Source organism: Sceloporus occidentalis, unplaced genomic scaffold (assembly GCF_023333645.1).
Source record: "Sceloporus occidentalis isolate IW3139 unplaced genomic scaffold, rSceOcc1.0.p SCAF_262, whole genome shotgun sequence".
In the NCBI taxonomy this organism is placed as follows: Eukaryota; Metazoa; Chordata; class Lepidosauria; order Squamata; family Phrynosomatidae; genus Sceloporus; species Sceloporus occidentalis.
In genome coordinates this window covers 680,852-825,030 of record NW_028317242.1, presented here as the reverse complement: position 1 = coordinate 825,030, position 144,179 = coordinate 680,852, and the positions used below count along the sequence as shown (strand labels likewise).

Below are 144,179 nucleotides of genomic sequence, written 5' to 3'. Positions count from 1 at the left end.
TTTTATATCAAAAAGCTACCGTACCGTGAAATATACGGTATTGGCTCGGATATAGGCCGCCCCCTAAAAGTTTGGTGCTTTTTTAAAGAAAAAGTTTTTTTCTTTAAGAAAGCACCAAAAAAACATGCTGCCACTCTGTCTCCCCCCCCCCCAAGATATGCTGCCACTCTGTCCCCCCCCCAAGATATGCTGCCACTCTGTCTCCCCCCCCCCCGAGATATGCTGCCACTCTGCCCCCCCGACTTACCAGAGGAGACTCCCGGGTGTCTTGCGGGGCCGGCGGGGAACATCTACGCAATACGCGTATACAACTTCCGGTGCCGGCACTCAGCTGATGTGCCGGCACCGGAAGTTGTATACGCGTATTGCGTAGATGGGCCCCGCAAGACACCCGGGAGTCTCCTCTGGTAAGTCTTGGGGGCAGAGGTAAAACGCATCGTGCGGACGGTCACCGGCTGCGGCGATGCGGGTAAACAACCTCCGCAGCCGGTGACCATCCGCACGATGCGCTTAGACAACCTCCCGTGCCGGCACCCCCCCCCCCCCCCGTGGAAAGTGCTGGCAGGGGAGGCTGTCTAAGCGTATCGGGGAGTAGGATGCAGGTCCCCTGCACCGCTGTGGGGGATCTGTATCCTAACCCTGCCCGGCGCCCGGGACTGTATGTCCCGGGCGTCGGGCGCTAGACCCCGAATATAGGCCGCACCCCCACTTTAAAGACTTGAAGTGGGGGAAAGAAGTGCGGCCTATATTCGAGCCAATACGGTATTTAGTGTTTAGTATGGCTTGATGTATAAACATGGCACAGGGTACGGTTATTTCTGTGAGAATATAGCTTTTTTGAGGGATCATTCCAAAGTTTAATTTATATTTGCACCTTAGAAACATAGGGGTACTATATAAAAAATATAAAAGGAAGGGCGGTGCCTCTTTTTTTCTCCCCTTTTTTCCAAGGAGCCAGGGATAGGCAAAGTATCTGTGACGAGGTTTGTGAAGGTCCATAGAACATCATTCGGTTGTCCACGGCAGTTAATATTTGCTGGGTACGACGGGATCTCAGGGTTCTACAGTCCTAAAGGGCACAGCGATTTTTATGGAAACAGCTAAAAATGGGTTTAGAAATGACTTATTCCGTCACATGTGATGGCTCACATGCCCTGGTACCTCCAGCCACTAAAACAAAAGTGCTCTAATTGGGCATTTAAAGTGTTGCGGCTGTCTGTACCTGTAGCTTTGGTATATAAACAAAACCTAAACCCACATTTTATAAGCATACTGATTTTTCTTCTTCTTCTTTTTTTTTTTAAACAAATGCACTGATGACCTGTGGACTACAACTCTCATCACCCTCAGCCGGGCTGGGGCTGACGGCAGTTGTAGTCCACAAAGCCGGGTGAAAATTCTGGCGTACTTTTTTTAATCTAAATTGTGTTAGTCTAGTGTATTATATAATTTATCTCTTTTGGTGTGCCTATCCTATGTTGTGCGCTGTGTGCGCAATAAGATGAATAGTGTGCAAAAGTCTTTGTGGAAATAAATAATAATAATAATAATAATAATGGCAGAAATTGGTAGCTAAATGGCAGCATGACCAGAACCTAAATGCCCCAGTGAATTACCCCAGGTTATCTACGTTTCAGAAATATTTGTGGGTTATTTACATATTTTTTGTAATACAATTGATCCAAAAATGTATGCCATCTAATATTTGCCCTATAATTGCCACAAAGATATATGAATTCTTACGTTTAAGGTATTTGCAAACTCAAGACACTATACATTTTGGGGTATTTTGATCCACGCAACTTTAGTGACAATTATCATAGTAAAATCATGCAAAAATGTGTTTTTTCCCCGCATATTTTAATATATTATACATAATAATTTTTGGCTATACATTTAAAAATGTAAAATGGGAATCCCAGCTAAACATATTGTAAAAACATGAAAAAAGTTTAAGATTTTGGGGTACAAGGTACCCACAGTAAAGAAGGGGTTAACACTTAGTGGTACAAAAGGAGAAGAGGGTCCTGATCTTACAATCTATTGTATAATGTGTATATTTTCCATAAACTAAGTACCAGAATAGGTAATATGGAAGAATTAGCTGTAAAATCTGCATGAATTCTCATGAACAAGAAGGTGAAAATGAAGAAAATACTTCATAGGATCCCATTCCTACCTTCACGAGGATGTTATTTACCCTCTAAGGGGCTGTAATGTCCGTCATTGAAGGATCAGTGAAGCAGTCTGTATTTGTCTCACTGCTCGTTTAGTGAAGCACATCTCAGATGCACCAACTGTGCCCTATACCAGCAGCACGGGGGGGGGGGGGGTGACTTCCCATAACTACTCCTTTACATTTACCTTACAAGCCAACAACATGTAAGGTCTCATAGTAACATAGTAGTAACATAGTAATAGTAACATATTAGTAACATAGTAATAATAACATAGTAGTAACATAGTAGTAATAACATAGTAGTAACAGTAATTTAGGGTAAAAAAAAAAAAAGACAGAAGTTTGTCAATTTCAACCCTTTTACCTATCCTTTCTGTGTTTGATCCAAAGATCCAAAAGAAGGCAAGAAAACCCCCCAATTAATCTAGGGGAGAAAAAAAATCCTTTATTACCCCCAAAGGCAATCAGATTTCTCCTTGGATCAAGAAGCTCTAAAATATACATGTTTATTCTTTCACGTATAGCACTGTACGTTCTGTACACATACACTATAAATGCCGCAAACCAACGTTTGTTCCACCTCACCCCCCCCCCAAAAAAAAACTTCAATATACCCACCCCATACACTTGCTGTATGCATCAATTTACACAATGGATTCCCGGGCTTCAAACACCTCAACTGCCCCAAAGAGCCCATCTGCCCTATGATCCGTAAGTATCTCCGAACGCCGTACCTGCTCGCTCTCCTCTCCACGCCGTGTTCACAGGATGGCGGCAGCAGTCCGGGGTGGCCCTTTAACCAAATCATAGAATTTTAAACAAGTAATCTGAACCTTTTGTGTTATTCTCAAGTTAATAAATCTCAGACATGCGACCTGCGTGTACAAAGAATGCTGTCACCTGCCCGTAACTGGGAGTAGCTTTGAGTCTCTGCGTTTTGTCTTTGGGGGAGGAGGACACATTCTTGGAGGGGTTCTTTCATTCTGCACTCATTTGAAGGAATATGGCTACCCCCGGCAGGGGGTGAATCTTACTAAGTGGCAATCCCTGCTTTAAGGTCGGCTAGTAATAGAAATATTTGGGTGCCGCAGTCTACTCGGAGCATGATTGCGGGACTGTTAATGGTTTAATATTGGAATAGTTCCTATTCATTAGATTGGGATTTAACTTATTTTATAGAAAAACAGAGGAGCGCACAACCTAAAAAGCATAAAAGGCATAAAAATTCAGATTCCCGGGTTGCTGCTAGAATAATAAAGACCAATAAGTAGGGGGAAAAAGCAGAAATTCAGTGCGTACTCAGCGAATAAACACCGTTCTAAGGCATAAATAGTGGGGTAATAATGACATACACACATACGCACACAATCTAATACCATACTTACACATACACACACACAATCTACTACCATACTTACACATACACACACACACAATCTACTACCATACTTACACATACACACACACAATCTACTACCATACTTACACATACACACACACACACTATCTACTACCATACTTACACATACACACACACAATCTACTACCATACTTACACATACACACACACACTATCTACTACCATACTTACACATAAACACACACACTATCTACTACCATACTTACACATACACAATCTACTACCATACTTACACATACACACACAATCTACTACCATACTTACACATACACACATACACACACAATCTACTACCATACTTACACATACACACAATCTACTACCATACTTACACATACACACACAATCTACTACCATACTTACACATACACACATACGCACACACAGTCACTCCAATGCCATACACTTACACATGCATACAGTTTTCTATGGGCAGAAAGTGGCTGAGGGCTTGAAGTTGCCCCAAGGGACGTTCTTTAACCACTCCATCCCAAAGGGATGGCAGTAAGGGGATGGAACGGCAAAGGGTCTGTGCCACCCTTAAGGATTTCTCATATGATTTAACCCCCTGTCCCCAAGTAGAGGCATAAACTTCCTAAGGTTAGGTTAATAGGGGTCCATTTCGGTTTTTTTATGTTTTAATGGAGTGAGGGTAAATTTTGCGAGATTGAACTTGCATTCCCTTACCTGCAACTTGCAACAAATTGTAGCCGCAGACAGCCGCATGCCCTCTGCAAGAGAGTCTGGCTAGTTTTGTCAGTCGGAGTGAACATTAACTTGACTTACCACTTGACCTCTTGGTGAATAGACCCAAACATGTAGGTTAGTGTACATGAAGATGTATGGCGTTAGAATGCGTCTGAGTGTGTAATACATGGGACATTGGACACCATTTGTAGCCGAAGACGGAAATGACGGTGATTCACCTTTAAGTAATGGGAAAGCTTTTTTATTTTGAAATGATAATGAACCAAATTAAATCTTTATTTCTCATGGAATGTATATTTTTCTATGTTATAAATACATATTTTATATGTTGTATATTACATCATTTATAATAATATATTTAATGTTGGGGGTGGAAAGTGTCTGTAAAGACAGACATTGTAAATCAGAGTCATGACTCTAGATTGTAAGCAGGTCCTTCCTCGCTTTTTTCTGTAAAGTCAGGTTATTATATGAAGCACTACTTGCCACGTCCAGTTTCTCCATTGCATAGCACTGGCTGGAGACCCCCAAACGCACACCGCACAAGCATAAAAAAAATAATTTGTGGCCTCATCTATCCAGCCGTTGGCTGCACTTCATTTGGTGGCCTCTGGCATTAAAGTGCCAGGGCTGCGTCCTCATACCCAGCCTTGGGCTTCTGCCACTTCTGCTGGGAGGCTGCTCCACCTAGATAGATAACCCTCTCAGCAAAGTAAATCATCCTTACATTCCATCTAATCCTCTCGTTTTAGATGATCATCTCATGTTCTAACATTTCTCCTTATTTAAAATAAACTCCCCTCCTGCACTTTGTAAAAATCCCTTTCACTATTTAAGTGTTTTATTACATCTCCTCTATATCTCCTTTCCTCCGCGCCCTACGTATTGCGACTCATTAATCTTTCCGGATAATTTATAATAAATGTATTTATAACCATCTTGGCTGAAAGACAAAATATAAAAGAACAGTGATATAAAAATAACATTTTATGTTTCTATTAAAAAATAGGCTATAATCCCTATAAAAAAAAGCCTTTTAAAATTTAGAATTCTCCCCAAAAATACACGACACAATTTTTGCATCAGAGACAGTTGGAGATTTATATTTTTTGTTTTATACGTTGGGGACCGGCTTTTATTTTGGTGACGGGTGATGTAAATTGTGTCCGCGCGGTTATATAACGCAGACCAAAACACACCCTATTTATAACGCAGACATTCCGGTAAACAGATAACCAGACATCCCGTACACGCATCTCGCAATAAATAAATGCAGCACATCGCAACCGAGGACTCAGAAATGGGTGTGGCTAACTTATAACCACTCCCACCAATCCTCGTGGCTTACCTTAAAAAGCAGCGCATGAACAAGTCATCGGGGGGGGAATATTGAAGTTTTTCTAAAAGGAGCAGCAATGTAATGTATTAGTGACATATTAGAAAAGACCTCTCTTCCTTACAACTCCCTCCTACACCACTCAACACCACTCTCTCCACTCCTACTATACTAACTGCCTTTTCCCCTACAACCGAAGAAGAGATAGCCACTCTTCTTTCTTCCTCTCACCCAACAACCTGTCCCCTTGACCCCATCCCTTCACACCTTACAAAGTCTCTATATCCATCCCTTGGTCCATCACTTACCCACCTATTTAATCTTTCTCTATCATCTGGAACTGTACCATCTGCCTTCAAGCATGCGCTAATCACACCAATTCTAAAGAATCCTTCCTCAGATCCCGTCTGTTTGTCTAACTACCGCCCTATCTCTCTGCTTCCTTTTACCTCTAAGCTGCTTGAACGGATTGTGTACAACCGCCTCATTAACTTCCTCTCCTCTAATTCCCTCCTTGACCCTCTACAGTCTGGTTTCAAACCCCTTCACTCTACTGAAACAGCTCTAACAAAAGTCTCCAATGACTTGCTCTCTGCCAAAGCAAAAGGTCACTACTCTATTCTAATTCTACTGGATCTCTCTGCTGCTTTCGATACTGTTGATCACCACCTTCTTCTAGACTCACTTGCTTCTATAGGCATTCAAGATACAGCTCTCTCCTGGATCTCCTCATATCTGTCTAACCGTTCCTTCTCTGTCAACTTCTCTGGCAAGACATCATCGCCCCTTCCACTTTCGGTTGGTGTCCCCCAAGGTTCAGTCCTTGACCCTCTGCTGTTCTCTCTTTATACTTCATCTCTTGGCAAACTAATCAACTCATTTGGCCTCCAGTATCACCTATATGCAGATGATACCCAAATCTACCTGTCTTCTCCTGATCTCTCTCCATCTCTCCTGTCCCGTATTACCAATTGCTTGTCTGTTATTTCTTCATGGATGTCACAACACTACCTGAAACTTAATCTTTCTAAAACTGAACTCATTATCTTCCCTCCCTCCATCTCCACTCCACTACCTGAATTCTCTATCACCATTAACAACACGACTATCTCTCCTACTAACCAGGCCCGATGCCTTGGGGTCATCCTTGACTCAAACCTCTCCTTCATCCCTCACATTCAGTCCCTCGCCAGATCCTGCCGCTTGCACCTAAAAAACATCTCTCGTATCCGCCCATTCCTCACCCAAGAATCCACAAAAACCCTGGTTCATTCCCTTATCATTTCCCGTCTTGACTACTGCAACACTCTTCTGGTTGGCACTCCACTGTCTCGACTCTCTCCTCTACAGTCTATCCTTAATGCGGCTGCTAGGCTCATCTTCCTTGCACGTCGCTCCTCTTCTGCTTCCCCCCTCTGTGAAACCCTCCACTGGCTCCCAATTACCTTTAGAATTAAATTTAAGATCCTGGTACTGACATATAAGGCCATCCATAATACTGCTCCTCCGTACATTTCTGACCTCATTAGCAAATACTCTCCTACTCGATCCCTACGTTCCTCCCATGGGCTAAGGCTCTCCTCCTCACTCATCACCTCTTCCTTTTCCCGTCTACAAGATTTCACTCGAGCTGCCCCATATCTCTGGAATCTGCTCCCAAGGAACCTTCCGCATTCACCCTCCCTCCCAACTTTCAAGAAACATCTAAAAACCCACTTCTTCAGAGAAGCCGCACCATCTTAGCTGCTAGAACTTCCTTGTCATTGATACCCCCACAATACCTCTCACCCTTTCTCTATGCCTTATGTTTATCACCCCATTTTCCCTCTAGATTGTAAGCTTGCGAGCAGGGCTCTCTCCACCAAATGTATCGGTTTGTCTTAGTCTGTCAATTCTTGTCTTGTCATATCCCTTGAATTTATGTATTGTATTAAGCGCTGCGTAAACTGTTGGCGCTATATAAATAAAGGATAATAATAATAATAATAATAAAATGCTGTGTGTTTTACTGATTCTTTAAGATCAGAAAGCAGCCTTTCACTGAGAAATGCAGTTTGATTACATTATACATTCCCCGGGGCTGCTGCATGCGCACAGTAAAGATCCCAATGCATTATGTCCTAGCCAACAATTAAACCCTCCTGTTATGTTAATCAATGAAGCCCCCGTTACATCAGCCTACATGTACAAGATCATGGAAGGGACCACGGGGTTAGATGTGGCTGGAGTGGGGTGTGTGTGTGTGTGTGTATATATATATATACTGTATGTATGTATGTATACTATCTCACAAAAGTGAGTGCACCCTTAATATTTTATTATATCTTTTCATGTGATAACACTGAAGAAATGACACTCTGCTACAATGTAAAGTAGTGAGTGTACAACAAAAGTGAGTACACCCCTAAGCGGAAATGTCTAAATTGGACCCAATTAGCCATTTCCTCTCCCCGGTGTCATGTGACTCGTTAGTGTTACAAGGTCTCAGGTGTGAATGGGGAGCAGGTGTGTAAAATTTGGTGTTATCGCTCATATTTACAAAAATGTGAGGGGTGTATATACTGTATGTGTGTATTATGTATATATATAATGTGTGTCTGTGTGTGTGTATACTGTATGTATATATATAATGTGTGTGTGTGTATATATATATATATATATATATATAATGTGTGTCTGTGTGTGTGTATACTGTATGTATATATATAATGTGTGTGTGTGTATATATATATATATATATATATATATATATATATATAATGTGTGTCTGTGTGTGTGTATACTGTATGTATATATATAATGTGTGTGTGTGTGTGTATATATATATATATATTTACTCACAGAGTCCATTGCACACCATTCCAAATATTCCAAGCCCGGTGCTAGTAACCAGCAGTTTCATGTCCTGATGAAAGTCAGTAATGACTGAAACGTTGACTTTGAATAAAATGAAATTGTCTATTTAAAGACCTGGAGTGCTGACCATCTTTTTGAAAGTGTTTTATATATATATATATATATATATATATATATATATATATATATATATAATGTGTGTCTGTGTGTGTGTGTATACTGTATGTATATATATAATGTGTGTGTGTGTATATACTGTATGTATATATATATATATATATATATATATAATGTGTGTCTGTGTGTGTATACTGTATGTATTATATATGTGTGTGTGTATATATATATATATATATATATATATATATATATATATAGTGTGTGTAAATCAGTATGTGTACACATTCGCATTACATTTAATAAACTAGGGATTTAAGCTACATTGGCAATAATTTACTGGCTTTTAATTTCTTGAATAACGGAGATATGGGGGGCAAACAGGTCGGGTTTACCTACTAATCTGACTCATTGTCCGGGTGATGGATGTGTTGGGTTTTACGGATAAGGCCGACGCGCTGAATAATGCTCACCCACAGACCTGTCTGCATGCTATTCATTCTATGCATTAAGTGGCTTTAATTATTAACTCATTAGCTGGTGTACCGTAACCAGCGCATGGACGTATTCTGGCGTACAGATAGCGTTGCCCGGAGCGAGTTAAATGCTCTTATCGATATGTTTTCACAAAGTTATATAATTACATGTTCTAATGATCACTTACAATAGGGTTATATTTGCATTTCTACCCCGACATGTTTAAATAAAGTGAGATGTATGTAAAAGGAAGTGAAGGAGGTTAATGCAGCAGAAACTGAGCCAAAAATCACTTTTATTAATGAACATTTTTAATATTTAGTTTAAGACTTCAGAAAAAAACAGCCTGTATTCAGTTATTTGTTTTTTTTTATTAAATCCTAGAGGAAAACTGGCAAATAAATGAAGAATTTATACAAATTTCCCGCAGTTATCTTGCTCACCTGACCCCAGAAATAATGGACAATAAACGATTCACCATTTTAAGGCTTTTTTTCCCCTTGTAAATATATGCGTTTCCAAACAGAAGTAACACAAACTGAATTTGATGGTTTTTTTTCCTGTTGTAAAAACCTCAAAGTAACGCGGTTTTAAATTCGGGAGCCATTTGCTTATCCCATGTGTGTCTAAATGCCCTAACTTTATTAGCCTCTACCACATCTGCAGGAAAGCTGTTCCACTTATCTACTACCCTCTCGGTAAAGTAAACTTTTCTTATCTGTCATCTAAGCCTCTGACCCTCCTTTGAAATAAACTTTTCTCCTGTATTTTATTTATGTGACCCTCTGGCGAGACGCGAGACACGAGGCTCGGTCACCTAACTGCTAGCATAGATGAGACTAAATTTGGCTTCCTCATATGTTGATCCAGACAATTTATTGGAGATCAAACATAACTGTGACTATTAACAGCCCTGACCTTCACCCAGCTTGTTACCCCTTCCTTAGACTGAATACAGAGAGAGCATTTAAATGGCTATGATGTCACATGATGTCACTAGTGCAGAGCTATTTCCTTTGGTAGCTTCGGAGTTACAATTTAAAGGGACCACGCAGCTTTCATTAACGTGCATATGAAGTCTGAAGCGTCCCTTTAATGTACCCCATTGGCTGTATTTTAATGAATCCTTTTTTTGGAGTATTTTTTCTCTTTTTTGGGGAAAAACTCGTCATTGTGTGAAAAGTTGTTTAATTGCTTTAGCTGCCTGTATCACATTCCACATTTTTTTCTCGGGCTCTTTAACGAATACGTTAGAGATATTGTGTTACCATAAATGAGCGACACACAAAAATCAGGTAATCACAACCATTGTTGAAGGACTCGGCCGGTCTGAACCTTTACACAAAAACCTACGGTGACTACAAAGGAGAATGTCTGCGTAGAAGTGGAATTGCGTGAATAATAGCACAATAGGGTGTCAATTAAAGGGACGGACACGCGGGATCTGGGGCTGTTGTGCGCTACAACTCCCATCAATCTGTGTCATTCCGGTTCTTTGCAATCCACAGAACAAAGAGAATAATCCGCTTGGATTAGAGCTCATCTCGCGCAGATGTTTGTGTATCGGGCTGCGTGCTGATGGATGTATTCCTCGGTTGTGTGTGCAGGACCACCGCAGATCATTGCCAGCCCCCCACATAAACCAAAATAATTCACGTTTCCACCTTCCTATTTTCCTCTTTTGATACAGTTTTGCCTTTAGAGTTTGTATGAAGTTAGTAGTTACACAGAGTACCTTTCCCTGTGTTGTACAGCGCTGCGGAATATGATGGTGCTATAAAAACAATAAATCATCATAGTTATAATATATTAGAGAGGACTCAAACAACATAAGCGAGCGTGTAATATGATACGTTTCCCTATATATTACAGAGGACTCGCACGATATAAGTAGGGTTTGTTACTCCCTTAGTTCCTTTCAGCCCAGCAGGGATCCCCATAGAAACGGGGTACGTGAAGCCATTTGACAGCACTTGTAGTGCTTTCTGGCCTAGGGTGCGGGTCAGGGAGGCAGCAGGTCACCCTCTATGGCGATCCAGTCCCCCGGTGCCCCTCTTCTCAGCGGAGGCTGCGGGGAACCTTTAACGGGAGCCGTACCTGGGAACTATCTGGCTCCGGCTATCTGGAGCCCCCCTTGCAGAATGCGGATAAGAGGTCCCGCCGATGACGTGGAGTGGGATGGGGAGTAGGCAGGAAATGGGGCGGGGAGTGGGAAGGTAGTGGGCAGGGAGTGGGCGGGGGAGCGGGCGTGTCAAAACTAGCGGTGGGAAGGTCTGGAATAAAAAACAGAAAAATTGGAAAAAAAACTTTTTTTTTTTCTGGAAAATAAAAATAAAATGGAGTGCAGAATATGTTCTTTTACAATGATAAATTGTAAATTTAAGTTATATTACACGAAGACCTTGATGAAAGACTCACAAATAACGCCAGGTACTTCACTTTCTCATTTACAATCGGTGCGAAGGCGCAAATCTCATTGGGCGATTGCGATCGCTTTCCCCGTCCAATCCATGGAGAAGGATTAGAGGAGATCTTTTTTTTTTTGTGTTGATGGTTTCTTCATTTATTTTGTTGCATTCGAGGGAAAGATAACCCCCCCAGTTCTCACGTACAGCTGAAATGTTCTTAACGTATACAGACCGTGCTGTTCCATTTGCAACAAAAAATAACGTTTTAAAAAGCAAATGTATTTACCGATGAAGCTTTACTTTTATTGAAAACTCGATACTTTTATATGCACTGCATTCACGTTCCCGATGTAACAAAATCAGTTTACATTTTTTCTGGAAAAACACCTGTTTTTTTCCACGGCTTAAAACTTTCCGCAGTTTTTACACCTCTAGTCACAGCGCTGCTCCCGTGACCTGGAGTTTCCCCGCAGTCACCTGACGAAGCATCGCTTCACCCGCAGTCTCCGGGCTAAACATCAAACCCCAGAGTCTCAGGGTTTTCGCCCCAATTTCCTGTTCTACACTGCTGTGATTGGTGCTCTTGCTACCTGTATGTTATGGTTGATATCCCTGCTTGACTTCAGGTGACTCAATTAGGTGTATGTTTAAATCACGGAAAGTCAAGGTTTTCATGAGAGCTTAAAGGGTTAATATTTCGAGAGTCTCATTCCCTGGGTACGATCGTATCTTGGGGCTCTGTAGTGAGGACGGTGGCCATGGAGGGGAGGGGGGGCAGCTGGGGTTGCTGCCTTGGGTCAGGCCTAGGGCTGTGTTCAAAGAAGATACGCATTTAATTTGCAGCAGAAACATTTCTGTGATGATATTGCACAATGTGTTACATGTCACACAGTCGGTGATGGGCTCCAATGTCAGAGGCAGGTCACGAGAACAAGTTATAGTAAAGTTACATGAGCTTTTGGGGCCTCGGAGGTCTCTCCTTCAAACAATAAGAAGAACGTTGTCTAAAGGCTATGTCCGTTTTTTCTTGCACATATTCTTTACATGAAAGAACTCCACTATGTGTTAGAATTGGATGCATTGTTTAAGTACACAATTGTGTTTTGTTTAGCTGTGTTGTGTAAGGTATATACATCGGAGAGTTGTTGTTAGGCATCATCGTTACTATGACCCCATTAACGTAACTGGTTTCCATGGGAAAATCACCGTCTCCTGCAGCCTAACTAATGTGAATGTGAGCACTTGCCACATGTATGCATGCCTCCCAGCTGTCCCGATTTGTGCAGGACAGTCCCGATTTTGCCACCACTCCCGCAACCTGAGGTCACCATACCTAGGAACTTCTGGGCTCCGGGTACCTGGAGCCTACCCTTGTGGGACGCAGCCAGGACTGCCCACTGATGTCAGTGGGCGGTCCTGCTGACATCGGGGGCGGGCCCGCTGATATTGCGGGAAACACCCCCATTTAAAGGGGAAATGGGCGAGAAGTGGGGCCTGTCAAGACCCTGCTCCCACGACCGGGAGGATTCAGGTGTTGACCCGGAGAACTGAAGGAGCGGCGCTTCACCTGGAGTCTCCGGGCAAAACACGGAGAGTTCCCAGGTATGCTCAGTATCCCAGGTACGGCCCCGCAATTGGCAGAGTAGAAAGTAAATTGTACGTTCTTGTAAGGGCACACATAATTCTTCATTATGGGAGAATGTTAGCAAAAAGTATCTTTTAAGAGTTAATGTGGCAAAAGTCACATTCCGGAGCTTTGTATGAAATGGAAGGGAATGTGCTGAAAAGACGAATACATTTTCAGTGAAAAGATAACACCCTGCATTACAATCTTCTTTTAAAAAAACAAAAACAGTAAAAATATAAAGAGGTGCTCCAGATGTTGGGGGTGTTTTGTAGATGTGGAGATGTTTTGGTAATGTGGGGGGGGGGTCTGTGTATTTTTTGACCATCAAAAATGAATGAAATATTCCATTTTTTAACATTGTCAAAAACTCAACAGCCTGGGGCTACTGGGAACGTGAAATAAAGCTCAGGTTATTGGGTAAAAGAGTATGTTAGCTGGGTTGTACTTACCTTTAAGTGGAAAAAAGGGGAGAAAAGTGCATTGTAAAAGTCACTAATTTTACTAGGTAATTTTATTCCGAACAGGGGATGGGGGTAAATTTGGGTAAATCAGGCTGATTTAATTACCTCCTTCCCCACTGAGCATGGGGTGAGGAAAGGGTAAACCCCTCCATTCATTTATGACTTCATTTTGCACTTAAATTTGTTAAATCATCTCACACAGAAATATACCCTCCTCCTCCTCCTAAAACAATTTATCATTGTCTGCACTCCGTCTCAGCGGATTCTGCTGCTCCAGACACGCACGTCAGTAAAAATCAGTATTTTAAGAAAAAACACTTTGCCAACTATTGGGCATTGGATTGGATCCAGTGGAATATTCTTGCCTAGGTTGCCAGATCCAAGGGGGTGGCAGCCCCTCTGCTTGTCCCAAAGCAAGCGAAGGTCATGGTAAGAAGTTCTGATTCTGGAGGGTATGGGGAGCCATTGGAGTGATTGGCAAAGAGGAGCAACAGAAAAGGAACAGAGAAAGAGAAAGAAGAGCCGAGCTGCAGTGTTGAGGACGGATTGGAGCGGTGGAAGGCAGGAGAGGGGGAGACCAGTAAGGAGGGAGTTACAATAATCCAGGTGGGATATCACAATTAGTATTTTGGTTGTTTCTTGCGTGAGGAATGGGCAAATTTGGGAAATGTAATTAAGGTGAATGCAGCAGGATTTTGGACTGAATGGGATGAAGTGTGACACCAAGGCAGTGAACTTGGTCTGTTGGTTGGATGGTGAAGTGGTCAACAGTGATAGAGATGTCGCGATTTATGGACGGAGGGGATGGCAGGATCACCATAACCTCAGCCTTGGAGATGTTGCGCTTCAGGCACTGGGACGCCATCCATGATGCAATTCCTGAAAGACAGTCGGCGAGGCGAGATAGAAGAGAGGGTGAGAGGAACATTAAGATTAGTTAAATTTAGCAAAGTGTTTCCTTGCCATACTTGGGAACTTTTTAAATGAGCTGACCCTGAGACTCTTGAAATATTAAACCCACCGCCGAAGATTCAACGTATTGATTCAAATACATCATTGATATACTGTACACTATGCGCTTTTAACAAAACATATTCCCTTTGACATCATAGTGATGACATTTCTTCTTTTTCTAGTCCTCGCGGATTAGTTTTATCTTGCTTTGCCTCCCCGTCTGTTGACTGATTGACACTGTGATCTTTTAAAATGTTAATTGTATTCTAAGCCAAGTGGGAGATTCAGCTCTCCAAGTTCTGTCTAAACTAGTTGTATCTGCATTGCTTCAGTCCGATCCTGTGTCACATTGTTGTAAACTTGACTGCGTTGAATTCGATGTCACACAACCCGTTTCCCTACATCCTCGCCGGTGTTATTCAACCTGTATGTACAGCCAGCAGCTTATTAGGTTATTAGATGAGACTTTTCGCTGATGCAGAAACATCAAAGGTCAAAAAAATCCTGATTCATTCCTTAACGCCGTGAGCTTTACGGGAGATTCTGGGAATCCTCCAGCCGGCTCACCCCTTGACTGGATAGCTGGGCCACTCGGTGTTTTATGTGGCAACTGTAATTGGACCCCAGTGTCCCCTGTGGCCCTATTGGGAGCACGATACCTCGGACTTTTGTGATCACTGTATTGGAAGGGGGTATTTTATTAGGGATGCCTTTTCATTCTAAATAGACAGATAACCGACCAAGGTGCTGAGCTAAGATCCAGCACGTGGCGCACTTGATTCAGATAAAGTTTCCAAGCCAACAAACTTCTTCACACATCCAATAATTTCGTAACAAGCAGTTGAGATGATGCCACCAAGCTCATACAAGATGTGTGAAACCGGTTCATTCAAGTTGCCTGAGACGTGATGAACATATCAACCGCTCAACTGAGATCTTGGAGCGAAAGAAATCAATGATTTATGTTACAATGTAAGAGTCTATGATTATTTTCAAAAGTCTAGCAGATCCACACAAAAGGATCTACAGAATGTCCTTAACCCTGGCCAGATTCTCCATGATGCAGATTTCATATGATTACATAGTCTCGACGCTGTGTCGGTCAAAGGAAAGGGCACTTAATGGTAGGTCTGCCCAGGCGTCTCTTACCCCACCTAATTTCACCTTTTTTTGGTCCCGCTTTGCCAACGTTCTTCTCCGCAAAGGGGAAGCACTATGAATATTTTAACTTGTGAAAAGTGTCACCTACAATGTGATTCAGTTCCTGGTCTGGGAACTTGCCCCATCCACTCTTAGATTAGAGTGTCTGGACATTCTTCTGTACTCATGGAATCCGTACTTACAATAACCACTCTCATGGCGATACCTTGACAAATATATGAATGGATGAGATCCTTTATAATTCATTTTAATACCTTGTAACGTATGACAGAATATCTGATACTGTTAAGAACTAACAAATGCAAGCAACTAATACCTTGAAATCGGTATGATATAATAAAGGGGATATATCACATCATATCTCAAAGCTGATTGTTCATACATTAACAATTGACAATGTCTTTTCCATATGCATTCCAGTTTGTACTTATATGGTACATTATACATGACAATCCCACGAAGTCCAAGTCAACAAGGGCCATTGTATCTTGACAGCGTTTTACCATTCCGAGTTACCAACTTTTTAGGGCATTGAAGTGGGAGTTTGTGGATATGTGTCTTGCCAAAAGATATCATAATGGTCGGTTTTTAGTCATCACTCATGGGCTTCGGTTTGAGCTCTGATGTCCCTTGTATGCTAAAGTCTCCTTCACGCTAAGAAGGTCGGCTGCAGGAAAAGACATTGATGTAGCTAAGGTGCCATCTTTGCCAGGTAGTCATTATAAGGAACTGGTTTCTTTACCTGGCATGACCTCTTGATAATTAGCCTTGTTCTCAGTTCCGGTTCCTTTGGGTTGTTGCCTATGGCTTTACTATAATTCTTTGTTTAAGATGCCCTAGGGGGCAACTACGCTTATGGAAGGCGCATAGGAGGTTTTGAAGCTGTGTAAAGTCAGTTGGAGCTGGTGGATGGAATGTGACTGGTAGGCTGTTCCACCGCAAACGTGTTCTCTACTAAGTAGCAAGACGACACGCTCCTCATGGTGCTAGGTAATGTTTGGCCTTTATTCCAGTCTTTTGCAATGTAAGTGTGGTAGGGGTCACTCGAGTGTTCACGTTTTTTGGAGCGTATATAACTCATCATTATTCCAAAGGTAAAAAAGCCAAAGAATCCCAAAAGGAGAAGGATGTAGAAGACTTCCATTTGATCTGCTGGTGGGATAACCGTGGTATTACTTGGCCTAGGGGTGTACTTCTGTGCATAGGTCAACAGCAGCGAGTTTACCTCCGTCACATTTGCCTCTGCTATATAATTCATTTTCTTCAAATGCCTTCAGATGTGTATCCTGTGAATACAAATAAAAGGTTTGAAAATGTAAACTTTGGAATATAGGTGTCCATTATTATTATTATTGGCCTCTACCTATGCAGCAACATGCGAATTAGTTAACTTTTGGCTATAGGTAACCTTCCAGTGGTCAATTTCCCCATCATGCTGAGCCATCATGTTCAAATCCAAATGCTATCTGTGAATAATGAGAGTTGAGGTTGAAAACAGATGTCAAGTATGTAGAGGAGAAACTTGGCAGCAAAGTAAAACAATGTACATTAAAATATAGAAGCAAAATAATGCACAGTGGTAGGAGCGCGAGTGAAAGGTGGCTTGCTGGGAAAGAAGGAGCCGGCTCAAATGCCATCTCAGGTTTAGCTTTAAGGTCCTCAGAAGCATCCATAGAGGTCATTGTAAGGGCTTTTCTTATGGTGTGGCTCTTTCTTGTCCATTGCAGGTTGACCCACCTCTGTAAGCAACTAACAAAAAAAGTCATTGCTCTTATTCCTTTTGTGTATGTTTATATATATATATATATATGGTAGTAGAAGCATTATTAAACCCACCTACAGACACCAGAAGGCTTGTTTTTCCCTCAGAAATCTCATGGTGCTGCCACAACCACAAGGGATTCTGGGTAGGTGCATGCAAATAAGGTCAACAATGATCACCTTTTGCCTCTATATCCACTTTATACATGGATCCCTTGAAGGTAATTATCCATTGCCTTTAGACAAAACTCAGGTAAGAGGTACAATAGCCAGGTCAACACTCATGTGTTTTGTCCTTGATGAAACTCATCAACATGAAGTTGTTATACCAGCTTAATACTTGAGGCTTGGGGTAGCACGATAAATACCATTACATATGTTATTGTGGGTAAAGGTGATGGAAACCCTTCCACTTAAAATTAAGGAGTAGTAGAAGTATTATTAAACACTCATCTACAGACACCAGACAGGCCAGAAGGCTTATTTTTCCCTCAGAAATCTCATGGTGCTTCCACAACCACAAGGTATTCTGGGTAGGCGCATGCAAATAAGGTCAACAATGATCACCTTTTGCCTCTATATCAGTAATTATTTGCATGCGCCTACCCAGAATCCCTTCAAATAAGTTACAAGTACTAAGCCATGTTGTGCAAAGGGGGTCAAATACTTATTTCACTGAGTGAAATGCAAATCAACTTATTTGACATGCATTATTCTGTCTCTCTGTTCAAATAAACCTACCATTAAAATGATTGGCTTTGCCAGTGGGCAATCAGCAGGGGATCAAATCATTTTTTCCTTCACTGTAGATATTAAGTCAATCTTCTACATAGTATTTCTTTAAACTATTTCTTTAACAGACAAAAGAAACCACATCCATATTCCGGGTTTTGTTCATTAGTTGCCAGAGGCAAGGTCTAGGAGTCCTTAAATTGTGTTAACAGAAGCCTGGTTGTTCGAATAGGGAAATAATAACAAGTGACCCTTTCATTGGCAGGGTACACGTTATAAAAGCAATTATTGTGCCGTGTTAACGGAGACAGAGATTTCCTTCAGTTTTTCATGTGCTCTTCTACGTGTCCCGCGGACAGCGAATTATGTCTGAGATGTTCAAGGTCGTTCATTTCCAGTTTCTACGTGGATGTGAAGCAAGGCATTCATGACATTGAAAAATGAACATTTACTAAGCAACTCTATAGAACACTACGATACCCTCATACCCAGCAAACATTCTGAGCTCCAACATCAAGGGGGGGGGAAATGGGCTCCAGCAAACTATTATAGAATATGGAGTATTACAGAGAATTGCAGTCCTGAGAGGCAGATCTATTCACTAACCTACGAGGGCTTGCAGTTGGCTAACAACGTCAGTTTGTAGCAGCGAACTCACATGAGTTGGACGAAAGTCCAGCTTAAAAATTCACTAAAACCAACTTGCACTGTGTTAGGATGTTAGGGCACGCAACTGGAGTCCAATCTAATCCTTAAATTGACTGACTGCTCGAGTGCTTAGTGACCAGACCCTAAACCCCCCCCCCCCCCACAGAGATAGGACAGGTGGAATTCAGCCATTCTAGAAATAATACAAAAATAATCTACCCAATTCAGGTAGATGTTGAACAGCAAACTTGACTGGTCTCTGCAAAATGTAAACCTCTGATGAGCTGCAGGGTTCAGTAGAACTCGGTAGGAACGTGTTCCAGGAATAACCTTTCCTCATCGAATACATATAATGTAGGTTTTAATACACATTATTTCTTATACTAAGAATTACCTAAGATTATTTTGTGCCTAGATCCTTTAAGGAGGGCCAAATTAATTTTACCCTATGTAATTAGTTCAATGTGGGTTTGGAGTTATGAAGGTCACAACAACTTAATATCACAACTTTCTAAAATGGCAAAAAAATCCTCTTTTCTTCATTTCTCATGACAATATTGGATAATTGTTATTGCAAAATATCATTGGCCGTGGAAGTCCCCCTTTCCCATTACTGTCCCAGTTATGATGATGATAGCAACGTTGGGATCAACAGACACTAAGTTCTCCAACACTCTGTTCAACCAAAGGTGGAAAGCCCCAGAAATTCGGTCAACAAAGGTCAACAAAAGGTGATCATTGTTGACCTTATTTGCATGCGCCTACCCAGAATCCCCTGTGGTTGTGGCAGCACCATGAGATTTCTGAGGGAAAAACAAGCCTTCTGGCCTGTCTGGTAGATGTGGATGAGTGTTTAATAATAATACTTCTGCTAACCCTTCCAATAACAAAGGGAGACTTGACATTCATTGCATACAAAATGTTCCTGGAACGGAAGATCTCATTTTGTTCTCAAACGCAAGCATGATGTATGAATGTTTTGTAAGAGCTCTGTGTGTCTGTAGATACAGCACAAAGGAGGAAACACAGACCGGGTCATAAAAGATTAGCGCGTTTAAACTGGAAAACCCTTCTACTGTTTTGTAACAAAAAGTAATTAAGTAATTCTGTTAACTTTTGCTATCAACATATCTCACAATAATAGAAAGAGCAGAAAATGTGTTTATAAAGTAAATAGTGCAGATCAAAAGATCTTCTTCTTCTTCTAAAAGCCTTGTTGAGTTACATAAATTAACTGGCCACAAAGTTGCGTATAAAGTCCTACCCCCGGGGAACCCACTAACCACAAGCCCTAAGCCAAAAGTATTCCCCTTTGGTCATAGTTAAACTGTTGGTCCGACTCACTAAGTCTTAGTAATTGGCCTCATTTGGCTCCTACGGTCCTTAGTACCAGGGCCAGACTGGCGATGACGAAGTGGCCCTGGCACTTAATGCTGGCGGCACGTTATTTTTTTATGCTCATATAGTGTGCGGCTGGGCATATCCAGCAGATCGTGTGAGTAGGGCATGCTGACTCGCCAAGTGTGCCAGGTGGCCTACTCAGGCCTGCCTAGAACCCCATCAAGGTCAATGCAAAAACAAATTTGGAAGCTCGACTCTAAAAACCTGATACTTTTCCATTTTATATTTATTGGCCAGAAACCAATAGCATATACTCAAAAACTAAAGCGTCATGCATGAGCTCAAGGACTGTTTACTTGGAATTAGCTGCGTATTTCAAGACAAATATATATATTAGAGATTATATATATTTTTAAATCTATTTCAGTGAACCGGAAATCTCCTAATGCTGGATTAAAGATATTCTTATATAATTATATGTGTAAATTACCTTTAGAAACCCTGATACACTATTCACTAAATTGTCTTCATTGGTAACCAAAAGTTGGTAGGAATTAGAGAGCTCTCATTAACCTCTGGGGGTTAAATATAAAGTGCAATTGGGGTATTTTAGAAAAAATATATATCTACACCTGATACTAGTCCTTTTTTCATCAATATATGTATTAAAATAAGCACCCTTTCATTCGAGGAACTTTGAGATCTGTCGCACGTATGTCATAAATTTACAAAGGCTACCTAAGTCAATCAACAACAATCAGCAACCTTAATAACATTCCAGGAGGGATAACATAATGAGAAGGGATAATCATGCAGATACTAGTTAAAGTTGGGTGGGTTTTAATAGATATTTAATAATATGTATTTCTTGTTTTAATCTGGCCCGCTTTTTATGTGTTTATTTAGTAGACTGAATGGTAAAATATGGGTTTTGGGAAAAGTGACAGACCTGCATTAAGAGATCTTTATTGGTCATGGGGATGCATATCTTATACATGAACACCTGTTTAATTTAGGAATAAGGATTAAGGGTGTATTCATTTGGCGGTGAATTGGCTGGAGATCAGGTCTGATGTGATGATGAGATGAGAAGAATATCACGTTAGATATTCGCTCCCGTCACACTCACCAGTTGAGCTTCCTAGTGATTGTGTCGCCTCTCACCCGAGACCCTGACGCTTCCTCTAGAAACTCTGATAATTGAAATATGAGGTCTCTAGCACAGAATGTCCAAATCTTCTGTCCCCCCCCCCCCAATGGTCCATCAGGTTATAGTTGAATAGGCGGTGTAGCATTGCCAAGCCAAACAGGATCTCATGGCTGTGCGTCTTGGAAATCCATAGATTTGCCACCGCAAGGTAGCAGGGTGGGCTGTTGAGCTCATGGCCATATGCTACACAACTACCTACTTTACTCGCTTTGATACATATGATGTTCAGAGGGGATTTAGGGTAAAAAATGGCTCATACATGACTAATATGCAACATACTCCCAATCAACAGAAAGAATCATGGTTTTACTCATAGGAGGGATATAACACCATACCACACAACCATCCTGTCAATTTTAAGACACTTCTTTTGTTGTCCACCACTCGAGCCGCCCAGTTTTGCAGGCAGTAGGGATCGTGGGCAGGTTTGGGGCATCCTCTGGTCTCCCCTGACCTGCCCCACTTGCTGTGGAATTGATAGGCGTCTGTGTTATTACAACACACGTGGCCACCTACCGATGCATTGGGTGGATAAAGGTAGGTATCCTCTAACCCAGAAAAGGTGTCCCGATTTGGACACTTGACATGGATGTACGCACAAAATATTCAGGAAGGACAGTCCCACATTGAGACCCTCTGTTCCTCTTTCTGCCCCTGATGCCCATTTTTTGCTCGGCATGAGGGCATCACAGGGTTCTCCGGTTCCATAAAGTCAGAACAATGCGTATAGTAGAAATAGAAGTGTCTATCTACACCTTTAGGTTTAACATAATATGTTTGTAAAGACATCTATACAATAAGCATGTGTTGTGTGGACAGTGATGTTTACTTTTGTGAGCTAAATTTTCACTAAAAAAATAAAACACATAGAAACATAGCTTAACTCCAAGCCGACCTAAGCCTCTCTTGGTAGCACCGAGACACGAACCCTGACTTACTTCCAAAATCTTTTTCACCTAAAAGGCTATGGGAAAGATAGCTTAAAGTAGATTTTGAATTAAAATATGTGTATGCAGGTATTACTTACGGATCTTTATGTGGCACGTTGAACAGTCACCTCCAACTACTGAATCCAAGTTATATAAAAAACAAAACTCAATATATAATATCTATATAGCATGCAAAAAATATTTTTTTTTCCAAAATAACAAATTGTGCTGACAGAATAGCTGAGAAGTCCATTCTTTTCCAAAGGAGTTGAGATATATATATATATATATATATATATGTGTGTATTTATTAATACTACATGTAATATATGTCATATCCATCCCTTTTATTAGCATTAGTTCACATGCCAGTCCTAATAATATGTGCAGTATTTGTCCTACTTGTCTGCAGGGCCGGCCTTTGGGGTGTGCGGCCTGTGTTTGAAGGGGCAGAGCGGGGTAGTTTGAAGGGGCAGAGGGGGGGTAGTTTGAAGGGGCAGAGGGGGGGTGCCAGAGGAGTAGTTCGCACAGGGCGCCGGAACACCTAAGGACGGCTCTGCTTGTCTGATATAAATAATATCAATTACCCGTGACCTTGAGACAAGAACTCTTCTCCTATATGCTGCATATTATCATTTGGTTCATTAGTCTGATTCAGTTAATTAGTTTGATTCATACTTTTAACAGGTTTAAAAAAAAAAAAAATAATTGTCTCATCTCCCAATTTATTTTAATTTTCAGGCATTTCGTTACAAAACCACATCTGGTTTTCAGAAAGACGTCTGCGGCGGCAGCTTTTGGTGAATCGAATGTTCTCGTACCTTCCAAAGGTTAGATTTATGGCTAGGGCCAACTGGGGCCACTGAGCTGACACTCTGCATGCCATCCGGTGTGATTTACCAACCACATACCTGCTATTCACGCTGTAGCAATTTGAATGTTTCCGTTGTTTGGAGAGAACCCTATTATTATCTTAAATGGAGACTAAAATAGTAAACGTGAACTGTGCTAACGTATCACAAAACTATCTCAATTAGAGCGCTGTATACAGTAATAACCCCCAGCGCTGTATACAGTAATATAACCCCCAGCGCTGTATACAGTAATATACCCCCCAGTGCTGTATACTGTAATATACCCCCCCAGTGCTGTATACAGTAATATAACCCCCAGCGCTGTATACAGTAATATAAACTGAAAAACGAAAAACTAAAAACACCCAAAAAACACGTGTAAGGTGATGGTAAAAGAATAGGAACCAAAAATTACTTCTCTAATGTATCACTGCCGCAGCCCAACCAGAACACTCCTCTCGGCGTTCAAACACGTAACCAGCAAAATTCGGGGCGCATGTGTACATAGAAAAAAGAAATAATCTTATAGTGTAATATTGTCAAGAACAAGAAGCTATGTAAAAGGTGTGAAATGCACTCACAAACAGTGCCAGCACAACAGGCTCGTCTGAGGTATGAAGACTGTTCTTTATTCTTTAAAATCTCTAAGAGCATAAAATAAAGAAAACAACCATATGGTGCAGTATCTTCCTTAATAGTATATGCGCAAGTTAAAAAAAGCACTTACAGGATGGTTGAATTCAAGTCGCTATTCAAACTAAATGTCCATTGTAGTGGATCAGGAACATGCAGATTAAAAAACTTCTCAACGCGTTTCGCCGTGAGTAAAAATAGAATGATTCTATTTTTACTCACCACGATTGCGGATTATCATAGCGGATGACATCAATTGATATTTATTTCTCCTGAGGAAGCCCAGTGAGCGGCGAAACGCGTTGAGAAGTTTTTTAATCTGCATGTTCCTGATCCACTACAATGGACATTTAGTTTGAATAGCGACTTGAATTCAACCATCCTGTAAGTGCTTTTTTTAACTTGCGCATATACTATTAAGGAAGATACTGCACCATATGGTTGTTTTCTTTATTTTATGCTCTTAGAGATTTTAAAGAATAAAGAACAGTCTTCATACCTCAGACGAGCCTGTTGTGCTGGCACTGTTTGTGAGTGCATTTCACACCTTTTACATAGCTTCTTGTTCTTGACAATATTACACTATAAGATTATTTCTTTTTTCTATGTACACATGCGCCCCGAATTTTGCTGGTTACAGTAATATAACCCCAGCGCTGTATACAGTAATAACCCCCGATGTATACAGTAATAACCCCCCAGCGCTGTATACAGTAATAAAACCCTCAGCGCTGTATACAATAATATAACCCCCCAGTGCTGTATACAGTAATATAACCTTCAGCGCTGTATACAGTAATATAACCCCCAGCGCTGTATACAGTAATATAACCCCAGCGCTGTATACAGTAATATAACCCCCAGCGCTGTATACAGTAATATAATCCTCAGCGCTGTATACAGTAATAACCCCCGATGTATAGTAGTAATAAATGTAGGTTGGCGTTGACTAAAACCTGGTTTTATGTCTTTTTGTTCCAATAAACTCGATTATCTGCAGACCTGGAGGCGGCCATTGCTGTCAGTCATGTGATATTTGGGGTAAATTTCCCTCCTCACACACCACACTGAGCTGATGCTTTATGGTAATGCTAATGTAGTCTGTTCCTTCATAGACTTTCATTAGTCAGAGAGTCTAGCTGGGTGATCGAGACAGAGCCATTCTACTGATTCCCACAGGCAGCATGATAAAGAGTCAGGCTGTTTGTATAGTATATTAGGCTTATAACAGAGCGAGAACTCCTATAAATGACTAATATACAGCTGCCTGAAAGCATTATATTCTGCAACAACTAGAACCGATAAAAATGATAACACTTTAAGGTAAATACAGATAGACTCGGTGCGCTCTCCCGACCAATACATCGACGACATTCCATTTATGAAATGAGGATTAGAGGCCCTTTTGAGTACTGGCTATTCACCATGTCGTTTAGGAATGTTTCTGAGGATTTGAGAGTCTGCGCGGCTATTAACGCAGTTTAATCCGTAGAAGATGTGCGGATCAGGTTCTCGGTTTGAACTTTAACAGAAAAGACGGCGGTAACCTAATCCCCTCATACTCTGGGAGGGTGGGACACCTACAGCAAAGCTCCAGGTATTTTAATGCAGATTGACAGCGCCAGACACTATGCAAGCAGAGGTGTTATTGGGTTGCTTTAAGGGAAATTGTCGCTGACACAACTTTTAACATAAATAAATTCAACCATTAACACCAAGAATAGCTTACGGTCATGGCAGGACCCCAACCAAATAGCGCCCCGGGCAAGAAGCCCCTTTAGAACGCCAATGTCCACGTAGACCTTTTGTGCGTATTGCCCACTCGTTGGGGAGGCTTCCATTGCAGCCGTCGGGTTCCAACACATGGTGGCCCCTCGGTCGAGGCAGCTGCCTTACTTTATCTGTCATTTTGGGGATCTATGGCATCATCTTCGGTCGTGGTCGGAATGGGAAGAGGTAAGATTCCGTATTCAGCGGTCGGGGAATCAATGACACTGAACATGCACGACGAGCGCCTCCCGATTACTTAGACGACATCAAACTTTCATTGTAGCAGACAGAAGGGAAGCTATGTCAGATAACACGTGTGTGCCATTTAATGCGTGTGCTGAATATGTTTAATGTGTGACCACCGGTGTAGCCAAGGGGCAGCTCATCAGGTGTTATCATTAAAGACAAAGGGATCTCGATATGTTTGGCTTGGGGGAGAGAAGAGAGAGAGAGAGGAGGCGATAGAAACATTTAAATAAGGGATTTACCAAAGAACAGGAGGGGCGTTTATTTCAAAGGACGAGAATTGTTAGAACAAGAGATCATAATCTAAAACTAGTGGGTCAGAGGCTTAGATGTAATGTAGAGAAGTTGTACTTTGCCGAGAGGTTGGTACATAAGTGGAATAGCCTCCCTGCAGAAGTGGTAGAGGCTACAGTGCGGGAATTTAAACATGCATGGAGTAGGCATATGGATCCTGAATGAAGACCAAGGACTGATTAAGGTCTGAGTCTTTACAGCAAGAAGAAGCAGACTAGACGGGCCAAAGGGGGTCAGACCTGCAGTCAAATTTTAATAACTTTTAATAAAAAAAACCAAGATAAAGTTTTTTTTTTTTTAAATAAAAGTGTATTGAGCTGCTTATTGCATACTACACCATACAGATTTATTTACAAGGTATGCATTTTCTCTTAAATGTAAAATATTAGTTATTACCGTTAGATTGCAAGCTGTAGTAGGCAAAGCCGGATATGGCGTATTGGGGTCTAGTGGCGCCAGGAGGGCTGCTGCAGCGTCTAGTATGTTGAGTCAATGGCTCAATGTAACATGTTGGTTATATATAAAGGAAAAGACCCTATGTATGCATTAACAGCGGCCCCTCGGAGCAAAGAAGCATGGCTTAAACAATACTATTAAAGCTGGCATGTTATCTAATATAATATATATATTTATAATATATGTATTATATTTCTTTATAACGATAAAGGAAAGCGATGCACATATGCAACATTCCAAAAAATATATATTTTCCTGGACAAAATAACCTAAATGTTTACAACTTTGTTCCAAACCAAACAAACACTGAGCACCTTACTTGGGAACACAGAAGAAACCCGCATATTTTTCCCCGCAAAATTCCGCAGAACTGGAAATAACACCATTAAAACTACTTAAAAAAAAAATAATAATAATAATGCTAAATAAAAAAAAAATAAAAAAATATGGTAATATAGTAAATATTTCAAATTAAAATTGTGATATTTCTGATCTTGAAAAGCTATTTTATTATAGAACGTACCTTTTTCAACGCCTCCACCAAAGAGTTTATATGAGAAGAGTGCCTTGGGTTATAAAGGGGGAATGTTACTGCATCCTTACATCCCCAGGAACTTATTCCATCCCAATCTCTGCAAAATGTTTAAAGAGCTGCGAGTGAGGGAGTGAACATGCTAATCACAACACGCATTCCACACCCAGAACACACGGCTCTGAAGGCTTTCCGTGATCCAGAGACAGTGCAGACGCATGCCTGGGGATCCTGGGTGAGATGAGGATGCAATTTGGGATTTTCTACTTTTCCATAAAAAGTAAAAGATGTCACGTAAACCATGATATATTCCATCCCCTGGAAGTTGCTATCATCCGGGCTCCCCGCTCAGGTTCCTTTTATAAATAAATGATCCTACGCATTCGGTGGTGGACATAAAATGATTTCAGCTAAAAATAGTTACGCTGCTGTATGCCGAAAAGGTCTTAAAACGTAAAAATGTAAATATTGTGCTTTTGATGACGTGCTGCTTTTAACTGCTGTTAACATATTTTGTACAGAAAAAAAATTATCTATAGAGTAAAAATGTGTCAGTCGTTTGGTAATAAGTCATTTTGTTATATTACATGCTACTTGTTATGTCCTGTCTACCTATTGTACAGCGCTACGGAATTTGATGGCGCTATATAAAACAATTAATAATAATAAGGTATCTGAACATTTTTTCAGAATTTGTTTACTTGGATGGGCCAGAAATGTTATAATTTGTTAACAATATCTTAGAATCAAGCCCCCTGGAATGGTCCCTGATGCCCTTCTTGTGATCTGGATTTTATGGGAATGGTCAGCACCAGAGGCTCTGCAGAATTCGGAAGGCTAGTTCTTTGGAAGCTGCTCCCGGCAGGAGTACCTAAGTACCCCAGGCCCCTTGGTTAGAAAGGAACCTCAGTACCGCTGTTTCTGCTTCCCCCATGATTTCCGCCTCTACAGATCTGAGTGAAGTGGCGTGCCAAGATATGTCAAACACAGGTCCTGGATTTATCTCCCTGGGAATGATGGGCTAGTGGCCATGTGATATGAGTTTGAGCAGCCTTTGCAGAGTCCTCTCTATTTTTCTCTCATCTTATGATCTTTCACCACTTACTGCCCTCTCTCCTCTTTCTCTTCTTTCTTTTCTCTCTTCCTGTTTCTGTCCTTTCCCTTCTCCTTTCTCTTTTTTCTTCTCTCTCTCTTTATTCTCTCAACTTGTCTCTCATTTCTTTCTTATTTCTCTTTGTCCTCTCTCTCTCCTCCCCTCTGCTTTTTCTCTACTAAACCAATCATTTTAGCTTTCTTAATAAAACACTGCCCATGGCCACCCTCAGACACAATCTCTCAAACAGGGTCCAAGTAATAGCTCCGTGAAGAATACATATTAAATTGCTTTGTATATACTTAATATATACTTAAAAATAAATAATTTACTTCTAGGAGAAGCGGCAGTGGGATCCATAGCTGCCAGCGGTACCAAGTTTGCCAAGCAATGCCGAGAAAGTATAAGGTAGTTGCTCCTCTGGGGTCCATGGATCACCTGCACCACCAAAGTACGGTAACCTGCAGCAGGTACCACTGTGCTGGGGTGGTCCCGTTCACCAATATAATACAATATGGCACTAGGTTTGTGGCAAAAGCTCTATCAATGCAAACAAAGCCCTGCAATCTGGAACATGCAATTCACTGCTTAACACGATGGTTTGATTTTCATCTTACAGACCATTATGTAAGCTATGATTTCATTTTGGTAGCCCAGACTCCACTCTCACTGGCCGTTGACTGAACAGGTGATCATCGGTAGCGCTAAAACTGTTATGTGAACTCTCATCACCCTCAAGTAACCGTCTGGAGACGGAACAATTAATTGCCCAACCCCGGACACAACAGTGAATATATTTCATTCAGCAAAATGTAATTTCTATTTAGTTACAAGCTGCGTGTATTATTCTATCCGCTGTAATAATGGATTATATGATGGTAGGGAGTGCCTGATACACCTTGGGCTTTCGAAATTACGGGTCATAAAATTAGGGTCCAATTTGTAAGACGTTCCACAACATTCCATATCTTTGAAATGCTGCTTAACTCCCTGCGGGACAGCTCTGCCGACAATATAAACTATGACCTCATAAATGACATTATTTTGTGTCATTTCCTCCGTATAAATATCGGTATAGTGAAGTCATGCCTACAGCTCGCGGATCTTAAGACATGACTGTTGGATTAAACCCGCGCCATCTGATTTGTTTGTGATTTAAATACATTGGGTTAATGAAGTGGGTTCTCTTAAAGGGACAGTAATGCCTGTTATGTTTATTTCACATTGAGGTTCTATCTCCTGGCTGCCTCCAGTCCCTTGGCTCGTATCACCGCTCGGTAAGCCAGCACGGGCTGCAGCATGAGCGGGAGCCAAGCCGGCTGAATCCTTTCCTCCTACGCGTTCCTACAGACGCTAGAACAAGGAGAGGTTGGGGTACTTATTATTTAAGTAAATGGATCCGTCGGAAGAAGAAAGTATATAGACTCTCCCTTTAAACTGTGATGCTGTCCCATTTATCAATGAGGCAGGACTGGACTGGCTATCGGGCACACTGGGCACGCACACTCACCCCCTCTGCTGATCCAGCGGCAAATCAAGTCCTGCAGTTGGCGGCCGGCGGCTCGCTATGTGAGTATAATGAGCCATTGGCCACACTTTCATCACCAGGTGGCCGCTGGCCTTAAAGTGCCGGTCACCCTATTATCACCAGTCCAGCCCAGACTGTGCGGATATAATTACCCCAGTACTCTCCTTTTTTTGGCCCTGCCATCCCCTGCCTACATGGGTCTTCTGCATCCCCTTTACTACTTTTTTCAGTTAAATGTAAATTTTTGTAGTTAAATACAAGGTGTCTCATTCTTGTGTGTTTAATTGTCCCATAAAGACACCGTAGCCTTGAGATTCGCTAAACATATACATGTACTTGCGTTTTATTATATTTATCACACTATTCACATAAATAGTATTCACCGCTGGTATATTCCAGTATTTTAGACGCATTTTCTCTTTGCAGACAGCGGACCAGCCCCAAAACCCATCAGAGAGAACAAGATTTACTTGTTTTTGGGTACATTTAAAAAAAAAATCAAAATATACAACATCTGTTTAATATGTCTATTAAATAACACAATGTATAGATTAAAAGTTACTGCCTACAAAATGACACTTTTTTTAAACTTTACTCGGAGCGTAGTAGATAAGTGGAACATCCTCCTAGGAGTAGTGGTAGAGGTTAATACAATGAGAGAACTTAACCATGCATGGGAAAGGCATACGGCTCCTGAATCTAAGATGAGATCAAGTAATTAAGTGACTGGAATTAGGATTGGAAGAAATATATGTCCGCATGGAAGGTCTGACCGGCGTTATTAGTTTATTTCTGCTGCACCCATCACTTCCATGGGTTTATATTTATATTAATGACCCGTCATGGATATATTGATAACGATGGCAGGAAAGATCCAATTACCCCATTTAGTCTGCCCCTGAATCACGTTTTACTTATTCATTCTTTAGGATTTATACACAGCTCAAGCTTTCTTGAATCATTTTACTGTTTTTCTGTACCCCTTCCCCTAGTGGTCTATTCCATGTATGTACTACCCTTTCTGTAAAGTACTATTTTCTCACATTAGCCACCAGTCTTCTTACTTAATCCCTTGAAGAACCTAAATGTTTCTCAAGTGCATCCCCTTTTGTTGTCCTACTAACAGGGACCCCTCCTTGAATAATCTTTATTATTTATGTCTTTCACCGAGGGTGGTCCTGATATATAAGCAGCTGCTTGTGTCCCCCATTGGTTTAAGGGACCCCTCATAGGATATGGGGGTGTTGAGGAACAGATTCCTCCTAATTAAATATCCTACAGATAGGCAACCTGGGAACTCTCAGGGTTTTTGCCCCAATCTCAGAGGCTAAGAGTGAAGGGGCAGATTTTTGGGATCACCCGGTATGAGGCCGACTCCTTCATTCTCTACATTGAGCTGATGATATTGCTCACAGTATATTAAGGGCAATATCCCTGCTTTAAAACAGGTGATTCAATTAATTCGCCAACGATACCTTGGAAACATTACCTGTTCATATCATATATGAGGTGTTTTTTCTCCCAGCTATTAATACCTGCAGGAATATTATGAGCACAGAACGCACAGGTTCTTTCATAATCAGCTTGGGGGACAAGGTCAGGCTGACCATTTCGATTCTGTACACACCAACAAAACTGCCTAAAGATAAGAGCGATCGTGATAAAAGTTTTTAGCTATTGTTACAGCCCAGCTGCCAACAATCATATATTATCCCTGTTGACACAATTTTTTTTCTCTCTCCACCAACAGATAGATAAGACGAGGAAACAGTTTGTTTTAAACCTTGTTAGTTACAAAAGCGTATTTGTCTAAAGTGATACAATGTGCTGTCATCTTGGTCTTCGAGACACACTAGGTCGGGTTGAGGTCGGGGCTCTGTGAGGCCGGTCAAGATCTTCCCACCAAACTCAACCAACCATGTCTTTATGGAGCTTGCTTTGTGCTAAATAAACCATCGCAAAGATGGCAGCAGAATATAATAATATTATAATAATATAATAATATATGCATCTGTGTTTAGTAAACTGACCCCATACATTTCTCAATATTAACTGTCTTTCCTAAAAATTACATTTATTGTCATTGTGCAATATGTTCCTAAAGAGCTTCCAACAACCATTTAAATCATTTCCTCCCCAGTGATTACTGGTCTGTAGTTTGAATCGCCAGCACATGCCGGATACCAGCTTCTTCACCCTGCGATAGAAATAAAAGTGTCTGAAGATTAATAATAATGATGGTTGTTACTAAGCTAAACTCCCCGAGCCCTTGAAAGTTGAGACTCTATATCTTGCTCTATGATGATGTTGGCTTACTAAAAAGTGTCATGAACTTCCAAACACCCTACATCCTCATTAACCAGCACGGCAATATTCTTGATTATGTTCATCCACCAAAACAAAGTTAAAAAGACAAACATGTAAGACAGCATTGATACATAAGATAAGGTTTGACAGTAAGAGCATAAGCAAGTTGGGAGAATTCAGCCTAATGCTGAGCTTCGCAGAGGTCTGGCCACAATCCTAGTGGAGTCACCAGGTTTGCGTGGAATAAGCGAGAACACCAGGAATGAGGAACAAACACCAAATACATGTAGGAAATAATGAATTTTCCCCAAAAAGCTAGGGACAAAGAACATGCTCCAGAGCTGGGGGAGACAATGTGGATTAATGCCAGGCTCAAACCCAACTGTTGGCTGAGTTTGCCTTGTCAGAAGTGAAGGCACTTGAGTCAGAGCCAAATGGCCTAGTTGTCTCCTTGTGGCCTGATTGGACCCACGTGTATTTTACTACATTCAAATCTGTGCAGGCGTTCTGTAGTTATTGGGGTCCTTCCGTCTCATTTATCTCCTACAGCTCTGTCTACTAAAAGTAGGGAGCATACCACAGTACGCTCCATGCACACCACAGTACGCTCCATGCACACCACAGTACGCTCCATGCACACCACAGTACGCTCCATGCACACCACAGTACGCTCCATGCTCACCACAGTATGCTCCATGCTCACCACAGTATGCTCCATGCACACCACAGTACGCTCCATGCACACCACAGTACGCTCCATGCACACCACAGTACGCTCTATGCTCACCGCAGTATGCTCCATGCTCACCGCAGTATGCTCCATGCACACCACAGTATGCTCCATGCACACCACAGTATGCTCTATGCTCACCACAGTATGCTCCATGCTCACCGCAGTATGCTCCATGCACACCACAGTATGCTCCATGCACACCACAGTATGCTCTATGCTCACCACAGTATGCTCCATGCACACCACAGTATGCTCTATGCTCACCGCAGTATGCTCCATGCTCACCGCAGTATGCTCCATGCACACCCCAGTATGCTCCATGCACACCACAGTATGCTCTATGCTCACCACAGTATGCTCCATGCACACCACAGTATGCTCTATGCTCACCACAGTACGCTCAATGCACACCACAGTATGCTCCATGCACACCACAGTACGCTCCATGCTCACCACAGTATGCTCCACGCACACCACAGTATGCTCTATGCTCACCACAGTATGCTCCATGCACACCACAGTATGCTCTATGCTCACCACAGTATGCTCTATGCTCACCACAGTACGCTCAATGCACACCACAGTATGCTCCATGCTCACCACAGTATGCTCCATGCTCACCACAATACGCTCCATGCTCACCACAGTATGCTCCATGCTCACCACAGTATGCTCCATGCTCACCACAGTATACTCCATGCACACCACAGTATGCTCCATGCACACCACAGTATGCTCTATGCTCACCACAGTATGCTCCATGCTCACCGCAGTATGCTCCATGCACACCACAGTATGCTCCATGCACACCACAGTATGCTCTATGCTCACCACAGTATGCTCCATGCACACCACAGTATGCTCTATGCTCACCACAGTACGCTCAATGCACACCACAGTATGCTCCATGCACACCACAGTACGCTCCATGCTCACCACAGTATGCTCTATGCTCACCACAGTACGCTCAATGCACACTACAGTACGCTCCATGCTCACCACAGTCTTCAGGTCAGCTCATTTTGAAAGTTCTCAGGTATGCTGGTCACCCTAATGCCATAAAGCTCATAAAGAGACAACCATCAACCTAACCAAATAACCCAACACAATTCAACATCTTAGAGATATCTGTGAAGACACATTCTATCAAAGATACAGAAAGCACAGCACTGATAAACAGTTTTTTTATTTAGATAATACTATGCATATAATTTATTTTTTTATTCAACTTATTATGTCCACTTATTATTTTTTGTACACATTTGTGTGTATACAATTCCTGTGTTATGTCTAGATCCTTTGGCTTCTTTCCTTGGGGATCCGCATGCAGAAACTTCCAGCGCTCTATAAATGAATTATAGCTCATACCAGTCAGGGTGAACCATAGTTTTGATACTTAATCCAATGCCGAAGACAGAATTCATGAAGATTATTACGTCTGCATTAATCCTGCTATAATTTCCCTTTAATACCGACAAGCTCAACAAAGAAAATATCTCGAATGCTTCTGCAATCGTTTACCAAATAAATATCCCTAATAGCACTTGATTTGAATCGGGATACGATAGCGAGGCCTTCTCATTCCAGAAATACCTTCCATCTCATGTAACTTATATAAAACAAACATGGAAGCACATTCTCTCTGGGTTTTAAAGTCCTATTTTATATTCCCCTTTATAGTATCTGCTACTTGGATGTCGGGACGTGGGATGGGGAAGGTGCCTCAGTCTATGGACCGGCAGATGAAGTGAAATGGGTGATGTCCTCTCACTTCTCCATCGGTGAGAAATGCTCGTTTTAACTCAAAATCAGTAGAGGAGATCTAGTTTATATCCACTCTATCAATCTAGCTGAACACTGAGGCATTCAATCCGTTGACCAATGAGTGGCCATCGGCAACCAGTTCGGCACCAGTTGCCAAAAAAAAGCAGCTTGCATTTTCTAAATTACAAACTGCTTTCTCTAAAGCCTTTTTATACTGGAAGATAACATTTCAGTAGCAGTTTAAATCAGTGGCTTAATTCAAAGTCCTGCCCCTCCCCCCATTAGCTATGTTAATGCCCCCCTTTAAATTGCTGTGTCTTTGAATTAAATGTGTGATATTGATGCACACTTATGGAGCAAAGAAACACAGTTAGTGGTACGTTAACTTCTTCTTTATGAAAGAGACACCATTAACAGCAAATTAGGGCAAGTGTCAAAGGACCCAATTCTGCTGTAAGAAGCCTAGGGGGGGGGGGTCTAAGACCTAGGGGCCCCGCTGCAATGACGGTAGGGGCTTTTGAATGAAGAAAAAAATTGGTAAATGTTACTCCAATGCAGCTCCAAAGAATCATTGTAATGTAACCAAATATATTAAAATACATTAATATATGGTAAGAATCTATTCTGTTTTGAGAGATCTCTAACCATATAGCCCTTGATGTACTGGAACACCAGCATTCCCAGCAGGTCAGTCTAAGAACACTGGTGTAAAGGAGGTCCCCGCAGTCCCGCCAAACGTGACAAACCCAGACCTCAATGCCTTTTTCCTGACACTAAGATGTGTGTAAGTAAGGATGTGAGTGTGTAAGTATGTTTCTATGTGTGTGTGTAAGTATGTTTCTATGTGTGTGTTTAAATATGCTAGTGTGTGTGTATGTTAGTATGTGTGAGTAAGTATGTTTCTATGTGTATGTTAGTTAGTGTGTAAGTATGTTAGTGTGTGTTATCGTGTGTGTGTTGGAATTACAGCTAAAATTCTATTAAATGGCCAAACAGCATTTGTCATCTCAACAAACTCTTTTATTAATTGCAGTTTATGTCAATACTTTTGTTATGTAAATCACTGGATTTAATTTTGTTTCAGCCCATATACTGCTTCGGGGTGATGAGGTGTGCAGTCTATCTACAGCTAACATGCCGAACTTTGTGTTCTTTGCATCAATATTCAAAGAATTTAAAGTCAAGAAATATGAGTCTTGTTTTTCAGGACATGTCCTATCAGATTAGAATCCAATGTGCAGAATGTTCTAAGAAACCTGCAATATTCAACCCCCCCCCAAAAAAAACCCAAAAAACTAGAGAAACATTCCATTTCATTAAAAGAAACATTCCATTTAATTAAGAAGAAAAATTTCATTTCATTAAAAAGAAACATTCTATTTCATGGTTGAAACCCAGAAGCTCCTGCTTCAGGATAGGCTTCTAGAGCGGCCTGGTTGACAGAGCATAGAGCAATTGAAGTTCTTTCTTTCAGCTTGATCAGAGTATATTTCGGATCCGTCCACTCAGTGGCTATATACATGTGGTAAGGATCGGCAGAGTGTTCCGTATTCTTGGAGGAAATTCTGCGTAGCATCACGAAAAATGTGAAAAAGGCAAAACATCCCATCAAAAGCAGAACATAGACTAATTTCTCCGGGCCTTCTTCTTCTGTACTACTGGCTGGTGACGTCGGAGAAAGGACCGCCGTGCAGCTGACACATTTTCCATACAACTCACCATACAATGTCTCATTATCACTGACAGATGCCATGGAAAGGCCTGATCTCTTTAGAAATCTTCCTATAAAGAGAAACAGAGAACAAGGTCAGGAGAAATCATTAGTAACGTTCCATAGTTAGAGGAACTGTTTGCAGAACCCTGGGTTGCCCCAAGCTCAGTCCGAAGGGGAAGATTGTTGGTTTTATAACAGGAAGTGACATCAAATGTTATTGTTAACACTGAGCAGCGATACAGAGACTAACAGAGTCACGAAAAAATAAACACATATATGAATGCCACCCACAGCAAATAAAGGGGTGAGCTGGTACTCCATTATGTATGGTCCATAACCCCCAACATCTCAGGTGTCCAGTTCAAGACATCTGCATTGGGGTGAACGGCTATAGGTAACGAGGTTTGGTGCCTAAAGTGGGAAGTGCCATGGCAGGACTACCTGGTCACCTCAAACGAAGAGCCACCACGCGGCGTTTAGCTGCAAAGCATTGTGAGGTGATGTGTGGGAGCTGAACATGGAGGTCTGTGATGAACCAGCTCCCTGGGCCAGTTATATTGGATCAGAAGACCTTCCCAACTGAACCATGATGCCACAATACCCACAAAAGCAGGACAGTGGGGCAGCCACGTGGGCCAAAAAATCTGAAATATCCTATGACAAAAGGTATATGGGAGGTATAATAGTTCAGTCAAGGCTATCAGGAAACATCACAGATTGAGATATGCTTTATAAAGGATCTTTCAGGCTATAAACATTATGATTTCAATGGGTTCAAACCACAACTCTCCTGCAAACTCTGAAGACCCATAGTTAAGTTGAAGATGTTTGACCCAAGTTATTACTTGGCACGCAACTTTACCCCGCATACCTCCCAACAGTCCCGATTCTCAGGTATTGTCATGCTGTCCCGCTAAGCGATCCCACTATACCACTTTTGGATGTAGTAAGAATCAATCGAGGTCTGTGTTCCAGAAAATCTAACTTCGTACCTGATGAATACAAACGCATACCCTTTTACGATCTACTGATGTTACATGACCCCTCTGTACATGAGCGTCAGCCTTCAACCCATGCGTGAGGCACGACCAGATCGATAAAAGAGTGAGTCGGAGTGAGTGTGCGTGTTTTGGCCTTGAGGGGAGCTTGCGGACCACTTGCCTCCCCGGGGCCAAATGGTACCAGCCCTCCCCTGGATGCAGTATTTGTCATGTCCTGTTTACTCTTTGTACAGAGGTGCGGGATATGATGGCGCTATATACATCGGTAATAATTCCACCTGCTCAAGGATTATTGTTTAAGCCACCATAACCATCATCGAGAAACTGTCTGAATGCTATGATTCTGCACACGAAGGAAGGAAAAGGAATATGAACGGTCAATGGGTGATGTGTAGAGGTGGAAAAAGGGAAAACAGTGGGTGTACACTGTAAGAATGTAACGAAATAAAAGATAGAATGACATATAGCAATGAAGAGGGGAGATAAAGTCGTGCATAAGATTGCATGGTGCACAATGGTCTGGAGTTCGTGTAAAATGGACAGGCTGGAGTGAAAGCGGACGCTGTGAGTAGGACGCCCCCAGCAGGGCTCGCAATGAAGATATCCGAGCAGATCTTCTGTTCATCCAACACACAATGCGATCACTTCTAAACGATCTGTAAATATCCCTAAATGCTATGAACTCATCAGAGCAAATACAGTTAGCGTATATGTGTCAATATTTACCCGGAGTGTGCCGTGCATGGTTCGGCTCATACCGAGTGTCTCCACCTGGACATATATCCTGGAATGTGCCATTCAACAAAACTGGAAATCTGCCATACCGCCCTCACTGGAGTACGTAACGCTTGCTGCTCATTATATATAGAAAATTCCACATTAGGCAGAACCTAATGGCACTGTCGTTCCAATCAGCGGTACGACCATTAAACGAGACCTAAGAAGATCAGTGAATTTGTGCAACGCCATCAGAGGAGAGATAAAAGTCACCAAATGGGCAGCTATAATTCCACTTACATTTCAGACATTGCCAGGCACAACGGCTATAGTGTCACCCTGGGCTTAAAGACCAACTCCTACCAGTCCGTTTTATTCTTTAGGTATTGTCCTATGTATGCGTCCCATAAACAATACGTTTAAACCCCTTTAGCATAACTTTCTAATTGAATTTGCAATACATCCATAGAAGAGCAAACTTTTTTTTACAATGTTGGCTCAATAGAGAGGCTAGTGATTTGGCAGACACCGAGCTGGAAACCCTTCTAACATTGGGTTAGGACCAGTCGGATCTCCAAGCTAACCGAGTTGTGAGTGACATGAAAGAGTTAAGCTAAGTAAATTAACTATACATACAAACAGAAAATTCTTTCTGCAAAAAAAGGCTGAATTGGTCCAGCATGATGTATTGATTGTTAAAATATAAATATAGCCTACGGTTACGTAAATATATCAAGTAGATGTCACACGGAAATTATAAAAGCAAAAAACAATCAGCTGAGAATCCACAAAATGATATAAAAATACAGTTACATTTCAGCTCCATAGAACAAACACAAAGTCCTAAATATCTGATAGGTATGACATATATATGACATCATCATATTCCACTGCGATGTACAATGGAACCAGGACATAACGAGGAGTGAAACGCATAACAATAGCCTGATTATGTAATGGAAACATAAATAGTTAAAATTCTACTTGTGGATGATAAAGCATTTAAATATATGGTCAAGCTAAGGGCGTAGGCGAAGGGAACGAGCCACCATATTTCCGCTAATGGCAAGATATGTATTTTATTACGACACAAAGCAATATGGCAATCCTTCCGCCTCCCCAGATATTCCGAGGTTGATATACTCAGGTAGACATTACAGGGTTAACGACGCGCTCACCTATCCCAGTAAAGGAGAGAATTCTGAGAAGTCTAGCAGTTTACTGTCTCGAGGCTTCTCGGTCGGGTCCGCGGTGGATCTGGCGTACCAGTCATTAAATGGAGACACGGCGCTTTCCTGAGCTCGTCTTGGCAGTCGTCTGGAAGCTATTAAGGAGCTGACTTGGAATACCTGCCTTAAGAATCAGCAGACAGGTATTACGAAGGGAGACATGATCTCTGCCAAGGGTGTAGCCAGGGAGGTCAAGCGCTTGGAGAAAAACACAATGCATTTCCATACTAAAATAATTTACTTTGAGGGCTGTATTATATACCGTGTGTCAAGGAGAGCTAGATCACCCTAAGAGAAAAATAATAACAATTTTAAAGATTAATCTTTGGGAAAAGCTAAGTCACCCCTTTAATGAGATTTTTATTTGGGAATGAGTAGCTATCTCGCCGTCGTGGGGCTATTGATATAAACTATTCTAGGCAGAAGTTATAAATGGAAAAAAATGTATATTTCTAGAAAGGTTTTGGGCATTCAACGGCACTGGGAATGATCTTTCTAATAATGCGTTTAGTTACAAACATGTCGAATTCAGTAGAACAGGTGGAACGGCACCTTTAACAGCAGACTTGGACCCATTGACCCATTGATAATAACTTACAGCCAGAACCGAATAAGTTATTATCCATCGGTATCACTCCGGCCATGATTAATATCCGTGTTTTTGTGTAAGAGGAGGACCGCGGTGGTCTGTAGGCCATTCTCCTACTTGTCATCCCCGTCCTACAATCTCTTTAATTAAATGGAAAATTCATTAAGTCCTAGAACTGGTTTCCATTGATTTTCGTATCTGAAATCTCGACGCTTTTATCACAGCTGTCATCTTGTTTCATTTACTTACATAAGAATACTTGGTGCGTGGAGGTATATTTTTATACGCAGAGACCAGAAAAAAACCTGTTTTAAATGTCATTCCATCATTGCCTATATACAATATATTTATATACCATATTCAATGAATGTAGATTATGCAGGCAAATGTTGCATACATTGGACCGTAATAAAATATAAATGGTATATGATATTCCAGATAAGATAATAATTTATACATATTTCACACAGTAAACTTGAAGCAGCCAATCAGTGGCAGAATAATGCTCCCATTGAAATCAATAGGAGCGTTTTCTGCCGCATGCTCTCAGGGCTTTTGTTAGAGCGTTAACTGAGCCAGCCCTGTAGCTGACGGGTGGTAATTATATGATATGTCGGCTGAACACATCCACTGCCAGGCAAGTAGCTAGGGGATGGGGAAAGTGGCAGGGCCTGTTTTAACTTGCTCATCGTCCGTGCGGTGAAAATGCATGCAGTGACTCACTCAAAGATTAAATTTTTCACCTTTTATCACTGTCTCAAATAAAATTATTCTCTGCACAAATAAAATTAGTAGAAGTGCCTTCCCGGCGCCGTCCTATTTTGATGACATATGCAGACATATGCACATGCAGATGCAGTGTAAGGGTTTGCACTCATGTTGCGTCTGCCATTACAGACGTTTATAAGAAACTTTGCCTGTGCTGGAAATCAGCAGTTGGAGACAGAGAGGCAATGGCTACACAAACTGGTCAGCAGCAGGAGCCACCTAGCAGGAGGAGCAGCAGGAGCCGCCTAGCAGGAGGAGCCCCCGGAGGAGCCGCAGCCTTGCCGGAGGAGCACGTGTTTTTCATAGTGCAGAAAGACTGTGCCAAGTGCAGCCTGCCAGTATGTAGAATGCAGATGCACTCAGACATAATCCAATTCATTAATCAGGGTGGAGATCTCATAGGACTTGACATAATTAATAAATTGAATAGTCTGTTTTATATGCATCCTACATACTCCCCGGCAGCACTTTGCAGGGACAGAAACAGGTTTTTCGGGGCAATCTTTTTTGCTGTTACTAGGCATATTTAAGTAGAAGTAGACGTATCATTTGCTTGAGGCGCTATTATTGCTGTATTGATTATTTAATTCCATTATCTCATCTGATATGAATAAAAGCGTTTGATTGAAATAAAGGTTTTTAGTGAACACATGCCACAGGTTTATTTATTTTTATTTCCATTGTAGACAATTGATCAAGGGAACTAGTATAAGAATGCAGCGCCGGCCTTACGTGTTCTGGCGCCCTGTCTGGACTACTCCTCTGGCGCCCTCCCATCCCATTCCATCCCCTTCTCCCTGCCTCCCCCCCTCTGCCCCTTCTCCCTACCCCCCCCTCTGCTCCTTCTCCCTATCCTTACTTACCTCGTTGCCGGAGTCCTGCGGTGGGAGCGGGAGGCGTCCGTCTTCCCGATCTGCCGCGGTGCGCCTTCACAGCTGTAAACGCCGGCACCGCAACGGAGTCACGGAGAGTGAGGGGCGCCGAGCGGTCGCTGAAAACTTCATGAGCGACCGATCGGCGCCCGGTCTGCCCAGGACTTAAATTGAAACATCGGGTTTTTTTTGTTTGTTTGTTTTAACTTTATTTAACATCCTCCACGTTAAATAAAGTTAAAACAACTTCATTTAATATGGAGGATGTTAAAAAAAAAACAAAGTAAAACAAAAAAAACTATGCTTTAATTTAAGTCCCAGGCAGGCGCCCCTGTTGCAGCCGCACAGGTCGCACACCCCTAAGGCCGGCCCTGTCACAATGTACATGCACTGCAGTGATAATTATTCAATGACCTTTAGGACTGAAAAGGCATCAAGAAGGCCATCTTATCTACAGCCGGTGATTAAACCTACTACCTGACACCGATTTAAACACTCCAGATGCTTTCTTATTTAAAATACACATCTTTGCATGGATTCCTGTGCATTTATTATGTTAGAAAGCGTTCTATTCTCCTTCTCTTCCTGGCTCTCCTTAAAAATGCTGCCCTTAAATACTCAGAATCGGCTCAACTCGCCTGCAGGTGAATTGGATTACAAATGATGCAAGTGGGGCTGGCGTGCTACAGGGCCTGCACGTTACGTGTGCCAGAAACATATTTTAAGTACACGCTCTGACTCACATGTTAATATATTCCTCTTACCTCTACAGACCTACCTGCTAACATGATAAAGCAAGGAAACCTAACGTGAAGAAGATAGAATATAACTGGGAGTGACACTAAGTAACTGACACATAACTGAATACATCTCACCTCGTCAGATCCGGCTCTGGCTCCGCTGAATGCTGCGCATGGGGATCTCTAGAGCATTTAGCTGGACGGTGGGCAAATGCATTTAGGTTGCAAATTGGGCCACGTGAATAGTTAAAGTGACCACACAGCTATCATAGGCTTGAAAGTTAAGGGAAAAAAGGTTTCCCCCTTTTTTGCTGAGTCAGTTTTTGGACACACTTTGAGATTTTGTGCCTAGGACCATGGTCAAGGGTGTGGCGGCAGGTCTGGTTATACTAGTGATGGCTAAAATGTTTGGTTAAGTAGCGGGGAAGGAGGGGAGAGGGAAAGGAGAGTCAAGAGACAAAGCTGAGAAAGATAAGGAGAAAGGAGAAAATAGAGCGCGCCAGGAGATAACATCATATCTTGGCGCTAATCACTAAAGCTGCGCTCATCAAGGCAGAGCAGCAAGACAGGACTTAAGAAAGCTAAGTGAATGGGAGAGATAGTGAGAAGAAGGAGAGCTAGTGAGGAGTATAGAGAAGGATGAGCGATAGAGAGAAGGGGGACAGATAAAGAGAAGGGGGAAGTGAGAAGGCTACATAATGAGAAATAAGGTAAGATAATGAAAGAAGGAAATTGGAAAAAGGGGAGAGATAATGAAATGGAGGAGAGAAATGGGAGAAAGCTAGAGACAAAGAGGAGGAGAGAGACAAAAACGAGAGATAATGAGAAGTGGGAGAGATAATGAGGCAAGTGGGAGATAGGGTGTAAAGGGAGAGATGAAGTGAGACAGGAGAAAAGAAAAAGATAAATGGAAGAGTGGATAAAGAAAAAGGAGAGATAATGAGAAAGACAGTATCAAAGAAAAGGGGGAGAGATAAAGAGAGAGGACGAGAGCTAATGACAAGGGGATCAAACAGAAGGGGTAGAGAGTAAGAGAAAGAAGAGGGGTAAAGAGAAAGGTGAGAGATGAAAAAAATAGGAGAGATAGACATAAATGAAAGATATGGGCATAGCATTTGTAATGGTAGAGAATGTGTGTGTATTCTGACAGTCTATCCATTATAATTGACAGTTATTTTGTGTTTCCTCCTGTTGTCACCTTCTCACCAAGCTGCTTGGCGATGGTCTTGTAGCCCATTCCAGCCTTGTGTAGGTCTACAATCTTGTCCCTGGCATCCTTGCTGGTTGCTTCTGTGGACAGGTGTATTTTACACAGGTAAGAAGCTGAGATTAGGAGCACTACTTTTAACAGAGTGCTCCTAATCAACTCTTTACCTGCATAAAAGACACCTGGGAGCCAGACATCTTGCTGATTGATAAGGGATCAAATACTTACTTTAAAAAATGTAGTTGTGTTTACCAATTAACGTAAGCAATATGCACTTATCAATATTCTCACCTTCTGTGTATACCATGGAAGCAGTCATCTTAACTGCATGTTCTCAAGAATCACCAATATAGAAATTTATTTATTATACTGAACAACAAAATGCAATATTTGGGGAAAGGTATATTTTTGAAATTTATCACGGATTATCCCAACACAGACGCAATGCAGATTAAAAATACCTGCACTGATTTGCATGCAGTAAAATGCAAAATGTATTGTTTCATATATTATGAATTTGAAGGATGCCCTAATATTACCCCGTGTATATATCACCTTGTCAATCAAGGTCAGCAGGAAGTTATGTAGCTTAACACAACTGCAGTAAACAAAATGTAGCATTAACAAAAGAATTTCACATTATTATTGAAATAGAAGAAAAATAAAAACTTGAGATTGTATTTTCCTCTGGAAATGTTGCGTCTCTTTTAGGTGTCTACGCTTGAACTCTATAATACGCCTCTTGAATGGAAACATTGTCTTTATACGTTATTTATATCTTTTTTAGAAAAAAATATCGCATAGCTGCATATGAAGCAGCTGATAACAGAGTCTTATATAAAACATAAAATGTAACATATTCGCTGTGAGATTACTCTAAAGCGCAGCACTCTAGCGCCACCTGCTGGTTTTATTGTATAAATACACCTTGCAAAACATGTTAAAGGCTCAAACGATTAGCTATCGTACATTATTTGGCAGGAATATTAAGAATGAACTTTTTTGTAGATACGAAAACAGGACGCTGAATCAGGGGGAGCAGGACTAAAACTCCATGGGTCTTAAGCATTACACCCGGGCCCCCATGCTTAATTCATTTTCAAAGTTTGCTTTGTATATGTTGCCAACTTGTTATACAGCCAACATTTTAATCACACATACACAAAACCGCTGCTCACTCCTTACCTCCAGAGAATCCAATCAGAATGTTGTGACATTTAATATCAGAAAGAGATGCATTCCTTTAAAAGGACAACAAGAGCTGTGTGTGTCCAAGAATGGTACAATTAATCGGAATATTCCATTGGTTGCCATAGTGATTACATAAATAACAAACGTGATGCAATCAGTAGGAACATTTCATAAATTTCCATGGCAAATGCTGCATATTTACCAAGGTAACTCTTACTGTAACCTCAAAACCCTAACGTGGGGCTGTCAGTTTTCTTAAATTCTATAATTACCTAACTAGGGCTACAAGATAAACCTTACCAGGACAGGTTAAAGGATCTTAACCTATATAGCCTGGAAAAAAGACGGGACAGGGGGGATATGATAGAAACATTTAAATACTTAAAGGGAATCAACAAGATAAAGGAAGAGAGTTTATTTAAAAGGAGAAATAGCAAAGGTTTAATGGTAACATCAGAAAATATTACTTTACGGAAAGGGTAGTGGACGCATGCAATAGCCTTCCAGAAGTGGTAGATGTTAATACAGTAAAGTCATTTAAGCAAGCATGGGATAGGCATAAGGCCAAGCTAGATACAGGATAAGGGCAGGTACTAAAGCAGGGGCGTCCAACATGCGGCCCGCGGGACCTCGAGGTGCGGCTAGCTGCCCCCTTGTGTATTGATGCTGCCAGCAGTATGGGGTCTGCACTTACAGCCACCCTGTACCAGCATGTACTGGCTGACTTGGGATGATAGGAGTGTGGTAGCTAACAGCAATCACAGTCCCATCATGCCTAGGTTCCAGCATTTACTGGTTGCCTGGGTATAAAAAGAGTGTGTTTGCTGTTAGCAATCACACTCCTATCATGCCAAGTCATATTGTTGATTTTTTTTTGTCCAATTGTGGTGTGTTACTTTTAATAAAAGCGTGGTTACACACTAAAATTGGACAAAAAAGACAATGCCCAGCCAACCAGTACATGCTGGAATCTGGGTATGCCTGAGATTGCTGTTTACAATCATAATAATAATTGTTTGTACAATTTTGGTGTGTGACTTACTTTTATTAAAATGTGTGGGGGGTCATTTTCAGTTTCGGCTAAGTGAACCCTGAATTTTCGGTTTTGGTCCAGAATTTTCATTTTAGTGCATCGCTAAAATAAATAGAACTATTTTATTTTTACTTATCCAGAATCCTGCATTTGTAGTCACAAAACTTTCTAGGCCCAGAAATCAGTGAGAGGAAAAGTAAAGGTTTTGTGTCATTTAATTTATTTTAATCTGCATATTTTATTAAAGGCCATATTTTCTCTCAGTGAAAAATGAGTGCGGCCCACTGCAGAAAAAACTTGGACGCCCCTGTACTAAAGGAAAGTACTCAGAAGTTGGGCAGACTGGATGGGCCTACTGGTTCTTATCTGCCGTCACGTTCTATGTTTCTATGTAATGGAACGTATAGATAAGAATAGCCAATGTATATATTTATTAAAAATCCAAAGCACTGGGCCTGCCACACGCTGCCACGGAGCTTAACATTCATAAGGTGATGGTTTAGAACTAAACTCCTCCTAACAATTACATTGATTGACAAACAAAAAAGTACAGGCAGCTTTACTAAATTCATTTTGTTATGATAAAGGGAGTAATGAGAAGGAAAAGCTCCTCTTTAAAAAGGGACGGTGATAAGGCAGGCGATCCAGAGGGAAATAATTAACTCCCAAACCTCCAACATCATGATCTATGGAGAACACAACCCATGGTGCTGTATAAATCAATAAATAATAATTCCTACATCAGATCCTCATCACCGGTCTTGTCGTTAGATGCCCCTTACGGATACTTATCTGTCTCTCAATCTTCAGTCTTACATCAGAGAGAGAGAGAGACAGAGAGAGGGAGATATTGTCTAAGCTCGTTGAAGTGGGCCCTCTGTACCGGTTGTTCCTGTAAGGTCCAAATTGTTATGTTATACAGTATACTACTTAGTACGTCCCATTGTACAGCGCTACGGAATATGATGGAGCTATATAAATCAATTATTAAAAAAAAAAACAAGTGTGTACGATATTGTCGAATAAAGCCACAGATTAGACATGCTAATACAAAGAGATTTTATTATGTGAAATAATACACATATAAAACTGAAAAGAGAAGTTCATACTTCCAGTTTGAAAGCGGACTTTAAAGGCTTGGCTGAAAGAGATGGGTCTTGTCTTGTAACACTGAGCAGTTCGAACCCCTTTGTAAGCAGAAGGTGATGATAACTGTAACCACACGGCTAGAAAATGACTCGACAAACCCCCTATCACCGTAAATCATAAAGGAACGATACTACACTCGAGCTATGGCAGACTACATCTCCCAGCATGCTTTGCACATCCTTTTAAAATTCGCTCATGCCTGTTAACCATGGAAAGTGAGGGGATGCTGTAAACCTTAAACAAATCACAGAACGTATGGAATCTAGATTCAGTTGCTAAAAAGCTGTTCACCAAGTAGAGCATAAAAACGAGAGAACATGGCTTTTGATCATCCGTAGAACATACTGTAACCAAATAGAAGTATACCATACCGAAAGCTATACCAACAGGAAGGTAAATGGATTTGTGCAGCCTGTAATATAAATATTACATTGTTTTTTTGCAAAAAAAACAAAAAACATGAAAATTGTAATCCAGGTTCCCTTGTTGTGTTTTGTAAAGGTTAAAGATCACTCGGAATATAGTCCCTGCTTGTAGACCTCAGGGCAAAGGAAGAATCATCTAAATGTTCAGGAAGTGTAATTACCAAGGGAAAAAATTAATTACAAAATCCTTAGTTTCCATGCAAAGAAAAAAAAAATACAATAAAATCAATGAATTTCCCTAAAGGTTGATTATACAATAAAATAAAAAAGGATTCCAATCCCAAAGCTGAGAGATGTCCAACGTGAGATACATATTTGCAGCGAGGTACAAAGATGCGATAAACTAACGAGTTTAGGCGTAGATTACTAAGAATGACCGATCGAAGAGTCCTCCGGGTCCTGCAGATCAACCGTTTCAAAGGGAAAAGGAAACAAAACAAAAGCCTCCCAAGCGTTATCGGCCCTCTCCCCCCCGCGCCAAGTCATCTGAACGGGAGGGTCGGAGAAAACTCAAACTATTCCGAAATCTAGAACGACGACCGGCGTGGAATAAAAGCAAACGGGTGACACCCTGGCTTTATTCTGCCGAGTCGCATTAGAATTCAGCAGCTACCGCTGCTGTCCCAAAACTGCGACACCTGTCCCTCGGACAGTAAAATAGCTCATCAAACACGACACGTCCCTACAAGCTGCCGAGAGCTCCGCTTCAGCTCAGATGGACGGGCATGTAGTCTGGTCTTCTGGTCTGGAGGATTTTGGGTTTAGGTCCGCACATGCCGTCTTCATCTTCCACCAACTCTAGTTCATTTTCAGGATCGCTCTCGCAGACGTGGACCACAACGCTTGGCGTGGTGTCTGTTGCGGCGTGCAATTCATACTGTTCGCCTGTAAAAGAAAATAAAAATAAAAAAAAAAATATATATATATATATATAGAACAGATTCAATTTACAGATCCCACTGACACAATGAAAGAACATTTCCATTATACCCTTTACATGGTATTTTAAAGGGAAGGGGGGGGGGAATCTACACTTTTCCACTGCTCCACACCCCCACCTGACTGGACATAAATATTAATAAGACGCTCAGGCATCCAGTATCTGAAAGCCTCAGACATTTCTTGTTACTTGTCAGCAGCATTTGAAGGAAGGACCTCAGGTGCCTTAATACACGATATGACCAAAAAATTGAGTTTAGGTGCTTTAGTCGCATCCATTGCTAACAGGCGTATAAAATCAGCCCATAGGCAGCCGTCTCCATACACAGACATCAGCGGTAGAACGGGTCGTTCATGAAATTGGAGGCCGTTATAGGTCCCTAATATTAATGCCCATGGGTTCTGGAATGGTCTGTCCAACAAGCTCATAAAAAGGTGTGATGGCCGGGTGTCCTCATCCTGTCCCTTACACATTTAGGGGGTTTATAACGCTACAGACCAGCTTGCTCCTCAAATCCAACTATTGTTTGGAAAGCGGACGCTGTCAGATGCTACCGATAATAATTAAGGTATTAAACCCACAGACACAGATCCTCTGTAGAAATGCAACTAGAGCGTGATATTTGTCTCTGATTATGCTACATTGCGAGCCTGTTTTGAACCAAACACACATAGCAGGACGTCGCATTAATCTGACGGCACACAACATGTAATCTCGATAGTAGAGGTCTCTGCCAAACTCTGAAACATAGCATCTGCTGTATATCACAAAGCGGCATCACATGCAGGAGACAGGAGCACACCTGGAACAGCATCCGCCACCCCGACACCTCCGCATTAGAAGGAAACATTCTGTGGTCATTTCCCGCGGGAAGTTTCTGGATGCACAAAATTACTTAATTTTTTTTTTTTTTACAGGAAGAGAGACGATTCAGGAAGAAATTTACCAAAACTCCCTTTATATTCTGCTTGAGACCCTTGATAGGAGGGGGTAGGGGGGCAAACTGTGCATAAGGGGGAGAAATAATTGTATCAAATCTCTCCATGCACAAACGGTTAATCCTTTTAACAGCAATTCTTCTAGCTTTAATCCGAGTCACATTTTGGAGATTGGAAAAGGTAGTCCCCCGCCAATAAAATTTGCCCTCTCCCACTTCTCCACTAAAATCGTAATTTTTCCTTTCATCGAGAGATCTTTTTTAGAACGTTCAGAGATCGTCTGTAGTGAGTAAGCAAAGAACTGGAAATACAGCCTGCCAACAGTTCCCACATTAGCACAAGGATGGCGGAAAAATACGTGATGTTTGTCAGTCTTTTAACGGAACATGGGGGGGGGGGTGTTGCAGAAAATAAAATGATCTAGTCTGGAAACAATGGAAACTTGGCCCGACGCGTCTAATTGCAGCAGCTATTTCTGTAAGAATTGGCTAAAATGTTCTGCTTTTCACAGACTAAAACCATCGCTGGCACACAGTCATTTATTAAGCTGAGTATCTGACTCCTAAAGGCAAAGGCGTTTTAAAAGCTACGTTGTGCAGAATGCAGACAGATGTGACCCACGACATACTGTATCCACCACCAACCATTCCGAGAGGAAGCCGGTGGGTCAAACGTCTGGAGGAACATTGTGAATCGCACAAAGACGTGAGTCTCCTCACTAATTCTCCAACACAGTGGTCTCCTCGAAGACATATCATGTTTACACCACCAAAATATGAAGTGTGGAGTGGAGAACTCAGAGGAGATGAAGGTGTGTGCAGTTATCAGGAAAGGTTATTCTGGTTTAATGAAGAACTTGCTTGGGTTACTTGGGGTGAACCGGTTAGATACTTTGTGTTTTGTAGCTAGTCAGACGCTTGGCAAAGAACACGACCATAGGACAGGTTAGGAACATTTGTCATTAATTGTGTACGAATGATTAGTGTTCCTGAATCCCCGACCCGTAGGAGTTTCCTTCTGGCAGTCAGTCTCCATGCTAAAGGCCAACGGCTATTGAGAAGCATAGGTCTGGGGTTAAAGGTGCTGTTCCATCTGCGGTTCCACCTACTCAATCTAAACATCATTCCCGGTACCGCTGAACGCCTAAACCTTTACGATGGCAGGAACTCCAGCCATCGTAAGTGTGTTCCTTTTACATTTTCATGTTGCGGTGTGCAGGAGGTGTGTTCGGCCGAATATAATCTCCCCGAAACCGATACACTCACTTTCCTGCCACTAACTGACTGCTTCATAAAGCCAATCAGTCAAACCATTTATTTGGGAAAAATGCATATTAAAGTTCTCGCAGAGGGTTACGGAATATTTTAATATATACCGTATTGGCTCGGATATAGGCCGCCCCCGTATATAGGCCGCACCCTAAAAGTTTGGTGCTTTTTTAAACAAAAAGTTTTTTTCTTTAAAAAAAGCACCAAAAAAACATGCTGCCACTCTGTCTCTCCCCCCCCCGAGATATGCTGCCACTCTGTCTCTCCCCCCCCAGAGATATGCTGCCACTCTGTCTCCCCCCGGAGATATGCTGCCACCTTCCTCCTCCTCCCCCCGAGATATGCTGCCACTGTCCCCCCCCCCGAGATATGCTGCCACCGTCCTCCTCCTCCCCCCGAGATATGCTACCACCGCCCCCCCCCCCCCCCCCCGAGATATACTGCCACTCTGCCCCCCAGACTTACCAGAGCAGACTCCCGGGTGTCTTGCGGTGCCGGCGGGGGACATCTACGCAATACGCGTATATAACTTGTACACCGGAAGTTGTATACGTGTATTGCGTAGATGTCCCCTGCCGGCCCCGCAAGACACCCGGGAGTCTGCTCTGGTAAGTCTTGGGGGCAGAGGTAAAACGCATCGTGCGGACGGTCACCGGCTGCGGTGATGCGGGTAAACAACCTCCGCAGCCGGTGACCATCCACACGATGCGCTTAGACAACCCCCTGTGCCGGCACCCCCCCCCCCCCCGTGGAAAGTGCTGGCAGGGGAGGCGGTCTGAGCGTATCGGGGATTAGGATGCGGGGGATCTGTATCCTAACCCCGCTGGGGTTAGTGGGGGGGAAAAGTGCGGCCTATATTCGAGCCAATACGGTATTTTTCTTTAGCGGAGGTGTCCGGGACAATAGACTGATTTTAAGATTCACATGAGGGAATAAAAATACAGATCTGTCAACGTTTATATGCCCTGCACACCACAGAGGGGGAATAATCATTTCATAGGAAAAACTGAATATACGTCTCCATTCATAGTTTGGGTATGTATTATCTGAAGCCTGGAGCAGTGGGTAACTTGTGATATTACCCGCGACTAGTGGGAGTTGTTTGTTTTAAGTGAGATCACCCAGTGGATTAAGTACTGCAGTATGGCAACAAGCCACTAGGGGGCCCCATAATCCCATCAATTTAACACGTTTACTGCTGCTACATACATAGTATGTCTCTTAGAGGGGTGGCTCTGCCTACCTGGGCCAAGTTTCGATATGGCGTAGATGAGATCATAGTTGATCACTGGAGTGGCATCTTCTTGCTGCTTCCAACCCACCGGAGGAGATGCAGGAGGAGAGATTAAAAACTGCTTCTCCGGCTTTGGGGGCGCCAGATGCGGACTTCCTATGTGCAACGTCTACGAAACAAAAGGAAAAGGAAAACAACGGGAATAAGAGCGTCTTACTCATAGACTCACTAACATTCAATCCTTTATGTGAAGATAAACTACCGAAAAACATTTAGGTATCAAACACCATTTCTGTAACACAGCGAGTGAACTCTAATGGGGCAGACCAGATTGTGGCAGGTTTTATTTTTCTTTAAGTCTACCATGCAGTTCTAGACTTCTCTTATCATTTGTGTTTTCTAGAACTTAAAGATAGATGGGTATTTCTAATGGTCGGTGTCTGGCGGTTAAATCCAGTAAGCATCGTATTAAGATAATATTTAAGAAAATATGCAAAAAAGACAATAAATAGGAAGTCAAACCTGAGCAAAATACAGCTTGATCTCCTTCCCAAGAAATTCGCTCTTGTGCAGCTGGATTCTGGCCTCGGCAGCAGACAAGGGATTGCTGAAGTTTATCCGCACTCTTTTAAAGCTCTTAAAATACTGAAAAGTGGCGTCTTTGTCGAAGGCCCTGAATAGAGACTCGAATTTGGTCTGGAAGAAACAGAAAATAATATACGTTTGAGAAAATCGTATCAAGCCTCTCCGGTCATACAGAACAACAGACTTCTCGATCTACAAACACATTGGAGGCTGTGGAGGTTCCTGCCCACCAACTAAGTCATCGTTCCATGGACAAGCAGTCATTCCATTCCATAGATAAGAAACAGGACTGGTCACTAACTCCGCAGCGGTTACATAGAGACATGGAACCCGACAGCAGATAAGAACCATCCCACCCATCCAATCTACCATTATTCCCTGATGTGAAGACTTGGACCTTAATCAGTCCTCAGCCACCCATTGCCCTGATCCTCACCTTCAGCTGCCCCAGAATAGTTTTTTTTCTCCTACGTTTTTTTTCTTATTAGTAAAAAAAAAAAAAAAACAACAAAGAAAACCGCTTCTAAAAACCATGCATATTTCACACATTAAAGTACTTTTCCCGTAAAACGTTAAAGCGCAGCATCCTCATCTCCCACACTGCTCATCATAAAAAGTACCCTTAAAAAAAAAGATGGTTTCTATTTTCTGGTAAAAATGCTATTTTTTGAAACTCTCATTTAACTGGAGATCCCAATAAAGTAACCGACAATTTACAGTAAGCCACACGCGGGACCCCTGGGGAACACAAAGGGCTTCTCGCAATGTGAAAGCGAAAGCCTTTTTTCCCTCCTCCTTTCTTACGATTGTATCATTCTGCAGTAAAGAACATTCATCACCGACTCGTAACCCAAATGCCGATGATTTAAGGATACGATGACGAATTATATGTACAGTCTGCACAATAACTTAATATACTTTTCCATTATCACACCTGCCACTCTCCTTCTGGAAAGAGAAACAGCTGTCACTTCTCTGCTGTGGAAAGAATGTGGAGCTAAAGAAGAAAAACGTCCCCGACCAAGAAGCGCCTATTCATTTTCAGACCATTCTTTGTAACCGATATGGTATCTGAAGAAGCCATTACTCTGGGCTTGATGTATACATACACACATCCATACACACACATCAATACACACACACACACACAGGCATCCATACACACACATGCATCCATACACACACACACACACACACACACACACATCCAGGCATCCATACACACACACACACTATTTGTGATTGTATCAGTCTCTACTGTTGGGGGTTGCTGTTTGCAAAGGCTAAATTAAGTAAATATACCTCTAAATTGTTTAAAGTATATAATAATAAATCTCACACTCTTACAATTCTTATGAGAATAAATATGCATAATCTACTTTCGTGTTGTATGTTGCTTTGGACCACTTGGGGTGAACAAATCCAAGGAACTATGTATTAAAGAAGCGAGCTGGCACACAAGCTGATACATACTGGGTCCAAATACCCAAATAAAGCCAACCAATTCATCATACGTCTTGTAATGAAAATAAATGGTTTATTCTTCACTCGCACCATAGAGGGCGCCGACCGCTTACAAATCCAATCATTTACCAATTATTTCAATGTTTGTATCATTTACACTAAATAAAGAATTAACTCCTTGTCGGTTGAAGCAGCGAGCAAAGCGTTGTTATACTTTGTAGACTCCTCTGTCACTAAATGGGGTTATGTTCCCGTCCTAATTATTTGTAGGTACATTAATCTCAATTTGCATCACAATGAAGCCCAAAGTACACGATATATCTGATAAAGTGACTTCAGTGAATACCATCGTGTCTACCTGGGGGCGCTGGAGCAATTCAGTAGAATAGATTGTAAGCTCTTTTGAGGAGCCGTCCTCATCTTTTGGTTTCTGCAAGTCCATTGTTTTGTGATGCACTACTTTCTATGCCCTGTCTACCCGTTGTACAGCGCTGCAGAATATGACGGCGCCATGTAAATCAATAACGATAAATCAGATTTATAAAGGCGATCACATTATTGTCCGTAATCTCAGCACTCTGGGATAAGGGTTTATCTTCTAGAGGTTACAATATGGTCACTGAGGGTGATGGGAGTAGTAATCCCAAAACAGCAGAAGGAGCACAGCCCTAAACCTTATCAAGATCTGCTCTGTAATAAAAACGATAGGACTAATGCACAGTGTTATTGCTTTTTAGCAGCCAGAGGGTTAAATCCCAACTTTCCATTACAGTATAAAGAACTGTTTCATAATGTCAGTCGTATGTAAGAGACCAAACCCCAGACAGGAGCGTCAGAGACGACTAAAGCTGCCAACCGCCTCGACCTCGCTGAACTTGGACTAGAAACATAGAATACGATGGCAGATAACATCCATTCGGTCTCATATACTCCTTCCTGCTGTAAAGGCTCAGACGTTAATCAGTCGTTGGTCTCCAGGAGCCATATGCAGATTGAATGCAAGCTTACATTCCATCACTGCATTAGACTCTACCACTTCTGCTGGGAGGTTGTTCCATTTATCTAACACCCTTTCGGTAGAGAAAAACTTCCCTCTATTACATCTAAGCCTCTGACCCTCTCTGTATTTTGTTAAATCCCTTTAAAAGTATATAAATGTTTCTATCGCATCCCCTCTCAGCAGTACATAGTGAGACCCCTACTAGTAAACGGGGAAACGGTTTAATGAACCCCGTCATATACTTATATTTATGTTAATTCTAATCAAGAGTCAGGCGGTGAGATCATCCAAAATCCCGCTAGAAATCATTACAAAAACAGCCATTTATGAACAAAAAAAACGTAATACTGCAACATGCGATGAATGACTGAGTAGATGGCAAGACCGAGCCCAGCGTGAACGGACGGTGCCGGCAATCACTGCAGGCTTACCCTGGCTTCGCTCTCGTAGAAGAAGTCATCGCCAATCCCGCAGGCTACCAGCGAGGCGAAGCTGTAGTTGAAGTTTCTGAAATGCATGTTACTCGTGGGGTTAAAGGGGCTAGAGAGGAGACGGCGGCGGCTCCAGATCCCAGGCTGGGCTAGCGTTACAGTAAAGAGAGTTTATAAGGAAGCGGAGCAGCTCCTCCTCTGAAAGGGGCTGCAGAAGTGCAGCCAGGAGCACACCGTCAGCTGGACGGGTGACGTCAGCCTTAGTCACTTTCCCTATGCTAATTAACTTTGCTTTGGAGGATGGAAAAACAGCTGAGGTTTGCATAGCTTGTTGCTTTATCAAGCCCTCTTGCTACATAGTTTCCACTGCTTGTAATTCCATTCAGCACTCACACAACATGCTCTTCAGCGCAGTCCTTAAAGCCGACTTAAGATGGAAAATGTAAGAGCAAAATATGTTATCAGTCACAGGGGAGGGGGCACAAACAATAACACGCAGCTCTAGACAGTAACACCACAAGGGGTTAAAGCAGTCCAAGCTAAAAGTAGGACTGCAACACCTATTATACTTATCCAACCAGATGTTTGGTCTGCCGCTGCCATCAGCCTCGGACACAAACAACTCTGCTGTCTCTAGAGATATATGTGTGTGTGTGTGTGTGTGTGTGTGTGTATATATATATATATTCTTTGAACAAAAGAAGTTGTTAAAAGAGTGGGAATGCGGCCACAAGCGGAAGGTGTATTTCGGGGAAATAAGAGACCGTTACTTGGGATTATGGACACCAGTGGGAAATACTTGGCTTGCGTTGGTAAAATAAAAGGTTTTTGAGGAAGCAGTTAACATTTTGTGCGGCGTTTTTATGCTCTGGCACTATAGTTATTGTTTTTACAAAGCGCCATCATATTCGGTAGCGCTGTACAAAGTGTAAACAGGACATGACAAGTAGTATACAGCATAACAATTTGACTTACAGAAACAACAGGTGAGGAAAGCCCTGCGCAAAAAAACGTACACGTACACACGCTAACACACACAATACACCACAGCGGTCAATCACAGCTAAAAACAGATTATTGCACACCTGATAGACTATTACATGATAGCAATTTAAAATAGAAGTTGCGCTACGATTATATTCTGCAGTCTCTGTGCCATAATCATTACAGCAATACTAATAAATACCTCAAAATATAAACTTGGGGTTATTACAAGCCATTACTGGTGAATATTGGCAACATATTTAAAGGTTTGAATTAAAGGGAGAGAATTTTGAGTAAATCTATGAATGAGGCACCGTTAAGGTTGTTGATACAGATTTATATCAATCAGAAAATCTATAGACAATTAGATGAAGCCAAAGGTGCCCATAACCCCCCCCACAAAGCCATTGGCTTGTATACAGTGGCACCGAAGCCAAGTGCCAGGATGCCACCTAATATCAGACCTATAAATTGGGTAGAATGTGCGTGAATGATTTGTGGCACAAGTTAAGGGCCATCTTTACTATGAAGAACGCCTGATTCACACATTTCTACGACCCAATGGACTATTTTAGACAGGCTATAAAAGCGAGGGAATGAACGTAGCACAGGACATCCAGCTACGCTGAAACCAGGCCACGATTCCTTGAATGTGTAAGAATCACAATTCCACCAGCGAGAGAATGTTCACTTCGTACCTATTAGTTCATTCCAAGTACCCCGAGGACAGCCGAAAGCGATGTTTCTAGAAATGTTTTATATACAAAACATGCGGCGTTCTTTTTGAAAATAAACACGAGGCGGATCGAACGTTACAGTGAAACTTGTTTCAAGTTGTGTCTGGATTCTGCGACTTGACAAGTCCATGTCACCAGCTCAGGAATACGGTGACACGGGCAGCACTGTCCGGGGGCCGGCAGGCGGCACATGTGCAGCAAGCACCCCCTTTGATTTCATTAGAAGCATTTGCCTGCCACGACCTGACTGCTTCAAGTACCCAAGCAGTGGCAAGAGATGTCAAACAAAAAGGGAGGACATCAGCTGCTGGGCTGCAGCTTTTATCTAAAAAGTTTCTTTTTTTTGGTTTGTTTCTGAAGAATGCATATTAAAGTACTGTTTGCCGCCTTCTTTAGTCGGCCAGTCAGTGAAAACGGTCCCTTTAGCAGCAAAAATAAATGTGCTGCTTTAAGAGTTCTGATGCGCCGGGAGCCGGCATGACAAGAACCACGCTGACAAATAACACAGGTACAAATCTAATTCCCCTGGTCCTCCAAAGACAAAGAAACTATAGACCGTCGTCTGACACGGACCTTAAATGAACTCCCCGAGGAGGTGACGAGTGTTAAATAAATGCCAACGCTGTTCCTGTTTGCAAAGATGAAATGACAGAGAACATAAAAAGCCTTAAAGCGCCCACAAAGTTTGCTGAATAACGGCGTAGTAAATCCTTACCAACACAGGACAGGTGGAAATTTAGTACATAATAAAACGTAACGCGCTGAGGCTCAGCCATATCCATGGTTTATTATTGATCGTTCACCCACTTATCCACAGATCACGGTGTAGTACTTCCCCTCATCTTATTAAACATCCGCTTAAAGTAACTTTCCAACATTATATTTTTCATTTGTTAATGCATGTTAGAATGCACTCTGCATGGAATGTAAATCGGTGCATAATTCCTTAATTATTAGATTATCTCTCTCATTTGACTCCTCCCCCGACTGCTTCTTGTGTAAGCAGGAAGTGTACCTGCATTCATGTACCTGCACATGCTCTGTAGCATCCCCACTGAAATTAGCAGGAGAAGCAGAAGCCAATCACACGAATGCCAGCAAAATATCCGTGTTCTGACACCAGTGATTGGCTGTTGCTGCCGCCTCTCATTTCCATGGGAGTGCTGCGGAGCAAGTGCAAAGAAGCGTATACATGAATGCTTCCTGATTTCTGTAAAGACAGGTATGGGAACCGAGAGACAAAAGCCTGATGTTTTACCTTCAATAACTTTAGAATGCCTGCAAAGACTTCAATGCCATAAAATGCGTCCGGGTAAAATTGACCCAGGTGCACTTAACATCAAAATAGAGCTGGAGATCCCTTCAGTACCGCGCGGCTAAAGGTGAGAATAGAGTGATAATCATAAAAATCATAAGAAACACGTAAGGTGGGTCTCCAACATAAATGAGCTCTTTCTTCATGGATAATAAAAGATAGGGTTTCAGAAAGTGGCCTGAATATGGGGGACTAAGCAGATGCCACAGACCTTAACCAACTTTAATCGGTGCTTATTAAGGTGTTAAGCCATTCATGTATCCTCTGTCCTCCACACTTCTTGGCAGAAACAATAAGATCTCTCAACGGAGATAGGAGGCAGCTTGGGCGAACACTCACCCAGGGCAACACGGGAACGGAGGCAGCCTCCAGGTAAGGAAGTGGAGCTCTAGTGTTTACTACCATTTGCCATAACCGAGACAATTTAGCAGTTTTCTTTTTCCAGTTAAATACCGAGAAGTTTTTCCATCTAACGCACTGACAAATGCACACAACAAAGGAAAATAAAATGAAAATGAGCTGCGGTAACAGGTGTTCCATCAGACACATGATGAGGGCTTATAAACACATGCGGGTTTGGTTAAACAAGCATTAAAATGCGTCTTGTGTACCTAAGACAGGGCTGGCCAACGAAGAGCTCGGCAGCAGTCTGTGTGCTGGACTCCTCACCGCTTGCAGCCGGCGGTTCTGAAGTCATGAACCATGATAACAAAATACGAAGTAATGGGCATTTTATAACAAGCATTACGGAGGATCTCTCTCTTTATAGCAAAACAAAGCTAAAAGCGATCATACGGCAAGTGACCGAACAACATTACAGCATTCCGAGACAAGCATCTCTGTGCCCGTCTGCTCGTTGTATGCACAAAACAGAAGCATTGCTTGCTTCGTTGACCGGTGGCCATCGCCAAGCAGGCAGCACTTGCCAGGTGAAGCGGGCACAGAGAGAGCGAGTTTGGGCCTTAATTCCTCTCCCCTGGTGGCAGGGCTTGAATTAAACCCCATCAGCATCTGTCTGGGACAGCGGAACATTAGCTTGACAAACACGTGTTCCACCGAACCACAAGACAAAGAGCCAAGCAGCCAAAGGGGACACTATGGGCTTAAAGTTCAATGGACAATCCTGTCCGATAAAATTACAAAAGGTGACCGGTACATGGACAATGGGCATAAGCCTACTTCATAAAGCAGGATAAGACATTTGTAACAAAGCTGAAAAATGTAAATCACAAGCAACGTGCGTGTGAATAACAGAGAAGAAGGAACCCTGGGAGAAAGTGACTCTTCTCTTAATTACTTCAGGTTCCCATCTCCCTACAACCAACGTCCTCCACACATCCAGTTTGCTTACACGGATTTACTACACGGCGCTGCGGATTCCGTGGGAGCCATTTAATTCAAATATAATCGGTGATTATACATAATTCAGAGGCCGTTGAGAGGTATTGGCAACGATTTGTTTCTGTTGATGTTATTCGTTAAAATGTTTTGAGATCTTTACGACGTAAAACCGTCCTCGGCATTCTGTTTATAAAGAAATATCGCTTCTGGTTTTAAGTATTATTTATACCGGAATCGTCCTCCACGGCCACAAAAAGCTGGATTGCGTCCATCACATACGACAGGTTACATTCTTCTCTGATTGTCCTTTTCGCGAAACTCACGCAATTCCACCTTCTTGGCCTAATTTCTGAGACAACTAAATTGAAGCCACTCAACTTTTTATCGTCAACAACAACGTGATTAAGCCATGCATTCGATCGCTCAGAGGACCCTCAGAGGCTAATGGAAACTTGTACAAGATTGTTTTTTTGTGGAAATCATTCTACATTTTAATTTCCATCAAATGCTAAAGAAAAGGAAAAAAAAAAAAAAAAAAGATCATGGAAAAGTAACGTCACGGATGGAGTTGACAGCTAAATAATGGTGGGGAAACTTAATCTAAGGAAACTTTATCAATTATTCAGACTCCCTGAATATCATCTTGCACTAAGCAGACCTGACTTAACTGGGCTGAAGAAGTACTGAATGCTTCAACCCAAATCAACTTCTAGCGGCTAATGCTGCTTTGACTTAATTGGCAAATGGTTATGGAATATTTTTAAGACAAACTGAAAAAGTCCTCAGTGCTGTTAAAAGAAAATAAATTCAGATATATATATTTTTTTATACAGACAAGGAGAATAATGAGATTTATTTTATTCTTGGTCTCCGTCAAGGATGACTTCAAAAGTAAATACAGTTCTGTGTTCCAGGGTAACCCTTTGCGCTATTTAAAGGAGGAACGGGCAAAAAGAAAGTGAGATATATGGATATGGTGAGGCAACACTGGTAACAATGTTTTCAGAAGCTCTAGAATGTAACAAAAATGGGGCAAGAACCGGGAAACAGTAAGCCACGTCCGGTCGCACTACGAGTAAAAGCTCGCTGATAAGAGAACCCACAGGAAAGCGAGCGATATCTGGTACGAGGTCACTAATCGGATCACATTCAGATGCCTAATATCACGCTATGTTTTTGGAGTTCACCAGTGACTGGTTTCAGGCTTATGGCAGGGACAATGCATACCTCCCATGTGTCCTGGTTTAAGTAGGGCAGTATTTATATTCAGGCGCTGTCCCTGTTCGCTGAACCACCTGCTTTGGGGGGCATCAGGGATTATCCCCGTCTTAAAGGAGCTGTAAGATTGAGGTCTGTGCTATTGCTCCCGTGATGTGCTCTTTGGGGCCTTTGAACCGGCACCCACCTCTGGCCACAACACCTAACACAGGTATCCCAATTTGGGCACCTGAAGTGGTGTGACAATGTCTGGGCAAATCAGTGGGTCCATTCATGAGTGGGTAGATTCAGGGTGTCATGCCATTCACTGCTACAATTTAACATTATTATTTTTCATTGATCTCCGTGGAGCCATCTCCTCCGGTTTCCTAACAAGATAAAACTCTGGTTCCCAAATCCTAGCCAGCTGTTTATGTGTACGCAAGCAGAAAAGTCCACTGAAACGTTTTGGGATTTTGGCAGTAAAATTCTCTTCCAGATCTGTACCAGGAGATTTTTGAATACCAAACTGGACGTATTTTGGAAACGTTGTACGAAACAATTATTATTGCTTTTTAAAAATCAAAGCACAAAAATACTATTTATTTAGTTTTAGTTGGAGACGACCTTACATTCCAGTAAAGATGTTTTGCTTGTTGACAATGTCACAACACCCCAAAAAACAAACCGTAATCTGAGTTTAGTATGCCAAGGCCATTACCCAATGGAGCCATTTCAAGTTCCTTGGCCAACAAGCAGATTTAACGCTTCACATTTCCTTCCTACTAAAAAGGCTCAATGGTACCCAATAACTTTGCATAGTTCATTAGATAGCTGATGTCACATCATAAGAGAGAATTGACGTTGCACGAAACTCATGGATGATGATGCCATTGGCTTATAGGTTAATAGCACCAACGAAGGTAGCATGGAAATACAGAGACAAAAACAAAAAAAAATCCCATAAACACCTTAAAAAAAAATAAAAAATCTCCATCACTTTAACCAAAGAGCTTTGTGTAAATTAAAAAGGCTGTGGGATGCACCCCTTGGGGTACGATGGACATAAATTGGTTCCCTATCCCTGCCATCCTGGCTTTCTTCTCCGGGGTCTGCCCACTGCCCCCAAGTTTAAGCTTTCTAATTTTAGGCAAAGGTAAAAAATATATATTTTTACCAACGACACTTGAATTCCTTTCAAAAAGCTCAGCTACTTAGCATCTTAACTTCTATGGAAGCAGTAAGGGTGTACTTAGTTTTTCCATACATGGCTTCTCCATTTTGGCTTTATTTTTGTTGAAGAAGTCACAACACGGTGTAATATGTGTACCGTGTTCATCTAGGTAATTTTTAGACCTGCTAAGGAACAAATGATTGTTATGTCCTGATATATACAATGTGTATGTATATATTTTCACAATCCCTGTTGGGATATACCGATTTAGCATTTAATTTCATCACACTAAACCATGCGTTAACATGACTGCTATGTAGTTCATATAGCTCAGAACAATCGGAAAATATTTAATACCCTACCTGCCGCATGGAACTATTTCACTTCTAAATCTGGTAACGCTATTCCTTATAATTTATTTAATTATGCCAGGCAGGTTAACCAACTGCTTATTTCTGGACCCCAATTACAGGTTTTACATGTCTTGATCTCTACGTGTGTTCACATACACATATAATTAAAAACGCATTTGTGGGGTGTGCCATTTTTCCAAGTAAGCTGAAAACATAAATATTCAAGAGGCCGATATTTGCTGACAATATAATCACGCACCGGCTGAGATTATTCTAGGGAAACAAAAATGACTAATGAATCATTTAGCCAAAACCTGGCTGTGCAATAGGAGGCGCCAGGGGTTTAAAGTGCGATGGATGCCCTGCAACAGAGCAACATCATCAACAAAAGCCAGCCACATGCATGCGGGGAAGCGATTCTCAGAACAAGTCTAAAGCTAAATTCCTACATGTACATTGGCAGTGCTCACCCCTCTGGTATTCAAAGGGTTAATAGCAGGCCCTGTCATCAGATAAAACGCTGTTAAGAATGGATATTCTATTAAAAGCAACAGACTTTTCTTTAATGTTATTTTAATGACGGTGCATTTACTAGAAATTTATCAAGTAACCTTTTCAGCCAACAAGTTAACAGTGACGGGGTTCAATTCTGATCCATGTTGCCCTGACAGTGGGGGGCTGTGACAGAGATAAATGGCTCCTATTTATGAATTTATATATATTATTATTTATTTTTACAAGGAGACTCCAGCAATCACATTCACTTTAGCATACACTATAGCGGTGGTCTCCCTGTATATTTTTGGTGGTGTTACTTTTGCAAATTAAAGAAGCAGCCAATCGGTGGCAAGAACCAGGGAGGAGCATGAAGGCAGCTGCAGCAGCAGGGCTGCAACATCTCGGTCAGTTAAGTGTTTTACTCCCCCCCCCCCCCTGTTTTTGTTTTGAAGAATACATATTAAAGTGCCCGCAGAGGGTTAGGGATACTTTAATACGCATTCTTATTAATGGGGCTGCCAAGAACATTAAACTGTCCAAAAGGAGCCACCATCATGCTCAGAACAATGCTCTATGAGGATCCGCCGACCAGCACAGGCCATGTTACAGTGTGCGGTTATGGAGTACACACCATGCTATATATAACTGCCCGGAGCTGTTTCTTTGTCGCACGCACCTGATTAGGCTGTGTTGTGTGACCATTTCAAAACACAAATTTCCACAGGGCACAGCCTCGCTGAGGGCCGTTTATTTCTGCCGTGTTCTCTCGTCGGGCAGCTTTGATCTCGTTCCCTTGAGATAGTGACGTACCCATGCATGGCAAAAAAAGGGACACCGGGGATTACAGCGAGGAGGAAAAAGGGCATATTCCCTCTGAGGTGCCAACAGGTGCCGACAGGCCGGCCGCGATTAGGTCAAGAGGTAAACTCTGTTCTAACTGTTGGCAGTGAATAGATTTTAAGACATCCATGAGATCGCGATTATTCAACGTCAGGCTGGTCTGGCGAACGCTACGGAGCGCAGAGATTTGTTTTTGCTTAGTGTTCCGAGACCAGAACACCCAGACGAGGGTTTTCACTGTGGGGGGGGGGGGGAGAATAATTAAAAATGCTGTATATCGAGAAAAATATCTGACCCGTAGCCTCCAATCACAAAGAAGCAGCGGTCACAAAAGTTTTTCTCCTTAGGACGGTTTCAATGCTAAGAGGTAAACCAGAGGACAGGAGGGTTAGAGGTGCTCGCTACTTAGATAAAATATTTACTAAACTCTCTAGCATGTTAAGAAAAGGAAAACGTAGCCGTGCGTTCGTCAGCACAGAAGCTGCGTTAAACAATCTATGAATGGCTGCTTTTGCGTCACATGACAATTAGGTGTTCCCGGTACAAAGTATCAACGAGGCAAAAACGTTTAAATAACTAAAGAATTATTTCTAGGAAAGGATTTGGGGTTTTGGCAGGAATGTATCAGTTGGTCTCAGTATCTTCATACTTCTTGAATTTATGTATTGTAAGAAACACTGCATACATTGTTGGTGCTATATAAATAAAAGATAATAAATAATAATAATAATGTATTATTTATCAGAGCGGGTGAAAGCCATTCCCAAAATTCCCCAGACCAAAAAGCATGCGTATGGGTCTAATATATATAAGATCTATATCTATCTATTCCTAGAAGTGGAGTTTCTTCATCCAGGGAAATAGTTTTTATTTTCCAAAAGTTGTATTCGGATTTCTTAATTTCCTACAAACATCCCCTCCCCATCCTGAGTAACTCCATTGATGCCAAAAAGCGATAGATTTATGTGTCAGGACCACACGGAGCTCGGTTTCTTAGAAAAAAAACCAAAGCCTGCCATTATTTCTTCCTAATAGACGCTCGTATATCGTACTGAACCTCGTGGAAAGTACCTTGGATCATTGTGTTTCAAAACAGCGTCACTTATCTTAACACAGCGATTGTCTGCAGTGTGCGCGGTTCTGTAACTCATCACTCAACACTCTCGGGTCTTCTACGGTTAACTCAATCAAATTATTATTGCGCAGCTTTGCAGCACACAGCAGAACTGGCATTAAACCAATTCATTAACATGGCTACCAAGCGTCTGGGATCAGACCACCCCAGGGAAAGGGCTGCAACTCCCAACATCATATACGCTCGGTTTGGATGCAGATAGAGCTATCCTACGATATGAAGTCAACACTTAAAGATGGCGGCACGGACTGGTGCCTTGCATTAGCCGTGGAAAGAAAATGGGCCAATCTGGTAAAAAAGTGAATGATATCAGATTGCAAGCTTCTGGAATTTATTAAGTATCTCGTTCAGGCCGAAGAAGAGACCTAAGTGGTTTTGAGAGCTTGCAATCTAACACAAACCCATTATAAATTATAAATTATGACCCAGCAGTGGCTACCGACGTGTGATGCTCTGGAAGAGGAGCTGAGAAGCACATTTACCCAGCAGCCTCCGCATCCGACCCCTAGGGCCTGCCATTGCTAGATAATGCTGACACGGCAACTTTACATCCTATGTGAAGCCACCGGCCATCACCCCAGCATTCCCTACCATAGAGAGATCATCAATTCTTAGGGACAGTGGGTGGCAGAAGAGCCAAGTACACACTGTTGTGGCCCGATGGGAAAGTTCTTAGCAGTAATGGAACTACAACAATCATGACCGGCAGCCAACATTCTAGAAGAAACTGAATGAACACATTAAACAAGATCTGAAAAGGTATTGGGATACATTAACTAAATATTGCATTGGTCCAGAGGGGTTTTTCACCCAAGTGTATTACATTCACAATGACAGCTGATGGGGTAACACATTTTTGGGGCTGAGCCAACATTAAATTGAGTCCAGACATTCAAGTCACTGCATTTTCCATTAATATTCTAGTGGTAACAGGGGAACATTACTCAAAGGCAATTTTCCAACAACCCCTAAATTGAATGTTTTAATAGCAAACAATTTACCCAAAAGCCCCCATATTAAAACAGCACATAAGCCCAGGGAGAGTTAAAAAAACCCCAAAACAAACATAAAAAATACAAGGAAACTGCTAAATGAATAACACATTTCATTCAATGGTGAGATCATGTGGGTTTGTTTCCTTTCCATTGTTCAGGAGGTAAAAAGAAGAGCCCTTGTTACAAGAACAAAAAAAAGCAAGTTTATTTCTCGTTTTACCATACTGGGGAGTTTGTTCCTGTACATGCTGTTTTTAGCCTGGGTAACGGACACGGGTGCAGAAATCATGTGACATACATAACAGTAACATCAATAAATGGTTAATTTTAACCCGTGCAGCTGCAGACACATCTAGTGACTCCCAGGGTTTGACCGAGAATCTCCCAATGAAGCCCGGCTTCTTCGGATCAGGCTCTACTTTCTGCAGACAGGGGGCGTGGCTGCTCCCCACCCTGTCGGGCTGCACTTATCTCATTGGGCAGCCACCGGCCTTAAAGTGCCAGCGTTGCCTTGTGACTGTCACCCTGGCCCATGAATGACCACTTAAGCCCTGATTGCATTTTCAGCAGATACTACAGCCTGAACACTAATATTAAATTCGACAATATACAAAATTGACATTAAGACACACTGGTACATGCAGAAAACGGCCTTGGTCTGTTACATAAATTATACGTATCTGATGAGGTGTAGGATAAGAATACATCCACCTACTTATACAATGGTGCTTTTATTGAACAATAAGGGCATGACTTCATGACTTCATTGTGAATGTCGAGTATTATTTGAATCCTGAATCGTTTACAGTTAAGGCCCCGTCTTAGTTTAATCGTTACAAATAAGTCTGACTAGTTCAAGTTGCTGGCGCAGGTTTCCTTGCCATAGCTTAACAATGGAGCTCACCCCCCCTAAGAAAGAAAGAAAGAAAAAAAAAAAAAGATCCAAAATGTAATCGAGCAAACAATTCCCTGACTGATCTGAATAAACGTTCATTTGGAGACAATAATAAATATTCAGATGTTCTGCATCGCTGAACGCCAGCAAAGCTGAATGTGTTCTGCAGAATGTCAGAGCAGGTCAACTGGGAATGGAATTTGTACACCATGTTGCGCAATCTTCCTGGTACTATTGTTTTTTTTTTTTTTTAGGTAAAGATATCTGAGAGTTCTAGAGAAACACTGTTTTACTAAATATCTGAAATTAAAAAAATTAAAAATATATATCTATGACTTTTTTTTTTTTTAAATTGATTTATTTAATTCTGGTTCTACACAGCAGGAATAATAGAGCTTGAATAATTCTATGTCGGTCTTGAGCTCCAGTTGCCAAAGTATCCATATTTAAGGTGCCAACAGTAGCTATACCCTGGGCTCCCTCAACATCTAGAACTGGCCAAAACATAGAAAAACGTACGCATCAGGAAAGGCTAGCGTTGTCTTCTTATACAGTAACTCCCATGGAACACAGACAGGTTTGAAAGCGGGTAGCAACCGCCAAATTCCGCCATGATGACCTCTGCCCGGGATTTGTCGAGCCCTGTTTTACACGATTCTCTAGTTTCTACCGATTAGTCACATTTTTGAATATTTTCTAATAATTCATATTTGTTCAGGTTTGGAATTCTTAAAAACCAAAAAAACACAAACAAAAAAACCCACACATTTTGGGTGTTCTAGACAAATGACTAGATATAATATTTCATCTAACACTTTTTACCCGTGAGGATTTAAATTAATTGTTTCACCAGCAACAATACGTCGTGGCTTCACTTGGTTTCAGCAGAACAATTTCCCAAATTGTGAACATTTGGATTTTTCAAGCTGTGGTTGCTGCCAAAGCCCAGGATCACGAGACTCTATTACATAATGGTTTGGTTTGTATGTAATGAAAAGCTTATGGCAAGTTGTATTTCCCCATACAATATATGACTCAAGAGTGATTATATATGACTTTTAAGCATGGAAATCTAGCGTCACATGCACACTGATCAAGAACCCGACTAATACTCGGTATTACGGAAAATACAGTATGATGATATAGAAAGAGAAATATTGACAACAAGATTAAATCAGGTACGAGTCTCGACCTCTATCACTTTTGACCCCATCCACACTATGTTTCTGCCAAGGTTCCATCCACGCCAACCAAGGTCTACTCTGTATACCAGACAAATGATGTCACTCTTCGTATTGGACGTGTCATGAGCTACCTATGAGCTGTAGGGAATTATAGAATTGCTACTGAAGAAACGTATACTTTCGTTTTGTTCTTTCCTCTGAAGGTTTAAATCGCATTCAAATAAAACAGAACTCTGAAGACATTCGTTTCTAGGACAACAGCCTACCGGTGCTGGAATTTTTGTCACATGAGCATTGAATGAATGATCTAATAATTTAACATTATAAACAATTATTTCTAGGAAGGGTTTTTGACATTTCGTTCTAAAAGCGTTATATCCGGGCAGACTATGTGGAACGGTCATCTTTCCTCCTTCCCTGCTGGTAAGTTTGTAGCTTGAAGCCGTCACGCATGTCAATAGAGGCTGAAGTTTTGCTCTCTTAACGTGGTTATCTCGTGAATGAGGTCCCGCTGACTGTCAGGCGCTCTGTTTTAAGACGCCGTCATAATTGTGCATTGGGTTTAATTGAGAGTCTACAGAAAGTATCACAAAGCTCAGGGTTTAACAAGAAGGCTTCCTAACGACGAAGGATTCTAATTAACCTCAACGAGTTATCAACTGGCTGCGAGTTACAGTTCGTTTTAATAGGCACATGGTGGGGTGTATTCACTAAACAGAGTTGTGAGGACAGCCGTGGTTTCAATTCCCTCATTCACTATTATGAAAGGCCAACACTGACAGGTCTCTACGGCAAAGAGGCCGAGCTGACCCTGTATAATGATTTACCTATACATTACACAGGGCCGGCAAAGCCCTTCCCGAAGCAGAAGCTCACCAAGGTTGGCCCTTCATAGTGACATCTAGGAACGGAAACTGCAACTCTCCTGCAAACTCTGGCTTTAGCGAATAGACGTAAACGCGGGGAGCTTACATATTCGAGCACGCATCCAATACACTATATGTAGAAGGAAAAAAAAATAGCCACGAACATAAATACTATAAAAAAATAAGCCTAATACATTTGCGCAACTTCAGAATAAATATAAAGTCCGCGAATAAACATGCAAGAGAAGGAATTACATTTATTTCCATCGCTGCTAGGGCTGCCTCGTGAAGAACGACCATTCGAAATCCTGAGCCGTCCAACCCTTTACTAAGGGGCCGCAACATGCGTTCTCCAAAATGTTGGACACATGGCTCAGAAATTCTTTTAAACATAATATGACCACAGTAAGTGTTCATTTGTTGCAAACAAGTGCTTTCGGTTTCACTGGGAATGGAACATCTGCCATATAGGAACCATATGTTACAAACTCATGCGAGGGAGGGTTATGTTTCAAAACATTAGACATCCACATGGGGACAATTAAAAGGCAGCGCGTCTCAAATGCTCAGAAATCCACAACTATGTAAACGCGACTGAATGAACATTAACCTGCTGGTGAAAGTATAAAGGATACGGCATGATTACATTATCAGTGGGAGAAACCGAAGAAATGATGGGGACGGCACAAAGCAAATGGTCCGGTACAAATACCTATCACATTTTCCCCAGATTATTCTCACTTATGGTCAGAGAATGCAGGGGTTAAGTTTCTCATATTTAATAGACATGTGCAAATGGGCCAAAAAACAAACAAACCCAAAAATGTTTTTTTGCCCCCCCCCCCCGAATTCTGTTCCCTGCCCCTTTGTTTCAGATGAAAATCGGGAAGGTTAAATTATAAAATGAAATTTGTTGTCCGAAGCCCACATTCACTCATTCTTTCACACTCTCATTCACTCTCTCTATCCCGGATAGAGGTGGTACAAAACCCAAGGCCTTTCTTGATCTGAAAGCCTCTGTTTCATTACTTTAAAGGGACACTCCAGCCATTACATGTACATTAACGTATATGAGTGTCACCTTATACTGACATTACCCCTGGAGGAGATATGTCTGGCTGAACTTATCCGTTACTGCCATTAGATTTGGTTTTATTAGAGACCATATTTGTGGTCTAGCACATATCCATATACAAGTTCAGGGTGTATACATAGAACGGAATATTAAATCTCTGCTTTATGGCCATTGCTACAGTTTGGCGACATGTTCGGGTGGAATTGATGGGGGAATATGTCCAACGCATTTTTAATTCAGCTTTTTTTCCCCCCAGCCTAGGCAGTAGGGAATGCATTTAATACCTGTTGCTGTAATGCTGTTTAATGAACGGGGTCAAAAGAAGACCCTGAATAAGAAGGATACAGAAAAAAAAAAAGTGTTAACCAGACAAGCTAAAAAAAATGCTGTGCTGTGCATGACGGGCAGATATTACTTAACGCTGGATATGCCATGTAACATCCTCAAAATTGCAAAAAGGATGTGCATGGTTTCAAAATATATTTTTTCCATCATCAAGAAAATAACCACATTAATCAACGCCATAAACTGGGACACCAACCAGTCACGCAAGCCAAGGTCCTACAACTGCTGATCTCAGCTGGCTACTGGGTGGGCATGATAGGAGTTGCAATCCAACAATAGCCATGGAGCACCATTAAGTGGATCCAGAGCAAGCTTTGGTAGTGAATCAAACCTACCTATTTACTACTACATAAAAAATGGCTGTTTGTTTAAAAATAAATAAATAAATAAATGTTTGTACTATTTGCATTGATTTTAAGGACTAAAATCAATAAGTCCTTAAATAATGCATAGTACTAAATAATAATTAGCAATTATTAAAAGGGCAACAGTATCAGTAAGTAGTAAGGTATCATCAGATTTTCATTATCTTTGCTTTATGTTATTACATGAAGTACAAAGTTATGCTTTTATAATTGTTAAATAGTACAAACTATTCACAGCCTTATCTATAGTGCATTTGAAATGTAAAATGCGTGGCAAAGAAGAATCATAATACAGTTAAATAATTAGCGACATCATCATGTACTTCAACATTTTAAAAATGTACAATTTGATTTCCAGCCTTAGAATTACTTGGAAATTTGGAGTGACAGCCAAAAAACGAAACCAGTAAAGTGATGTCGTGGAAAGACCATCGGGACAGGACAAGTGTCTCGTAACTCTATAAAAAGGAGGCATACTTTATGTAAGAGATATCTCAGAGACGGGAACATGTCTACCATAACTCCGAGAGTGACCTGAACACCAAGGTCAGTGGCTACGGCTGGAAGGGAACTTTTCCAGAGAAGAGATGTCCTCCCGTCATCCCCCTGCAGACCTTTTGTAAGAGAAACATGACCCTTCCATTAGCATGATCTGGCACATAAGCCCATCCAGCTCGCCAGAGGTTGTACAGAAACGCCCGGGCTGGAGCTTACGTGGGCATAACCCCCCCTCCCCAGCGCTGTATACGGTATTACCCCCCCCCCCCATCTGCAGTGACAAAAAAAAAAACAACTTGGTTTTATCTCGTTTTGTTCCAATAAGCTTCCTTTACCTGCAGATCGACAGTGTTGCCAGTCATGTGATCTTCCCCTGCTCAACCACCACACTGATCTGGCGCTTTATGGCAATGCTAACGAAGTCCATTCCACTATAGACTTTCATAAGTCAGACCATCCAGCTGAACGATAGAGACTGAGCCATTCTATACAAAAACTAGAAATGCTTAGGGGAAAAAAAGAAAAGAAAAACATGGCACAATATTTTTGAAAACTTATTTTTGATCAGCAATACAATTGGCAGTAGCTTCCTTTTAAATTGCCTCGATTATTTTCTTGAGCAGGACCCCCTCCTCTGTTGTCTAAATTATATCCTGCAATATAAAGCGATGAACAGCCGGTAGGACCTCCTTACGCTAGGCAGCCTCAGTCTTTCACCGAGACAGGCTCTTACCAGGCTGGTCCCGGCAGGGGAGAAATAATGGCCCAATGGACTGAGTGTCAGACCAGTAATACCACTTTAAAACAGTCCCCCCCCCCCCCCAACAGCTAAGAATTATGGGATGCATGCTGATGGGCTCTGATCTGTAAATGGACAGGAATATAATTAGTTAATATGGGGGGGAAACATGTTCAGCGCAGGGCAGAGCATACAGCTGGTGGCAGTTACCGCAGGACAGTCTCTGCACACCCCGCAGATATACCCAGGGATTAGATGAGGCTATCCACTAAGCAATGGAAAAATCTCCGCTGTACGCATTCAAAATAGCCTTACCCACCCCGGCAGATTTGGAAGACGCGATACACCGATCATGTGGAAATAACGCAAATAAAAAAAAATAAAAAATAACGAACAACCTTAATTTTATTACTTTTATAAACAAATCCACAGTAACATTTTTATTGCTAGTGAGTGACTGCAGATGATAAACTCATAAAGCTTTAAAAAAAATAGTTTCCACTGAAGAAATAAAAAGGAGCATCTAGAAAAAAAACATCTAATGGACGTTCAGAAGAGCAAGGGAGAGAACGAAGGGAAAAAACTTTACCTTTAACCCTTTTCATCCTGAATCATTTCATACAAACGTTTAGGAGCATACTGTCTATACTGGCCGCAAGGGTCCGAGAAGGTTCTTGCAGAGCCCCAGCCTTCCTCAGAACCTTGTTAAGATCGATTAGATTTCCCAGCCCCTTTTCAATATTTTTAATTCATACAAAGTATAACTGAATGAGAGATGATTGCAGCAGAGTCTGGATTTTTTAAATGTAAAAGAACCTAGAATTTGACAACAGCTCAGACCCGTTTGGTCCCATCTAGTCTGCCCGATCTCCTGATGCAAGACTTAATTAGTCCCCGATCTCGTCTTAGATTCAGGAGCAATATGTCCCTGTGCGTGTTTAAATGCCCTTAGTGTAGTAACCTTTACCACTTCTGATGGGAGGCTGTTTCACTTATCTACCACCCTCTCAGTAAAGTTAAAATTCATTATATTAGATCTGGGAGGTACCCCACTAGAAACAAGTCCTTCCTGTGAATGTACGCCGTAAACTACAACCTTCTGCCTCCTTATCATTCAACTATTTGACCAAACCCAAAAAGTGCAATTCATTTTTAAGTCTTATGCCCCAAATACCTTACCGAATCAGCCATTCAGTGGGATATACCGGTCTATTATTTTAATTAGCCCAAGAAATTAAAGTGTCAATAAATGCAGCATCCCCTTCTAGAACATAGTTATTCAGTAGAATTTTAAACACAAACATACAGGTGATCGGAGGACGAAGGCTTCAGCTTGTGACTCCGATCAGTTACAATCTACGTGGCGGGTGCAATGACTAAAGCGGAACGTAGGGTTTATAAGAGTCAAACGGATGGTGTCAAGGGAGGAAAAAGAGGAACGTCGAATGCTCAAGGTTCAATTTAACAAGAAATTAAGCCGAGTCGTAAATTAAATGTTTACATTCACACTCATGATATGTGATGTATAGAGGAACTTAACTCAAACTTATACATGAACCCAGATGGTCCCTGGTCTCCTTGATGGTATGGAGAGCTTTAGAAGTTAGAAGCCAGGCTTATAAAAGCACAATCTTACGCCTTTCTCAAGTGACATCAAGAACAATATTGAGCGATTAAAAACTATTTCCATGCTTTATAAGAGGAATTGATGGATTTATTTTTTTTTAACATAAAACCCCGATCTTGATGCAGGAAATGACTTCTCTACAACTGAATTATGTCATTTGGGAAAGAGGAAACTTTGGGGAGGAAATAAATAAACCTTAGGACGTCAAGCGGTCACTTTCACTGTATTTCATTCAGAATCTCATCTTGCATTCGCAATGTGCATGAATGTGCTGCTGTGCAGGGTCAGGGAATGGTGCGAGTCGCTCTGCTGAGAACATGGAGGCAGAAGAGCTTCTGTTTCCTAGAAAGAGACATGTCTGAAATAATATTTGACGTGACCGCTCCATTATGACATTATTTAAAGCCATGGTTGACGCTCTCCTGTTATATTTAATACTTTGAACATCTCTTGTGGTTTATAGACCTGCAGCGACCTCATAAGTGAGATCAGCCTATGAAGTGCTTTGTGGTGGACATAATGGTATCAGAAACGTCACTTTCCCTACTTACACAAAGCGGGCTCTCACATTCCTCCACGTTTTCCATCCATCGAGCAACAGATGGTTTATATATCATTCTTCCGCCTTAACAAGTCCCCGTATAATCAGTGTTTCCATGAAGACAGATCCATTTGCTATCGCGCTGGACTGACATGGTCAGAATACCAGGAAACCCTAAGTGGGGTATTTCGTTTGCAAATGTTTCCTTTCTAGAGCTTCATTCTCTCAGCGCACTTGAATAGAGATAAGATTAATGAATACCTTGTTTTGACGAGTGGGCCGGCGGGCGAGCTCGTACTCCTTTGTATATGTGAAGGAGTATGTATGTATGTATGCATGCATGTATGCGTTAATATTTATTGTTAAACATAAAGTCACCTGAGTTCAAGTTTTAGAAGCGTACAATCTGAAGGCAGATAGACCCATTCAGGCCACCAAAAAGATTTTCCCTGTGTAATACACAGTCTACCAGGCAACCATTTAGCTAATTGTGACCAATGTACAGGCATGTGACCTGAGCCTCATTGGGCTTCAATCGGGTCCGCTTGTGTTAAAAATGGCCAAATACAGAAATATTTCCTATTTCATGCCAAAAATGTGTACCCAATAGCTTTCCTGGTAAAACATCACTGAGGAACTAGCCAGGTACCCGGTCCATGGCCGCGTACGATCACGTAATTAAAGTTCCAGATATCGAGCTTAAACAATAGGATAGTAAGTAAGCAATTTACTTTTCCAATTACATAAAGCAGGTGGTGCCAGGCGTAGCGCTCATCCAAACGGGGCACGTCCTACGAGAGACAGGCTTTCCGTTAGCACACCTCCGGTGAGCCGGGTCCCGTGACGATGACCTCACGGAAAGAGCTGAATAATTCCGAAACCGGTTGGCGATGAACTCTTATACCTTCCAGGAGTGACTACAAATAATTAAGACGATTTCGCTCTGTATTATTAGGTTGCTCAAGCAGCCGTGCAATTAAAAGAAAACTCCATGAACGATGAAAGTGGTTTATTCACTGCAGTCTGGGTTGGCGTCCTAAATTCAGGAGGCGGGTCGGTACATTTCAAGGGTACATGGCTCCTTATTTCAAGGGTACGTGGGTCCGTCTTTTGAACATAAAGTGATGTTTAAATTCAATAGTTCAGGCACCCAGTGACGCGGTTCATACATAACGAGGGATGAGGTATAATTGATTGTTAGATTATTGTAGAATGTTTATGATGAGAGGGCAGGATGGATATATTTGGTTATCGTCTTATTATAGAGAGTTTCATTCGCTTGGCGTAACGTACAGAGACTGTACACGGGTAATATGGAAGGTATGAGCTGCTGTGGATTCCATCACAAGACAAACTTTTTTTTTTTAGAACCGAAACTGTGGCCGATACCACCGAGTATCTCCTCAGAGTTATTTCCTTGATTACTGCACCTCTTAGAGCCTTTAAACAAAAACACTTTCCCCTCCTGTGGGGACAGATTATTAATCAATCGTTTTCACTATCCAACCTAAAATACGGTACAAGCAAAAGAAAGAATTGGAAATATACTTTTAAAGTGCGTGTATATATACACACACACACATATACGTGTACATATATATATACACACACTAACGTTCAAAGGTTTGGGGTCACTTTGCTTTTTTTCATGGAACGCAAGTAAATTTCTGGCTGTAACATAATTGCAAAAGGGTTTGACGATCAGTTAGCTTTTTAAACTTAAACTTGGATCAGCGAACACAACGTGCCATTGGAACACAGGAGTGATGGGAGTGATAAAGTGACCCCAAGCTTTTATACAGTAGCGTACGCACATATACACACACACTATGCTGTTCACATATTTAAACATATGCATTTTAGAGAGAGCTTTTGCCCATTGTAACATGCATTCACGTGTTTATCTCAGTGTGACGGCGATGCTTGTGAAGCAGACAGCGGCACGCGGTGACATCGTGACTAACCTGTCGGATTTTCGCCAATAGAGGGAGTGAATCGTGTGGCCCCCCGTCTGCACCGTGCAAAGGCATCTTATGACGAGAATAATGGGGACGCAGGGAGATTACCTGCTGCAGCCAACCGGCCCACCAGGCTCTGCCGACAAGACAAGTCTTTAACCCCTGAAACCCATTCTGTATTCAATCTGAATGCTGTTCTGTTATTACAAGAGAATATTAAAAAGGTCTGGGGGTTATCCAGACTCTCCCTGCCCCACCGAGCCTTTTATATAAGCAACAACCCCAGAGACAATTATACATAATGATGTCATATTTCACACGCTGAAACTTCCTAGTATTTCATAGCCCGGTCACAGTTTAGGCTATAGGGTTATTGTTGTCAAAAAGCACCAGTTTTTCTTGGTTGAAAGAATAAAAATGAAAGATCTACTACCGTTTACGCGATTACAGTGCTAAAATTGCAAGTCTTGCTTTGCGTAAGTGGAACCTTTAACCGCCTTTCAAAAGCAGCTCCGACGGCACTAAAATAATCACTGGGGACGAAACGCCGATGAACTCACGGCTGTGGTTCGTAACTTTCCGGGAGGTAACCCGGATTCCAGTATAGATACTGTATAGAAGCACCACCTACAATAAGCACACTTATTATTAGATTTGTTTACGTGAGAATTATAGCGAGGTGATTAAAAACTAATCACTATTAAAATGTTAATCATTCAGAGGAGGAGAAATATTAGGATAAATAGATCATAATATAAAACTAGAGGGTCAAAAGCTCAGATCTAATCCAAGGAAGTTATTTTAATGGACAAAATGTGTGACCCCAACTGTTCTGCCTGTTAAATATGAGCATCCGGTGATTATTCCAAGAGTTAAACATTTCGGATTAATCTGAAATGTTTAACAAGACGCAGGAATACTCTTACGTACTTCTCGTTTGCATCTCGCCATATACGCTCTGGGAAGCCACGCTGAGAATTGAAAAGGCTCCTTCGAAATAACTACTTGGCTTCGGAAGACATTTTCCTTACGGTTTGGTTTTAAAAGACCCCGGTGTCTATTTTTAAACAAAGCGCTCATTCAGCGATTAAAGCGCACATTGTTTCGTTTGGACCATTCATTCGCCCGCACGCTGACTCACAGTCACAGCGGCAGCCTGCATTACTTGGCTACTTTCTTTACTGCATGTCGGATCCGCGGTAATCTTAAGGAATGAGCCGGCTTTAGGATTGTCCTCTTCTGAATCAATTCTTCTTAATGAGTTGATTCAGCAGTATTGTAGGACGTGTACAACTCCTTCCCTGACCGACTAAATCATTCACACGCGGCTAAGGAGTTTGTGGCAGGAGAAAAAAAAACAAAACACCCACGTCTTTAAGAAATGACTAAAATTAAAAGTAGAACAGTTTGTCAATCATCAGACGCTGCTACATGCACTATAGCTAGCTTCAGTTTTATTCTGTGTGCCGCTTATGCTGTGGTGCACCCTGACTGGATCCTTTCGGTCGCCTTTACGGAGTGCTGGAAGCATGATCTGCCATGGGTTTCAGGCCACGTATTACTGGCCCGGGCTTTCCCCCAATGCTTACATATTCCAGTCCTCTCTGGCAAGTGAATCGTTAATCAGGAAAACTCAAAAACATTAATCCGTCACGCTTATTTTTTTGATATCAACACTGAAGTCTCCCTTTCTTATACCAAAGCAGAGAGATTCTATGAGAAGTCAGAGCCCACTCACGGTAGAAGCTGATTACCTTCCAGGCCTGGACTGGCCACCGGGCAAATGACCGCCCCCCCACTCCAGAGACAGATCAGGCGGTGCAGCGCGCGGCCAGCACTATACCGGGGCAGAAAAATGCGGTGTGCGCTCGCACATCCCTCGGCCGCAACTACGTTATTAGGCGGCAGGTGGCTTTAAAGAGACCAAGTTAACTCGAGCTGGCCCTTCTAACGTCCAAATATTCTCGAAGAATCACTGTGCAAAACAGATTGCTTTATAGGCGTGCTACCTACCTGCACGCCTCATTAGTGTATACGCGGTTATATCATATGCCGGGTTCTAATGTTTGCTGCTTTCAGGCAGCTGCATTTTAGCGATTTGTTCTCGCTCTGTTATCTTGGTGCAATCTACTAAATGAACAACCCAACTCCTCATCATACTGCCTGTGGTGAACAATAGAATGGCTCAGTCTTAGTCACTCAACCAGACACTAGTGAAAGTTGAATGTAGGCAGAACGGACTTCATTAGCATTGCCATAAAGCATCAGCTCAGTGTGGTGTTTGAGCCAGGAAAGGAGAGAAAACGATATGACCAGGGTGTATTAGTGTATACAGCACTGGGGTGTATGCTCCAGGGGAATATTATTTCCATTGGAAAAGTGTTTATTCACTAAAGCGCTCGTTTGCAGGAGCGTTGTAGTTTTGCCTTCTAGCCCCAGAGAGCGTCTCCGGCCAGAGACTCCTCTGTGGGCCAAACAATATTAATGGCCGACTGCTAGAAGCAGCCAACCAGCTCTTACGAAAGTGCTGTCATTGTAATCAATGGGAGAGACTTTCTCCAGGCCAGCGCTAGGAGGTGGTGAGAGGGGCAAATGCATACGCGGGGATTCAGCTGAATGCCAGGTTCATATGATGGCGGCGGTGCCCCCTTAAGGCTCATTATATCATAAACATTATTCTGATGCGTAAATAACTTTGTAACTGTGCGGAGTCAGACAAGATCAAAATAATATTTGTCACATTCCTTTCCCTGACCTTCTCCAAATGACCGACAGGACATTCAGCCTCAATTCTTTATCTTTTATTGGTTTGTTGCGATGGAAAGAAATTATAAAAGTATTTAAAGCGTTACTGTGTCTGGGGCAGAGTCCAAGCGAGCTAAAAAGGTCACATGAATCCCCGGGATGGAAAAAAACGGTTAAAAAACAGTCTGTGCCCTGCGCCCAACCTTGGTCTGAGATAATCTCCCTTACAGAAGGAAGAACAAAACAAGAGCAATTAAACCATGAAATGCCAGAGCCGGGGTGCCGACTGTCACAAACACCGCGGCAGCCAAATCAAACACGAGATAAAGCGATCCGAATATCTTCACGGCTTTCTGGAGAAAACACGACGTACCCTGCGACGGATCCCAACCCCGGAGACCGCAGATCGTCACACCAAATAAACCGGACTTATGGCTCCAAAAGGCAGCATATGCATTGATTATATACCTGTATGGAAGCAGCCAGAGCAAAGGGCCAACCAGGACAGCCTTATACTCATTCCATGCATGTTTAAATTGCTTCGCTGTATTGACCTTTACCACTTCTGCTCGACGGCCACTCCACTAATCTACCACCCTGACCGTTGAAAATCACTTGTTTTGCAAACAGACCCCATATATATTTGAGCGAAACCTATCAACATAGAATTTGACAGCAGATAAGACAACGCAGTCTGCCCATTTTTCCCCACAGACCTTGACCTTTAAAAGTCCTTGGACTTGTCTTAAATCCAGGAGTCATATGCCTATCCCCTGTATGTTTAAATCCCCCCCGCTGCATTAGCTTCTACCAATTCTGTTGGGAAGCTGTTCCAGATATCTACCGCCTCTTTGTAAAATCAAACTTCCTTACAGCCCACAGTTGGAAAAACAGTTAACGTACATGAATTAGTAACCATCTGCGAAGGGTATGTTAATGAATAGACCGAAGGCACACGGATTGTTAGAGATTATTTTAAAACTTTTTTCTAGCATCAGATAAATATGTTTGGAGTATACTGCGCTCATTTCGCATGACTGGCAGCATCAGACGCCTCGGGGTCTGCAGAGAAAAGGAGATAAACAGGTTTTTGTCAATTCTTACTCTCCCCTCGGGTGGGCTGCGCTGGAGGGTTTTCCCCGGGACTGTCCCCTTAAGTCAGGGGTGTCCAAGTTTTTTCTGCAGTGGGCCACTTCATCAGAATTGTATACGTGCGCGGGCCGCACTCATTTTTCACTGTGACAAAAAATATGGCCTTTAATAAAATATGCAGATTAAAATAAAGTAAAATGACACAAAACCTTTACTCTTCCTCTCACTGATTTCTGGGCCTTGAAAGTTTTGCGACTACAAATTCAGGATTCCCTAGATTTATTCTAGGGATGAACTAAAATGAAAATTCTGGACCAAAACATTCAGGGTTCACTTAGCCAAAACCGAAAATGAATAATCATTCATTCACAGATTCATTCCCTCAATCACACACACTCATTCAAACACCCTCCCCACCCCCTTACCTGCACTGCAGCTCCTCGATGCCGCTCACAGACTTCAGCAGGGGGCGCGGCCTCCCTCTGCCAAAGCACAGAGGAAGTAGGATGTCACATGAACTCCGCTTCCTCTGTGCAGTCCAGAAGACCCTCCCACAAGTAAGTAGCAGGGCTTGAGGTGCGGCTCGCGTAAGATCGGTTGCCCTGGCTGCCGATACTTAAGGCAGGGACGTCCAACATGCTGCCCGCGGGCCAAATGCGGCCCGCGGGCAGCATGTTGGACGTCCCTGCCTTAAGTATTTAACGTTCCTGACAGCCCCACAAAAGAAAGCTTTTTAAACCCTTCCATTCGGTTGCTGTCCCCCCTCGTTGAGCATGCGCTCTCTGTCGGTGGAAGGCAATTCATTCAGGTACATCGGAAAATAGCTGGGTTCAGGCAAAGGGGCAAACGAAAGACAAATCCTGCGGACCACCCCATATATTGGCAAGGGGGACAGCATGGCAATGATGCATATGATAGCTGCGGCGTCCCTTAAACTACAGCTCCCATAATGCCTGTAACCGCAGTCTCGCTGAACAGCATTTGGGTTGAAAATTGCGGGCGAAGCTATATATGGCCATAAAGTGCGACGGAACCCCCAATATTTATGCCTTAGATGGGTTTTTCCATGAATGCTGGGTATTCACTGAATTCTTGCTTCGTTTTGTTAGAGAAACCACCTGTTTGGTGCCATTACTCAACATTAAATGATAAATCCTAGCACTGGACTGCATTAACACAATTTAGTTTTATTTTTGAAAACAAGGTACTTTATAATATTCACCAGCCTGCATCTGACCTCCAATGCGATTGGTTCCTTGCTGTGCCTTTCTAATTATTTATTAATGTATTTAAAACTGGTGGAGGATATTTCAAGAGAAGAGGAGAGTTCATTAAATTGGATTCATAAATGCTGCTCAATTTAAAAAAAAAACAAAAACAAAACAAAACAGACAAAAAGATAATCAGACCTTTTAATACTACATCTTAATAAGATATATTTAATGTAACACTTGCTGATAAGTAACAGTTCTATCAGCCCAGCAAAACATATCACATTAAAATGAGTGGAGTCTCCCCCTTGTGGCTTTCAGAATAACTGCACCCTGGACTCGGAAGCGGGTTTTGTGAATGATGCAGTCATGTTTATTGGTGAAACGCCCTAAGAAGTAGAACGAGTAGTGCCGGAGGACGTAAATTATCGAGTACCATTTGATTTTTAGCGTAAATTAGGGTTATTTACTAAGGGGAGAATCAGCAGGAGTTTTGCCAACCATTCCTTGACACTATGAAGAGCCAACACTGTAAGGGTTGAGCTGGCCCTGTGTAATGTATAATTCAATGGGTGAGGAATCTCACCGATTTAACTATACATTATACAGGGAGAGTGAAACTTTAAGGAATAAGCTTTGAGACCTCAGAAAGCTTATGCGACTCTACATCTTTCTATATATTGGCCCAATAAAAGGGTCTTACTTTTAAATAAAGATCATTTGGTATAGACATGTCCCCACAGAGCTGCCCTGCAGCCTGCAATATGCCTATTCCATGTGTGTTTCAATTCCCTTACTGTGTTAACCTCTACCACTTCTGCTGAGGGACTGTTCCACTTATCTACCACCACAATGGCGCAGCTCCGTGATATACAGTACTTGTCGGCGCACCGGTGTTCAGTAAATCTACGCAAGGCGTATTCCACATTTCTTACCTTTTAATCATCAGCCGAGTTCAGATACGGGAGGCACTGGACATAATAAACACATCACCCGGGGTGTGTTAGGGAAACTTCTCCCAGCCCTTGTTAGTTTGTAATGGAAATGTTACTTTTAATTACTTGGCACAAAGGGCTTCTATAAAAAAGTATGTTTGCCGACTCCTCATACACATGACCCAGTTCATAACGTTAGCACACGCCGGCAGCTCCGTGTGTACTCCTCGTATTCCCCTTAAAAAGGGACAGCATGACGTCCCTGAAATTAGAGTACTTCTTCCCAAAAAAAAGTTACCTTAGGGAGAAGCTGCAGCCTCCCCGCTGTGGTACAATTCTCTCCACTGATTGGTTGCTTCTAGCAACCAATCGCTGTTATAAAAATTGTTTCACTGAAATCAATGGGGGAAGCAATGGGTTACCAACCCCGCTGATGGAAAACCTTCCCCAAATAAATTATTCTAATCGCTTGCTTTTAGACAAAAAGTAACACATTTTTGAGGTGGAATCGTAACAAATTCCTGTTTTGGAGAGCTGAACACCTGAAACAGGATCTGCCGTCTACTTACAGGGCGTACCGTCCCCAGTCAGCGCCAAAACCGCCCGGTCAGAGACGGTTTGCACCGGAATCCAGAGCCATCCGAAAAGATCTGGACCAACATCTGCATTCCGCCCCGAGATGTGTAACTCAACCTCCGCTGTATCGCCTACAGGAGACAAGCGACGCGGCTCACGCTCCCAATGTAACGTGTTTGGGGCAATAACATGTGTTCCTGCCGCCGGCTCCGCTGGGCTTCTTGTGATTGGCGTACGATGTTATGCACACAAGAAATATTAACAATAAGAATAACTCATTCTTAAAGCGGAAACCCCCACCTTCTTTCCCACCCGCGGGATATTTATGTCGCCAGCGGGGTGTTTATGAGTTTATGTAGGTTTTGTTACTTGAAGCAGTAAACATAGTTTTGCAGGGCGTCTCTTAGCTCCTGTTTTCCCGTCTTCTTAGCCAGACTTCGGCCCCCGAGGAGCGGGATGAGCCCGAGCGGACACCAGACACGATATACGGGAAATCGGGGTACTGTTGCAAATAAAGGGGTAGCTGTTGGGAGATGTGGGGTTTTAACTCTCTCATTATGAAGGGCCCATCAACAGCAAGTAGGGCTGGGCCGGCCCGGTGTAATTTGATGTTAAAGAAAACCCATTTAACTATACATTATACAGGGTCAGCTAAGCTCTTCCTGCAGCAGAAGCTCGCTGGGGTTGGACCTTCACAATGTAAAGCCAAGGAGAAACAGAACTCTCCTGCATTACGCAGAGCCAACTCGGCCAGGAGAAGGTCCCGGGTCGGAGCGTCATAATACATAGAGAGAATAGGGAAGCTGAAGTCGCTAACTCATTGGCAGACTCAGAGTTTAGTAGACACAGCCCAAAGTGACCATTTCTCTTGACATTTAAGGACCATAATAATACACAGACCAAGGAGCAATTTTATTTATGAATCTGAAACATGTGTAAGGCATCTGGTTTCACACCTACATACACGGTAATCTCCCAAAAGGGATATCAGGTTTGTAAAGGAGTTATATTAGATCGTAGTTCTGTCTACTGACTCAAAACGATCTCCATCAATAAACGTTAGAGACGAGACTAGGGAAAGATTAGATACATTGGATAGAATTAGTGCGGAATTGTGAAGTCACGGAATCAGACATTATCCTGTTTCCACACACGTCGGAACGCTAAATGAACTGCATGCTACAATATCGCTCGCTTTCCACTAAGATCTATGGAAGTATTTACTGGGGAAAGAACGGCGAGCTCTGGTGCTGTTTACAGAGCAATTTCTGGGAAACCAAAAAGTAACGATACTGAACGGTCACATTTCTGACATGGATACTGACCATAAATAAGATTAAACCTAATGTGTGTATTAAAAACTCAGGTACTCACTGGCAAAGAATCTATATCAAGATCTTTCATACATCAACAAGGCCGTCTAGAAAATTCGACAAATCCTGTTGTATACACAAATATAGGGTTATTTTACCAGCACAGCCAGTAATCAACCCTTTGGAGTGGCCATAGGCTAAATACCGGCAATGCAAAGTCAGATTTTTTTTTTTTGTTGCGGAGGGGAGGAGGGAAGGCTTCCTCAAAAGGCCTTGTCAACTGAGCTAGTAGTGGGGAGAAGAGGCAAGAGGAGAACTGACCAGGAGAGGTTGGCGGGGGAGGTAGGGAGACATTGAGAGAGAGAGGCTGAAAGAGTGTGAGTGAGAAAGCATGAGTAGGAGCATGAGAGAGTAAGAGTGAGTGAGCTAGTGAGAGTGAAAAAGCAACAAAATGCAAAAGAAAATGATTGTGTATCACCGTCAATGTTTGGCTCGGTATACAATGATGGGAGTTATGGTTTGCCACCCGCAGTGTCTGGATCACTATATAATGATGAGAGTCGTGCTGTACCACTGTCAGGAAGCACCTGTACCAAGGAGCCTGAAGCTCAACCGTAGGTTCATGCAACATTCAGTGGCTCCGCCCCTTCTGTGTATCCACCCTTTGTGGCTCACAAGAGCAGAGCACTCCTCTCTGTCTGTCCCAGTATGTCTTGACATGTATACATCATTTGTATATTGTCCATTGAGAACAGCACCAAAGGAATCTGCTGGCGCCCTATAAATAAAAAGTAAACATTTCCCACATTCCAATGGACCGAGGGGGCAAAAAGTATAAATTACCAATGAAAATACTTAATTTTACATTTCAAGGGTATTGTTTTAAAACGAGATAAACACCAGAGGAATAAGCACAGACCTTGGCATTGGACAGCTGGGTCACTCGCTGACAGCCCCTCATACTCACGCGATTTGGTCGTGCCGGGGGCTGCATTTACGTCATTTGGGGTGAACTGCCTGCTAATATACTCTGCCTGGATTTCAATCCCTCGTCCCAACTAAAACCGGTTCTGGCAGTAAACACCGCTCCATGACACCTCTCTTATCCACAGATAATTCATTGGACATGAAAGCCAATGACTGAATCAAACCTTTTAAAACCTGCTTTCTGCAAGCATAAGGAATAATTAAGCCCATATTAACACACACACGATAAACCTGTCCATTAGCTTACACTTATATTAATATTTAATGCAGGAAATGTCTTTTTCCCCACATTCTCAGATTTAATGTATTTTTGTGTCAAATATGTATTTTAGCCATTCAAGTCTTAGAAGGATAAATTGGTTATCGATTAACTCGGATTGGATAAAGGACTGAACCCAGCAGAAACCGGTCAATGCCTTTAGCTAGCTAGTCCTTCAGACCAACCGGTTATTTAAGAACCGGTGGACAATTCCGCAGAGTGTTTTAGGAGAAACAGCGGAGCAGCCTCTCAGTAAAAGTGGTAGAAGTTAAACGTGCATGGGGTAGGTGAAAGGCTATCCTGAATATATAAAATAAAGTTCTTATAAGGGGGAAAAAGCTTTGATACAACTATTGAATATCAGCTCTTCTGGATTTTGTTGTATTTATAATAATTGATAGGAGTCAGAATGAAAAACTGAATTCTATGGAACCAGCTATTCTTCTTACAGATCTCTATACACAATAAAGCGCCCACACAGCGACCTCTAGTGTTTGTTTTAATAACTACACACAACAATCGCGAATCAGACGCAGGCTTGTTACCGAATATAGATGGATGAATGGCCATGTGAGTATGGTATATATCGTATATTTCTCCACATTGTGTGTGTAATTTATGTGTGTGTGTGTGTAATTTGTGTGTGTGTGTACACTACCAGGCTTATAAATTACACAAATACACGTATGGGCAGTGAATGAACCACAATGTAACGCATTACAGGGTGCTGGCACTACAGGCTCTGGGTATTTAAGATATTGACGTTAGAATACATGCCGAAGCTCTGCCTGGCTATTAGTGCTGATAATGCTTTCTGTATTGAAACAAGATTTCTGGAACTTGGTTTTTTTCTAGATTTCTGTCTGTTTTTGTTACAAATATTGGTTTTAAATGTTAAAATATATGAAATGGTGCATAGACGCTCTGAAAGTAGATTTGGAATTTGAACTCAGAGGCAGGGCCGGCCTTTGCTGTGTGCGACCGCCGCCAGGGGGCGCCGCCCCGGGGTCCGCCTCCGCCACGGGGTCCGACTCCACCGTAGCGTACCGCTGCTGCCAGCAGCGTACCTTGGGGGGGGGCGGTCCGCACCGGGTGCCGCTCATCGGGGGGCACCCGGCACCCCTCCAGAGACGGACAGTAATGTCCGGCGCTGGAGGAGCAGGCTCGCAAGGGAGCGGTATCGGAGGTCTTTAACAGACCTCCGGCTCCCTTGAGTGATTTTAATCCGGTTCAAGGATCTCCGACCTCCGATACCGCTCCCTTGTGATCCGCGCGGCAACAGCTGCTGTGCGCCGGGGTTTGTTGTCAGATCCCCGCGCACAACACTGAAGCCGCGCCCACCGCTGTCCGTGCCCTCTGACCCGGAAGAAGACAGAAGAACTGAAGAAGAGGAGGAAAAGGAGCTGTAAGGAGAAAAGAGGAAAGGTAGGAAAGCATTCAGTGAGAGTGGATTAGTGTATGTGTGTGTGGATTGGTGTATGTGTGTGTGGATTGGTGTATGTGTGTGTGGATTGGTGTATGTGTGTGTGGATTGGTGTATGTGTGTGTGGATTGGTGTATGTGTGTGTGGATTGGTGTATGTGTGTGTGGATTGGTATATACCGTATTGGCTCGGATATAGGCCGCCCCCGTATATAGACCGCACCCTAAAAGTTTGGTGCTTTTTTTTTTTAAAGAAAAAGTTTTTTTGGTGTAATTGGTGTAAGCGTGGGGATTGGTGTAAGCGTGGGGATTGGTGTAAGCGTGGGGATTGGTAAATGTGTGAGAGTGATGGGTGTTATGCTGTACCATTTCCAATGTCTTTTTCATGATCTAATTATAACTCCCATCATTCTATACTGTTCCATACAGAGCTGGAAGGCAGAGGCCTTGCACCCCCACCGCAGGACTCCTGAAAGGTAAGTGTACTTCAAAGAGGGAAAGGGTAGATAGTTAGGAGAGGGTAGATAGGGAGAAGGGAGTGAGAAGGGGTAGATAGGGCAATCATACTCCTATCATGCCAAGTCTGCGAGTAAATCCTGGAATCTGGGTATGCCTGGGCATGATAGGAATGTGATTGCTGTTAATCATACATATATATATATATATATATATATATATATATATATAATATTATTTAATTGTTTTGTCCTATTTTGGTATGTTACTTAGTTTAAATAAAAGTGTTTTTTTATGGTGTGTGGGGGGGGGGTCATATTCGGTTTTGGCCAGGTAAATGCTGCACTTTCGGTTTCAGTCCAGAATTCATTTCGGTGCATCCCTACTACTAAGCCAGACAATGAAGTGGTAGGCCTTGACCCCATCAATGTTTGGCGTAGTATATCGTGATTGGGGTTTTGTTACAAGTTTTTATTCCTTTCTTTTTTTGGGATGGGGGGGCGCCAGAGGAGTAGTCCGCACAGGGCGCCAGAACACCTAAGGCCGGCTCTGCTCAGAGGCAACAGATTTTAGTTTCTGATTGAGTCATTCACATGGAATCACATATCACATACAATTCACTCAATACAATTAGGACACTCAAACTGCAGCTCTAACATGAGGTGGAGCTGGTGAAGAATACCAAAAACCGACCAAATACCAATACCAAAGTTTGACTGCTTGTTACATATCATCATCATCATCATTTTTGTGCTAAATGATCAACTGGATTTTACACGATGTGCAAGATATAACATTAAGGAGATGGCTATTATAACCTGACATACATATGAAGAAGGGACCTCAGAGGTATTAAACATTAAATGTCTCTTGGGGCTCATTGGACCAGGTACCGTATTTTTCGCTCTATAAGACGCACCTGCTGATAAGACGCACCTAGATTTTAGAGGAGAAAAAAAAGGAAAAAATATTTTGAGCTAAAAAATGGGCTAAAATATTTATTACAATAACTGAATAAGCTATGAACACAGTAAGACACACACAGTAAGACAGACACAGTAAGACACACACAGACACAGTGAGACACACACAGACACAGTGAGACACACACACACAGTAAGACACACACAGTAAGACCTCCCTCCCTAACCCCCCCTTCTCAGGATCTCCCCTCTAACTCCCTAACCCCCCCTTCTCAGGATCTCCCCTCTAACTCCCTAACCCCCCCCTTCTCAGGATCCCCCCCCCGCCCCGGTCACTTACCTTAAACTCCTGTGTTGGAAGCGTGAGGCGTTTGTCTCGGGTGCCGGCGCTTCACTGCTGAGCGCCGGCGTCTGACGTCATATGCCGGCGCCCAGCGTAAAGCGCCGGCACCCGAGACAAACGCTTCCAACACAGGAGTTGAAGCGCTGAGGCAGGCGGCGGTGGCGGCCGCCGCCAGCAAAGGATTCCTGTATATCTGTCAGGCAGGGGGGCCCGAGAGTTGCCGAGCGGTTGTCTTCAGCAACCGCTCGGCACCCCTTGGGCCCCCCTGACTGGCAGAAATCCAGGACTCCTCTGCTGGCGGCCGCCGCCGCCTGCCTCAGTTGCGACCCCGGATTTATCGGCGTATAACACGCAGGTAGGGTTTAAGCTCCGGATTTTAGTTAAAAAAGTGCGTGTTATACGCCGATAAATACGGTATATCGTTGCCCCCCCCCTCCCTGCGTGCGTGCATCTTCGCTCCATAAGACGCGGCTGATTTTTCATCCTACTTTGGGAGGAAAAAAACTGCGTCTTATGGAGCGAAAAATACGGTAATTCAAATAATCTTGCGTTTTCAGTTATGATCACAAACCCAAGTATCCTCTGCTTCCAACGGAGAACAAGCACCAAAACTTAGACAACATAACGTCAGGAACCCGTTTCTTATTATAATGGAAATACAAAAATTATATGATGTCATTTTCACCTGTAACCTCTCAGCACCTGGCAGCTGACGCCCTCTCCACGGCCGCCTCGCACCCTGTCCTGAGATTCACTTAGAGGGAGTACAGCGGGAAAAGCGCAGCTAACAATTCATAGAGCTATGAAAACGGCAGCAAGCAGAACGGTGGGTTTACTTTAAAGGGGGCTCCTCCGTCCCCGGACAGCCTCCTCCACAAAGTAATACAGAACACTTAGAGGGTGGTAGATACATGGAGCATGCTCTCAGCAGAGGTGGTGGAGGTTACTACAATGAGAGAATGTAAACATGCATGGGACCAGGCATATGACTCCTGTATCCAAGACGAGACCAACAACTGATTACGGTCAGAGTCTGACATCAGGAAACAGGGCAGAAAGAATCTGACAGCTGATAAGAACCAACGTTTCTGTGTTCTGAGCGGAGATCTGAGCTTCTGTAACCGGCCCCCAAATCCGGCTGCACTGTGCCGAGGGCCACATGCATCAATGTTTTCAACAGCATGTGTGACATGAGACGGCGAGTACTGCTGGGAGTACGCTCCCTTCATACAGAAAAGGGCACATGTAGCGTGTGCTGAACACACTGACATACACCCTGCGTGTGCCGCAGCGGACTCTATTCTTACGGAGATGTATAGCGCAGCAACCCAATATCTGCTGCCTCGCACAACGCATTCAGAAATATCGCTGGTCAACAGGGCGTCACGTACCTGCAAACACAACGGCACCGGTACCTGGGTTATACCGGTACTGGAAACACAGATGTGCGATCTTGTACTATTCCTGCGCATTTAAAAATCTGCCCCATCTGGTCTGCCTACGGAAACCGTATGCCTACCCCATTCATGCTTAAATCCGCTCACTGTATTAGCCTCTACCACTTCTGCTAGGAGGCTGTTCCACTTATCTACCGCTCAGCGAAGTAAAATACCCTTACATTACATCTAAGCCTCTGAATCTCTAGTTTTTTTTCGACCCATCCTTTGAAATATTGATTACTTTTATTTATAGAGCGTCAGCAGACTCCATACAGCTGATACAGCAGGGGGGGGGGTCAACATTAATGTTTACACGAAGCAATAGGACTAACCCATTCTACGACATACTGGTACAGGAGTTTACAACCTATTATTGTACTTTTCCCTTTATGTATTTAAACCCTGTTCTGATCTCTCTACCTCTCCCCTGGTGTACCAGACCACACATCACATACCCCAATATACATTAGACATGCTTGGTCTTATCAACCTGCTTAGACCCTGTTTCTGTACATACACGGCTAGTCTGTGCTGTAATATCCTCATCCAATCCTTGGAAGCGTCACCGTACAACACGCAAACACTAAACACTTGATATGTGCGAGCTACTAGTAAAGTGATAGCCCCCTTTACATGGCAACAAGCCAGTATGGCCGGTATCCCTGTATTAAGTAGACTGGGCAGCACTCCTGTATTAGCCGGCTGGAGTGCCCCCAATATTACAAAAGTCGTGTTTCATATATTTCACATCACCGCCTTCACAGCTTATCATACGCTTACACGTGGAGAAAGGTTAGCAATATGTTTCTTCTTTGACACAAGAAGAACAAATGTGGGGTCTGGTCTGTCAACCCCATACAGGGGGGCATCGTGTCATCAACCAAGCACTCCATATGGATCAAGCTGCCCCCCCCATTAATACAACATGTGGGTTTCCCTATCTACATACAATACGGCATTCTACATGACTTACCCAGGGGCATCCAATGAGTAAACACTGTTACCCCCAGTCCCTCGCAGTACACAGTGAATTGCACCCAAGGGGCAAGTGTTGGGGTGCTCTGTCCCTCTGTGTGCACCCCAATATAAGCCCCGCTACCCCAGCTGCACTGCACATTACACACCCTGGCCTATATCCCAGATTACACAAAATGGAGTGACATTTCCCCATAAAACAAAGCCTGGGGCACCCCCCTTAGCACCCCCATACCACACAGGCAGCTGCTTATACCCCCTCTCTGCACCCCCATACCACACAGGCAGCTGCTTATACCCCCTCTCTGCACCCCCATACCACACAGGCAGCTGCTTATACCCCCTCTCTGCACCCCCATACCACACAGGCAGCTGCTTATACCCCCTCTCTGCACCCCCATACCACACAGGCAGCTGCTTATACCCCCTCTCTGCACCCCCATATCACACAGAAAGCTGCTTATACCCCCCCCCCGACAGAGGCCCCAAACAGGAGGCTCACCCTGCACAGGCCGTCCGTGAAGACCCCGGCGTCCAGATTGCAGCAGATCCCGGCGGTGGGCAGGGCTCGCAGGTCGATGTCCTCCATGTCTATGTCCACAAAATCCCAGTCATTACCAGTCTGCGGCTCGGGTCCGGGGGGCTGGGCACCCTGACATCCGGCACACTCCCTCAGGGTCTTCTCCATGGCTTGCGAGCCTACACAGGGCCCGAAAGGCGTACACGGTACCGGGGCAAACGACCCCAAATTATTAATCCTTAAAACCGGCTAAACGAACGGGACAGCTGTTTATCTAACAATAGCCCCAGCCTCTGCCATCCTTATTTACTACTCAGAGTAGCAGCTCTACAACTAACCAGGCGAAAGCTGCTGTTCAAACCGGAGCCCCAACACCCGGTATACACACCGAAACCGAATATCAGGCTACACGGCAGTGACGTCAGTGCGACACTGACAGCAGGACTGCAAACCAATGGTTGGAGCAGGTGCGACACCTACTGGCGGCGCCTGAACATCGCACCCGGCGATGCATAGAAACCGGGGGTCTGCCGTCATGTCTCCGGTATGTTCTTTCCCCCAATCCCTGACGAATATAAGATAGATTAAATGCCCGTTATTATAGCAAAGCCTTTACTTTATTATTATTTATTTATTGTTTTATATAGGGCCACCATACTCCGCAGCCAGTGGCGACTCTAGAAACAATATATAGGGGGGGGGCACAAAAGATACCACAGTCAAAACTGGGGGGGCATTAATAATTTCCACCATTAAATCATACCACTGAAAAAATCATATATATATATATATATATATATATATATATATATATATATATATATATATATAATATTCCCAAAAGTAATGATACTTTTGTTATTGGACTAATACTTCAACATGGAAAGCCTGAAGCCACAAATAAATAACACAATACCTTAACTTTTCCACTAAATGATTTCTGGGCCTTGAAAGTTTTGTCCCCTGAAGTCACTACAAATTCAGGAGGGCGTTTTATCTCTGGATATAGCTCTGCCATACCGCCACCTAGACAAATACACCAGGACAGTCTCTGCCACACCAACATCCAGACACACACAGCAGGACAGGTTCTGTCACACCGACACCCAAACCAGGACAGGCTCTGCCACACCGACACCCAAACACACACCCCAGGACAGGCTCTGCCACACCGACACCCAAACACACACCCCAGGACAGGCTCTGCCACAATGACACCCAAACACACACCAGGACAGACTCTGACACCCAAACACACACCAGGACAGGCTCTGCCACAATGACACCCAAACACACACCAGGACAGGCTCTACCACACCAACACCCAGACACACACACCAGGACAGGCTCTGCCACACTGACACCCAGACACACCAGGACAGGCTCTGCCACACTGACACCCAGACACACACCAGGACAGGCTCTGCCACACCAACACCCATACACACACACCAGGACAGGCTCTGCTACACTGATAACCAAAATACACAAACAGCAGGACACAATCTATGACATAGACACCTACACCAGGATGGAAATTCCACACTGCATTGTTGTTGATACCCCTCTTAGTGTTTTTGCCCCTTGTGTATTGATGCCTCAGCCAGAACCCTTTTTAGTATAGATTAATGTGGTGCCCCCACACCCTTGTATGATCTCCTCCAGCCAGCACTATTTGTATTAATGCCCCCAGCGAGCCCCTCCCTTTATTATTGATTTATGTGATGGCCCCATCACATATATGCGTTAGACATGCATTTTTAACTATCATAATAAGTACTTATCACCAGGGCCGGCCGAAGACTTAACGCCGCCTGGGGCATTATCTACCCGCCCCCCACCGGTACTTACCCTTAAACAGTCCTGCGGCGAGTCTCCCTGTGCTGCCACGGTGCCGGCTTGTAATGCTGAGCGCCGGAAATTCACGTCACTTCCGGCGCTCTGCATTACAAGCCGGCACAGAGACCGAACAGGGAAACTCGCCGCAGAGGAGAGAGAGAGGGGCGCCGAGCGGGTAAGCGAAAACCACTCGGTGCCCCTCTCTCTCTCCTCCGCTTCAAAAAAACCCAAAAAAAACCCCCAGTCGGCTCCATTGTAGGGCCGGCCCTGGACAAGATATCCCTATGGAACAGAGGGCAGAGTTGCCCGAGGTACAGTACCAGCCCAGTACGGGATAATGTGGTCAGGCTGACAGACAGGGCTTTAAAAAAGTAAATAAAAAAAAATTATACCATTATAAAAAAAAAAATATATATAAGCAGCAGCTCAGCGTGTGGACAGGGTTTGAGAGGCACTGGTTCCTGTGCCTGCGTTAGAAAAGGTTGAGCACTTCCTCTTACCCCACCTTCCTTTCCCATATATCCTTCCCATTTTATTTTTTTTACCCCATCCACTGTATCTTTGCCTCTACCCCAGCACACTTATTCCCTTGTAACACAGCAGCTGAAGTGGGTGTCTGATATTTCACAGATTATAAATATACTGTATATATGTATATTTTGTTAATGTCATCAACAGTCTCTTGAGTGACAAAAGCACCCTGATCTTGCGTGGCTTACAGTTGCAGTCTACACACGCCATTGTTTTTTGTTTTGTTAAAAGCACTTGAATGTTAACAGTGTGTGTCTCAACCTTGCTTTTCCTCCCCTAAATTTCTGCTTGTTGACCCCCTGCAGGAAACAGCCCGTCGGAAAGAGGAGGAGGAACGCAAGGCGCGCGAGAAGCAAGAGGAGGAAGAGGCCAAATGCTTGGAGAAATTTCAGGATGCGGAGCCGCTGGAACAGGAGGAGCTTCATAGTTTCACAGACACCATGCTGCCTGGGTGCTTCCACCTGCTGGATGAGCTGCCCGATATGGTGTATCGCGTGTGTGACCTCATTATGACCGCGATCAAGCGCAATGGGGCAGACTACAGAGACCTGATTCTTAAACAAGTTGTAAACCAGGTAAGGCAAGTTTACGCTGTAAGTCATCTACGTAGCCCTTGCTTCTCTTCCATTTATCACTCTTCTGTATTCCATCTTCTTGCAGGTGTGGGAAGCTGCTGATGTCCTCATTAAAGCCGCTCTGCCGTTGACAACAAGCGACACTAAAACCGTATCAGAATGGATCAGCCAGATGGCCACGCTTCCTCAGGCTTCTAACCTGGCCACTCGAATCCTGTTGTTGACTTTGCTTTTTGAGGTGATTATTCCTAAACCCATTTAGAGTAGCGTAGAACAAGTTCTGCAGTTGGTGGTGGTTGCGCCGAGCACCGTCAAACACAATCAGCAGTCAATCTAGACCATGTTTAATAGGATATTTTGTATGTCATAAGGGTCACGAAAGGTTTAATCTGCGTTTGACTGCTCTGGGAATAATCCTGAATTCTGACCTAGTGAGTGTTAGTCTGGCCTGGAATGGCAGAACATGGACCTCATCTATTGTAATAGTAATTACTGCAGTGGTCCTCGCAGAACTATGTAGCAGCTGTTCAGAGCAAGTTAATGTGGAGGGGCAGTGTATGGTGATGTAGAGACGGACCCCTCTATCATAATAGCTGCAGGTAATTGCTTGGTCAGCTTCCCCGGGTCCATCCATGTGTTAGAATTAAAATGTGTGGCTCTGTTCAACTGGCAAGAGATGCTTCCTTCACCCAAACATATGGGGGGTCTGTGGGCTAACCTCTCAAAAGCATTTAGCTAGACCCATCGGTGCTTTTTGTTGCTGGAGTGCAGCTCCTCCTGGATGCATCCGGCCGCTCCCTGCGTACTTTGTTGTAATACCGCAGTGAGTGTGACGTGAAAGCTTCAGAATAGTAACACATTTAAGCTGTTAATGACAAATAACCAGAAACCAACCTCATTTGAAAAGTCCGGTAAGGCTGTACTGTATTACGTTTGATAATGTCTTCTCGTTTGATGTAAGAGTAACTGGTGATCCTAACGTTTTGTCTGGTCAGGAGCTGAAGCTGCCGTGTGCCCGGATTGTGGAGACGAGCGGCATCCTGAATGTTCTGATTAAGCTGCTGGAAGTGGTTCAGCCGTGTCTGCAAGCTGCCAAGGAGCAGAAGGAGGTGCAAACTCCTAAGTAAGACCTGGTGAATTCTGAAACGCTGCCGGCCGACGAAGATACACAGTTCAGTTTACCACCATGGTGCAGGTGATTCACAACATTGATTTTTATATTTTCTAACCACGCTTTTCTGGAATTATACACTTTGGGATTAAGGTTTAGGTACAGCGAGATTTCCATTTATATAGTCCAAAAGGCCATTTGGAAGATAGTCGACTGCTATAAACGCTGTCTGCTCCAGTCAGGTCAGGCTACGCAGCTGGATGGAGGTAAATTTGGTTCTCACCAATGACGTGTCTTGCAGGTAAATGAAGAAACTGGAAATAGGAGGCCCGTAATGCTTACTTTGCTGCGTGTTCCAAGGTTAGTCAAAGGTGGCAAGAATGGAAATGGCCAGGAACTGGAGAAAACATTGGAGGAAGCAAAAGAAGTGGACTTGGATGCCAAACCGAAGGAGGAGAAGTCTTCTGGTAGGACGTGTTTTAGTCTTAACGGAGTGCAGAAGAATTCTGTGTAAAGGTTTATACATCTACGTTGAGCATGTTTAATGCGTATGAATTTTTTTCCTCTACGCTCAGAGTCCATTCCTGCTTCAGAAAATGCCACCACAGAAAAGGAACCTCCTGTTGAAGAGCCAAAAGTTGGGGACATTGTTATCCAGGGGCTGACTGAAGAGATGGTGACCATTCTCATTCGTTCGTGTGTCAGCATGTTGGGAGTCCCAGTGGATCCGGACACTTTGCATGCTACCTTGCGGCTGTGTCTACGTCTTACACGTGACCACAAATACGCCATGATGTTTGCCGAGCTGAAGAGCACACGCATGATCCTCAGTTTGAATCAGACCTCTGCGTTTAATGGCTTCACCCCGCTAGTCACTCTCCTCTTCAGACACATCATAGAAGATCCATGCACTTTACAGCACACTATGGAAAAGGTATGTCATGGCTAATGCCAAAAAAATACCTCAAAGACTATATATGTAGGTGTGTGTGTGTGTATATATATATATGTATTAAACCCCTGTCCTAAATTTCAGGTTGTCCGATCTGCAGCCACAAGTGGGGCTGGTAGTACCACCTCTGGTGTAGTGTCTGGAAGCTTGGGTTCCCGGGAGATAAACTATATCCTTCGTGTCTTGGGCCCAGCTGCTTGCCGAAATCCTGACATCTTCACCGAAGTGGCAAACAACTGCATTCGGATAGCTCTGCCGGCACCAAGAGGATCGGGAACTGGTGAGTAGCAGAGTAGGAACACAACGGAATTCACCAACAAGCTTTTTACGTTCTCAGTTTAAATGTCTTTGTGGGTCCGCAGGATAATTGTAGAGTAGGCCTTGACTGTGTAATTCCACTTGTGATTTGGAAAACGTTACGGTCTTGTTTTGTAACTTAATGTCAAGCATTTATTTTTACCATTTTCAGCCTCAGATGATGAGTTTGAGAATCTCCGTATCAAGGGGCCCAATGCAGTACAGCTTGTAAAGACAACACCTGTGAAGCCTTCCACGCTTCCAGTCATCCCTGATACCATTAAGGAAGTGATCTATGACATGCTCAACGCACTTGCAGCTTACCATGCTCCAGACGAAGGTACCTAGGCCTTATTGCTACTTTCAGTGTGAGGTAGAGCGACCGCCTCGGTCTAGATGTAATGCGATGTTGGCTCTGCGGCAGAAAAAAATTAAAATATCTTCTTCCATTGCAGTAGACGAAAAGACGGAGCCAAAACCTGTGGGTATGAACCAGGAGGTCAGTCAGATCTTACAGGACATGGGTGATGAGGTTTTCCAGCAATATCGTGACCTCACGAGACCGGGTAGTGACTTTGATGCTCAAAGCAGCTTTGCTATCAATGTAAGGATATAATGATCATGAATTATGCTACAGTTTTTGTATTGCTCATGTGTTATACTATTTGTTTACTAGTTGTGATTTGCTGCATGCTTGAGTGTTTTTTGTAGCATGCTGGTAGTGTGGAATATTCTCTATCAATTAGCTATACCTTTTTCTGACATTTGTGTCTTTACCACAGACAGCACCTCCACTGAGACTCCTCCATCTGGAACTCCTCAAGGAGAAGGTATGCCGCTCACTCTAACGTGCTTAAGTCTTGAATGCCTCTTAAATGTCCATTTTGTGATACTGGTAGTACACTCCAATACAAACGAATAAAATTACATCAAGCGAGGGAAAATCTAGAAGTTATAGATGGTGTTTCTAATGTTAGGTGTAAGAAGTTGGATAACTTAAATAGGGTGCATCTATAGTGTATCCTAAAAAAAAAATAGCAATGTCTTCTGATGGTGAAACTTGATAATTTTAAAGACAATCACAGTGTCGAGCATAATTAAACTACCTATAGCTTGTGTCTTTGGCAGTCAGTGGAAATGATTTTGATATATTTAGATTACACATCAATTTCATGGAAGCTGACATTGGTGACGGCATGTTCTGCCAGGGTCGTCTATCTATTACATTCCCTGTTCTGAAGTCCTCTCCCTTCTCCTTGCCATAAACAAGTAGATGACAATTAGCAACTTAAGGCAGAGAACGCAACAGGAGGAGTAATTATGCAGATCCCGACAACAGATAATTCAGATACATTTCCCAGTCATTCATAATCTGGAGTTACAGTACACAGTCATCTCGGCTGGTTTTAACAAACTCCCAATTATTTATTATTATCTTTTATTTATGTAGCGCCACCAAATCTATGCAGCGCTTAATACAATACATATATTCAAGGGGTCTGACAAGATGAGAATTGACAGACTAAGACAAACCGATACATTAGGTGGAGAGACACTGATGCTGCACTCGAAACATACAGATTCCGATTGCTTTTCTTTAACAATCCGCTTTTGTGAGTGCTGTTTAATTTGTTTCCCTTTTGGCAGCATTGACCCCAGAAGAGAACAGAGAGGGAGGAAAGAAGGATAAGGAATCAGAGCGGAATTCAGAGGACGGGAGACTTAAAGCAAGAGCTAGTAAACCCCTGCTTCCTACCTCTACCATCCTCCGGCTGCTGGCTGAACTAGTCCGGTCGTACGTGGGTATTGCTACGCTGATTGCCAACTATAATTATACTTCTGGGCAGTCGGAGCTTATTAAAGAGGTATGTGATTCCATTAGCCTTATGTGGTATTCAGGTTTGGTAGGAGAATTACAATGCCATTAATTGTTTTGTATTGGTAGGATTGTAGTGTGCTGGCTTTTGTTTTGGACCACCTCTTGCCACACACACAAAATGCAGAAGACAAGGACACTCCAGCTCTGGCGCGCCTTTTCCTTGCTAGCCTTGCTGCTGCTGGAAGTGGGACTGATGCCCAGGTGGCGCTTGTTAATGAGGTCAAAGCGGCCCTTGGTCGAGCATTAGCTATGGCAGAAAGCACAGAAAAACATGCCAGGTAGGAAGCGTGGAGTGTTTTTTAGATTCTGTGTCTTGTAGAGTACTAGAATAAAGTCTATGGCTCATTAACATAGTGCCGCAGAAAGTAGTGCGTTTTTAAGGGGCTAGACCTTCTGTCGTTTTGTCTTCCAGGTTACAGGCAGTAATGTGTATTATAAGCACCATCATGGAGTCCTGCCCATCGACCTCCAGCTTCTATAGCAGTGCAACAACCAAAACGCAACACAATGGAATGAACAACATCATCCGACTGTTTTTAAAGAAGGGCCTTGTCAGCGACTTGGCTCGGGTACCTCACAGCCTTGATCTCTCCAGGTGAACAACTTAACGTTTAAGTGTGTTAAGGCTGTTTAATGCAGTTGGGTTGCTTTAATGCAGTTAAATGCACTTGAGGGCAGGGACACGGTTAAACAGTCTGTGAAGACCCTGGGTTGTCCTGCATCTTTGTTGTGCATAAAAATGTTTTTTTTCTGTTGTTCTTGCAGCCCAAATATGGCCAACACTGTAAATGCAGCCCTTAAACCTCTAGAGACTTTGTCTCGGATTGTCAACCAGCCTAGCAGCCTGTTTGGTAGTAAAGGAGCATCAGGAAAGAATAAAACAGAACAGGACACCCATGGAGCCTCCAGAGACCCCAACAGTAACCAACCAGACACAGGTATGGTAATCATTGTATGTACTCTTCACGGGTAGACAGAACTGCACCGGCTGCATCCACCGCCAGCAACTGTGCCCCATAAATCTCTGCTGCTGGTTTATGGTTTGTCTTCATAACGTGTGCGTTCTATCTGGTAGCAAATGTAATTACTTAAATGTATTTGATGGAGTCATGAGCCAGTGGGTAGGTGCCACAAGCTGCCTTAAAATGTGTGTTGAGCAAAGGTAAAGTTACATCAATAGAGGTAGATCTATCAATGACCAGCTAAAAATGACATGGTTCATATAACACAAAGCAATGGTTTTGAGAGCTGTGTTTGCCTTCTTTGAGCTCAATTTGAGCTTAAACTGACGTTATGTTGGAAACTACCCAAGAGACGCCTTAATTCCCTGTCTTTGTGTGCAAGTTACGTGCCCTGATTTGCTTTCTTCATTACTTTATTCCTTACCATTTGATGTAGGTGAAACGGGAGCAGAGGCTCAAGAGGAGGATCCAGATGTATCCCAGGCTGAAGTAACTGATGGAGACATGGATGGAGAGACGGAGTCTGATACTGTAGTTATTGCAGGGCAGCCAGAAGTCCTCACCAACCAGGCAATGCAGGTAACTATATATATATATATATATATATATATATAAACGATCAGACTTTAGTTATTAAGGGGCTTTAGAAATTGTTGAAATCACAAAAAAAACTGCAGCCATTTGAAAAAAAAAAAATGTGAAAAATGTATTTGATGCTTGTGATGGTTAAATGCCAAAGCTTCAGTGCAAGTAATGACAGTGATCTTTTTGGAGTGAAGAAAGTGACTAAAGTTGTTGGTATAATTACTGTTTGGACTCCTTTCTTGATAGGTGGAAAATGAGCTTGAAGATTTGATAGATGAGCTTCTAGATCGTGATGGAGCTGCAGGTAAGTACCGTTTCCAATCTTCTTGTAGCACGTTTAGAAAAATGTACGTTACAAAAAATGTATGCCTCATTTGCTGCATTTAGTGAGCAGAGTTGGCGAAGATGAATCGCAAGAGGATGTGTTAATGGATGAGGCTCCGACTAACCTTAGTCAAGCGTCTACCCTCCAGGAAAACAGAGAAGGTGAGTGGTCAGATGGACGATTAAATAAGTCTCATGGTAGTATGTAGGTTTGTATTTTACGGGCAATTTATAGCCAAAAAGCGGCTTCCCAGCTGTTGAGCAGTAATGGCTGTTTCTCCCTCACAGAATGCAAGAATGTATTTCAGTTCTCCTTGAGAACATGTAAACTAACGAGCAGCTTTGTCAAGGTGATTAGATATTAGTTTGTTGGATTAATGGGACCTTCTGTGTCATTTGTGCAGATTCTATGAACATCCTTGGTCCAGAGGATGAGAAGGAGCACACGCAAGAGGAAGACAGCAGTGGCAGTAATGAGGATGAAGATGACAGCCAAGAAGAGGAGGAGGAGGAAGAAGAGGAAGACGAAGATGACCAGGTATTAGTAAAAGATGGAGTTCTGTGGCAATGCCTACCAATGTAAGATTCTCCATGTTTCATGGAGACGAGGACTTCTTTGCTTGAAAATCTAGTTCTGTTTCAGACAGAGAATAGCTTTGTGAAACATCTCGCTAAGAACATTTTCTGAAATATCCTTTAAACCATGCATATGTATATTAAATATAAAGAAAATCAAGCTTGACTGTTCTATAAATGAACCCATTGCATCTCCTGAGGATGCTGACCAATATGCTTCCTGCAGGATGATGAGGAAGGTGAAGAAGGAGACGAGGATGATGACGACGACTGCTCAGAGATGGAGCTGGATGAGGATTACCCAGACATGAATGCTTCCCCACTTGTGCGCTTTGAACGTTTTGACCGAGAGGACGACCTCATAATTGAGTTTGACAATATGTTTTCCAGCGCAAGTAAGATTCTTGGTCATGCAGAAGTCTGAAATAGCATTTCCACGTAGAGAACATTGTTTTTTGGAATCATTCAGTCAGCAAGGCATAAAAATGTATAGGTTCTAAACGTCCGCACCAAGAGTGCTGCATTTTGGATCTTTTCAGATAAGCACATGTGGCTTTCTCTGGTAGCATATTGTTAAATCATGTTGGCTGTGCTTTGAAAGCCTTCATTTTTGCCTTGATGCCTGTGATATAAGCTGTATTTTCAAGTCTATATAGCCCTTAATACCTTACCTTGATGCTTTCTGGTCAAAGTGTAGCAGAAGCAATGGCCGGGCTGACTTTATAGGTGTCCAACAAGGGAGGGAGATTTTGGGCATCAGTTTGAGAAGTTTTTCTAAAGTGTTCTCAATTCCTGCAGCCGACATCCCTCCATCTCCTGGTAACATCCCCGCCACGCACCCTCTCATGGTGCGCCACGCAGACCACAGTGCTCTCACTCTTGGTGCAGGGACGTCGACTACTCGCCTAGCACAGGGAATCGGTAGAAGTCAGCGGACTCTTCGGCAGCTCACAACCAACACCGGCCACACTATACATGTTCACTGTCCTGGCAACAGGCAACCAAACCCACCCTTAATATTGCAGAGGTAAGTTGTTGAAGGCTAAAAAGAGTTGGAAGTAGGTTTGCTGGAATTTAATGAGGGGTCTCTTCGGATTTCTTAGGTAAGAGTAGTAAGTTGGTAATGGTAACACTGCTTCATGCTTCCTTTAAGGTTGCTGGGTCCCTCGGCCGCCGCTGATATCTTGCAGCTGAGTAGTATCCTTCCTCTTCAGAGCCGAGGCCGGGCGCGTCTCCTTGTAGGAAATGATGATGTCCACATCATAGCTCGATCTGATGATGAACTTCTGGATGATTTCTTTCATGATCAGAGCACAGCCACCAGCCAGGCTGGTAAGTGACAACAGTAATCAAGCACAGCAGTGTTTCTGGTTTTCATTTTGTGGGCTCTTGAGATTTGGGACATTAAAGGGGCTATGAATAGTTCTTAGACTCATTTTTTGTCCCAATGTTCCCTCTATGGTGTCGGGTGTTCTAAAAGATATGAATTAATCTGCCTTTTCCTGGTCTCTCATCTGTACTTTGTGCCACTGACTCTGCAATCATATTACAATTCCTCAGCTTACACTAATATATATATATATATATATAATTACACCTAATATAATATATCTCTATCACCACCACATCTGCAGTTCCAGACCAGTTTTATATTCACGGCTTATGAGGTCCCTTTTGAATCACTTTTGACCTTTTACATGAATCTCTGTATACAATAGCTTTCAGGCTTTGATTTGCATTTTTAGTGATGCATGAAGTATGTGTCCATATCTTGGGCTAATGTTCCAGTAATAAATACAGTTCTAAGTAATAAATACTGCTTTGTTACAGGTACTCTCTCCAGTATTCCTACCGCATTGACTCGCTGGACGGAAGAATGTAAGGTCCTAGATGCTGAAAGCATGCATGACTGCGTGGCAGGTGAGAAGCCCTCGGTGCGATGAACGTAATTCATCCTAGAGCAAACTATTTCATCAGGTTCAGAAACAGACAAGCACATCAGTTTACCAACGCCATGTTTGTTGTAGGACTCTGCTATATCCAGTTCAGAGTTTCACATGTACTTAGTTCGTAAATGGATGAAAATACATTTTTCCTTTACATTTTACAATTTTGACAAATTTTTCCAAATTGCTCAATCACTTATGGGCTTGTTTTCAGTGACATCTCTTGCGTAAGCCATATTCGTTAAAATGTTAAGAGATCCTTGTGTGTTTTTGTTTCTCAGTTGTAAAAGTCCCAATAATAAACCATTTGGAGGCTTTGCGTGACGAAGAACTCGAGGAGCGACGTGAAAAGCGGCGCAAGCAAATGGCAGAAGAAGATGCCAAGATGGCAGATAAAGCTAAAGAAGAGAAGGAGTCGAAAGACCCGAACTCACAGGTCTGTCCCGATTTTGAACTTTTTCTTGTGTATGTAGTGAGCCAACCTTCAGCAAAAGATCCTAGGTTTTTGTGATTTGAATTACTGCATGAACATTTTGTGACTTTGAGCAGCATAGCACCGGTTTAATTAATCCTTGTTCTTAATCTTCCCAGGCTTCCAATTCCAAGCGAAGCATGCCTTTCGAGTTGAGCCTTACAGGTATTTATCGCTTATAGTGCAGCATTTTCTGCCTCGGTCTCCTTCACAGGTCAGTCGAGTGGATTCTGTGATGCTTCAGGCTGAGGTAGTAGATTGTATAGTTTTGGGGTCACACCCGATCTAGGAGATAACTATACAGTTTACTGTCTTTCCTGCGGTATCTGTTACCAGCCCCAGCAAGGACGAGACCTCTTAATGTATATATCTGGACCTGCTTGGACTTTTAGATTTTGTGCCAATTTCTTGGCTTTTCTGTACATATGTTCATTTGTTTCCCTTTTGTGGTTTTGAAATCTTTTTGGCAGATAAATACCTTTTAGAGAATCCTTTTCCATTACCTGCCCTCTTCAGGGTGAGGTAGTAAGTTGTGTTGTTGTAAGGGGGTAGATATTTTGCCACCGTTTTGGAGATAACTATACAGCTTACTGCCTTCCTTGTGGTGTGGCTTTTCCATAAGCCTTGTTTAATGTCTTTAGTTGCTTTATTTGTCATTGTGTTATTATTTAAGATGGGTTTCTGTGTTTTGATCCTCAAGGAATTCTTGACTCGCACACCATCCAACCTGCAATACATCCCACCAGTAATTGGCCTCTGTTTATGTCCACCATAGAGCAAGATGGAACTGGACGCCCTGAGAATTTCCCCACTGCTCCTTCTTCTGCAGAAGGAACACCAACAAGTCCAGAGCTGGTTCCTTTGGATCCTTCTATGCGTGCTCTTCCTCCGGAGGCTTCCTTGGCAGAAATGCCACAGAGTTTGCAGACGGAGTCCGGTGCCGATGAAGTTGGACAGTTGTTAATGCCAACAGAACAAGAGCCGTCGGCACCAGGAAGACCCAGTGCGGAGGGGGATGCGACTCAGATGGAACTGTCTCCAGCACCCACCATCAGTCAGTATTATATCATGCAGGGAAATGGTTCGGTCTTATACGATGAAAATTCAGCATTTTCTAAAATCATGCATGGAACATATTAAATGTAAAATATATTTGTTGTGCGTAATTAGTTTTTTTTTCTTTTTAAGACTAAAGCTTTCTTTATGTATGAACAATCTAAATGGCCAAGTCACTGAAAAAATATCTCCATTCCTTGTTAGCCTCCTTGTCACCTGAACGAGCAGAGGATTCAGATGCCCTGACTGCAGTGAGCAGCCAGCTGGAGGGCTCACCCATGGATACTAGTAGCCTCGCCTCTGGACCTCTAGAGGAAGGTGTTGGGGAAGCATCTGGGGTTGTTAATCAAGAACAGCCGTTGGTCAGCAGTAGTGTCGCAGTTGGTCAACAGGTTGTGGAGCCACCAAGTCAATCCAGCAGCCAGACATCGGTGTCCCAACACAGTGAGGAGAGGTACGTCACGCCGTGGGGCACGGGGAACTGACCTGCTGTAACCCAATTCCCTGAAGCGGCTTGATGCTGCTCAGGACAATGAGTTAGTGGATAGTTATGTTTGGAAGCACAACAGCAATGACTACTTCTAGTTCACTTTCTGAAATTAGCTGACCGATTTTAAGTCTTCTCTTGGTCATTGTTTTTTTTTTCTCCAGTTCTTCGGGTGCTCCCTCCTCTGATTTGCCCTCCGTCAGAGATTCTAGCATGTCCTTGTTGGCAACAGATTCCAGTGGAATCCTTGAAGAAGCCCTGCCGTCCACGAGTAGCGAAGATGATGATCCGCTCGCAGGTAATTCTCTTGCACAATCGGCCATCAAATGATGTGGTAATGTTCTCTGAGCACCATGCTGTAGTCCCATATGTATTTATTGGTTCAGGTATAAATCTCCCCGAAGGAGTGGACCCATCCTTCCTTGCAGCTCTTCCAGAAGATATACGCAGAGAGGTGCTTCAGAACCAGCTGGGCATCCGACCGCCAGCTCGGGCACCACCTACTGCTGTGCCGGTCATCCCACCACCTGTGGTCGGCAGTGCTGGTGTCACAGAGGTCAGCCCAGAGTTCTTGGCAGCTTTACCACCTGCCATACAGGAAGAGGTACGGTTCAAACGAACAGGCACACACACTGGGTAATGCATTTCTTTCCTCTATATCCATGAGTTAACGCTTGTCCCCATTAATTGGCCATTTCTACCGGTCCTTAGGTGCTTGCCCAACAGAGAGCAGAGCAGCAGAGGCGCGAACTTGCTCAGAGCACTACTTCTGACAACCCCATGGACCCCGTGACCTTCATTCAAACCTTGCCATCTGACCTGCGCCGCAGTGTTCTTGAGGATATGGAGGACAGCGTTCTAGCAGTAATGCCCCCTGACATTGCGGCTGAAGCTCAGGCTTTGCGCAGAGAACAAGAGGCAAGACACAGACAGCTAATGCATGAGAGACTGTTTGGTCACAGCAGCACGTCTGCCCTCTCGGCCATACTCAGGAGCCCAGGTATCTGCAACATGATATGCATTGCTAATAGAATCTAGCCTTGGAAATATGGCTAATGTTCTACCTGGTTAGCTTGATTTTCATCTTTATTCAGTTTCACATCTGGCTATATTTTTTTCCAATGTTGTAGTGTTTTTAGGACTCATACTTCAGTTTGATTTAGTTGTGAAGTCTGTTATGTTTGAAGACTTTGGTAGGATTTGCCTTTGGGCCAGTATGTGTGCCAGATGGCTACTTTTAGATGAGTAATAAATGTATTACACCAACAAAAGCGTAATCCTGTATCTCACAAGAAAAAAATAGAAGATATTAAACCACAACATGCCTTGTTTCTGTGTTAAATGTATTTTAAGCTTTCACAAGCCGTCTGAGTGGGAATAGAGGAGTCCAATACACACGTCTGGCTGTGCAGAGAGGAAGCACCTTTCAGATGGGTGGTAGCAGCACCCACACCAGGTATGCTTAAATCTGTTGTATTCATTTAACTTCATAGACTGTAGGATGAATGCAGGACACTCCATTCATCTCTGAAAGTCTATATCTCATCGCAAAGCTGGGGTTTACAGACCATGAAATAAGACGGCTTTAAAGGAGCATTCTAGCCCATGTTACATGTATAGACTCCAGTGCTTTTTTACTGCATGCAGATCTATAAGGATACGTTAGCTGTTACTTTACATCTTTTCCTATCGTGGCCTCAACTAAAGTCTACCATACATGCGATTGGCTGTTGCTACGCATTTAAAAAAATTATGAACTAGGCTCATCATTTAAAAAATAATAATAATAAAAAAAAAAATGTAGCTACAAATGAGGATGAAAAGCAAAAAAAAAAAAAGGCCCAACACTCGTTAGATCTGTGTGAATTCTAGATGTCTTGGTCCGTTGAAGTAATTTGTCGTCTGCTGATAACTGTGAAGGTTTTTTGAATTTAATGAAACAAGTCTCTCTCGTCAGGCCGGCCGGCAGCAATGTGGACAGCCTGTTGCGACTGCGAGGACGCCTGTTGCTTGATCACGAGGCCCTCTCTTGTCTTCTCGTCTTGTTGTTCGTGGATGAGCCCAAGCTGAACACCAGTCGGCTGCATCGCGTCCTGCGCAACCTCTGTTACCACGCGCAGACCCGTAACTGGGTAATTCGCAGTCTACTGTCAATCCTGCAACGCAGCAGCGAGAGTGAACTCTGCATAGAAAGTCCCAAGACTCCCATCGGAGGCCCCGATAAGAGAGGGACTGTCAAGTCCTGCTCTTCCAGCCACGACAGCCGCCCGTTAGAATTGATGCACAGGGTGGATTCCAAGAACTCCAACCAGCTTTCCTGGCTCTCTGTGTCCATGGATGCCGCTCTTGGCTGTCGCACCAATATCTTCCAAATCCAGAGGTCCCTGGGGCGCAAGCACACTGAGAAGCATGCTGCCTGTGGCTCCACGGTCCACATACACCCACAAGCTGCGCCGGTGGTTTGCAGGCATGTGTTGGATACGCTTATCCAGTTGGCCAAGGTAAGGCTTAGAAGTTTCTATGGAAGATTTACTAGTTGTAAAGATTTTAATATAGGCTGCCATAGTTCTAGCTAATACCATCCTTTTTTTTTCGTTAATGATTAAAACGGTGCCATTTGTTTATCATGTACCTTTCAGTTCTTTCTATTTTGCGGCTTTGTGTATATAAGAAGTCTGTACGTTTTCACTTTGCCGTACTGGAGGCTTGTGTGCGGTCACAACGTCAACAAGGAGTAGAAAGGGATGTAGTTATATTAAGGATATTTAGCAGACATGGTTATGTAGCTACGTGCCGCTTTCTTCATTGACCTCAATCTCTTACCCCCTTAGGTGTTCCCCAGCCATTTTACACAGCAGCGCGCCAAAGAGTGCAGTGCAGAGAGCAGCGATGGCAGGGAGAGGAATATAAAGGTCACCTGCAGCCCCTGCCTTCCACCGTCGGGTGCTACTGGGCCAAACAACATCTCCACGGATTTCTGGGACTTGTTGGTCAAATTGGACAATATGAATGTGAGCCGCAAAGGGAAAACCTCTGTAAAGTCTGTGCCCGTGAGCTCGGGGGCAGAGTGCAGCCTGGAAGCTTCGCCTCTTGGACAGCTCATGAATATGTTGTCGCATCCTGTTATCCGACGCAGCTCGTTACTCACGGAAAAGTTGCTTCGTCTCCTTTCCCTCATCTCCATTGCCCTGCCTGATAATAAGGTGCCGGAAGTCAATCAAGCGAATGCAACCGCTCCCGTGCCTGCCCCCACCCCTGCTGCCGCTTCACTACCTGTGCCTGTACCAGCAGTGACCGTGCCGTTGGCAGTCGCCACAAGTGTGGTGTCCAGTAAGTACTTCAGTCATGCCCTGTATTATAACGCACCAAACCTTGGATGGTCTGTTCAACCTTAAAAAATTATTTTTAATTATAAACCCTATCCCGTAAAAGCCTCTATTTTTATACTAAATCTTCTTTTTTTTTTTTTTTAAAGCAGTTACAAAAAGCAGCAAATCTCCAGCTAAATCCAGCGACGCCAGTGGTGTCCCAGAAAAGATGGCGGCATCAGGCCTAACTGAGAAACAGCTGCAGCTTTCTGTTGAGGTAAGCGATTGGAATGATCAAATTTCCCATATTTGGGCAAATTAAAAAAAATGAGTCTTCACAGCCAATATTTTATAGGTCTGTGGGTGGCTGTATGTTGCAGTGCATGCTTAGGCGACCCTGTCTTTCATGGTTCTTTAAGGCACGTGCTAACCAGATGTATAGGTTCATGCAGAACGTCTCCTTCCCAGGTGCTGACATCCCATTCATGTTCAGAGGAAGGCTTGGAGGATGCCGCAAACGTTTTACTACAACTCTCGCGGGGTGATGCCGGCACGAGGGACACCGTGCTGAAACTGCTCCTTAGCGGAGCCCACCACTTGGGATACACTCTGTGCAAACAGATAGGTGAGATGATCTGAAATACCCCACGCTTTCACGGCCTGCACACATTTTGCTTTTTTTCTCAAACTGAATGTTGCTGGTTTGCTATCCAGGTACCCTTTTGGCGGAACTGCGCGAGTATAACTTGGAGCAGCAGAGACGTATTCAGTGTGAGGCCCTTTCTCCGGATGGAATGCCGGAAGAACAGCCCCAGAACACCAAAGCAAAGGGCAAAATGCAGAGCAGGTGAGTATTGCGGTCCTGAATCATTGGGCGCGTGCTTTATCCGGAAACCCGTTACACATTAGGACAGTAGTCAATCTAAAATGTTGGGTCTCTCCCCGCCCCGTCTTTGCGCTCCAGGTTTGACATCGCGGAAAACGTGGTGATCGTGGCATCCCAGAAGCGCCCACTAGGCGGCAGGGAGCTACAGTTGCCCTCCATGTCCATGCTGACTTCAAAGACTTCCACGCAAAAGTTCTTCCTGAGAGTCCTGCAGGTCATCATCCAACTCCGAGACGACACACGCCGAGCTAACAAGAAGGCAAAGCAGACCAGCCGACTAGGTGGGAAAGCTGCATGTGTCTGACGCAAGGGATCAGAAAAAGTGGGGATGAGCAAGGGCAACTTTTGTTGGGTTACCACAGGGATCATCGAAGACAAGTGGTTTTTGAATGATGCCTTTTATTGGCTAACTGAGTAAATATAGATTGCAAGCTTTCAAGACCTCTCAGGTCCCTTCATCAGGCATCTTATACAAAAATGTGGAAAACCTCATCCGGTTTTTTCATAGTGTAATTGGTCTAATAACTCAAGCTGCAACTATGGGCCGAGCTTTTTCATAAAGCATTCCGGAGTAGTTGAGGGGTTATAAGAAGCCTATAATGTGTTACCAAACCTTAAAGGTCATGAAAAACTGTGTATTGTAACAGTGGGCACGTTTACTCTGTTTTGCTGGAAAGTAGGTGTTTGTAGAGGTGTCTCTCACGCACCTGGCGGATTAATATAGAAGGCACTGCATGACCTCTCCGCTCTTCTCTTGCAGGGGCTGCCAGTCTGGCCTCGGCTAGCAGCATCCAGGCAGCTGTGCAGCAGCTGGAGGCCGAGGCTGATGCCATTATACAAATGGTACGTGAGGGTCAAAGGGCACGAAGACAGCTGCAAACTGCAACGGTTAGCATGATGACTGGCTGGCAGAACATCCATCCTTTAGTTTGTTTCTCCCTCCTTTTAATTTGAACGCTGTTATTCATCCCTTAATCTACCCCACCTTTTTCCTGCCTCTTGGTTTGTCGCCATCTTTATGTACACGTGAGACTTGTCCTTGTCACGCTTATCCCTAGCTTGCCCTATGCATGTTCTTCCAAGCTTAGCAGAAGCAGGTTAGTACACGGCTTCTGGCGATGTGAGATGTTCCTCTTGTGGGATGCATGTGATCAGTTGCCGCTTATTCTTGTGCGTTTTTAAACTAAACTTTTCATCCGCCTCATCTCTCCTGATTTTATGTGGCTAGGCTTGCTGTCCTCGTCAGCCAAGTGATCAGTCTTTATTTTGTTCAGGCGGAGGGTTCGGCTCGCAGAGAAGAGTCTCCAATGGATGTGGACCAGCCCTCTCCGGCCACACAGGACACGCAGTCAGTTGGTCAGTGCGCGGTCAGGGACAAACCATGTTTACTTGTTCAGGGTGTAACAGGTAGTCGATGTAATGTAACCTTGTGTGCTTGTTTTAGCTTCTGAAGGCTCTCAGGCTGCAGAGAAGAAAGAGGAAGAGCGGCTGCCAGAGTTACCGCTGCTGAGTGAACAGCTCAGCCTTGATGAGTTGTGGGACATGCTGGGAGAGTGCCTGAAAGAGCTGGAGGAGTCTCATGACCAGCATGCTGTTCTGGGTAACCAAAGCTACGCAGCTCACTCTCTTCGATTTCTCTTCCATGGAATGAGTCTTCATTGTTCATGTTCTTGGTTTTTCTCCTTCTGTAGTCCTCCAACCAGCAGTAGAAGCCTTTTTCCTTGTCCATGCAACAGAAAGGGAAAGCAAGCCTCCAGTACGAGACACGAGGGAGAGCCAGCTAGCTCACATTAAGGATGAGCCACCTCCATTGTCCCCGGCCCCACTTACGCCTGCAACCCCTTCTTCCTTGGACCCCTTTTTTTCTCGGGAACCTTCATCTATGCACATCTCATCCAGCCTGCCTCCTGACACACAGAAGTTTCTGCGCTTTGCAGGTAAGAACCTTAAGTTTTATGTACTTGGTAGAAAAGGTAGAAGGTTATTAGATGTTTTTGAGACTTAAAGCCAAATACCTTTTATACTGATCTAACGTTATTTTTTTATTTATTTAAAGAGACCCATCGCACTGTGTTAAACCAGATCCTACGACAGTCTACCACCCACCTTGCCGATGGTCCCTTTGCTGTTCTGGTGGACTATATCAGAGTTTTGGACTTTGATGTGAAACGCAAGTAAGTATATCGTACCTTGGGTTTTAAGAATACTAGCAAGAAGTGTCTTACGCTCTTTAAAGTAGGGCTGCAACAACTAATCGATAAAATCGATGATAATCGATAATGAAATTCGTTGGCAACGAATTTAATTATCGATTAGTTGAATCGATTTTTATTGATTATAAAATGAGGGTTTTTTCAGAGCAAATGCTCTGAAAAATACCCCTCGTGTTATAATCCGTTAGTGTGACTCACAGGAGTCACAGCAGCAGTTGCTACTTACAGTTCCTCCCTGCAGTCACTGCCGATTGGCCTGCCCACTTCCTTTTTCCAGTCCCTCCCTGCAATCGCTGCTGGAGAAAGAAAGGGGCGGGGCCAATCAAAGTGACTGCAGGGAAGAAAGGGGCGGAGCCAAACGGCCGATTGGCTCCGCCCATTTCCTTAGCATCGCCATGGCTGTGACACTCATCTAACTGTGAGTATAAAATTAATATTTGGGCTGCTGAAAGTTAGGGGAGGTGGGGGTTAATTTAGGGGCAGTTATAGTTAATGGGGTGTTTAGGGTTAACTTAGGGACAGTTATAGTTAATGGGGTGTTTAGGGTTAACTTAGGGGCAGTTATAGTTAATGGGGTGTTTAGGGTTAACTTAGGGGCAGTTATAGTTAATGGGGTGTTTAGGGTTAATTTAGGGGCAGTTATAGTTAATGGGGTGTTTAGGGTTAATTTAGGGGCAGTGGTGATTGATGGGGTGTTTAGGGTTAATTTAGGGGCAGTTATAGTTAATGGGTTAATTTAGGGGCAGTTGTGGTTGATGGGGTCTTCAGGGTTAATTTAGGGGCAGTTTTGGTTAATGGGGTCTTCTCTTCAGGATTAATTTAATGCTGAGGACTGAGGGTTAATTTAATAAAGTTAACTTAAGGTGCAGTTAGAGGTAAAGGGGGGAAAACTGAGGGGAATCTAAATCCTGGGGGCAGTGAAGATTAACCCAGTACTTATTTATAAAAGTATTGTCTGTGAACGAGTCTGCAAATCCTATGAGGGCACTATGAGATATCAGGGGGGTATACGGCATACCTGAGGAGGACGGAGTGACATATCTGGGGGTATAAGGCATATAGGGTATATAAGGCATATGTGGGGAGGGCAGTGTGGCATGTCGGGGAGGGCAGTGTGGCAATCCTGAGCTCAAATATGCATAACTGGGGGGCAGGTTGGGGAAATAAAAACAAGAAAAAAAATTTATTCTGCCGTTTGTTTTTAACATCCTATGTTACTTTATTAAATAATTTAAAATAAATGAAAAATTATTTTTTTTTAATCCGATTAATCGAAAAAATAATCGGCCAACTAATCGATTATGAAAATAATCGTCAGTTGCAGCCCTACTTTAAAGTTGTATTTATTTGTAAATATGCCACATTTATGCAATTCATTATTACACCTGCTACATTGATGTGATATATAAATAGTGAGCTTTAGTGTTTGATTTGATAATTGTGGAAGCTTAAGCTGCTACAAGATGTTTCTGCTTCCCTGCACAGATATTTCCGCCAGGAGCTTGAGCGTCTCGATGAAGGGCTGCGCAAAGAAGACATGGCTGTTCATGTACGACCCGACCATGTGTTTGAAGACTCGTACAGAGAACATCACCGAAAATCTCCTGAAGAAATGAAGAACAGATTGTAAGTGTCCTAGTGTGAAAATGGAGGGGATTTCTGTTGTGGGACGTGGTTGATAACCATCATCTAATGCGGTGGTGACCCTTAGTAGGGAGCTTTTATCTTTCATTTGCCGTTTATATTCTAATGGACACTGCAGCAAAGTTTCCTCTTTACTCTTTGTAGGTACATAGTGTTTGAAGGTGAGGAAGGTCAGGATGCCGGTGGGCTGCTCCGGGAATGGTATATGATCATCTCCAGAGAGATGTTCAATCCCATGTATGCACTGTTCCGCACATCTCCTGGTGACCGTGTCACTTACACCATCAACCCTTCATCGCACTGTAACCCCAACCACCTCAGCTACTTCAAGTTTGTGGGTCGTATTGTGGCTAAAGCAGTATATGACAATAGACTGCTGGAGTGTTACTTCACGCGGTCCTTCTACAAGCACATCCTTGGCAAGTCTGTCCGGTAAGTTTGACCATCTGCACATAACTCGCATTGTGCATTAGTGTGTCTGGTGGGTTAGGATGGGTCCGCCAAGCAGCTTTTTAAACGGACTGTGGCATTAAAATTAAAAGTGGAGTATCGTCCCTCAAACGCATCGTAGTGGAGAGTTCTATTTGAATGTGATCTACAGTTCTGTGTCTTTGGTCCAGGTACACAGACATGGAAAGTGAAGATTACCATTTCTACCAAGGCCTTGTCTACTTGCTCGAGAATGATGTCTCCACACTGGGATATGACTTGACGTTTAGCACCGAGGTAAGCGCGCATGCAGATAAAGATGCAATGGTGGTAAGTGTCGCTTCAACAGCTATCTGCACTGGTCTTTAAAATTATTTTCCACCGTGTGAGATCCTTTTTTCTGTCCTCACATTCTGCGCTGATTGTGTCCCTTTTTGGTGTTTTTTTGCTCCGTTTGTCCAGGTTCAAGAGTTTGGAGTATGTGAAGTTCGTGATCTGAAGCCTAATGGGGCAAACATTCTAGTAACTGAAGATAACAAGAAGGAATACGTTCACCTTGTGTGCCAGATGAAGATGACAGGTACATCAATGGCTTTGTGCTTCATGGTGATTGTTTAAGCTTGATGCTTTCTCCGCTGCTTGTTTTTGTAATCGGCTTGGGCAATGTCTTTCTGCGTCAGGTGCCATTCGCAAGCAGCTGGCCGCTTTCCTGGAAGGATTCTATGAGATCATTCCCAAACGTCTTATCTCCATCTTCACGGAGCAGGAACTGGAGCTACTTATTTCCGGCCTGCCCACAATAGACATTGACGATCTGAAATCCAAATACAGAGTATCACAAGTACCAGTCCAACTCCATCCAGGTAAGAACTGCGTTCCAGTGATTGAGATATGTTTGACAAATTAACTATTTTTGTATTCATGATTGGTCTGGGAAATTAATTTAAAGCTCCCTTAGTAAGCAGCATGTTGCCTTAGTTATGGTCCGCTTAAAGGGACAGTATCACTGACACCCCTATGATAATAAAAGCATATTAAAGTACTCTGAGTAACCCTAACCCTCTGAGTACTTTTTTATACATTCTTCCAACGAGGGGATGATAAACCTACCTGACACAGATTGCTGCTTAGGCTGTCTGTCTGTCTGTCGTATTCAGTGTTCCCTCTAAGCCGTGCGCTTGTGCGCGCACACATAGCTTTTTAAGAGAGCGCACACGTCCAAAAATTGTGCGTACAAAAGTATATAAAAAGAAAAAAATAATATATTTTTTGAAACTTTATGCGGCACAGATATTGTGCGCACAAAATTTTTGCTCTGTGAAAATTTTTGCACAAGAGAAATTTTCTGCGCACGCCAACTAAGAAAAATTAGATGGAACATTGATCGTATTCGCTAGTCATATGTCCGAGGTCTGTCCCTAACACCAGTAATGCAAGTTTTCATACTGCTTTGGAAACACAAGCCTTTATTAATCTGTGCCGATTTGTTGAAATTCTGCCATAAATCAGCAACGACTCTTTAGTTTAATGCTCTTCCGCTTTCAGTACTTTAGTATCTTCCTGAAGGTTAGTCAAGCCAGGAAACCACCTGAAGTCTTTAAAGTCAGGTTCATCTGAACTCGCCGTTATCTTGAGCCAATCTTATCGCCAGGGATGTGGAAGTGACCCAAATTACTGTCGATGCTCAATCCTGGCTGCTATTAAAACTGGTTCTAGACGTTCAAAGCTTTTCCTCTCGTGTATTTTATGGTACGGTTGTAAATGTCAAACTATTCTGTGCTGTCTTCTCTCACAGATTCAGTGGTTTTGGAGAGCGCTGCGCTCCTTCGACCAGGCTGACCGGGCCAAGTTCCTTCAGTTTGTAACTGGAACCTCTAAAGTTCCCCTGCAGGGCTTCGCTGCTCTAGAAGGAATGAACGGCATCCAGAAATTCCAAATACACCGGGATGATTGATCTACAGATAGACTGCCTTCTGCCCATGCTTGGTAAGAGAAAAATGAGGGACTACTCATCTGTATTCTAGAATGTCCGTGGGTGACTCTGTAATCGTATACATTATTCATTTTGACCCCTCTCTTAGAGGACTTTTCACGATATATGTTGTACGTCTGGCTTTAAATTATCCATATTTTCTTACAGTTTCAACCAGCTGGACCTCCCAGCGTACGAAAGCTATGAAAAGTTACGTCGCATGCTGCTGTTGGCCATCCAGGAGTGCTCAGAAGGATTTGGCCTGGCTTAGGACGCCCTTACCGTGCATTCTTTTCTATTACTGGACTTTAGTGAGAGAAAAAAAAATTCAAGCCATGCATCAATCTTGCTCACCCTGCTGGCACCACGAAGAGGAACTTGCCTTCTGAAGATGCCGCCTGTCTCAGATCCCTTCCGATGGTGAACTTGTTGCGCTGAGATTTGGGAAAAATAATTAAAAAAAAAAAATTGATAAAAATGCCGCTCTGAAGGACGCGGAGAACGGAGAGAAGCAGGGGGGAAATTATATACAAGTATATAAATATATTTTTTTTTCTGTTTTGCTTTTCAGTTTGCTTAAGGATGAGTTGTGATGCTCAACTTTTTCAAAAAGTAAAGTTCAGATAGCAGGGTAAAAAGAAGCTGGTGGAAACGTTAAAATAAAGATGTGAACAGAGGGGGGAAAAACTAGAGCACTCTCGTTAAGAAATAGCCACTATTTCCAACGCTATTTTTTTTTCTTTTCAGCTTAAATAAAATACAGAGGTGTTTACCTGTAAATAAACCACTGAACCTTATTGATGCAGTTTTTCTTAATGCCCCTCTTTCGGTTGGTGCTCAGAGTATTGGATGGCGGGCAGACGAAAGAGTTTAAAAGGCACAGCAAGTCATGGGAAAAATCAAAATTTTGAATCGGTTCAGCCCAAGTTCATTCTGTTCAATACCCCCCCCCCATTTTGTTTCTCCCCGTTATATTTATTCAGTCTTTTCTCTTCTGATTGGATTTTGAGTTTGGATTGCTAGACTTATTTTTTGTGTTGGGATTTTTTTTTTTTTTAATTTTCTGAAATCAAAATAAAAATGAAGAAAATTTTTAAACCTAATACAAGGTTTCTCTGTAAGTCTTCAGATACTAGGAAGGCCGAGACTGTTAAAGGGGGGGCTGCGCTGTGATTAGGGAAGGAGGTTGCAGGTAGTGGTCGGATTGAGCAAACCCGGCAGTTCTGCCAGACCTTATTCTCAGCCTGTCATTCCTGGTACACATCTCACACGCTGTGCACAAGATATAGGGATTAAGCACTTGCGTCAACTAGACCATTCAGGAGTAATTAAAGCAAGTGTTTGAATAAAGGTTTAGTTTGAAAACCAACAGGTTATGTTTTGTCTTTGTTGGAATAAACGTATCGTGCCATCTCCAGCCCCCTTATTTCCGTGCTATCGTTTAAAGTCTTTTCTGATGTCGTGTGCAGAGAATTTTTAAGTCTGCCACGATCGTTTAAACTTAAAAACTCCATGTCGAAAGCCACGATTTTCCAAAGGGCTTTATTGTAATGCCTTTTAACCTGGGACTATACATGAGCTCTGCAATCCCCGGCTCCGTGATATCCCTCATCCGGTGTTACACGGGACCAAGTTCTACGGGAAAACCTGAGCTAGATCTGTGAAATGGTTACATTTAATGCTCTCCTCCCTCAGCCGTTCTGTGTAGAGTGCGTGCGCCTGTATAACTATGGGGGGGGGGGCTTAAACCTTCTACAGGACTAAAAGTGACAAATGGACATTTTATAGCCAAAACATTTTTTCCTATCCCCTCTATGGGTACAGTTGAGAAAAAAACAAAACAAAAGTCATGCTTCTAACGCACCAGACGTTTATTTTGAGATCTGTTGTGTTGCCGGAGTCTTTCATGTAGTGAGAATGTGGTAGGTACGTGGAAATGCCTCCCAGTAAAGATTAATACATTGAAGAAATGTAAACTCGGATAGGCAGGGGCACAGGGGGGCCATGTTGTGCTGTAGTTACATATACTTTTTAGTGTAGGTGGATAGGCGAAAGGCTTAAAATAGACGATGCGTGTAGGACTTGGTTCTGTCCGTCTCCTCCTGCGTTATACGGGCCTAGCCTTCGTTTCTGAATATTTGAATGAGTAATGAAAGCCTTTAGCTTGTACCCAGTCGATGCCGTGGGTGTAGCTGCTGTGCTGCCCCTGCAGATACCGTCCGTTCAGGTTTGAGTGATGGCAGCTGTTATACCACCAGCCTCCGTAATACGTATTCGCACGTTTGCCTGGACTGGAATCTCTGTCCTTGGTGGAGAAGGGCATGTCGGCATGAACATCCAGGGAGTTTCCTAAAGCAGGTAAAACAAAACCATTTAACCAGGTGCTGGAACCAAAGAATATCATCATCCGGAGATCAATGATCTTGGGGAAGATACATGAGGGATTCCCGTAAAACAGATGCAGCGCATCATTTATTCTCCTACAGCAATGGAGACACCCACTTGAAGGTCGCCATTGTAGGAGATCATGATATTTACCTAAAGCAAGTGTTTGAATTAAGGTGCGACCTGCTTTATGGCAGCGCATGTCCTTAAATGCCTGGCCGTGGCGTACCTGCGTTACCTGTAGCGCTGGGCCGGGCGATGCCTGCGTTACCCATGGTGTTATACCGGGCCGTAGCGTTCCTGCGTTGCCCATGGTGTTATACCGGGCCATGGTGTTATACGGGCTGTGGCGTACCTGCGTTACCCGTGGTGTTATACCGGGCCATGCTGTACCTGCGTTACCCATGGTGTTATACAGGGCTGTGGCGTACCTGCGTTACCCGTGGTGTTATACAGGGCCGTGCCGTACCTGCGTTACCCGTGGTGTTATACAGGGCCGTGCCGTACCTGCGTTACCCGTGGTGTTATACAGGGCCGTGCCGTACCTGCGTTACCCGTGGTGTAAGCTCCTAATAGCAATTTGTAATGTTCAGACTCTCCTAAAATTTTGAAAGACGCGTATTTGGCAAAATATTTTTTCGCTTCAAAGTCCTGTAGGTCGATGCGTAATTCCCACGTGCCTGAAAAAAGGTGGAAACGGGAGCCGTGTTAAAATAAGCTACTAAAAAAATATAACTGATGTATATTAAAGCATATTTTGTCTGTGAATAGGTAATTGAGCCGACATCTATCCGTTAAACGGGAGAGACCGGGAAATGTACAGAACGCTTCAGGTGCCAAAAACGAGATGTACAGAAGAAATCATAGGCCTAAAATTTTATGTAAAAAGATCACCTGATGAGGTCAGCATATGAAGATTATCATTTCCCAACCAAAACTCGTTCAAAGTGCTGCCAAACCCCATCTTATAGGAATTCCAGTCCCCGAAAAAATCCACCGAGCCGTCCCACCGTCTCTGGAAAACCTGCACAAAATAAAAAAACAAAACACTGAGATCAGACATCCCCCGTTTATAAATACATTCATTAACATGCCAACCGGAAAAGCAATACGGTATATATTTTTTTACTTTAATTATTTTTTCCCCCAAGTATCTTGAAAACTGTCATGAAAAATTTTTTTTTTTAATCACCGACAATGACCATTGTAGAACCAGATTTATTATTTTTTTTTTATTTTTGTGCTAAAACATTTTTCTCCCCTATATATACATATATTCCTAGAGGGAATTGTCTATCTTCAAAGAAGGATGGACATATAGATATAAGTATAACTATTTCTTGGCTTTTATCACTTTCCTTTTTTTTTTTTTTTTTTTACATCACAATTGTGTTTTTTGGGGGGGTCACATATTGACGATTTATTATACAAATATATTTTATATCTATATGATATTTGACACACTTCATATATTAAATAGAATATATTTATTAATATATATTACATTATAATATTATATTTATTAAATACGTTAAATTTTCGTACTGATTATATACCATTGTGAGATTTTTATGAATGAAGAGCATTGGATCAAACGGTAAATGGAATATATATTGTAAAGATATTTTCTACATATTTCATCTTCCCTGCTGAGCACTTACGATCCAGCCTCCGCCGTCGGTGTGCATATCACACAACACCTTCAGGGGCCGTTTGCCATCCGGGTATATTGCGTACCAGTCGCTTAGAACGCTTCCCTGATCCAGAACCTCCTTACAGTTCCTCGGAGCTAAAAGCGAGAATTAAAAACAAAATACGTCAAATAGTTGCATTTATTTGGATTCAAACCCAATAAGTAAGCAATAATAACGGTGAGTTTGCTGTATAACAGGAAGAATATAGAATACAGAGGTAATAAGTACGTTACGTGGATTCATCCAATAAACAATAAAATAACGATAAAACGGATCCAATGAACGGGCATTAAAACACTCTGATTGTCTGGTTGTGTTAGTGTGAGTGCCTGGGTGTGTGTGCTTTAGTAAAAAGATTGTGAGGAGAACCGGTGTGTCCCAAAAATAGTGTGTGCTAAATAAGGAAATCTCTAAAAATACTTCCCTTTTGTTTTCTCACAGCTGCCTCCTTAAAAACAACTCTCTCCAGGTGTTGTAAAGTATAGGTTCAATTTCAATAGGGGGCGCTCATGTAAGAAAAACAAACGAAACAACAATAGTGTAGACTGTTCAGACGATACGGTGTTAATTATATTGCGTTAGTTGCACTCACAACAGTGCTGAAGATTTGTGTCTGTTTCTCATTCCCGTCTCATAGCAGCTCGTGAAAAAGGTAGTAAATGGTTGCACTCACGGGATCCAATGCACATACAATTATGTGCAAGGTGCACTCAGGGAGGGGGGGTAGGGGAAGCCCACGGTGTCCAGGATCCCTTCTCCAAATGTCGTGGAATTTCAGGTCCAATCCCCCGAACGCTGTGATACAGTGCGGCAACTTCTTCCAGCCAGGGAGCGGGAAAACCTGCCCCAGAGAATAAACAACTACTGCTTATATTTAAAAATATAGATTTATTATGGGAATATCCCTTTTATTTAAATTTAAAAAAAGTACTTTAAGATATATAAAATATAAATCTGTAAAATTCAAACGATTAAGTGAAATAAAAAGTCTTTCCTCAACGCGTTTCGGCTTTAATGGCTTCCTCAGGAAAAAAGTATTTGATCGCTTCTTCCACTCTTTTTATGTGTTAATTCGTTGTATTTTCTTCCATGTACGCTAGATGGCGGTGCAACGTTGTTTCCCAGAACATGAGGACGTGTTGTACGTACATGTACACTAGGTGGCGCTGTTACGTCATTCCACAATACGTGTGGACGTATTGGAGGCTGGATGTGCGTACTGGCGTCATTCTGTTTATACGCGTCCCCATAGAAACGGCTTCTCCTTCTCCGTAGGGCTGTCTCTTTTCTTGGTGTTGCATCGGGTCCTAGTGTCCTGCTGTGCTGTGAAGTGCAGATGTTAAGCAATGACATTTGAAGACGGATTAACATGAAGGTAGTATAAACGCTATAGGATGTAAACGTTTAAGGATTTGATTGCATGAATGAGAAAACATTAAACGTGGATATATGAACTATAACTAAACATACTATGGGTTTTGTTTATACATAAATGTCTATATGAATCCAGGGAAAAGAGAGCAATAAGGGTGGAAAAGTGCCAAACAATAATACAAAATACGAAATATTGGAATTATGTATAATACATATAATACATATACAATGTCTATTCCCATGATTCAAAATTGATTAATTGAGAAAACAGGACATGAATTACAGTATCGCGGGACACCGTGTTTAATGCTTGAATTCTTAATGTTCCCAAGATGTTCCTAAATTCTTCCTTTAAGTGGTCTGATTGTTCTTTCCCCATTCTGTGCACCACATGGACATTGTAATAAATAAATTACAAATTTGGTGGTGCAGGTGATGAATTTCTTAATTTCGTATGTAGTCCCTGTCCTATTACTGATAAAACTGTTTGTTTTCCTTGGTAGGTAGGTGCACATCTTGCACCTACCGCATGGGAAAAAACCAATGGGTTTCTTGCCCAGAAAGGTATTAAAATAAATTTCTGTTTTCTTTGTTGGGAGGAAAATGTTTTTCAAATTATTTGTGTTTTTTTGTATATGATTTTAGGTTTTTCCAGTAAGAGGGGACCTAAAATGTAATCGCTCTTCAGGACATGCCAGTGTTTCCGCAATATCTTTTTAATGTGGTGAGCCTTAGTATTATATTCCTTAATTAATGAAAAACTTAAATCTTTCTTGTTCATATTATGTTTGGGCTTTCCTTTTAGTAGATGAGATCTATCCATTTGTTCCACTTTCTGTTGACTTCTCGCTAATAACTCTATTGGATAGTGTTTCTCCCTAAATTTACTTTTAATATCTGTGGTGTGTTTAATAAAGTCCTGGTCCCGTGTACAGTTCCTCCTTATTCTCATCATCTGTGCCGTGGGGATGTTATCTAACCATGCTGGGTAATGACAGCTTGTGTAATCAATGAAACCATTGGCATCGGTAGCATTTTTATAATTTCTGGAGCATTGCCTTCTGTGAATAGTTCCACATCCAAGAATTCAACACTTTGCTTTAGTATGTTGAAAGTAAATTTTAGGTTGTATTGGTTCTAGTTGATGTATTCTATAAATTGATGTAATTTATCCAGTGTTCCCCTCCATATAATTAACACATCATCGATATATATCTCTTCCACAGCACCAGGTCTGCTTCAAATGGATTGTTGTGCCATATCTGTTCTGCTTCCCATTCGGCTACGAAAAGGTTGGCGTAACTCGGCACGAGCCTGGCACCCATGGCTGTCCCGCATGAATGGCGGTAAAACTGGTGTCCACACCAGAAATAGTTATATTTCAAAATAAAATCCTTCCGATGTGTTGCATGTTATCTCCATGTTTAATGCTATCTCAATGAGTAGTGTTATGTCCATGTTTAATGCTATGTCCATATTTAATGTTATCTCTATGTGTAATGTGTGACAGTGTAAACCCCAGGGAGATGCTTAGTGTGGCATTTGGGTACAGGTGCTATCCAGATCGTAAATATGGGTCCCTAGGGTGGAGCAATTGGAGAGCAGGGTGGGCCAATGCTCCGTTTCCCCATGCTGTGGAAATGCCATGCCGAGTTTTCCAGGAGGCAAGAAATCTGCAGGATCCGGTCCGGGATTCCAGTGGGGCCGGCGTCAGGCACAGGTGCTGGACATTAAAAACCCCTGGAGCTTGATACTCAGAGAGACTGTTGGGGGAAGAGGAAGTTCCCTGTGCTCCCAGGGCAACGAGAGGCCCTGAAGAAGACAATCCCTGAGCCAAGTGAGGCAATACCTGCCTGGACGTTTTGTGTGTTGTCTGGGGGAGGTTTTCCAGAGCCTGGCGTAGCTGGGTCTGGCTGGGAGGTTGAGGTAGTGGGTGATTAGGCTGGTCAGTCTGCACCAGCATAGTTCAGTTAGAGAGGGCTCCAATAGGGAGCTAGGTTTTCTTTTGCAGGTTTCACAGATATGCAATACTTTTATCCAGCAAAAAGAAACTTCATCAATAAGTCGTCACAAACACATCAAGGCCATCCTCCATAAGCATATGTATTTCAGCCAGCAATACACAAGGGCACATACCGTGCAACAGTCAAACAGCGGTTTTTGGGGTTTAAGCGGTTAAAATAAGGAGGAAAAAAAAACAAAAAAAAAATGAGCTGCTGTTCCTGGCTCTAATTGCCCTAGAGGACTGTGCTTAGGACCCCTAAAAGTGACATGTATGGCCCTCATGCTATAGGGTTTGTCACATATGGTGGAGGATGCGGGCAAAGCACTGCTATGGTCTGTGGGCAGAAAGCAGGAACCAACAAAAAAAAATGAGCTGCTGTTCCTGGCTCTAATTGCCCTAGAGGACTGTGCTAAGGACCCCTAAAAGTGACATGTATGGCCCTCATGCTATAGGGTTTGTCACATATGGTGGAGGATGCGGGCAAAGCACTGCTATGGTCTGTGGGCAGAAAGCAGGAACCAACAAAAAAAAATGAGCTGCTGTTCCTGGCTCTAATTGCCCTAGAGGACTGTGCTAAGGACCCCTAAAAGTGACATGTATGGCCCTCATGCTATAGGGTTTGTCACATATGGTGGAGGATGCGGGCAAAGCACTGCTATGGTCTGTGGGCAGAAAGCAGGAACCAAAAAAAAAAAAAAAAGCTTTATTTTTAACCGCTTAATCCCCAAAAACCACTGTTTGACTGTTGCATGGTATGTGCCCTTGTGTATTGCTGGCTGAAATACATATTCTTATGGAGGATGGCCTTGATGTGTTTGTGACGACTTATTGATGATCAGGACGTGAAGTTTCTTTTTGCTGGATAAAAGTATTGCATATCTGTGAAACCTGCAAAAGAAAACCTAGCTCCCTATTGGAGCCCTCTCTAACTGAACTATGCTGGTCCAGACTGACCAGCCTAATCACCCACTACCTCAACCTCCCAGCCAGACCCAGCTACGCCAGGCTCTGGAAAACCTCCCCCAGACAACACACAAAACGTCCAGGCAGGTATTGCCTCACTTGGCTCAGGGATTGTCTTCTTCAGGGCCTCTCCTTGCCCTAGGAGCACAGGGAACTACCTCTTCCCCCAACAGTCTCTCTGAGTATCAAGCTCCAGGGGCTTTTAATGTCCAGCACCTGTGCCTGATGCCGGCCCCATAGGAATCCCGGACCGGATCCTGCAGATTTCTTGCCTCCTGGAAAACTCGGCATGGAATTTCCACAGCATGGGGAAACGGAGCATTGGCCCACCCTGCTCTCCAATTGCTCCACCCCAGGGACCCATATTTACAATCTGGATAGCACCTGTACCCAAATGCCACACTAAGCATCTCCCTGGGGTTTACACTGTCACAAATGCTATGTCCATGTTTAATGCTTTATCCATGTATAAGGCAGTGTCAATGTTTAATGTTATCTCCATGTTTAATGTTATCTCTATGCGCAATGCTATGTCCATGTTTAATGCTATTGTCAGGAACCACTTTTTCGCTGCCTGAATCATGGCTTTTTTTATACCTGTGGTGTTTAAATCTGCTACCACTAGTGGCCGCCCTCTGGAGCACTCAGAACTCAGGTGTGCCTTGTTACCTGGGTTGAGCCCTAGCCAATACATCCAGCTGGGCCTTGTTACCTGTGATTACCCTGCCTTTATGAACCTGCCCTGCACTTCAGTCAGGGCCTTTGTATTGAAGTCTATGGATCTTCCTGCTGTGGCTTGGCACCTGTACTGTTCCTGGTTCCCTGCTTTGTGTCCTGATCAAGCGGACTCCCTGCTTTGTGTCCTGATCAAGCGGACTCCCTGCTGTGTGTCCTGATCAAGCGGACTCCCTGCTGTGTGTCCTGATCAAGCGGACTCCCTGCTGTGTGTCCTGATCAAGCGGACTCCCTGCTGTGTGTCCTGATCAAGCGGACTCCCTGCTGTGTGTCCTGATCAAGCGGACTCCCTGCTGTGTGTCCTGATCAAGCGGACTCCCTGCTGTGTGTCCTGATCAAGCGGACTCCCTGCTGTGTGTCCTGATCAAGCGGACTCCCTGCTTTGCGTCCTTCCAAGCAGACTCCCTGCTTTGCGTCCCCATGAAGACCATTCACCTACATCTGTTACATCACCTGAGAAATCCAACAAGCCTGTTACCAGTATGAAAAAGGAATCTTCTAGGAAACGTGAACCCCTTACCACAACCGAATTGCAACAAAGGCGTGATGATGAGGCTTGCTTTTACTGTGGCAAAAAGGGATACTGGATCACCCAATGTCCTCTGAAACCTCCCAAACCCTCTGTACTGATTGAACAGTCTACGTCACAAGCACAGAGCTCTCCTAAAAGGGGAAGTAGCTTTATTCCCCAGGATAGTGAACCCATGGAGTATATACCACCCCTGGTGATCCCTGATGCTTCTCAAACTCCAGTGGATGTCCAGCTGAAGCCTGATGACTGTTCTGTGATGGAATGCAGCTTCTGTGATTCTACAGTCTGTGGCAGTGTGGGTTGCTCCCATATGGATGAACTTCCTATTGCTTTCTGTTCAGCCATGATTGCAACTCCTATCACTCTTACCTCAGCAAAGTGTGATGCACCATAGACTACCATAGCCCCTAATATCTCCTCTGGACTGATAGCAAAGATTCATGACCCTATTCCATCTCTGAGGAGGAAGGGGCCTTCCATCAGTGCTTCCCATACCAAGTCTGCTTCTCCTGTTTTGAACCAGTGCAGTTCTGGTACTACCCCCCTGCCCCCAGTAGTGCCCTGGTACAGGGCAGCTATGTGACCCCTGGTACATGGAAAGAGAAAGCACTGAATCATACCTTCTCATCAACTTCTTCAGCATCCAGTCCTAATTTGACCTATGATTGCACCACAGATAACCTTTCCTTTGATTGTGTTATTACCTCTAATGGCAATATAATCAGAAATGAAGACCTGGAGATCTGTGAACAAGCTTTACCAGGGGCTGCTGTGGGTCACCTCTTGCTACACCACTACTCTGCCTACAGAACAATACCAGAATCTGAGGCAACTGGTTCGACAGTCACTATGGCAGAGGGCTGTTATATGCCGGGGTCAGTGTCTTCCAAGCTCCGAACAAAAGATTAGAGACCAGCGGGAACTACGCATGTCATTCCTGGGACAGCAACCCCAGGAGCAATGGGTATCCGAATTGGACAAGCTGGTCCAACAGGAGGTAGAGCTGGAAAATTACTATAGGGCTCTGCAGTGGTATACAGAGAAGAATGTTCTCCAGAGGGCTATGACTTTGGTGGCCCAGGATTATTATGGGATAGTCTTCAGGATCCGGACTTCGGAAGTACAGCGGAGTGGCGGATTCAGAAGATGCCCTAACCCCAGCTGAAGCGCTGGCAACAGGGCAGGGCATCGCTGGCCTCTGCCCAGCACACACCAAAGCTGCAGGAATTCAGGGAGATACAGCGGCCGACCCGCCTCAGCAGCAGAAGCAGGGAGGTGGAACAGCCGGTCCATCTCCCCAGCGGCAGAACCTAATTCCGGGACAGGAGGAACCTGACCTCCCTCCTCAACGGCAGCAGGAGCACCAGGGAGGGGATGCAGGAGACATAACTCCCCAGCGGTACCCGGAAGATGGCGCAGCCGGCCCATCTCCCCAGCAGCAGCAGGAGCAACAATTTTGGGAGGGCATTGATGGGCCAAATGAACTGACTGACTACGGAGTCAACCCGTTTGGGGTTTCCTCCTGTGTCAGTCCAATTTGGAGGGGGGGAGAATTGTGACGGAACCCTCAATCACTGGGACCACTGGAGAGGCCTAACTGCCAGCCTCCTCCCTATTGACTATGGGCCCTGGGTTTGTAAAGACTTTTGTGGCTACCCCCAGCAGTATCATCTCATCACTGGCTGAGGGGATTATCTCCAGCATACAGCCAGGATCTGCAACCAGGGAGTGACTGCCATTGTTTCAGTTTAATGTTGTATAAATCAGTCCCCCGCCCCCCATTGTATTGTTAATCTCGTTACTGCCCCTGTTGTCTCTGGGAGGCAGATTAAGGGGGGCAGTTTGTGTCCCAATATCTTATTTTATGTAAATGTGTGTTTTGATGGATATATCCAGCCCTGTGTGTCCGAAATAAATCAGTCTTCGTTTGGTTTTACCCTACACTGAGTCTCGGCTAGTGACTGGGGAACCGGGGAAAGTGTGTTGTCCCAGGCTAAGGGAGCACAAGACAGCGGAGGTAGTCGGTCGGACTAGACAGCTCCGTGACAAATGCTATGTCCATGCTTAATGCTATGTCATTGTGTAATGCAATGTCCATGTTTAATGTTATCTCTATGTTTAACGCTACGCCCATGTTTAGTGCTATGTCCATGTTTAATGCTATGTCCATGTTTAATGCGATGTCTATTTTTAATGCGATGTCCGTTTATATTGAACTGATGATGTTAAGGCAGTCTATTAAAGGGAAAGAGCTTGCGGTGGAGGCATAATCATCCACAGAAGCTTTGTGCTTCCGTGTTGTCAATTACGTTTTGCCTTTTCTTTTCTACAGGTATAAATACACAGTTAACCTCTTAGTGTCCAGAGGGAAGGACAATCTTTCAAGCCATGGTTCCCCAGAGGTTTCCACCCTTAGGTGGTTTTTCCTCTCCTGCGTGCTGAAAGGTGACTCTTCGTGAGTCTCGAGGTAGCTGTCACCATGATCATTGCTTTCAGGCCTAATTAATTGGACTATTAATTTTGTAATTAATAATAAATAAATTAAATTACCATCAGTTTCTGTTGTGTTTTTTATACTATTGACTAAAAGTAGGTGTAACCATATGTAATAACAAAAATGAATGGAGTTTATCCAGACCAATGGTTCGGCCCAACCAGTGTGTATGCTAAAGAGCTGCAGGGCTGGCTTCCTCAGGGCCCTTTGCCAGGTATTTCATGCTTTATTAAAAAACACCAATGCACAGGTGTACAAAAAGGACAATGTATGAATTTAAAAGGTTACAAATTTGCATCAGTGCGTCTCATGTTTAGACGTCACTTACATCTTCACACACATCATAGTTAAACATTTAGAATGAGTAATGTTATACAAAATACTAAAACCCCATATTTTTCATATATATCTAAACCCTCACTAAATCAGTTAAATTGACAGAACATACCCCCAACAACAATTCAGGTGTCCAGATTGTATATGCATTTCGAGCATTTTAATTGGGCTTATAAGGTGTACATTGCTGTTTTGGAACTGTTTTTTTTTACATTTAGTATGTTGGGTTTGTAACTGGAAATTTTAAACAAAGAAGCCATGAACACCACCCAATCTAGGATATGTCACTAGTGGTTTCAGGACACAGTCCAAGCAGACATTTGGCCACCAATCACTGCCGAAATTAGCTATAGAAATACTTTGCTGAATTTTTTTTCACCAACGCTTCTGTGTTTTTTAGAATTTTTTTGGCACAGGTTATGAGTTATGGCAGAGAAATCCAGTATGTGTTTTTTAGATTATGGAAATACCCTACATGCATAGGTTTTTTTACATTATTTTTTTTTTTTTAACTTGTCTGGAACAAACTTTTTGATAGCTGCGTAGAGTTTTTATATAGGTCATGTGCCATCAAAATACCCTACATTTTCATCTTGTTTTACTAAGTTGCAGCAATCCTAAGTTTTTTTTGTTTTTTTTTATCTCAATTCAAATCTCCATTTATTCAAGGTATGCGTAAAGACAAGTTATAGTGTGTACATAAGAGGAATGAGAGACACCTCCCACGTTTGCACAGTAAAACAACGGTCCGCTAAAACAAATCGGTAAGCATACCAGGTTCCGAAAGACTCTAGAATGAACAGTGAACAAGACCAGATACGGAGAGGAGATCAACATACTGTGATCGTGTCAGAAAATACAGTATTACAAAAATACAGAAGTATTAATAAAAAATAAACATAACTAAAACAGAATCAAAACACTCCAGGATGTCATTGCAATCCTACTGTTAAAGCAAAAGCAGAACGATATATATATATATATATATATATATATTATTGAACATTTCCAATTCCCTATTTTTGTATGATACAGAGACCTGGTAGAGAGGGACAGGAAGGGCAGTGGTACCTAAGGAGTCTGTCCTAATACCTTTTTTTATAGCAGACTTTTTGTGCGTTTGGTGGGGAGATTGTACAAGGAAAATGCCATTTTTGTCTTTGGATCAGAGGATGTTTCTCAAAATCTTTAGCTTGAACTGTAGAAAAGTGTAATTCTTTCCAGTTCCAAATTTATCTTAAAGTACCTATGTATTAAACACGGAAACTTGGGTCAGGTAGATCACAACTTTTGTATACCATGTTGTGGTCTTGCCTAACACTAGGTAGGGATGTTGACTTTGATCAGAAATGTATACCCCACCACGTTTTATTGTTATTGATAATGCACTGTGGTTTTGGGAACTGTGCATCACCCTTACCTCTGACATGTACCAGCACCAAACTTTCATTGTGTATGGAGGAGAGAACATACTCTACATGTCTTCACAGAGCACTTTTGTTTTGGGTACACCAATTGGTGGGTGGAAGCTTTTTAGGCTGGGGTGTCATATATATATATATAAAAAAAAATTAAACAACTCCGGGCTGGTATCGGAATTATCTACCTGGATACCAAAGGTACATACATTTCTAGTTTCCTATTTTTCCTTCTTGCTACATAACCCTGCACCCACTGATCTTTATACTTTTTTAACCTGGTCCATGCTATAAGCACATAAGCTTTCTAGACCTCAGAGGTCTTTTCGTCACCATTTCTTCTGTAGGAGAGACCTCTGATGTCCAAACATACACCTTTCAATAGAAATCATACAACGTATGCAGTTAAGTGTCCATTTTGCTTGTGGAGCTCAGTAAGAACAATACCAAGACTTTGCTACACTTTTAATTTTATTTCAAATATTTTAAATACACGATGGATACTTAACATAGACACAACCGTACAATGGAACTGACAACATGTTTATATTGTTTTAAAGATACAACACCTGGCTTCTTCAAAATATACTTAAAAAAAAATTCATTAATTCAATCTGAATCCCGTTATGAGCGATGTATTCCTGGTTTTCATCACATTGGTTACAGATCTTCAATTTTATCTGGCAAGTGGGTCCAATACAAAAGCCCGACAAATGGAGATATTATTATATTGTGGAGCCTTGAACACGTTTTCTAGTGTGAACTCTTAATTCAACTCTTTCTTATTCATTTATTGAATATCAATGCACTTATTTCACTTTTTTCAATTGTTTTTTTTTTTCTCTCTAATTAATGATATAATTCATTATGTTTACTATGTTTTCCACATGGTAAGACGTGGTAAGTGGTAACTAGGTACCGGATAATTTGAGTTCCTCTAGACATATATACAGTGCACGCCGTCCCAGTGTCCTTAAACAGTTTGGTGGTTTCATGGTAACGTGAAAGTGGCCATACCAAGTCAGGACTCTAGGAACGATTCTTAGAATCATGTTGATGCATTGTCATCTTTAAAGAGTTTCTTCTGAATCAATGTCATCGGGAAGGTTCATACAGGTTATCAGAGAAATATAGAGAAGAGCATCTCTGGATAGCTTCATCCTACTGATGGGAATCTCCGAGCATGGTTTCTCCTTCTCTGTAACATAAGTTACATGCACCGGGCCTTTGAAGTCAGTTGTGGAGATGTTGTCATGTGTGTTCCGATTCATGTTGACACTTGAGTACTTCTGCGTACTCTTTGTAAGAGGAGTCACAGCCACCCCAACGCCTGTGCGAAGGACAAAGAACCATTTAAACAAGTGATATTCATAAACTGAATCGCAAATCTGATGTCATAATCCAACTCCATGAGTAAAATGACTACATTAAACTTATTGCACGGCTTAGGGACAGCATTAGAACTCTTTGCTGTGTGATATACATGTATGTTGTGCGGATATATATATATATAGGCAATAAAGCTTGCTAAAATTGTATGTAAATACCCTTCTGCCCTCAAGCGTTACCTGCAAGAGGAGTCCAGACCCCCCAGTATAGGGTTATAGATTTCCACATATCAACACAACTATTTCCAAAGTGGGCAGAAAGGTCGCTTCCTGCCATATACGTGCCAGCCTTCCTACCGCCTGACACATCGCATCTCTCCCCTTCTTCGCAGCACGGGCTGAACGATGACAAGCGCAGCGCACATACGAGGTTCTCTTCCTGGGTACAAATAAAATCTTAGCTGCCATTGGCTGCACTGTTCAGCTCTGGAGTTATTTTTGTATGATTGGTCAATACATAACAACTCCCCTGCAATGCATGTGTTCTTCCTGTGTGTAAGTGTAAAGTGTCAGAGAAATGTATGCCCCGGGGGTATCCTAATCTCATTCTATTGGTGAGATTATTTCAAGTGTCACAAATCAGGGATTTGTATTGTTAAAGTGATGCTAAAAGGAAATTTGGGGCTTTAGTCATGATTTTGGCCATCTTGCCTTTGCTAAGGTCACAGACTCCAGCTTTTACTGACTATATCTCCCCAAATTAACTGGATCAAAAAAAAACACCCATAAAAACTTCCTATTGCACAGGATGGTGAGTGTGTGGCTTTGTAAACCAGTGGCCCTCCGGGAATTTGCCTCGTATGCCAGATGACCAGTCCAGGCCTAGGTCTACTTCTTAAAGGGAGCTAGAACACATTTACAGAAGGGGGTACATAGAAAACTAATACAAGTCACATAGAAAGGATCCAGTTGTTAAAGAGGAAGAGAGATAAAGGGGAGAAGAGAGAGCAGGAGAGATAAACTGAAAGGGGGAGAGAGATGTGGACAAAGGGTGAGGTATACAGAAAGAGGAAGTGGAGAAAGAGGAAGAGATGTATATAGATGGGAGATGTAGGGTGAAAACGGAGAGAAAGAGAAGGAGAGATAGGGAGAAAAGCAAGAGATAAACAAATGGGAGAGATAATGAGAAAGGGGAGGATCAAAGAGGCGTCTGTCTTCTTATTTATATTTATAAATACTCCAAGCTCCAGCTCTTCCATTTTGTAACGGCGAAGGACTGGGAACATAGGCGCCATCAACGCAGGAGGGGGTGGCGGTTCATGTGTACGATGGGCTCACATGAGTCTGCCCACAAGGCGGCAACAAAATGAGGTTTTGCCTAAGGTGGCTAAAACCCTTGCCCCAGCCCTGAGCTGAACACATCTCCCTACATGTGATATACTTACAGCAAGTCAGCTCTAGCACTGGATCGGTGAACACTGCAGGAGAGGGTCTATTCAGACCCCCATGCACAAGCACGATAAGCATTCCCATTGATTTGAGTGAATCAGTGGCAAACAGTGACCACAGACGAGGAGGGAAGCTGCAGCAACAGGGCTACAACTTCTAGGTCATATAAGTGCTCTATTGCATTTTAGTTTTGATGAAGGCATATTAAAGTAACCTTCACGACAATGGCTGCTTAGCTATGATTTTCGTTTTTCTCATGTACTGTAACCACTCACATTATATATTGGGGGGGTTCAGGACAAGAAAATATAAGAGTCCATTATTTTGATCATATCATATAATGTATTAAAAAAATATATATAGTAAAAATTGAAAATGCTTTTTACTACAAGAACTAATGAAAATACCTGCTAAATAGATTTTAAAATTTGCCCTGAGTTTAGAAATACCCAATGTTTTTGTATTTTTGCAAGTTATAGGGCAATAAGTACAAGTAGCATATTACTATTTTTAGTAAAATGTCCCCTTAAGTTCTACACTATTCACATACTATCCAACATGTGATCCATGTTGGAATCTTGGACCCAGACTCGCATAGCTTTCTACCATTTTGTTGGTTGCATGTAGTTGCTGGTATGTTTTCAAAATCCAGGCCAATCTTCTGCCCCAATTCTCATGTTTGCAGGTGAACTAAAAGCCTGTGTGATACCTAAAACAAAGTCCACGTTAGTGACCCATTTCAATATAAATGTTTATAGTAATGTATTTGCTAAGAACAAGACATAATTTATTATTCAGAAAAGAAACTCTCATTGCCAATATAGCTAACTTAAAGATGTGTTTAACATGTAACACTGAAGTTTTATTTGATAAAGAAGGAATGGCCATTTGAAGTCACTGTGCTTAGTCGAGTTTTAGCTGATTGTTAAGATAAACCAACTCTGAATTCATACTTCTCTCTATGTAAAACAAGCGGATTGAGAGTATCTTTTTAAGCATGTTTGCAGGGATCAGTTGAACATCAGATAATCACTTGTAAATTCCTGGTGGATACTGTGATGTTCTTGTACTCAACGTGTAGCTCTAAACTAAGCAAATGTACTAAAAGTTGCAAACATACTGTATGTCAAAAAAAATAAAAAAATCTGCTTCATAGGTAGTTTAAAATAACGCATTTTGACACATTTGTGTCTACAGTGCATTACTCCAGTTACCCAGGAACGCAAATCAAAAATTCTGTAATGGCATTAAATGTATCAGTAAATCAGACTAAAGCTTCCAGGGATAGTGATAAAAATCTTTATCATACCCTTTGTAAGATTCTAGTACTGGTTGTTTTTCATACCCTCTTTATAAAAGCCTTGCTATATGGAAAACAATTGAATAATAACATCTTGGTGATACTTACATTACATTCTTGGATATACACTATATGGACAAAAGTATTGGGACACATGACCATTACACCAACAGGGACTTTTATGACATCGCATTCTAAATACATAGACATTAATATGTAGTTGGACTCTCCTTTGCAGCTATAACAGCTTCTTCTCTTATGGGAAGGCTTTCCACAAGATTTTGGAGAGTTTCTGTTGGAATTTCTGCCCATTTATCCAGTAGAGCGTTTGTGAGGTCAGGCACTGATGTTGGACGAGAAGGACAGACTCACAATCTCCATTCCAGTTCATCCCAAAGGTGTTTGATGGGGTTGAGGTCAGGGCTTTGTGCGGGTCAGTCAACTTCTTCCACACTAAACCCATTTTTATGGACCTTGCTTTGTGCACTGGGCACAGTCAAACTGGGATAGGAAAGGGCCTTCCCAGGGGCATAACTAGAAACCACGGGGCACTGGTGCAGGCCCCCCAACTGCAACAACTAGTCTGTGCCTTCCCCTTACCCTCCCTTCCAACATATGTAAACACACTTACACAAATTACAGACACTTACTCATACTCACTGACACACACTCCATCTCACCCCACTTACGCAATTACTCATCCATGCTCGCACACACAAGTATACATCTATGCTCACATACACGCACACACACAAGAACACATCCATGCTTTCACACACAAGTACACATCCATGATCACACACACACGTGCACAGGAATGCTCATACAGGCACACACACATATTATACATATATATATATAGATTTATTCACTGGTAATGCCTCTCGTTTAGACTTAATCTAAAGTAACATCATGGCTGCTGAGGTTTATACTGCCTTTTCATTAGTATGGTCAGTTCTATAAGAAACCTGCATATGTAGCCTAGAATGTAACCTCATTGATATAATTTGTTACTATGGAAAAGTTATACTCCGCTTACATGATTTCACGTTACATCACTTTTTTTCTTGGAAGCTTCCAAGGTGTTGCCTGTACTCAGCACCATATGTGGAATATCACCTTTAGGGATAAAACATTTTGAATAGATGTCTCTCTGAATAGGGACACCATATTGCATGTATTGTTGTTTTAGAGGACTCTTTATCGAGTAGAGTGTCTCTTTATAGGACTCCTGTTATGTAATCACAGTCTTCAAGCCTCTCAAATCATCCTGCCTTTACACAGACATTTCGCTTTGTATTTATCAATATTGCTTCCTTACACAATACCTTTCGTCCATGGTCTATCCGTTTCTGTCTTATCACAAAGCATAAGATACAGGAGAATATTAACCTGAAAGAAAACCGAGGCATTTATGTTTCAATTGTATACATTAGGTCGATAAACTCACAAGCTGCGTTTGCTTGTCAAGTAGCGTATGATGAAGTTTAATATACAGAACCAACCTACAAATGTATATACTGTATTTTCTCGATTATAAGACGAGGTTTTTTTCAGAGCAAATGCTCTGAAAAATACCCCTCGTCTTATAATCAGACCTCAAATAGGTCTGACTATGAGACAACTAAGATCCAGATCCCCCGCAGCTGCAGGGGTCCTGGATCCTCCTGTCTTCCCCCCCCGCCCCCCAGCTGGGGCAGCGTGTAGATGTTCCCCGCACCGGTGCGGCAAATTCTCTCTGACAGTCGGGGAAGGTCTGCGCGATGGACGCAGACAACCCCCGCTGCTAGCCACACCTCCTTCCGGCTGCAGCGGGAGTTGTTTACGCGAATCGCATAGACATCTACACGCTGCCCCGGCTACATGACAGAGGACTTAAGTACCGGTAAGTTTGGAGGAGGGAGGGGGAGTGTTAAACGGGGGTTGGCATAAGGCATTTCTGGAGGCAGAGTGCTCTGTGAAATGCCTTTTAACCCCCTCAATGCCACTCTGCCTCCAGAAATGCCTTTTTAACCCTCTATACGCCACTCTGCCTCCTGAAATGCCTTAAACCTCCCTATATGCCACTCTTCCCGATAATATGCCTTTTAACCCTCTAAATACCAGAGTGGCATATAGGGGTATAAGGCATTTCTGGAGGCAGAGTGGCACATAGGGGGTCAAAAGGCATATCAGGGGGCACAGTGGCATTTAGAGGGTTAAAAGGCATATCATGGGGCACAGTGGCATATAGGGGGTATAAGGCATTTCTGGGGCAGATGTGCATAACTGGGGGACAGGTTGGAAAATAGAAGGAAATAAAACCAAAATATTTTTCGTAATCATAGCTTTTATTAAAAAAAATAGTTTACATGAATTAACATTTACCGGTAAAACTTTTTTTCCTATAGGGTCGTCTTATATTCAGGCTTTTTCTTTTTTTTCTTAAATTAATATTCAGATTTGGGGGGTCGTCTTATAATCGAGCAAATACGGTATTAACTATATCAAACACCTGTGTTTTTTTGTTTGTAAATAGGTTTGTGAAGAAGTGTATATAATAAAAATACTATATTTTATAATTGCACTGGACTTTTTTCTGCCTTTAAGAAGCAGTTTACATGTTACCATATTTCTATGTAAGACTACATTTTGGTTCAAAATATTACAGAAATTATATTCAAGGTTGCCTTTCATTTAGACCTCTTCTGTTGCCCCATGAGTGTGGTGGACGATTACCTTAAGATGACATGAAAAACCCCATGCCTGGGCAACAGAATCCTGGTAGCCGTTTAATACAAGTCCCTTGCTGCATAAGATCCTGGACCAGGTTACACGTAACAAATTGTTAAGCAAAAAGAGAAGTTCAATACTGCATGAAAAATTAGATTAAACTTTATTATTGGTATACTCGTTCATACAATTAAAATAAAATATTTAACAAGCAGAGATAATACAAGTGTTTTTCTTCTTTACTTGTGGCAGCAGAAGATTCTGCAATAGAAACAAAATACTTAATATTAATGGTTATAATGGCACAACAGAGGTCAACCTGAAGTCCATCTTTGTGCAGGAGATTATGCGCAGAAAATCTTTTTTTTTTTTTTTATATATCAAATAGGCATACCTGGGAACTCTCTGTGTTTGACCTGGAGATCTCCAGTTGAAGTACCTACCGGTTCCTCCGGGTCTCGGGAGCGGGGTCTTGACGCACCCCGCTCCCTGCCCATTTGCCCTTTAAATGGGCGTGTTTCAGTCTAATTTCTCCTACCTTATTTACGTATTTACCTTCAGTATTAGCCAACAACCTCTATTGCCCTCTTTCCTTTCCTTTATTCTTGTACTTTTACTAATGCTCTATTTTCAGTCCTTAAACTTGGCTTACTTCTGTCTATCTTCTTCCTCTGCTTCCTCTACCACCACTGCTACCTCCGCTATCTTGACTTCCTCTTCTCTGATACAATGCAAAGAAAAAAAGTTGCTTTACAAAGAGTTTTAATTAGCATGCTTGTGAACTAATAAAATTCCTCCTTGTTTTCGAGGTTAAAGAATAAGATTTACTCTCCAAATCAGGGGCGTAACTTGAAACCTCAGGGCCCCGGTGGCGAGAATCTATTAAGGCCCCCCCCACCCCCAACCCATCTATCCCTTTCTCACTATCTCCCCTCTCCCTCCCTACTTCCCTTCTCACAATCTCCCCTCTCCCTCTCTACACCCCTTCTCACGATCTCCCCTCTCCCTCCCTAACCCCCCCTTCTCACGATCTACCCTCTCCCTCCCTACCCCCCTTCTCACGATCTACCCTCTCCCTCCCTACCCCCCTTCTCACGAGCTACCTTCTCACGATCTACCCTCTCCCTCCCTACCCCCCCTTCTCACGATCTACCCTCCCCCTCCCTACCCCCCTTCTCACGAGCTACCCTCTCCCTCCCTACCCCCCCTTCTCACGATCTACCCTCTCCCTCCCTACCCCCCCTTCTCACGATCTACCCTCTCCATCCCTACCCCCCCCTTCTCACGATCTACCCTCTCCCTCCCTACCCCCCCTTCTCACGATCTACCCACCCACCCACTCCCTCCCTACCCCCCTTTATAAAACCCACATAGCTACTGTCGCATTTCTACACTCATGAAAAAAAATGAGATGTCCCATTGAAAGAATTCTTTTATACACAGGTTATTCTTAATTCTGTTTCCTATTGGTAACTGTATTTAACTCTTTGTGTTTTGTGAAAATGCAGCATTTAGTAGCAAAGCAGGAACAGCGAGCCGGTCCAGAGTTACCCGAAACATTCCTGATTACACAGAACAAAAGAATTTCATGAAACTGTACTGTCTTCCCTGTTTTTACACCGACACTGGTTAGCGCTAGCAAAATACCACTATAAAATCTAACATTTCATTTAGTAAAGTACAGGCCATTGGATTTAGTGACCTGATGTGAGCAAATCCACAGCGCAGAAGCACTTAATTAATCCCAGCGATACACTTCATTGATTACAACCTACAGTGCAGCATCTCAATCAAGTTGGCACCTGATGGGGAAAGACGAGACTTGGGCAACGTCCTTTTATTATCCGTCTCATGAAATGTTAGGATAACGCATTAATTGCACTGTATTTAGTTGGTTCATTTACAGTATATATATATATATATATATATATATATATATATATACGTATATATATATATATTGTCTTGGTTGTTGGCTGAAGTTGACTGATCCATTATATATTTCATTTACTAAAACCTAGAACCATCATTTTGTATTTCAACAATAGTTAGATCTCACGGTTGCCAATCTTTTGCCTTTTTTGTGTGTTTACAATATGGGATAAATTAACTGAATTCGTCGCCCAGGAAGCCTTAGGCACATTTCTTCTTTAACGGACACAATGTAGCCTCTTGGGCGACGACTGAGGCTCCTGTTGCACCAAGCTTATGCTAGCCGGTTAAAAAGGGAGATCACCGATCTCCCCAACCGGCCCACCAACACTATGGAGGACTGAGAAGAGTCTGATCAGATACCAAAAACATTGTGCATGCCCGTTAATAAATAATAACAAAATGATGTCATCATCACCAGTGTCAAACGGTCTACTTGTGCATTAAGAGGATTCTGAAGGCCACCTACACCATTTGGTGGCTAGAATGGACCTTGGAACATCTACTGCATCATGATATCGTAGTTATTAAACAATTCCTCCAGGACTGTTTAGTAGCAGGACTGTCAGAGGATTAACGCACCGTTACCCCCGAGGCTGCATGGGCGTAAAAGCTCGCATATTTCTTTTGTTTAATATGTTACCTTTTCCCAGCACGTCTACCTCTGAGTCTTCCTAGAAGAACGCAGCAGAGCAGGAATTTTATTTAATTAAAAAGTCTGGGGACAATTGCTGAAAAAAGTCGGTTAACGACAAAACGAGACGAGAAGCAGCTCTGCAGAACAGAGTTAATTGTACCCCGGAAATTCATTTTCTTCATCGTTCTAAAAACTTAAAGCGATGGCTGCGGCTGCACCTGTCACCGTCCCCAATGGAGACATTATTTTATCAGAGACGACGAGATCTCCAAAAGTCATTAACATCAGCGGAAAAGGTCAGGGGTAATTTTTATGGGCAAATTCAGTGCTTCGTTGCAAATAGCTGCTCCAGGACAGGCTCGGCCGGCTTATGATCCTTTCACATTTACCAAGACCACAGTCTCATGATACCCCAGCCACAATTAAAGTGCCACCCTTCCCTGACGCAGCCACATTCGTCTTTAGTTTCTCCCGTCCAATGTTGCATTTGTTCGTTCATTATTCTGACGAAACGGTAGAATTCAGCATGAAATCACAATCAAGTCTAGTGAGGATGGCTCTCCACGTTTGCTGTTGGCTTCCCCGGAATAATCTATACTATTTCAAAATATTCTAGATTCTTTTACTTTTGGTAAAAATAGAACTATGGTGGTTTTTAGCAGTTTAGGGGTGACTAATATATATAATCAATATATACAGTATATACATATATATTAATTTGTTATCCTTTTAGCAACATCATTTCTAATTAGTAATTACTTTTCTCATCTTTAATGAAATCTCAGAATTTCAATAATCCCAATTCTATGTTCCAAAGCATGTTTTGGAAACATTGGCTATAATCCTAAATAGGATCACAGAAAATAAGATAACCCCCCACACACACACACCTATATATAAATATGTGACATTTGAGGCAAAAATTCAGAACAGAACAACGGTTTACCTGATTATTTTATTATATTATTTTTGGGATGGGACATTCAGTGTTACTAAAAGTGATGTTTCTAACACTAATTAGTTTTAAAAGTGTTGAATTCTTCTCTTATTCACGTAAGCACTAGCTCTGTCCCAACTCCGTGGGGACCCGGCCGCTGCGGCCAGACTTCTACAGACGCCGGTGCTGACAGGTCCACTCTGTGACCGCTTGCTTACAGTAAATCTGGATGTTTCCCACCTTTTAAATTTGAGAGGTTTAGATCAAAACCGGGAAAAGTTTTCACAATAGAATTTTACCCAACGTTACGCTTTCACATTCTATATTTTGTCACTTTAAGATTGTTCAGGAGGTCAAAGTCCTTTCCTCCCCTGAAAGGAAAAAAAAAAGAAAAGTCCGGGGCTCTCGTGGCCGGGATGTGGGGTGATGAGCTGATTATCATTGAATTGTCTTTTTCTGTCTAATCAGAACTATTTTATTTATCCTAATGTATTACAAAGAACCGCACTGCGTGCGGATGTCGGGCTGGGTAAGCTTAACGCAAGCGAGCCAACGCCATAAATACATTTCATTCATACAGGGGTCCTGTAATCTCTTTGTAATCTAACATCAAAGCTTCGTAGTTATCATCTAACCCCACGGGGGGCAGATTCTCAGGGTCACACAGTCTGGATTCCTTCCTATTCTACACTGCTGTGATTATACACACATATATATATATATATATATATATATATATATATATAGGTATGTTATGGTTGATATCCCTGCTTGAATGCAGGTGACTGAATTAAGAGTATCTTTACTCGATGCTATTAAAGCTGTTTGTTTTACACGTTAGGGGAGTCACTGCATAGAATCCTTATGATGGTTGATTAGAGCCAAATACCTCTCCTTCCCTGCGTCTTAACTCTTTATAGATGAATATGTCAGTTGGTAATATTACAGGAGAGGGAGAGAGGGGGAGAGGGAGAGAGGGAGAGAGGGGGAGAGAGAGAGGGGGGGAGAGAGAGGGGGGGGGGAGAGAGAGAGAGAGGGGGGGGGAGAGGTTTAATGGGAAGGCTTTTGATTGGTTGATTTGAATTATGTATTGTGAAGTCTGCCCCCCCCCCGACCATAATAAGGTAATTCCATGGTCGCATGGGGTCTTTACCGAAGATTAAGACAATATTGACCAAGCAGTAAAGATCATGTTAAGATATCTGTTGTCTTTGTCTGGGTTTTATCACTCTGTTCCTGAAATCCCGAGACAGCTTGGTGCCGTCTATTTGCCTTCAGCTATCAAAGAAACACAGAATCTACCGGCAAATATTATTTTCTTGAAAACCATTCAACATTTTAACCACCCTCTTCCGAACTCTCCCAAATAATGCTTTCTGACTGCTACATATTAGTGATTTGTATGTTATATTAGCCCAGTGTACTAGTACACCAAAATCCTGACATCATATTCCCTTGTGGTAAACAATAGAATGACTCAGTCTTAGCCACCCAGCCTGACTTTTTACCCAATGAAAGTCTCCAGAGGAAAGGTTTTCACAGACAAGCAGGACATTACCATTAAGGATCAGCTCAGTGTTTTGTTTGAGCATATATTACCCGACTGGCAGCATAAAGATCAAATAAAAGGTAGTTCATTGGAATAAAGGGCACCTAAACCTTTTACCAGATATTCTGCAAATGGTGGAACTCCAGACAGAACGTCCTATAAAATTCCTATAAATTGTAACATTTACATTTCTTTATTAGTTGTTTAAATCAATGTGCAAAAAAATACAATTAAATAAACACAATTTGTATATATATATATATATATATATATATATATATTTAGATACCAATAGATTTCATAACCCAAATATAAAATGCCTTACATACCCTATACAGATCAAAAGTCAATCTTTTTTTTATGATTTAATATTAATATAATTATATATATTTATTGAACAGCATAAAACTTTTTAAAAATAGACCATTATACTTTAAATGTTTGAAACGGGTGAGCAGATCAGGCATCCAGCATTTCTTTTTGTCCTTCAGACGCGATTTCCTTGGAAAGCATTTTTCTGTAATTCAGCATGTCCTTTACGTCTTTGTACGCCAAAATTTCCTCGATCGATAGCCTCTTAATGACGTCAACACTCGCCGACGGTTGGCCGTGCAAACCCCGAAGCATTTCCAGAGCTACCTCCACAGACTTTTGTAACGTGACGCACCCGGGGAAGATCCTGGCGTTCCACAGACTCAGGGACTTCTCGTCTCCGGAAAACAAACGATCGGAACTTCCAAGGCCCCAGACCTCCAAACATTCCAAGAAGTTCCTTCCAAATATCTGGAGAGATTTCAGGTCGGCCAAGGAAGCCACGTTCTTTTTCAAGTCATCTTCTGTACCAAAGAGGATGGTTGCGTACATTAGTTGCCCGTCGATCATCAAACTTATCGAACTAAGGAAGGTTTTGTCAGGTATGTTGGATCCGCAGTTTATACACAAGTTACTTACGATGCAGTATTCGCCCACAGAAACATCAGGACCTAGCCTGGAATATTCAATCACGGAACACGGCAAGACACGGGTCTTTGTATCCAGTACGCTTTGAATGACGCATACTTTCCCGTTTTCATCTCGATCTGGAAAGATGCTAAAAACGCTGGACTGAAACCCAAGTTCGGCCCCGAGGACGGGGTCATCAGTTAAGTGATAGATATATTCTTCCATGGTTCCTACGTGGTAGAACTTTGACTTATTCAACGCTATCACCGTAAAAGGGGTTCCTCGCAGGAGAAAGTAGATCTTTTTTCGGACTTCGATTAATTTGGATTCTGCCTTCGAAACGCTAGCGGTGTTTTCGGTGTACTCCAAAGTAGCGTCGGGGCCGAGGGCCTGTAAAAAGTCCCCGTATGCGTCAATCTCACACCCAACGTCCCCCAATTCTTGGAAGAATCCAGTCAACAATTTAGCTGTCCCGTGATCCATGTAAAACAAACTCTCCTCGGGTGTTTACGGCTCCTGATTGCCACATCTTTTGAATGGAAGGCTTATGTAGGTAAGATGCGCAGGTTCTATATTCCAGGTCTTGGTACGCGTGACCCGGTGGGTCTAGGACAAACACTCCATGAGTGGTACCTATGCTTAGCGTTGATGGATGAGCTAAAGCAATAATCCCGTTTCGGTCAAATCTTACTTGGAAATCCCCGCCGCTGTACAGCTCAATGTCGTCCGCACAGGTAACCACCACCCCCGGGTTCATATTCCCCGGAAAATCGACATATAGAGCTAATTTGAGCTCCAGTATTTGGTAAATCGAGTTTCCAAGAGGCAAGGCTGTGAATATTTTCCCCAGTGCGCTTGCATTTGGTAATTGTTGACTATAACCACCTGCAAAAGAAAAAGAATAAAAGGACAAAACAGTTTAACAACTTGTGTTAACCTTTGTCATTAGTCCTCTTCAATGGATGTTCTCAGGATCTTCTCGTATGACCACAAGTAAGGGGACTTTTCTATATTTTTTATCCATGTATGTATCTTTTGGCCAGAGCCTTGTTACCCAAAGTCCTGGTACCCCTAGAAACAATTCTGGGTATTACTAACCCTTTATTTACCCTGCCAGCCTGATAGGGCGAGCAGGCAAAGCTCGGGGGACTCCATAGATGACCTGGCGGTTAATCAGAAATTCGTTCAGCGGTTTTATTTACGGTATTTGTAACAATGCGTTTCTACAAACATTTCCTGCCTCCTTTTCAAAGATCGTGCCCTTCCCCATCATGCACCTGGACTCTACTTCCTGGTTGGCTGCTTTATATCTATACTTTGTTTCATAACAGGAAACGGGGGGGGGGGCAGTTGCCTATAGCATACTGACCTCCCGATAGCAAAAGGTTAAAAACTGTCACAAAACCTGTGTCTACATCACTTACTTAACAAAATGGTCACGTGACGTACGGCTCTTTTGATCCTCCAGGGCGTATCCGCAGAACTCCTGGGTGTGTACCATGTTGCATGAATTTTGAAACAGTTCCTGAATTTTGAAACTTCCCGCATGCACCATAGGTGGTGAGTGGGTGTGGTCTTGTGGAGGCCACGCCCACCGCAGCCCATTTTCATGTATGGCCACCCACTCAGTACACCCTGTGCCTACTTACGGCATATACCCCACCTTTAAATCATTTTTGACTTTATATTTAGGGGCATATAGAGACGTCTTGTTTTAACCTCTGTCCACCCAAAAAGTGCCCCAGCATTCCTTACATGGAGCAAGCGGAGCTTTCATCCCAGGCCCCACCCTTAGGAGGTCCCCGCTCTCCTTCATACAGGTATGAGAAAAGTGATGATATATGATGTCATACTCTGCACATCATAGACTGTACTGGCACTGCCTCCTACCATGGCTTCCTCCCTGTTTTAGTCCGTAACTGTATTCAGGCCGTGATTGGTGAGTAGGGACCTCATTTTATACCTGATTTTATACCCTCCATTTTATAGATTAGCCTCTTATTGTATAAATCACATTTAACAGAAACAAAAAGTGAGAACTGTTAGTGAAAGAGCTTTGTTTTCATAGGATTTTTTTTCTTTTTGTAGACCCAACCATGGATCCATACCCACACGAGTTTGCCACTGCCCTCTTTTCCTTTTTGTATCACTTGGCCAGCTATGACGCTGGCGGAGAAGCGCTGGTTTCCGGTGGCATGATGGAAGCACTTCTAAAGGTATGCCGGTGGGAATGTTTTATGCTAACCTACCATTTCCGTATTGCTGGCTTTTTCAGGGTAAACTTGTAGTATGTGCAAGGTATTCATAGCAAGGCTTGAGTCGAAAGATCCTTTAGATGTGCCGTTGTGGCCATAGCTCTCCACATTTCTCTATGCTGAAAAATATATATATATATATGTATCTTTGTACATCTCAGGTGATCAAGTTCCTTGGTGACGAGCAGGACCAGATCACATTTGTGACGCGAGCTGTGAGAGTTGTTGACCTCATTACAAACTTGGACATGGCAGCCTTTCAGTCCCACA

At 42.7% G+C, this 144,179-nt stretch overlaps 3 protein-coding genes and 2 pseudogenes across 4 annotated transcripts in view; 2 read left to right on the top strand and 3 right to left on the bottom strand.

Annotated features, from left to right (window-relative positions):
- Nucleotides 1-47,876: 47,876 nt before the first annotated feature.
- Nucleotides 47,877-90,978, bottom strand: LOC149275854 (calcipressin-1-like). Of its 2 annotated transcripts, none has more exons than XM_089504237.1 (4): nucleotides 90,871-90,978; nucleotides 52,073-52,246; nucleotides 51,560-51,719; nucleotides 47,877-48,055 (listed from the first exon to the last, which is right to left on the bottom strand). In XM_089504237.1, the coding sequence occupies exons 1-4, from the start codon at nucleotides 90,955-90,957 to the stop codon at nucleotides 47,877-47,879; spliced, it is 600 nt and encodes a 199-aa protein (XP_089360363.1). In that variant the 5' UTR covers nucleotides 90,958-90,978. The 2 variants fall into 2 exon arrangements, with proteins under 2 accessions (XP_089360363.1, XP_089360362.1); XM_089504236.1 differs by lacking the exon at nucleotides 90,871-90,978 and adding an exon at nucleotides 55,031-55,117.
- A 418-nt stretch (nucleotides 90,979-91,396) lies between these two features.
- LOC149275853 (E3 ubiquitin-protein ligase HUWE1-like) lies at nucleotides 91,397-115,203 on the top strand (annotated as a pseudogene).
- A 1,836-nt stretch (nucleotides 115,204-117,039) lies between these two features.
- LOC149275852 (ficolin-1-like) lies at nucleotides 117,040-119,098 on the bottom strand. The gene is made up of 4 exons (XM_089504231.1): nucleotides 118,979-119,098; nucleotides 118,212-118,341; nucleotides 117,863-117,997; nucleotides 117,040-117,281 (listed from the first exon to the last, which is right to left on the bottom strand). Exons 1-4 carry the CDS (start codon nucleotides 119,003-119,005, stop codon nucleotides 117,040-117,042), a joined length of 534 nt encoding a protein of 177 aa, XP_089360357.1. The 5' UTR covers nucleotides 119,006-119,098.
- A 22,073-nt stretch (nucleotides 119,099-141,171) lies between these two features.
- LOC149275851 (fucose-1-phosphate guanylyltransferase-like) lies at nucleotides 141,172-143,155 on the bottom strand (annotated as a pseudogene).
- A 108-nt stretch (nucleotides 143,156-143,263) lies between these two features.
- The window catches only part of LOC149275850 (E3 ubiquitin-protein ligase HUWE1-like), a 23,746-nt gene continuing 22,830 nt past the window's right edge, over nucleotides 143,264-144,179 (top strand). The window contains exons 1-4 of the mRNA XM_089504243.1: nucleotides 143,264-143,282; nucleotides 143,522-143,593; nucleotides 143,743-143,870; nucleotides 144,071-144,179. The exon at nucleotides 144,071-144,179 is cut by the window's right edge and continues 32 nt beyond it. Of these exons, the coding sequence (XP_089360369.1) occupies nucleotides 143,264-143,282; nucleotides 143,522-143,593; nucleotides 143,743-143,870; nucleotides 144,071-144,179 (328 nt within the window). The remainder of the gene's footprint in view (nucleotides 143,283-143,521; nucleotides 143,594-143,742; nucleotides 143,871-144,070) is intronic.

What these genes read in the sequence shown, in the direction of transcription:
- LOC149275854 (XM_089504237.1), bottom strand. Translation starts at nt 90,957, where the DNA reads ATGGAGGACATCGACCTGCGAGCCCTGCCCACCGCCGGGATCTGCTGC. An exon ending in TCACGGACGGCCTGTGCAGG is followed by an intron (nt 52,247 to 90,870) that starts GTGAGCCTCCTG and finishes TGTTTCTTCCAG; the next exon opens with ACCAAATTCGAGTCTCTATT. An exon ending in TCAAGCTGTATTTTGCTCAG is followed by an intron (nt 51,720 to 52,072) that starts GTTTGACTTCCT and finishes TTTGTTTCGTAG; the next exon opens with ACGTTGCACATAGGAAGTCC.
- LOC149275852 (XM_089504231.1), bottom strand. Translation starts at nt 119,005, where the DNA reads ATGCACACCGACGGCGGAGGCTGGATC. An exon ending in CCGACGGCGGAGGCTGGATC is followed by an intron (nt 118,342 to 118,978) that starts GTAAGTGCTCAG and finishes TATTTTGTGCAG; the next exon opens with GTTTTCCAGAGACGGTGGGA. An exon ending in TCATATGCTGACCTCATCAG is followed by an intron (nt 117,998 to 118,211) that starts GTGATCTTTTTA and finishes ACCTTTTTTCAG; the next exon opens with GCACGTGGGAATTACGCATC.